The 144,179-nt window shown below is 44.6% G+C and overlaps 2 protein-coding genes across 3 annotated transcripts; both read right to left on the bottom strand.

Annotated features, from left to right (window-relative positions):
- Positions 1-1,036: 1,036 nt before the first annotated feature.
- BTBD2 (BTB domain containing 2) lies at positions 1,037-56,331 on the bottom strand. The gene is given in 10 exon segments (XM_044001399.1): positions 1,037-3,930; positions 7,014-7,160; positions 8,260-8,347; positions 9,701-9,893; positions 12,675-12,872; positions 14,056-14,161; positions 27,728-27,884; positions 39,839-39,958; positions 55,610-55,860; positions 55,862-56,331. Coding segments are annotated over 10 exon segments (1,839 nt in total). The 5' UTR covers positions 56,279-56,331; the 3' UTR covers positions 1,037-3,768.
- A 39,716-nt stretch (positions 56,332-96,047) lies between these two features.
- MKNK2 (MAPK interacting serine/threonine kinase 2) lies at positions 96,048-130,308 on the bottom strand. 2 transcript variants are annotated; one of them, XM_043970165.1, is made up of 14 exons: positions 130,194-130,308; positions 129,146-129,210; positions 121,171-121,258; positions 120,415-120,516; positions 120,078-120,175; positions 113,608-113,687; positions 113,162-113,235; positions 110,933-111,037; positions 110,556-110,611; positions 109,164-109,259; positions 105,323-105,517; positions 104,825-104,989; positions 100,505-100,548; positions 96,048-99,948 (listed from the first exon to the last, which is right to left on the bottom strand). In XM_043970165.1, the coding sequence occupies exons 2-14, from the start codon at positions 129,194-129,196 to the stop codon at positions 99,708-99,710; spliced, it is 1,395 nt and encodes a 464-aa protein (XP_043826100.1). In that variant the 5' UTR covers positions 129,197-129,210; positions 130,194-130,308; the 3' UTR covers positions 96,048-99,707. The 2 variants fall into 2 exon arrangements, with proteins under 2 accessions (XP_043826100.1, XP_043826199.1); XM_043970264.1 differs by lacking the exon at positions 121,171-121,258 and having other exon boundaries at positions 130,194-130,273.
- Between the last annotated feature and the right edge of the window lie 13,871 nt (positions 130,309-144,179).

Here is a 144,179-nt window from a genome sequence, read left to right on the forward strand (position 1 = left end):
TGAAATTTCACTGGGTTAAATGTGAAGGCCTAACTTGTAAATTTTTTGGGGGGGGCAGGGTGAGGCAATTGGGGTTAAGTGACTTGTCCAGGGTCACACAGCTAGTGTCAAGTATCTGAGGCAGGACCTGAACTCAGATCCTCCTGATGTGCTCTATCCACTGTACCACCTAGCTGCCCCTAACTTGGATTTTTAAAAAGCACAAGCACAAAATAGGGGAGGTGTGCTGAGGATTTGGGTGCATTGCAAGCTCTATGAGTACAGTCAGAAAGCTAAATGATCTTACAGCTTCACTGGGGAGTGTTGTGATCACAAGGAGGAAGATGACAGTTTTATATTCTGCCCAGGTGCCATCCCAAGTACAGTGAATATTCAGGGAAGGAAAGGCAGGGGGAGAAGGGAGCCATTTCCCATTCCCATTGGTATAACAAAAACGGGAGAAACCTGACTTCTGAACCACAACAGGTAATAGATTATGCTTCTCAGAAAGAACTAACCATAGCTCAAGATGAAAAGGGGTTGGCCATTCAACTCTGCTGAGATCACCAGTGTCATCGCTGTTGATTGGGAGGACATTCTTGGGCAATCCTCAGGCAACCCTCTGGGCTGTGATGGCATCTGCTTCTCAAACCAAGGAGACTGCTTAGACCGCGGGTTCTCAGCCCACAAACACCTCAACTGTCTAGCGAGAAAACAAATCAAATTAACAAGCTGTTTAATCACACCTGCTACAAAGTCCTACATGGGATTACAAAGAAAGGAGTGGCTATGTTCCCACCCAGAGGCAAGGGTCATTTTATCCCTATTTCAAACAAGTTGAGACATACTCGAGACTTCCCTCTGGATCCATAAAATACTGGGGGTGGGAGATAACTAAAGGCTGAGTGAAACTGAGGGGCTCTAGCCCAGTTCTTGAGACTTGGCCACATCAGGCCAGTTGTTCACTGGAAATACTCGCTGGGGAGGCCCCTCCTTCCTCACAGACCCACAATGCACTCTGGCACCTTAGCAGAATGAACACTGGGTCTCCAAAACATTAAAGACAACCAACCCCATTTCTTTATTGATTACCTATTTACAAGTCACAAAGCTGGCCAAAAGCAGAGTGTTTGAACACTGAATATGAGAAATCATTAGATACATTCATCAATATAGCAATGCTTATGAATCTAGACATTCCCAACTCCAATTCAAGAATGGACATGATACAAGGGAATTCTCCAACTTTAGGAGACAGGCATGTTCAGCGGTGAGTTCCATTCATCCTAGCTACCATGCCCCAACTGCAGAAAGTCATTAAGAATGTACATTGCTCAGAAGACGTACACACATTTATTTTATTTTATTTTTTAAAAATCATTCCAATAGGATGAGGTGTGAGGGATCACACCTTTGCCATGGCTTCTGGGAGGGGGGATTCTGTAGGACAGAAGGAATCACTGAAACTGAAAAACTGTTGGAATGAACACACACACACGCGTGCACACACACCCCATACACACCCACACACAGAGGCAAATCATCTTCCCCCGTTACAGGTGCTTGGTACAGTACCCAAGGAATATCCTGCTTTCTTGGGCAGGGGGATGGGACAAGATGAAAAAGGAAGAGGGCACCAGAGGAAATGGAAGAGGGAAGTAGGGAGACCTAACGGTGTCCCTCCAGCACCTTTATGCAGAGAACGCCTACATTCAGAAATAATATCAAGGTAAAAACAAAGACAAGAACAGTATGTCTATCCTAGCAGACATTTTCCTTTGGAGGAAGGGGCTAGTGAGTCTGGTCATTCTCTGAGGAATTCCGCTAATACACTGCCTGATACTGGGTTCCTGACACAAGGATTAGGCCTATAGCATGAATGTTGGCCATTACCAACACCCCACTACTACCACCAGGTCTGGGCCTTTAGATCTCGACCAGCTCTGTTCAATCAGGTTATAGAGTTTTAACTTGCTACTAGCTTAGCCTGGGGCAGCAAGGCCTTGCTACAGTTAGTGTAGAAGGAACAGGGACCACTATTCACCCCCATAAGAAGACTGTCCTTGCACACAAGTCCTCAGACCTCAAACAGCAAGGCAGAAGGCAATTTCCTGGCTCGTTGCTGTGAGGGAGGAGGCGCAAAGGCAGGAGGCAGGTTTGTGGTACATTTCAGTGCCTATAGAGAGAAGTCAAGTGAGCCAAGCCCCATGTTCCAACATGGGGGGGGGGGCAGGAGGACAGCCCCGTCTCTGCATTCTGGCTGAGCTTCCTTCCTTTCTGACAGCCTTGAAGAGAAAAACAAATGAACCACAAACTCAAGTCTTGTTGCCTTTTGCATCACTTAACCAAGATGGGAAGAAAAGAAACAAGGGAAGTGGCCCCACGCAATTCTCAAATAAGGAAAACATGACATTTCTGTGAGTGATCCAATTGTAAATAAGGTCTTGGAGTCAATCCCCTGATGTGCACAGAGTAAAAGGGGAAAGGGACATCCTCACCCTCTCCGGTAAGAACAAGGCAAAAAGCAAATGGGCACCAGCTGCCCTCTTCTCTAGTACGGCTCTTTTCCAAGGATTTGGCTTTAGAAAAGGCTGCAGAGAAAGTGACAGCCCTAAAGCACTCAAGCAGGGAGGAGGCTGGCCCAGACAAGCACAGATGCCATTTCTGACCAGGGGAAGACCAGGAGGATTGGGAAGGAACAAGTGCAAGTCTGCAACGTGCCCCTGAAATGTTCCCTCAGCCCTGGGTCACTTGTTAAGGAGCCCTCCGGGCTGGGGCATTTCCTGACCTAGGTTCTGGGCACTCAGGAATCTAGAAACACACAGACACACACACACAGACATACACACAGACACACACACACACACAGAGAATGATGATTTCTCTCCCTTCCCCCAACCCCATCCATACCCCTTCCTTACAGAAGGGTAAATCCAAGAATGCATTGCAGCGTGCAGTCTACAAAAATAAATGACACAGACAACGGCAGTTTTAAGGGGGGAATCTGAGATCAGGTTAGTTCACCTGACAACTCCTGCCGCTGAAAGGACTTCCTTTTTCTCTCTCAACTGGCTCCCCCCAGACAGTCTGGGGTCACCACCAAGCTGAGTGGACACTGTGGGACCCCGCCTCTCTCTTCACATGCTGACATGCCGTCCCTCACCTACAGACAGGCGGTCGGTCGGATCGGTGCCGCTTGTCGGACACACAACAGATTGTCTCTAGTTACCAAGAGGACCCCACTGACCGATGGGCACCACAGCTCTCTTCGGACATTCATTTAAAAACCTTTGCCGTGAAGCAAACCCCGCCCTGCTGGCCCCAAAGGACAACTGCTCCTTCCCCTGTGTATGTGGAAGGAGTACATGGGAGGGATGGGGCAGGAGGAGACGGCAGGGGTCAATATGACCCTCCTTTCTTTGTTTTTCTTCTCCAATCTCTTAAGGGATTGTCTCATTACAGGAAGTTTCCCACCTCAACCAAAGTATTTTTTCATGCTTCTAATCAACGTAAAAGCATCTACATTCATTACAATTTAAAAAAAAATGCTTTTCATGAACTCAGAGGATAAGATGACCACTAAAACAGAGGCAGTCACTAGTGCCATGAGACTCTAGTGGATTCCTGTCATTCAGTCTGTGGGGAGAGCGGCAGCAGCGTCACTAACACAAGGCAGAAACATGGAAGTGTGTGTTGGGCCAGCCGAGCCCATTGGCACGGTCGGACTCAGCCGGGGGGAGGGGGAGGGCCCTGGGTGGCCACTCCAGGATGGTCCTGCCAGGCAGGCCATTATGTGTAGAAGATGATCTCTGGAATCTGTCCATCCTCCACCGAGGTGCCATTGTTGTTTCCAGCCGCATAACAGAATGTAAAGCAGGTCTTGGCGCCCGTTGTGGGTGACTCACGGATCACTTTGCGCAGGCCTTTAGTGCCATAGTGGGAATCCGGACCCTGGGTAGGAAGCCAGAGAGAGAAGTCCACGTGAATGAAGCTGCTGTTCTCTCAACAGGAACAAGCCCTGAACAAGGCCCCTTTGGGGTCACAAAGTCCTCTGCCCACAGCTCATCTCAGGCAGGCCCCACAAGCACCATCAGCCTTCTGTCAATGGGCAATCTGGGAGCCCCAGACCCAGGAGCCAGAAATGTGGGCCTCAGGACACAAAACCCACCTCCAGGGTGTTCTTAGGTTTCACCTCCACTCTACATCACACACTGCTGGCTGAAGGTCTGACATCCATGGCCCTGACAATACCTGCCACTGGTTTAGTGCCTAAAATGTTCTCAAGTCTCTTTACATCAATGATCTCATTGGACCCTCCCCAAAACACTGTGAGTTAGGCAGAGGAGGTCATACATACAGCAAGTCTATGGCAGAGTCCCGTTCATGGACTCCTAGTCTGTAACACTTTGCAGATTTCATTCAATTCAACAAGGACTCACTATACACTTTACCAGGGGCCAGGCAGCACCTCATTGTAAGAAGCAGAGACTCAGAGAGAGGCTGTCCAGCAAATGGGTATCAATAACCCATCAGGAAAACTGCAGCAACAGTGTAAAAGGATGTTCCAGTGGCACAAAAAATGCTATGTGGATGGGAGCCTGACTCCCCTAAGACAGTCCTAATAAGCTCCAATCTAGACTGTCTATTTCCACAGTTAGAGAACTTGTAGTAACCATACAAGTTAGGTGATATTTATAGCTGAAGAGGGCCTGAGTTCAGGAGAAAGCAGTGACTTGGTACCCAGCAGGGAAGTCTCAGGGATGGACAACAGAGCCACACTTGGACTCCACACCCAACGCAAGCATTGATTTGGTGATGAGGCTGCAAGTAGACATCAACGTCTCTGCCCCAGGCTTCAGCCTCTATGAAACGATTCTGTCTCTGCCCTTTCCAAACCCTTACCCACAAGGAACATCTACGATTACCAAAGGGCACTGGAGTTCTCACACAAGCTTCTTCCTCTAAGCCACGGTGCTTTGTGGGTTTAAGTTGGGCTTCCCAGGGCCCAGCAGCAACTGAGAAATGTTCTTTTTCCCTCAAGTGATACTTTCTCAACTGTGAAATGGAAATAAAAGGAGCACCTACCTCATATAGCCACTGTGAAGATCAGAATGTGTCTATGTATATGTGTATGTATATATTTACACAGATCTATGTCATGACATCACTTCTACACTGATTATGTGTATATATATAGCACACACAGAAAATATATACATATATATCACTTCAACACTTTTAACACTCTATATAGCATACTCAATATAGGGTACAAAAAGTAATATCGTGATAAACACAGACACACCTACATACACTGTGTATGTATGTGTAAAAGGGTCCAAAGAGCAAAAAGTTTGGGAACCACTAATAGAAAGAGAGACACACACACATACATACATATATACCTATATACAATTATAGTTATGCATAAAGATGTGATATAGGTATGTGTGTGTATATTTGTACAAATATATGTGCATGTATTTGTTTATATATGTCAGTGGTTCTCAAAACTTTTGTTCTCAAGACCTTTTTTACACTCTTAAAATTACTGAGGGTTCTTTAATCTATTGATTATTACTATATCAGAAATTAAAACATCTTAATATTATGATGAAAATAATTCTGACCTGGTGGGCCCCTTGGGAACAGGACACTTTCAGAAGCCCTGATACCTTATTTTTTTTTCCTGATACCTTATTAATACTGGGACAGACAGAAAACATTTTACTTCTCCACTGACAGAATGGGCCCTGCAACACGCTAACAAAGTCCAAGGATCCCAGGGAATAACAAAGTCCCACCTTCCTGATGTTTCTTGAGCAGAAGACTAATGATCATGGACTATACAGACTATAAGACGCTTTCCTCACAACAGCCTCATGACACAGGTGGGTCTCTCACTGTGTGAGCTTTTGGGGGGAATCTACATGCTCTATACAGCCTTCCTTTATATGCTCTTCTTCCTTGGCTTCTCACCTCTCTGATCATTCCCTTCTCAGTCTCTTCTGCTAGTTTATTATCCATCTCCAACCTCCTAAGCTCGGGAATCCCACAAAGCTCTGTCCTGGGCCTCATTCTCTTTCTCCCTTTGCATTATTTCCCTCAATGATGTCATATCCTTCTCAATCATCATCTCTATAGAGAAATGACTCACAGATCTCAATATCTGGCCTTCTTCTCTCCTGAAATCTAACATGATATCCCCTCTGGCCTCCTGGACATCTCCAACTTGATGCCCTGTTAGCAGCTAAAATTCAACATGTGCAAAATTGACCTCATTATCTTCCCCACTAAACACATATCCTCCTCTAAACTTCCTATTTATGTTAAGGTCACCAACCTTCTAGTCAACCAGGTTTGCACCCTTGAAAGAGTACCCCTGGCTCATCTCTACCTTATACCCCACATTCAGCTACCAAATCTTGGTAGTTCTATATTCACAGCATCTCTCACATCTCTCCCCTTCTCCAGAGTCCCTTGGCAACTACCTTCGTCCAACCTACCACCACTGTGAATTCTCTAGGCCCAAGAGGTGCTTCCTCCCCAAGCAAGCTTCTCAGACTTCTCCAGAGATTAGGTGATATACCATCTCCTCCATAAAACATACCGAGTCTCCCCCATCTCATCCAATGTTTAGGGGATACTTTTACCCGTGTCCATGCTATAGCCTACCATTAGACAAGAAACTCCCAGAGGGCAGAACAGCTTCATTTTTGTCTGTATCCCCAACACCCGATTCAATACACTGTACATGGAAGGTGCTAAACCAATGTTTGCTGAATGAATTCATTTTACGGACCCAGAAAAAGGGTTTCATACATAACTATACAACTGGTAGGTGGAAAAGCTGGTACGGGTGTGTACAAGCTCTTTTTTTTCACTCCACAGCCAAGTAAACCATCTTTCCACACCCAAAGACTGTGCCATTACATAGCATGGGATTCACTCTTTGCCAGCATGATGCTGTTCAAATGCTAACCCCACCCAAAGCAGGAGTTGGGCTTGGGGCCCCTTCCCCAGAAGCACCGTACCTTCAGTGTTGCACATGCCGTGTAGTTAACGTTGGGCAGAATCTCCACAGGCTCTTTAAACATGACCCGGAATGTATTAGAGGACCCATCACAGCTGAAGCCAGTGTCATTCTGACCCAGAACTGTGTTGCTGTCAGTGTGAATGATCTAATAAGCAGAGGAGGAGAAAGAATGGATTTTCTGCATGGAGAAGCTCCAAAGGTAGAGCTTGTGAGACAAAGAGAATTGGCATTTTGACCATCTGTCCCCTGGGCTCTACAGGACAAATGCTGATTATCAACAATTTTACCAACTGATGTTTCAAAACTCACTAAAGAATTTAAAATCCACTTTTCTTTAGAAAGAACACATGTGTATATATCTATATGTATATGTATAGAGATATATAGATATAACCTATATCAGATTACCTGCTGTCTAGGGGAGGGGGGAGGGAGGGGAGGGAGAAAAATCTGAAATTGTAAAGCATGTATAAACAAAAGTTGAGAACTATCTTTACATGTAACGGAAAAAATAAAATACCTTATACATAGAAAGAACATATGTGCCTGCATGTCTCTTTTTGTTTGTTTGTTTGTTTTTGCAGGGCAATGGGGTTTAAGTGACTTGCCCAGGGTCACACAGCTAGTAAGTGTCTGAGGCTGGGTTTGAACTCAGGTCCTCCTGAATCCAAGGCTAGTGCCTTATCCATTGAGCCACCTAGCTGCCCCCCTGCATGTCTCTTAATAAGGGAGCTGGTGAATCTCTAAGGTCCTTTCCCTAGCATTCAGACTATTTAAACAAATGCCAGAACCCCAATATAAAAACTCACTACATTTGCTAATTTTTTTTACATTGGCTAATTTTGACAACCCAAGAGATAACAGCATCAGCTCACATTCCTAGAGCAGTTCAAAGTGCTTTGGAGGTAACAACTCTAAGAAGCATAGAGCAAAAGAATAATTATTCATCTTCTGAAAGTGAGGAAACACATTCGGAGAGCTGACAGGACAGGGAGTACAAAGAGCCAGCTCTAGGGACTTCCTGCTTGCCTTTGGGGGTACTAGCTAGCAAGTCAAGCTCTGATTTGATTGCAGTGGAGGTAGGTTGATACCAAGTAGTCCAGAACATCAGTCCTCCTGACAGCAGAGAGGGTGCTCTACCAACTCTAGCACGACCTCACTGCCCCAAAGCACCAATTTGAAAGGGAAGGCTGTTTTCTGGATCTGTACAACCACACAAAGTACACATGCAGTGAGGCTGATACCTGTATGTTGACTTGATAGTCTGTCGGTCCATGTATTGATCCATACAATCCAAACCCTACCACAAATATCCTTTTGTTAACCGAGAACCTGCAGAGAGAAGAGAGCATTCCGGTATCATGGAAGGAAAAAAGTGAAGAATATCCCTGACACACCCAGGAAAAAGCCCCTCCTTCAGCTGCTTGCTCATTCATCAGGTCCAAACTAACTGAAACCAACCAGGATTTCAGTTCTAGTAAGATTTCCTTCCTGTGTTACTTACATATCTGACTGTCCAATAAGTGGCATTTATTTGGGAAAGAAACTTTGCTCCTGACCCTCTCCAGGACTTAAGGAGAATAAAACTCACCCCAGTGAGATGGAACAATTGTTCTTGATTAGAAAAGCTTTAGAATGTTTTGTTGCCTTATGCTGAGCTATGAGGCATGGAGGGATGCTTGCTTCTGTCACAAAGAATGTCCCAAGAATTCTGGGCTTCTATAGCTGTTTTTCTTTTTTTTTTTCCTTTCTTTTATTTTTTTGTGAGACAATTGGGATTAAGTGACTTGCCCAGGGCCACACAGCTAGTAAGTGTTAAATGTCTGAGGCAAGATTTGAACTCAGGTCCTCCTGACTCCAGAGCTGGTGCTCTATCCACTGTGCTACCTAGCTGCCCCTCTAAGCTCTTTTTAAAAATGTTTTCTGTTGAGGGGCAGCTAGATGGCACAGTGGTTAAAGCACTGGCACTGGATTCAGGAGTACCTGAGTTCAAATCTGACCTCAGACACTTGACACTAGCTGTGTGACACTGGGCAAGTCACTTAACCCTCATTACCCCGCAAAAAAAAAAAAAAACACAAAAAAAACCCCGAACTGAAAAATGTTTTCTGTCTATTGCCTTCTCACTTATTCTTTCAGTAAGGGCCCTTGGAGAAGAAGGAAGGCGTGGAAAAAAAAGATTTTAGCTCCTTTCCAAATTTCAGTGGGACTAGCCCCAAGTAAGAGTTTCTCCCCCAAACAAAGGGTCACATTTGTAACACCTCTATTCTATCAGCACTGTGTCCCATGTCCTGCAGTCATATGGTGACTGCCATGCCTGTCACACACAGAGCCACGGAGACGCACTCAGTGGGATAAGCAGGCTGCAACACATTACAAATGAGGACCTTCCAAGGACACAGGTATTCGAAGGACTAAAAGAGTTCATCGGGTAAATGCGTGACAGGAGAAAAAGAAGAGCTCGTCACACGTCAGCTGTCCTGGAAGGGGAGAAGAAACTGAAAGAGGCCTCAAGCATGTGGCTGCTGGCCATGGCACATTTGTGGGAGCATGGGCCCATCTGAGGACTTAGTAGTGAGCAGGCAAGGACAAGCCTTTCCAGGCACATGCCCCTAGGAGAGGGGAGGGGCAACAATGGTCAGAGTGAGCATCTACACCATCAGTGTAGAAAGAAGCGAAGCCAACCTGATCCGGTCACTGGTTCCGCTGTAGCCCCAGCGGCTCTCCACCTGCTGGAAGCGGCTGATGCTACACTCCTTCCCTCGAAGGCAGCAGCGTGGTCTGTCGATGAACTCCACTCGGGGCTTTGGGTTCACGGTAAAGTGGAGAAACAGGCTGACCACCTCGCGGTCACTGAGGATGCCCGACTGAGCAGGTCCTGGAGCAGAGAACAAACACAGGGAAGGACCTGCTGAACACCTCAAGAGACCCTCCTCAAGTCCTGTGGCATGGCTGCAGCTGCTGGCCAGGACCAGCCTGAGCCCCCCAAGCAACACAAGAGACTCAACACCCTGGGTCTGGTCTAGTCTCAGAAATGAAATATCTAGAGAGGAACCACTTTCACATTAGCAAGGTGTTTGGGGAACAATCATTTCTCTACTGTATTTAAAACATCAAGATACAGGGAGGGGAATAAGTGAGAAATATCTCTTTAATTTCCTTTCAAAAAGGGAACTAGGGGGCAGCTAGGTGGCGCAGTGGTTAAAGCACCGGCCCTGGATTCAGGAGTACCTGAGTTCAAATCCGGCCTCAGACACTTAACACTTACTAGCTGTGTGACCTTGGGCAAGTCACTTAACCCCCATTGCCCCGCAAAAAAAAAAAAAAGGGAACTAAAAGAGAAATCTAATTTTCTTTTTTTTTTTTTTTTTGGTGAGGCAACTAGGGTTTAGTGACTTGCCGAGGGTCACACAACTAGTGTGTGAGTATGTGTTAAGTGTCTAAGGCTGGATTTGAACTCAGGTCCTCCTGACTCCAGAGCCAGTGCTCTATCCACTGCACCACCTAGTTTCCCCAAAGTCTAATTTTCTAGAACAATTTTCTACAGGATGTAAGTGAAAGGATTAAAAATAAAATTCGTTACCACACAATCATCTAAGGAACAACAAATGGATAGCATTTCAGTTTAACTTTATGAACAAGTTGGCTTGTAGTAGTTACTTGTTCTGGTAATTATACACTATATGTGCATGTGAATGAACACAAACACACACAGACATATACATATATACATGTCTACAGGAACGGGAAAGCCTCATTTACCTGGTATCATCAGAAGATGTTTCATGGTTGTGACTTTCCTAAATAAGTGCAAGACCATTTTAAAATCTTTTTAAGTGTCTTTCCTTAAAGACCATTTCTGATGGAAATTTTTCTGAAACACATTCTCTTTTTGCTGCCTTCTTAGACAGGATTCAGAGCAACAGGTACTTCTTTCCCAATGACTCATTAGGAAGAGTAATTTATGAGTCTATGATAAAGTAAGGTCTTCAGAGTCTCCTGAGGGGTATTACTACTGACTGGACTGAAGAGCCCAAGACGATGGCACTGACCATGCAGATGTGAGCTACTCTTTACTTTTCCCAGTTTTTCTGCCTCCTGCCATCTTGTCCTCATTTTTTTTTTTTGGTGAGGTAATTGGGGTTAAGTGACTTGCCCAGGGTCACACAGCTAATAAGTGTCAAGTGTCTGAGGCTGGATTTGAACTCAGGTCCTCCTGACTCCAGGGCCATTGCTTTATCCACTGCGCCACCTAGCTGCCCCTATCTTGTCCTCATTCAATGTGCACCTCACTGGATGACATGGACCGCTCATTCAGTTTACCTCTGGGAATCTCAGCTGCCCCTTTTAGTTAAGTGGAGACATCTTGCACATGTGCTTCCTGGAAGGAAAGAACTCTGTAAATCTTCTACTACTAGAAACAGGAGCAGTTATTCACAGAGTGTCTGAATATGCCCCAAGACATAGGCTAGGCATCATGGGGTGTGTCTCTGAAATACAGAGTCTCTATCACAGAAACAGAATTTTTCGTGGAAAATAATCATTTCACACAGCAGTTAAAACCCAATATTCTACAGAGCGAGGATGCCAGTCTTACACAAGATGAACCCAGAACTCGGATCAGAAGCTTGGAAAACTCTGAGCAAGCCAGTACTAGCTGAGTGTCATGAGCTCCCAGGAGTGAATGAGGCTGCTTCGAGCCTTCACTAACTGACATCTAAACCCAAGCCTGTTCTCTGCGCGTGCGCGCATGTGTGTGTGTGTGTGTGTGTGTGTGTGTGTGTGTGTGTGTGTGAACCAGAACAGCTCTCTCCATGGGAGATGATGGTTATGACATATAAACCTGGTGACAGAAATGACTCTGAGCAAAAGGAAGAGGTCACCTTATCAACATGATTCAGACAGCAGCTTCAAAGAGCTGAGTATCAAAAGGTAGCCTGGGGGCAGCCAGCCCCTCACCAACTCAAACCCAGCTTTTGTTTAAGAAATAAACCACAGGCTGAGCCTGGCATGTGCAACATTTCAATCAATCCCCAAACACTCGGTACATGCCTGAGACGTGCATTATTCACAGCACAATGTTGTGACTGGCAACAGACATGAGGTGGCTGTGAATCATGGAACATCAGGACTTCAGAAGAATCCTAACTGCAGATGATTCAGAAGGAAAACAGCAAGTGGCCACAGATTCCCAAAGATGACTTGAACAGCCTAAGTGGCATGAAAGCCCACAGAGGACTAGAGAAGGAGAGGGTCAGACATGAAGTGAAAGGGAGGGGTACCTCAACCCAACACTGACATGTATACCCATGAGGTCACAGCAGACAGTCACTGGAAGCACATGGATGAGCTCTCCATGGAGGATCTAGGGAGTGAGGTGGCCAAGAACCACAAAGGATGAAAAGGTGTAGTACCCACACCAGTGGCAAACGTGCCCTGGAATGGACCCGAGGCTCCAGGAAGTTTAGAAGGCAGCCTGCATTTGGCCCCAGGGATGCTGCTGAGGTGATGAGGCACAGTCTGCGACCTCTGAGGAGCTCATTTTTACCTCTTTTAGAAATTAACAACTCACAAAATTGTTGGTTTTGTGCCAACATCCTCTTAGGTCTTCCTCATCTTAAAAATTTTTAAGTATGTTACAGATCAAGACTGGAGTTACCTGCAGCAAATTCTTCAATTGTCATCAATGGGAAACGAATAAGAGAAAGGGCTTTGCCCAAAACTTTCCGCTTGTTTTCTGGAGTCACTGGGAGCTGCTGCCGCTGACACTCTGCCTCTGACCAGCGAACCACTGCATTAAATAAACGAACCTCTCGAATGCCCAGGGTGTCCCGCTCCAACACGGCAACAAGCGTGTCTAAAATAAAAAAACAAGAACCATGTCACTGAGCCAAGTCACACCATTTTCACATACATTTTACGTTTTTACTTATTTTTAATTAGAGGAGTTGGTCCTTTGAGAGGATGAGGCTGCTCTGTGTTCTGGAAACACCCAAGAGTGCCCTGGTCAAAGGTGCTCTGAAATAACATCCCTCACATACCCAAAGCTTTGTGCTGAGATCATCTGGATGGTGGCCAGGAGGTGACCATCTGAGAGGGCAGTAGAGCTCCCGCGAGTCTCAGTTTGCCATCACCACATGACCTTCTGAGGAGGCAACGATGCTATCCCCTGCTTACCTTTCGTCTTGCTGTTGTTATACTGATGACCAACTACTTACTGATTTGAGGCAAGGAATGCATCCCAAGTCAGCACAAATCAACCCCCAATCCAAAGCTGAACCAAATGAAGCTCAATTTAGGACTAAACCCTGAAAACTACTAGTTCCCAGAGACTAGGAGAAGAAATCTCTCTTCTCACATTTCATAATTTTTTGACTACAAATGACTGACAACTTACATTATTTTTGTCGTTATTGGTTTTTCTTTGCCAGCTGGTAAAACCCCAGCTATACCTGCTTGGAACCACAGGCAGCTTAAAAAACAAATTCATGGAAAACACACCCACACACAAAATCCCCATAAAGTCCAGCTATCTCAGGGGTTAAAACAATTGCTGGATTTTATTTGGGTTTTTTTTGGTGAGGGAATAGGGGTTAAGTGACTTGCCCAGGGTCACACAGCTAGTAAGTGTTAAGTGTCTGAGGCCGGATTTGAACTCAGGTACTCCTGAATCCAGGGCTGGTGCTTTATCCACTGCGCCACCTAGCCGCCCCTAATTGCTGGATTTTAAAGCCAAGTCTGCTTAAGGCAGACTATAACCTGGACAGTGAAAATGGCTCATCATACCCTTACTAAAGGTGGTGAGCATGTTTGGACCACAGAAATATATTTCACGCTGGATTACCAGTGGAATATAAAGATGTTTCAAGGGGCAGCTAGATGGCGCAGTGGATAAAGCACTGGCCCTGGATTCAAGAGTACCTGAGTTCAAATCCGGCCTCAGACACTTAACACTTACTAGCTGTGTGACCCTGGGCAAGTCACTTAACCCCAATTGCCCTGCCCCCCCCCCAAAAAGATGTTTCAAGAGCCAACATTACCTAAATCAATGTCTGTGAAACCCTCTGCATTGATAGCATCCGATGTGTTCTTATCTATATTCTCCAAGCACAGGCTGGCCAGTTGGGGTTCATCAAAGAGTCTTGCCTAAAAAAAACAACACAGTAATAAATGAAGAACAGATGTATTAATGTCTTATTGATGCCTTTTGTCCTTAAAATCTCAGTGAGTTCAAATCCTGCTTTCCCCCACCTAATAAAACTTCTCATGACAAAGAAAAACAATTACTCAAAAACATCTGACACAGTGAGCAGAGCAGAGCAGCTAACATACATGGTGTTCTGTCCTAGGAAGCCTCTGCCTATGTGCCTTGAGCATAGATGGATTTTTCACTAATAAAGGATTGTAAAAAAACAACAATCATTTATAATTACATAATCGTCCTCAAAGTTCTGGAGTATATGCTTTTCACAAATGATTGACCAGTGTATGCAAGCCAAGGGTTAGAAGCAGAAAGCAGCTTTCAACTTCAGTAGTAAATCATTCAGGAAAAGCAAAATAAGCAAACAGAAATACTCTTATGGCCTGACTATCATTTTTAGAAAAATAATACATGACATTGGGATGTGGAAAATGACAGTAATGCCACACTGGAGGGATGATGCTAGAGGAAATAGGGACCTACATTCCTCTCTGGAAATTTAGTTTTGGTTAAATCCTAACAATCATTCTTCTAAGTCTGTCGTGTAATAATGTGTAGCTTTCATATTTGGACACGTTACAGGTACACTTTCCTCACAAGGACCCCTTTACAGCAAGTGGTACAACTATGGTTTCCTCCTTTTTACAGATAATAGTACATGAGGTGGTCCAAGGTCACTAAGTACCAGTATCCGAACTGGAAGAGGTCTTTATGACTCCATATCCAGGGCTCACTCCACAACATCACATGGTTGCTTCTAGCTTGATCAATGGGCCAGGCTGCCTCCTTACTAGAGCATAAAAAGGGAACAACTAAAATAAACTGAAAAGCGCCTGAGAGAAGAGTAAACTTGAATGGGCAGAGAGAATAAGCAGCCTGTTTCTAACAGCACTTCAGAAATGGAGCAGAAGAGCCAGGCTCATACCTTGAGTCCCTTGCTCTTCAGAAAGGTGGGATCAGGTGAAATGGTCTGTGACTTGCTTGTGCTCTTGGTAGGAGGGTAAGGGGAGAGTTAGTGGTGGACACTGATGTGATGGACGTTTGTTGCTAGATAGGTATTCTCTTGCTGTCTGATCTATAAAGTGGAATTATTAGAGTTTGCCTCCAAGAAGCCCCATTTTCTCTCCCCTCCTAGCAAAAAGTATAACAAAGTAAATGACTTTAACAAGTGAAAAGCAAGGGCTTTTTGTTTTGTTTTTGATGACAGCAGAGAGGACAGAGTCTAATTGAGCATCACTTAAAAGAACAGCAACGGGGCAGCTAGGTGGCGCAGTGGATAGAGCACCGGCCCTGGAATCAGGAGTACCTGAGTTCAAATCCGGCCTCAGACACTTAACACTTACTAGCTGTGTGACCCTGGGCAAGTCACTTAACCCCTATTCCCTCACCAAAAAAAAAAAAAAAAAAAAAAAAAAGAATGGCAAGGTAACACAAATCCAAATAGGGAAAGCAGAGGAAAAACCCCAATCACAAATACTTTAAAGGACTAAGCAGCACAGATCCAAAACTTCCCTTCCCAGTCAACACTCACTGACAATACAAACTGAGTATCTGACTTCCAAGAAACCAACAATACCACTTCTCTGCAACTGAATCAGAAAGCTACCTCACTTCAAAGTAAGAGAAAGGACTGAAAAAGAAACCTTAGAAGGTTTTCTGATAATCCCATAAGCTTCACCAAAGATACTTTCCTATAACAGAGGACTCAATTCCATGGCCTCGATAAAGCATTTTTACAGGCTAAAAATTCAATTGTTTTGTTTCAAAATAGGCGAATTTCACAGCACTGAGTTCTATAGCTTTTCAGTCTGGACTCAGAGATCTGACATTCCACAGTCTATGTCCTGAGCTGCCTTTCAAACTCTAACTCTCTGTTTTAAGGTCCTTTTGAGATCTGACAGTCTAGCATTATCAATCAAGGGCTAAACATTAAGTGCTTACAATGTGCCAAACCTGTGCCAGCTACTGGATATACAGAGACAAAAGTGAACAGTCCTAGACTTCAAGGACTGCACAAACATTAACATAGCTAGGGAGACACAAATGGAAACAACACACAAAGACGTTTTCTGAGAGGTAATGTCCTAGGAGCTGCGGGAATCAGCAAAAGCTCCATGGAGCAGGTAGCACCTGAGCTGAGTTGTTTAAAGGTCAGAAGGGAGGAGGGAAGACATTCCAGGTGGGAGGTACAGCCAGTGCAAAGGCTTGGACACAGAGAATGGAGCACTGTATGTGAGGGACAGTCCTATTAAATTCAACATATGGCATACAGCTGGCCAAGAGATATTTGGCAGCTTGATCCAAGTTCAATGTGCCATTATAACCTTTGATGTAGCATCAAAAGTTACTTACAAATATCTGCCAAACTGATCTCACACAAGTATGTAAAACTATCCCTACAGAGCTGTGTAGCAAGACAGTAGGGATTAAAGACAAACAATTCAAGGCGAAACCCACAGGAAGAAGAATCTCAAGGACCAAGGTGACTATAACTCTGAAAGGCCCGTCCTCTGGTTTGCTAGAAAATTCCTGGGAGACCCTAAGTGAGAGTTTGTTGCAATAGCTGCTCTTGCCCCTCCACCAGCTGTCATGGAGCCAGAACAGTAAGAGCAGGACAACTGGGCTCCCTGAAGAAGACGGGAACCTGCTAAGGAAGGAAGCTCATCAGAGCAGGAAGCAGTGTCACAAGTGATTTTGTAAGCAACCCTCTTGAGACATCAGTGCCATAGCATATTTGCAATATGTGCTTAATCACTGAGATATACTGAAAGAGATGAATGGCTTTGGAGAAAATGTAACAATTTTAAAAATACAATTCATACTTTGGACCCAATTTTGGACATATTTTGTGCATTTAGCTCTTTTGGATTTCAGTTATGTTCTCCCTGAGATCAAATCTAAGGCTGATGCAGTCCCATCACAATATCTCAATGATGAAATGATGTTGGTTACTATCATTCCTATTCCTTTTTTGGGTAGAGCATAATAATCCAGGCAAAAGGTGATAAGAGTCTAGACACTTGGATGGTAACCATAGGAAGGGAGAAGGAGGGAGAGTCACCATGTCAAGCTCTTCTTGCAAGGCTCTCCTTGCTCCACCCCCTCATCTCAGCCTATCCCCTATCTCCTGCCTTCCCTCAAGCCCATCTTCCATAAGATGCCTTGGCAGATCCCCTACAACGCTAGTACCTTCCCTCTGCTGATTATCACCAAATTACGTGCTCTGTATCTTGTTCGTACATAATCATTCATGTGTTCTCTCCCCCACTATGTTATTGGCTCCTTGAGATCAAGGATCATCCTTTGCCTTTCTTTGGTTCCCCAGGACTTAGCACAGTGACCAAGCACATGGTAAACATTTAATAAATGTTACCTCGCCTTAACTTGAAAAGTTGAAATTATAAGAATGGGTAACTGGTGAACTGATTAGATATAGAAGTTCAAGAAAGTGAGGGGTCAAGGGCGAGTCTAAGATTTTGGCAAGTTGGGAAGAGGAGTTAGTTTGAGAGCAGAGATCATGATTTCTGTTTTGGATTTCTTGAGTTTGAGGTGCCTAGGGAAAGAAGCTCAGGAGAGAGATTAGGGGCGCTATCTATAGATCCAGGAGTCATCTATAGAGAGATGAGGACTTAATCCACAGGACCTGATGAGGCTGTCAAGTGAGAACACGTAGAAAGAGAAGAGGGTCCAGGACAGAGCCACCATGTATCCCACAGTAGGCATGACAAGAAGGAAGATCCAGAAAACGAGACTGAGAAGGAGCAGTCAGGTAAGCAGGAGAAACAGGGAAGGGCAGTATCATGAAAACTCAAAGAGTAACTACAGGCAGAGTTATTCAACAGTGTTAAATGCAATTAGAAGATCAATAGTAACTTCAGAGAGAGCATTAGGTTGGATGATGAGATTGGAAACCAGACTGTCGAGTTATAGAGGAAAGGGAAGTAGAAGAACCTACTATTGTAGATGGCCCTCTCTGGATTAGCCACAAAGGGAGAATGATAACAAGACGATAACAAGGATGGCACTAACAATGACAACGATAATATCCAGCCTTGTTCTTAATCTCCAAGAACTATTCTCCCCACTAGAGAGAGTCATTCCATTAACTCTGAGACTCCTCAGGTCTGCTGATTGGTAGTGAGTGAAAACTCATCTCAAACCATTATATTTAGGTGGCCTCAACCCATTCTTCACATCTCATTCAATAATCCATTAGAACACCAGGACCATGCACCCTGCTGCCTCACATCTTTCCTCCTCTTGCTCTCACTCAGGGAAAAATTATTAAATTGTTATCACAGACTGGTATTGAAAAGGGTGTTTACACTAATAGGCATACTGCACAAAAAAATCAAAAGTTGAAAGATACTATATCCTGTAGTATCTGGTGAGGGGAATAGCTATACAAATTGTCATACATGAGTGCTTATGTATTCATGTATGAATTGCAATTATAGAAATAAAGACCATATAGAGAACAGAAAGACAGAAATCGAATGCTGTGTAATTGTTCTTGCTATACAGTAATCATGAATGGCCCCAAAACAGTGAGTAGAAAATTTACTTCTCTCCTTTCTTTGCAAAGCTATGGGGGTGTACCTGCATATATCGTCAGATACAGCTGATGGATTGTTAATTTTGTTGATTTGTTTTATTTAGTGTTTTAAAAATTTTTTCCATTCCAAATTCATATCCTTTGACTACTTATCTATTGGGGAATGGTTATAAGTCACATATCTTTCCTTGTTTATCTACCTTGGATACCAAACTAGAGAAATTTGATACAAATCTTTTTTATTTTCCCTCATTTGACTGCTTCCCTTCTTATCCCAAGCACAATTATTTTGCCTGTGGAGAAGCTTTTCAGTTTCATGTAACCAAAGTTATGTGATCTGCTTCTCTTTTAATTTTTTTTAAGTTTTATTTTTAATATTATGGTCACTTATCCATTTGGAATGTATTGTGGCATATAGCATGAGGTTTTAGTCTTAGCCTAATTTCTGCCAGACTGCTTTCCAGTTTTCCAGTAGTTTTTAATCAAATAAGGAAGTTTTTTCCCCCAGGTAATTTATGTTTTCCACTTTATCAAACTGGATTTTCCACTGGGTTACTGAGTTCCATTATTTCTGATTTTTCCCCTTGTCTGGCCTGTTCCACTGATCTATTTTTTTTTTTTTAACCAATGCCTGGCAAACCCTTAACCGCTGTTTCACCTGTAGACAAGGTATCACCAGGTTCTATCCATAAAGCTCCAGGCCTGCCTCTTCACTGTTACCTCTACCTGACCCTTGTCTTCTTGTCTCTTACTAGTCTCTCCGCTGTCATTCTGTTGCTGTCCCTATCCCATGCCACTGCATTCATTCACCACTCCTGCATTTCTGATGTCTGGGATACTCAAAGAAGCAAATCATCTTTTCAGGTCTCATTTTCTTTCAAAGACTGTTTCAAACGCCTCTTTACTGTTAAATGTCCATCTTTTTTCATTTATGGTTAAGCTGATTTGAGCTCAGGAAGTTCCATTGCTTTTGGGAACATATTATTTAATTCCTTCTTGCATTTTCTGCCAAGTGCAGAATAGGCTTATATTATTTGAATTTCCTTTGCAGCACAGAACGTTGCTGTTGCACCAGCTACTGAAGCCCCAGGAAACTTCCACAGCCTGGGGCCCTGCTCTCCATGGCACAGAGCATTTGAAAGTCTTTCTCTTGGATTACTTTCAGAACTTATTGCTTCTCAACTGAATTATTCAATTTAACCACCTGTCTTGTAGTTTGAAGCCCTAATTTTTTTTTTCTGGAGGCAACTTATGAATTCTTTCAATTGGTATTACATTTTCTGTGTTCAGTTTTCTTTCGTCATTTCTTGCATTATGATATTCAGGTATTTGATGTGGTATTCTTCTGGGAGACCTAGAATCCCTTAGGTTGTCTCCACATGTCCTATCTTCAAGATCAGTATATTTGCCTTAGAGAGCATATTTTCTTGTCATGTTACTGTTTTTTGCTTTTCTTCTAGAGTGGTCTTCATATTTGCACACTTTCCCAATTTATTCTTTTGTTTCCTTAGTGAGACTTGCCATTGCTGCAGATTCAAATTTTCTATTCTATTGATTATTTTGGTTGTTCAAGCCAAAATTTTGCTCTCATAATTTTCATTTTTATTTTAAACCACTCAAACTGCATATTGTGCTTACATGTTTTCAGATTCCAAAGGATCCTCTTCATGAAGTTTTGGATTATTTTCCTTTGTTTTGCAGTATATAATCACAGATGCCTGAACTTGTTAATTAGATCTGAAGGCTATATTTCCTTCTACTGTTTTCCCTGTTGACTTATCTACTTATATTCAAGATCTTTGATTTCTTCTTCCTTATATCTCTGATAATTCCGGTCTTTCTTTCCCCACTACTCACTTTTTGACTCCCTCCCCATTGATGGTGTTTTCCCTTGGAGTTGGATCTTTAAAGAGCCTCAGCTTCCTTCCACGCTGTGCAATTCACCATTGGCCAGCACAGTCTTTGCCCCAAATGATTTTAGGGAGTACAGAAATGGCCCCAGCTGGATGCTAGGATCTTTTCCTCAGGCTTAGTGGTATGTCAAAAATATTCCATTTCCTTCTTCCCTCCACACAGTGTCTTGATCCCATTCCCCCTGTTCCTCAGTTCTCTCTGGCCTAGGAAAGTGCTGCCACACTGGTGACACTACAGCTGGGAGTGATTTTTTTCATTTGGAATGTGGGTCTCTGAGGCCTAGGAAGAAAGGACATTTGGGATATAAGGTTGAGCTCTATTTCAAGCTTAGAAAAGTCCCACCCCTTGGAGTCAACTAGGTGGTGCAGTGGATAAAGGACCAGCCCTGGATTCAGAAGGACCTGAGTTCAAATCCGGCCTCAGACACTTGACACTTACTAGCTGTGTGACTCTGGGCAAGTTACTTAACCCTGATGGCCTCACCCCTCCAAAAAAATTTTTTGATTGGGCAGCTGGGTGGCACAGTGAATAAGACACCGGCCTTGGATTCAGGAGGACCTGAGTTCAAATCCAGCCTCAGACACTTGACACTAGCTGTGTGACCCTGGAAGAAAAAAAGTCCTACCCCTTTCCCTCTGTTCTACTGTCCTGCAAAAATCTTTGCAGCACAGAATGTTGATGTTGCACCAGCTACTGAAGCCCCAGGAAACTTTCACATCCTGGGGACCTACTCTCCATGACACAGGAAAGAGGGAGAAGAAACCAGGGTGTGGGGCTGGGTTTTGTTGGAAGTGTGGTGGGTGGTAGGGTAGAGGGTACTGCATAAGCTCAGGGTAGGCACCAGTTTATAGGTTTTTGTTTTTTGTTTTTAAACCTTCTTTGGGTTCAAGGTGTCCTAGACTACAAAGATAGTTGTTGCTTTATCTGTGGTACATAATTTTTGTTTTGGAAAGGTTTAAGGGGTCATGAAAATCAATGGTGGTCATATGACCAGAAAGGAGACACTTAGCTTTTGTTTCTCTGAATGGGTCTTCCACAGAGTGAGCTAGTTTGACTTTCCTGTATATTACAGTAAGCACAACTATAGATACTTCCTGAAAGCTTAAGCTGCCCCCAAATATAATCCATGGCAATGTAGGAAAAAGCAACATACTGATGCTCTTCATTGGTCTCCTGTAGATTTTGTGTGTTCTTTTTTTTTAGTGAGGCAATTGGGATTAAGTGACTTGCCCAGGGTCACACAGCTAGTAAGTGTTAAGTGTCTGAGGCTGGATTTGAACTCAGAGACTCCTGACTCCAGGGCCGGTGCTCTATCCACTGCGCCATCTAGCTGCCCCCTTGTGTTCTTTTAATCTCTAGAGGCCTAAATGGTTTAAAGATAAAACAGGAGTTTTTTAATTGATTTTTTTTTCAATTAACAAAAACTTTTTTTCTTTCTCCCACCTACCCATCTGCACTAGAAAAACAAAAACAAAAACAAAACCCTTGAAACAAACATGCACAGTGAAGCAAAACAAATTTCTGCACTAGCTCTATTAAAAAAATATATATCTTGGGGGCAGCTAGGTGGTGCAGTGGATAAAGCACTGGCCCTGAATTCAGGAGTCTCTGAGTTCAAATCCAGCCTCAGACACTTGCTGTGTGACCCTGGGCAAGTCACTTAACCCCCATTGCCCGGGGTGGGGGGGAAATATATATATATATATATACATATATCTCATTCTGCATCCTAAGCCTATCACCTGTCAGGGAGGTAGTGGGTAAAATGATGATACATCTTCTGTTCTCTGGAATCAAAGTGGGTCCATTGCACTAACTCTCAAGTCTTTCAAAGGTGTTTTTGTGATAGTGTTATTCTTATTGTATAAGTTTTTCTCCTGTTTCTGCTCATCCAGATTTCAATGAAACCATCCCCTTCATCATTTCTTAGGATACAATGGTATTCTATTAAATCCATATACAATAATTTATTCAGCCATACTCCAATCAAGGGACACCCCTTTAGCTTCCATTTCTTTGCCACTACAAAAAGAGCTGCTATCAATATTTTTGTACATATGGGACATTTTCTTCTTTCATTGCTCTTTTTGAGGGACAGCACTAGTGGTGTTAGCTTAGTGCCTTTCAGGCATAAATTCAAATTGCTCTGTAGAAAGGTTAACCCAATTCACAGCTCCATTGACAGTGTATTAATATGAATGGTTCTTGCAGCCAGGATAAAACAGTATTTCAGTAGCTCACATCTAATTTTCACCATCATGAAATTTCCTTAGAAAGACCCCTTTCATTTCCCAAAAGATAAGTGGTCAAAGGATATGAACAAACAGTTCTCAAAAGAACTGAAAATTATCAACAACCATGTGAAAGAGTGCTCCAAATAACTAAGAGAAATGCAAACTGAACAACCCAGAAGTTTCACTTCACACTTAGCAAATTGGCAAAGATGACAAAACTTGGGAAGAGTCAGGGTTAGAGAAGTTGTGGAATACTAGGGTATTGTTGTTGGAGGTGTGAATCAGTACAACCACATGGGAAAGTATAATTTGGAATGATGCATATAACATGACAAAAATGTCCATACCCTTGGATCCTGAGATTCTACTACTAGACTTATACCCCAAGGAGACCACTGATAAAAAGAAAATTTCCATATACAATATACAAAAGTAAATGACCATAGTGATCTAGTTTTTTTATAAACTCAAAGTTCCAAGCTTTTGGGGAAAAAATTCACCATCTGACTAAGACTATTGGGAAAACTGGAAAGCACTCTGGCAGAAATTAGGCACAGACCAGTATCTCACACCATATACCAGGATAAGGTCAAAATGGGTATATGAGTTGAACATAAGCAAATTAGGGGAACACAGAAAAAAATTACCTGTCAGATCTATGGATAAGGGAAGAGTTTATGACGAAACAAGCAGATAATGGGAGATAAAATAGATAATTTTGATTATATGAAATTTAAAAGTTTTGGAACAAACCAAAGCAATGCAAGGCAGCTACAATCATAAGGAAAGCAGGAAACTAGGGGGGAAAATTTGCAGCAAGTTTCTCTGATAAAGGTCTAATTTCTCAAATATATAGGGAACAGAGCCAAATTAATAAAAAATAAGAGCCATTCCCCAATTGATAAATGGTCAAAGGATATGAAAAGGTAACTTTCAGAAGAAAAAATAAAAGCTCTCAATCATTTAAAATTCTCCAAATCACTGATAATTAGAGCAATGCAAATGAAAACAACTTTATGCCTATCATATTGGTTAATATGACAGTAATATTCTGTTGGTAGAGTTGTAAACTGGTCCAACCATTCTGGAGAGCAATTTGGAACTATGCCCAAAGGGCAAACTCTGCCTTTCCTATGACTCAGCATAACAACTACTAGGTCTGTATCTCAAAGAAATCAAAGAGAAAGGAAAAAGACCTAGATGTACAAAAATATTTCTAGCAGTTCTTTTTTATGGTGGCAAAGAACTGGTAATTGAGGGGATCTCCATCAAATGGGGAGGAGCTGAAGTTGTGGTATATGACTGTGATGGAATACTACTATGCTATAAAAAATGAGGAGAGCATGGTTTCAGAAAAACTGGGAAGACTTATATGAACTGATACAAAGTGAAGTGAGTAGAACCAGGAGAATACTGTATATGGTAACAGCAATATTGTAATGATCAACTGTGAAAAACTTAGTTATTCTAATCAATATGTTGATCCAAGAAAATTCCAAAGGACTCATGATGAAAAATGATATTCATCTACAGAAGAGAAAAGTGATGAATTCTGATAGATTGAAACTTTTTTTTCCCACTTTTCTTTCAACATGGCTAATATGGAAATGTTTTGCATGATTCCACATGTGTAATACATATCATTTTGCTTGCCTTCTCAATGGGTGAGAGAGGAAAAGAATTTGGAACTCAGTATTTTCAAAATGAATGTTAAAAAATAAACCAAAAAGAGAAGAAAGTTTTCCATACTAAGATATTTATATCAGCACTTTTTGTGGTAGGAAAGGATTAGAAACAATGGAGATGTCCATTTATTGGGGAAGGGCTAAACAAATTGTGGTACATAAATGTAATGGAATATTACTATTCTGTGAGGCAGTGGTATCAAACTCAAATAGAAAAACATTTCCCTGGGCCATATTTTGACTTAGAAAACAATAAATTAACATCATTTATGTTGAATTTGTTTTATTTTATTAAACATATCCCAGTTTCATTTTAATCTAGTTCAGGCTGCAAGTATGATAGCTCTGTCCTAAGAAACTACAATTTTGAGGGATATATGAAAGCACAGAAAGAGATTTTACATGATTTGATGCAGAGGGAAGTAAGTAGAGCTAAGCAAACAATATACACAAGGCTATGACAATGCAAATGGAAAGACCACAAAATAATCCCAAGTAAATGTTCAAAAAAGAACAAGCATGGCTCCAAAGAAAAAATAGGAAAAGACACTCCTACCCCACTCCTTTGGAGAGGTGAGAGGTCCATGTGTGTGGTATAATGCATATATCTTCAGTCTTTTTTGGTGTCCTGATCTGTTTTGTGGCTTTTTTTTCTTCTCTTTTTTCCTTTGCTTTTTCCTTTTCCTTTTTTTCCCCTTTGCTTTTTAAAAATATGATTTAATATATGGTAGGAGGGAGGAGGGAGAGGGACAATGGGAGAAACTCTGGTGATATAAAAAATTAAAGATATCAATAAAATGTATTTTCTTAAATATTTATTTCAAACACTAATATACTGATGGTGGAGTTATAAACTGATCTCACCATTCTGGAGAGCAATTTGGAACTATGCCAAAGGGCTATGGGACTGTGCATACCCTTTGACCCAGCAATACCACTACTAGATCTATATCCCAAAGAGTTCATAGAAAAGGGAAAAGGACTCACATGTACAAAAATATTAACAGCAGCTCTCTTTGTGGTGGTAAAGAATCGAGGGAATGCCCATCAATTAGGGAATGGCTGGTATATGAATGTAATGGGATACTACTGTGCTGTTAGAAATGATGAGCAGGCAGACTTCAGAAAAACCTGGAAAGACTTAAATGGACTGATGCTGAGTAAAGTGAGCAGAACCAGGAGAACACTGTACATAGTAACAGCAACAATGTGTGATGATCAACTGTGATAGACTTGGCTCTTCTCAACAATACAATGACCCAAGACAATTCCAAAGAACCTATGATAAAAAATGTTCTTCACATCCAGAAAAAAGAACTGTGGATTCTAAATGCAGATTGAACCATACTGTTTCTACTTTTGTTTTTGTTTTTTCTTTTTTGAGGTTTTTCCTTTTTTGTTCTGATTCTTCTTTCACAACATGACTAATGTAGAAATATGTTTAATGAGATGGTATATATATAACCTATATCAGATTGCTTTCTGTCTTGGGGAAAAGGGAGAGAAGGAGAAAAATTTGGAACTAAAAATCTTATGAAAATAAACATTGAAAACTATCTTTACACATAACAGGAAAATAATAAAATACTTTTATGATTTAATAAAAAAACCACATTTCTTTCATCATGATGCTACCCTGGCTCAAAATACCTATGATTTATTGCCTACCACTTCAATTACAAATGTATTTGCCTTTGTTTCAAGGTTCTAAAACCAAAAAGAAATCAGAGGCAAAATGATCTGAATGTCTGCTCCTTGGAAATCAGTATGGGGCAGCTACTTATGTTTCTGATTTGTCAAGTGCTACAGGGTATTAAAAGAAATGAGGTTTTAATGCAATACTTCAGATTTAATTCCATGAAATATAACACTCTGAAAGGAATGTAAAGAACTTTCCCTGAACACATAATCCTGAAACCAAGTAATCATGAACATCCGAGGCCTTGTCCTCTAATACAAAGAACCGGTAAGATAAAATGGGAAGAATAATGAACTATAAAAGCTGTGAGACTTGGATTCTATTCCAACCCTGTTACAAACTCTGTGAGACCTTGAGCAAGGCCCAGAATCTTGCCTACATAATGAGGAATAAGACAATGGTGAAAGAATGAAAAGTGGAGGAAGGGGACATGAGGGAAGGGTGATGAGAAAGGAGAAGGAAGACAAAAAGTGAAGAAGAAAGAGGAGAACCAGAGCAGGAAGAAGATAATAATTCAAAGAGGGCCCTGCCAGCTCTAAGATTCAGTGGGATGAGCTAAATATTTTCATTTACCTTTTATTTTTAGTGTTTTCCATATTAGATTAAGCAAAAACAATAACAAGTCAAGTCCGAGGATAATGGGTACAGAGCACACAAATTCAGAAATTCTAAAGCACATTATAGATATATGCATCTCATTTATTCTCTGTTGTACCACCCTACTCACACTCCCCCTGGTATGTTTTGTGCTAAAGATTTCCAGTACACCCTCTGGTCTTACAGAGCTGGTATTTTTTTCCTGTAAAAAAAGTTAAAAGAATTATCCAATCCTCTAAGAAACAGCTGCTTTTCCTGGAATGTAAAGTTGTTTGAAATTGAAATGTCTATTGGTTCTATGTTATAACCTCCCTTATGACACTTAAGTTTGCTCCTAATATTCTAGTGAAGGCTTCCCATATTGTACTGCTCTGTCTTCAAGCAATTATTTCTATATAAACCCCTAATAAAAGTGCATTTGCAGAAATATGCTGAAATAGGAAAAGTTTTTATGAATAGCCCAGATGTTACATACCATGGAAGTACCATGGAAGTAGCAAGCTAAAACTGAGCCCTTTGATGCCTGAGAATGCATTAGACAATGGGCATCTGGATTCAAAATGTAATCAATGTTTCTAGCTAGTGAGCTAGATTTCAATTCCTCCTACTATGTAACTAGGACCTCTCCTAGGGAGCTCCTTATGAAGAAGAATACCATTTTAATTTTTATATCATTTCAGTCATGTAGTGATTTTTCCAGTGACAACACAGGAAACTACTTACACCCTCCTCCTCTCCTGCTAAACAAATGCAAACTTCCTATTTTGACAAGTAAGAATGCTTACAACTATTTACAGTTAACAAAGAAAGTACAAATCCAAACATACCTGTGTTAGAAGCATGAAAGCGTTATCAGCTCGGAGATTTTTCTTTAGAAATTCCACACAGTGTGCCTCAAGAGCAGGAACAGCATACTTTTTAGCTGTATAAAGTGTGGTCATAACAGTCTCTGGTCCAATCTGAACTTCATCAGAATAAAGAAATCTGAAAGAAAAAACATGATTTAACTGACAAATACTACAGAACAAGACCTATTCCTTGAGGAATTCAGTGCCTGCCCTCAAAGAGCTTACATTTTTGCTGGAGGGAGATGGGTAACACATTTACAAAGATAAAAGGTAAGTCATCTAGTAAAGACATATCACTGCCAAAAGGCAGGGGAAGGAAGGTGGCAAGAAAGAAACCAGGGATTCCAAGAGGTAGGAGAAAGAAGGGAAAGTATTCAGATATTGAGGAAAGACTGCAAAACTGAGAAGCAAAATGTTATGTAGAGGGAAAAACAAAGAGGCTAGATCAGGGCTTCTTAAACTTTTTCCACTGGCGACCCTGGGTATATGCATATATAAAATAAGTATACATAACCTTTTACTGTTGCCAAATTTTTTATGACCCCCACATTCAGTTATGCCAGCCCACATGGGGTTTCAACCCACAGTTTAAGAAGCTAGGGGCTAGATCATAATTCCATGCATTAAGCCTGGAAATGTCCCATTAGGCCAAACTGTAAAGGACTTCAAATGCCAAACAAAGGAGTTTGGATTCTATTCTAGAGGTAACAGATGACCAGTAAAGTCTCCTGAGCAGGAGGTGGTCTTGCACTGACCTTAGGAAGGTTACTCAGGCAGCTGTGACTTCCTCTATTAGAATGTAAGCTCCTTGAAGGCAGAGCCTCTCTCTTTTGTATTTGATTCACCAGAGCATACCAAATTCCTACAACATAGTAAGCACTTAATAAATTCATTTGTCTGTTGTCCTCAGAAATAGTTAAGTGAGGAGGAGGGGCAAGCTTAATTAATGAACAAGCCTTTATAAGGTGCTTACTATGTGCCAGGCACTCTGATAAGGAAGCAAAAACAGTCCTAGCCCTCCTTAAGTTTATACTCAAAATAGGAGACAGCCATAAATAAGACACACAGAGAGTTAACTTAAAGGGAAAGGCATTATCAGTGGGGAAGATGGGAAAGGTTTAAGTTGAAAGTTGCATTCCACTTTAGCTATGTCAAGTCTGAGATACAGAAATGTTCTACAGTGAGGTGATGATTTCAATCTGGAACTTAGGAGAGGAATGAGGGCTGGGTATATAGATTTTAAAATCACATGCATAGAGAAGATAATGGGGAGCTGATGATTTATACCAAAAAGTAAATAAAGAAAAAAGATCCAGGAACAGATATCTGGGGTGACACTCACATTTAGGGAACAGGACATATCTATATCCTAGAGAGAAGGCAAAGAACTGGTCAGACCAACAGGAGGAAGATCAGGAGACAACAGCGTAACAAAATCTGGGGACACTATCAAGTATCAAGGGGGGAAAGGTGGTTAATGGGTGTCAACATCTATAGAAAAATTAATAATGAGAAAAAAATCTCAGCTTTACCAATTAAGAAACTGCTGATAACCTTTAAAAGAGCAGGTTCAGGGAGGGAAGAAGGCAGGAAAAGAAAAGAGAGGAAGGAAAGAAGGGAGGGAGGAAGGATTTATTAAGTGCTTATTTACTATGTATCATGCACTGTGCTAGACACTGGGGAAACAAATAGAAGTAAAAAGAAAGGAAATCCCTGCCCTCAAGGAACTCAGATTCTAATGGTAAAAGACACACAAAATGAAAGAGAGAGAGGAGAGAGAGAGGAAAGAGAGAGAGAGAGAAAGAGAGAGAGAGAGAGAAAGAGAGAAAGAGAGAAAGAGAGAGAGAGAGAGAGAGAGAGAGAGAGAGAGAGAGAGCGAGAGAGCGAGAGAGCACGAACACACACAGAGCTCACTAATGGGGGAGAAGGGGGAGAGGATCCTTCCACAAAACAGAGGCTCCAGAAGGAACTCACCAACGGGAGGAGGGCCACAGGACTTGTGAAAAGATATTTCAGGGTAAGAAATTCACAAGCACTGTTAAGTGATTTGTCCAGGGTCACACATCTAGTAAGTGTCAAGTGTCTGAAGCCAGATTTGAACTCAGGTCCTCCTGAATCCAGGGTTGGTGCTTTACCCACTGCGGCACCTAGCTACCCCTCTAGGATTTTCTAAGTATAACATCGTATCATTTGCAAAGAGTGATAGTTTTGTTTTCTCATTACCTATCCTAATTAATTTCTTTTTCTTCTCTTATTGCTATAGCTAACATTCCTAGTACAATATTAAACAATAGAGGTGATAATGGGCATCCTTGTTTCACTTCTGATTGTACTGGGAAAGCTTCTAGCTTATCTCCATTACAGATAATTCTTGCTGATGGTTTTAGATAAACAGTACTTATCATTTTAAGGTAAGTTCCTTTTATTCTTATGCTCTCTAGTGTTTTTAATAGGAATGGGTGCTATATTTTGTCAAAGGCCTTTTCTGCATCTGTTGAGATAATCATATGATTTCTGTTGGTTTTGTTAGTGATATGGCCAATTATGCTGATAGTTTTCCTAATATTGAACCAGCCCTACATTCCCGGTATAAATCCCACATGGTCATAGTGCATGATCTTTGTGATCTTTTTATTAGCATTTTATTTAAAATTTTTGCATCAATACTCATTAGCAAGATTAATCTATACTTTTCTTTCTGTTTTGGCTCTTCCTGGTTTGGATATTAACACCACATTTGTCTCATAAAAAGAATTTGTTAGGACTCCTTCACTTATTTTTTTCAAATAATTTGTATAGTATTGGAATTAGTTGTTCTTTAAATGTTTAGTAGAATTCACTTGTGAATCCATCTTGTCCTGGGGGTTTTTCTTAGGAAGTTCAGTGATGGCTTGTTCAATTTCTTTTCTAAGATTGGGTTATTGAAATATTTTATTTCTTCTTTTGTTAATCTGAGTAATTTATATTTTTGTAGATATTCATCCATTTAATTTATCATTATTATTATTATTATTATTTGGGGGGGGGTGAGGCAATTGGGGTTAAGTGACTTGCCCAGGGTCACATAGCTAGTAAGTGTTAAGTATCTGAGGCTGGATTTGAACTCAGGTCCTTCTGAATCCAGGGCCAGTGTTCTATCCACTGCACCACCTAGCTGCCCCCTTCCATTTAATTTAGATTGTCAAATTTATTGGCATATAATTGGGCAAAATAGTTCCTAAAAATTGTCTCAATTTCCTCTTCATTGGTGGTGAGTTCACCCCTTTCATTTTTGATACTAATAATTTGTTTTTTTCTTTCCTTTTTTTTGATCAAATTAAGCAATGGTTTGTCTATTTTTATTGGGTTTTTTTCATAAAACCAGCTTCTAGTTTTATTTATTAATTCAATAGTTTTCTTACTTTCAATTTTATTAATCTCTTTGATTTTCAGGATTTCCAATTTGGTGTTTAGTTGGGGATTTTTAATTTATTCATTTTCTAGTTTTTTTAGTTGCATGCCCAATTCATTGATCTGCTTTTTCTATATTTTATTGATGTAAGCAGTTAGGGATATAAATTTTCCCCTAAGTAACGCTTTGGCTGCATTCCATAAATTTTGATATGTTGTCTCATCACTGTCATTTCTTTAATGAAATCATTGATTATTTCTATGATTTGTTCTTTGACCCACTTGCTTTTTAGGATCAGATTATTTAATTTCCAATTGATGTTTAATTTCTCTTTCAATTGTCCATTACTTACTTTAATTTTTATTGCATTATGATCTGAAAAGGATATGTTTACTATTTCTGCTTTTCTGCATCTGCCATAAGGTTTTTATGCCCTAATACGTGGTCAATTTTTGTGTAGGTCCCATGTGCTAACGAGAAGAAAGTATATATTCTTTTCTATTCCCATTCCGCAGTTCTTTTTTTTTTTTTTCCTGGATTTGGAGATCCTCTTCCATCACGAGTTCCCTGGAACTCTTCTGTGCCATTGCATTGGTGAGAAGAATATAGTCCATCACAGTAGATCAACACTCAATGTTGATGATACTGTGTACAATGTTCTTCTGGTTCTGCTCATCTCACTCATCATCAGCACATGCAAGACCCTCCAGGTTTCTCTGAACTCCTCCTGCTCATCGTTTCTTACAGCACAATAGTATTCCATTGTATTCATATACCACAACTTGTCCAGCCATTCCCCAATTGATGGGCACCCCCCCAACTTCCAATTCTTTGCCACCACGTAAAGAGCAGCTATAAATATTTTTGTACATGTGGGTCCCTTTCCCCCTTCCATGATCTCTTTGGGAACTAATTATTCTTTTTAAAAAATTATTCTTATAATAAAGTTAAGACTTACAAATATTATCTTATCATATAGAAATATAAACGGTTTAACTTTATTGAATTTCTTACAGTTTTTCTTGTTTATTTTTTACGTTTCTCTTGAGTCTTATATTTGGAGGTCAAATTTTTTATTCAACTCTGGTCTTTTAATCAGAAATGCTTGAAAGTTCTCTATTTCATTAAATATCCATTTTTTTCCCCTGAAAGAACATATTCAATTTTGCTGGGTAGGTGATTCTTGGTTGTAAACCTAACTCCTTTGCCTTCTGGCATATTATATTCCAAGCCCTGCAATTTTTTAATGTAGAAGCTACCAAATCCTGTGTAATTCTGACTGTAGTTCCATGGTATTTGAATTGCTTCTTTTTGGCTGCTTGCAATAGTTTTTTCTTGATCTGTGAACTTTGAAATTTAGCTATGATGTTCGAGGAATTTTTATTTTGGAATCTCAGGCGGTGATCAGTGGATTCTTTCAATTTCTATTTTGTCCTCTGCTTCTAATATTTCAAGGCAGTTTTCTTTGATAATTTCTTGAAAGATATTGTCCAGGCTTTTTTTGTTTGTTTGTTTGATCATGGCTTTCAGGTAGTCCAATAATTCTTATATTATTTCTCCTGAATATATATTTTTAGGTCAGTTGTTTTTCCAATGAGAAATTTCACATTTTCTTCTATTTTTTTACTTTTTAATTTTGTTTTATTGTATCTTGGTGTCTCATAGTCATTAGTTTCCATTTCTTCAATTATAATTTTTAAAGAATTATTTTCTTCCATGACCTTTTGTACTTCCTTTTCCATTTGGCTAAATCTGGGTTTTAGGGGGTGATTTTTCTCAGTAAATTTTTGTATTTCTTTCTCATGGTTCTCTTGCATTACTTTTATTTATTTCTCCAATCTTTCTTCTACTTCTCTAATTTGGTTTTTTGTTTTTTGGGGGGTTTTTTTGGTGAGGCAATTGGGGTTAAGTGACTTGCCTAGGGTCACACAGCTAATAAGTGTTAAGTGTCTGAGGCTGGATTTGAACTCAGGTCTTCCTGACTCCAGGGCCAGTGCTCTATCCACTGTGCCACTTAGCTGCCCCCTAATTTGCTTTTTATAGTCCTTTTTAAGCTCTTTCAGGAATTCTTTTTGGGCCTGAGACCAATTTACATTTTTCTTGGAAGCTTCACCTGTAGCCATTTTGTTACTATTATCCTCTATGTTTATGTCTTGATTTTTTCCTACCACCATAGTAACTATCAATAGTCAAGAGGGAAGGGGCAGGGGGTTGCTCATTTTTATGCCTTGATGTTTCTATGAAAGAGTTAGGCTCTATTTCTGTACTGTCCCAAGTTTTTGTGCTGAGACTCTGCATCTTACTGGTGGCTTTCACTGGGCTTCAGCACTTAGCTGCTTGCTTCCTCTGTAGAGTAAGCTTCCCTTCTGATTGATGTTGGGGGGGGGGGGGTTAGTCCTCCCTTTTGGCCTCCCCTGGGTGTGGGCTGGCCTTCTCCAAGAGTGGTGTCCTGGTGTTGGGTTGCAAAAGTTAACAAAGTATTTCTGGTGGCTGGCCCTTTAGGAGTGATCTTGCTGGCTTGCCCCAGGGATGGTGCCTTGCTGCTGGGTTGCTCTGTTAGCAGGCCCTAGAGGAGTAATTTTGTTTCCAATCTGCCCAAGTGTAGGGGGTCCTGCTGCTAAGTTGCTATGGTAACTGAGTCAGCAGGCCCTGGAAGGGTAATTTTGTTGTAATCAGCTGCGGGTTGGAGCCCCCTGGTGCTGGTTTGGTATTATTTATTTATTTAGAATTTTCCCCACCTTACATGTAAAAACATGTATTCCCAGCTTCACATCATCTGAAAATGTGATAATCATTGTCACAAGATCAGAGAACCTAGATCTAGAACTAGAGGAGAGCTTACAGGTCATCTAATTAGACCTCTTCATTGTGTACAACTGAGAAAACAGAGGGAGCTTGACTTGACCGTGGTCACATACATACTATGTGTCACAGAAGCCCTTGATTCCATAGCCAGTGTTTTTTCCTATACCAGCTTGCGTCACATACATCTCTGCTTTTACCCAATTCACTGAAGAAAAATGGTGAACAACACAGGGCCAAGATCAGATCCCCGAGACACTAAAGATCTCTACCGCTGTCCAAGCTGATGTCATTCCATTAATTATTCTTCTTTGGGTCCAGTCATTTAACCAGTCTTAAATACAGTTAAGTAGCCCACATCTTGACCACAAAGATAACATGAGGAATTTCGTCAAATGGCTTGCTGATATATAGGTATACACAATGACATTCTCCTAAAAAAAACAAAAACAAAAACAAAAACAAAAACAAAAACAAAAAAAACAAAAAAAACAATGACATTCTCCTATTCTACCAGTCCAAAACAAAATAAAAGATTTGTCTGACATGACCTGTTCTTGAAGGCAGTAAGTATAATAAGCAGCTATGTTGGACCTGGAATCAGGATTCAAATCTTTCTTACTAGCTGTAATTACTGGTTGTATGACCTATGCAAGTAACTTCACATCTGTCAGCTTTGGTTTTCTCTTCTGTAAAACTGAAATAATAATGGCACCCACCTTACAGGTTTGTTGTGAGGAAAAAGGAAATAATATATGTAAAGTACTTTGTGAATCTTATACAAATGTTAGCTGCTGTTATCATTATTGTTATTACTGACAATACTACACTGGCTCTTACTACTTCCTTTTTCAAATGTTCACAATAATTTGATTGATTTGTTATCTTATCATTATGAGCATTCCCTCTAATTATGCAGATCAGACTCAACCATGCCTGCCACTCCTACTCCGTTCTTGCCATGGCGGGAGAGGGAGAGGTATCTACCCAACATGCTGGGAGCCTTCACGGCAATTTCTTGACATCATCAGGATATCAGTGGAGCACATGGACTCTCAGTTACCCTTTGCTCTCACTAAATGAAACTTCATCTTTTCTGGTCATTTCTTTGATGACACCTTTTATAAAACACTGACAATGATTCCTTCTTTGCTATATGACCACTCAAGCCTGAAAATACCCATTGCGTGATCCTCAACTTTGATTCTTCAAAGACTCTAATATTCTGATTTATAGCCACCCATCAATGGAAAGCTGATTTTAAAAAAGATGAGCTTTTGTTTTAATCTAAAAACAAAGACAAATGCTCATAAACCATTACAAATAATGTATTCTGTCAGAAGTTGATATCAAGCTTACTACCTTAGAGTTTGAAGGTCTACCCCCTTTCCTGCTGTTAAAACTAGAATACTTGCCCTTCTCTGATCTTCTAATATTTTTCCTGCTCTCCATAATTTTTCAAAGATCACTGGCTCAGCAACCACATTTAGTAATTCTTTCAGGATCCCAGGATATAGTTTTTCTGAGACCAGTAACAAACTCACTAAGGTAAAAACAAACAAACAAAAAAAAACACAGTTACTGATACACAAACCCCATTTCTTATGCTTGACTTGCTGCTCCCTCACACCCACCTACCTCAAGCCTATCACTCTTTCCTCCCCATGTGCCCTTTGGAATTACTGCTCCATAATTAAACTTCTTTTCATATTAAAATTTTCCTTTCTCAAACTTTCCATATTCTGGCCCTTATGGAAACATGGCTCTCTCCCAAAGACACAGAGCCCCTCAATAATCTACTACTACTAGAATAGTAGTGGCTACACTTTTGCTAATACCTCCCAACTCACTGTAAGAGAGTCATAATACTTCTTGCTCTCAACTGTGACTTCCAGATCCTTCCTCTATCACTTTAACCAAAGAACTCTTTCTCCTTTGAGGCTCACACTACCCAAATTTATCAGCCAATTCAGATCCTGGTGCCTGTTTTCCATAGACTTCCCTCCCCTCCACACCCAAAACATTCTTCTTTCCACAAGGAATTCAGTGCCTGGCTTAGTCTTCCTTTCCACCCCAATCTTCACATTCATACTAGAGTACTTCAACATACATACTAATACCTCAAATATATGAACATGCCAGTTCCTCAAACCATTCCAATCCCATGACCTACTCTACTTTGGCTTGGAGATGGTCATATCCTTGACCTTGCCATCACCACAAGTGTTTTCACTTCCATGGTGATGAATTCCAAAATTTCTTTATCTTATCATAATCTTTTTATCATTCCATCTTTCCCTCTGCTTTGACCTCCAGTCCTATTCTTTGTTCTCATCAAGACTTCCATTCTCTCTATTCCTCAATTCTATCACCCCAACACTAGCTACACCCTCCTCTCCCTTCCCTTCTGGTATCCCTTGGTGAACCAGCTGAAATCCAAGAACAATATACACAATGACTACCCAAAAAACAAAGAAAAGACATACCTCTAAAATCAAGCTTTAATGCTGAGTAACTATAGTAACTAATCTTGGTCCCAGAGAAGAAATGAGAAAGTGCCATCCTCCCTTCCATAATCTGTAGTTCTACAAGTTTTCTATTAAAATTTATCAAGTGCACATATGACCAACTATACATAACTAGTATTTCTTAAATATTTTTTAGTTTATTGACACTATAATCTCTGTTAGACTCCATAATACCTTCAGATTACTAACAAATGTGTTGAAATGGTCATTGTTTTTCCATTAATAACTAATAATTTCACATTCTTCTAGTGCTTTAAGATTTGCAAAATATCTCCTCATGACAATCACATGACATAGGTCAAACAAGTATTATCTCCGTTTTACAAATAAGAACACAGACTCTTGGGGGCAGCTAGGTGGTGCAGTGGATAGAGCACCGGCCCTGGATTCAGGAGTACCTGAGTTCAAATCCAGCCTCAGACACTTAACACTTACTAGCTGTGTGACCCTGGGCAAGTCACTTAACCCCAATTGCCTCACTAAAAAAAAAAAAAAGTTAAAAGTCAAGAAATAGGCTACAAGGGGCAGCTAGGTGGCGCAGTGGATAGAGCACCAGCCCTAGAGTCAGGAGTACCTGAGTTCAAATCCGGCCTCAGACACTTGACACTTACTAGCTGTGTCACCCTGGGAAAGTCACTTAACCCCAATTGCCTCACGCACACAAAAAAAGGAAAAAAAAAGAAAAAGAAAATGAAAAATCTCAGGACTATTAGAGCCAAATTCCAGAGTTCCCAGGTCAAGGAGAAAATATTGCAAGCAACAAGAAACAATTCAAATATGGAGCCATGGTCAGAATAACACAAGATTTGGCAGCTTCTACATTATATGATCAGAGGGTTTAGAATATGATATTCTGGAGGGCAAAGGAGCTAGGATTACAACCAAGAATTACCTCCCCAGTAAAAGTGAGATAATCCTTCAGGGTGAAAAAATGGATATTTAATGAAATAGAGGATTTTCAAGCATTCCTGATGAAAAGACCAAATATGAATAGAAAATCAGACTTTCAAATACAAGACTCAAAAGAAGCAGAAAAAGTTAAATAGGAAAGAGAAATCACAAGAGATTCAATAAGATTAAAATATTTACATTCCTACATGGAAGAAAATACTTCTAACTCCTAAAACCTTTCTCATTATTAGGGCAGTAAGAAGGAACATACATTGACAGAGGGAATTGAATATGATGGGATGATAATCTAAAAAAATGAAATTAAAGGGTGAGAACGAGGAATACACTGGGATAAGGAGAAAGGGAAAAGTAGAATGAGATAAATTATCTCACATAAAAGAGGTACAAATGAGCTTTTACAGTGGAGGGGAAGATGGGCTAAGGCGTAAAGGATGTGAAACTTACTCTCATCAGAACTGGCTCAAAGAGGGAATAACATACACACTCAGTTGGGTATAGAAATATATCTTACCCTACAGGAAAATAGGAGAGGAATGGGAATAAAAAAGAAGGGAGGGGGCTGGATAGAAGGGAGGGCACATCAGGAGAAGTGGTAGTCAGAAGCAAAACACTTTTGAGAATGGAGAGGGTGAAAGGAAAGAAAGGGTAAGATAAACGGGAGAAAATAAAATAAAATAGAGGGAAATACAGTTAGTAATCATAACTTCATAAGTTTCCTGAAAAAGGCCTCAATTCTCAAATATATAGAGAACCGAGTCAAATTTATAAAAAGAGCCATTCCATAGTTGATAAACAGTCGAAGAACATGAACAGTCATTCTTCAGAAAAGTAATCAAAGCTATCTACAATCATATGAAAAAATGCTATAAATCTCTATTGATTAGGGATATGCAAATTAAAAACAACTCTAAGATATTACCCCACACCTATCAGATTCGCTAATATGACAGAAAAGGAAAATAACAAGTGTTGGAGAGGACTTCAGAAAGTTGAGATGTAAATGCACTGTTGGTGAAGTGGTATACTGATCCAACCATTCTGTAAAGCAATTTGGAACTCAACCCAAAGGGATATAAAGGACTATAAAATCATGCATATCCTTTAAACCAACAATACCACTACTAGGTCTGTATCCCCCCTCCCCCCAAAAAAGGAAAGAACATGTATGTACAAAAATATTTATAGCAGTTCTTTTTGTGGTGGCAAAGAATTGAAAATTAAAGTGATACCATCAATTGGGTAATGGCTGAACAAATTGTGGTATATAATTGTGATGGAATACTATTGTGTTATAAGAAATGACAAGTGGGATGCTCTCTGAAAACCTGGAAAGACTTACATGAACTGATGCAAAATGAAATAAGCAGAAATAGGAGAACATTATACACAGTAACAGCAATACTGTATGATGATCTACTGTGAATGATTTGGCTTTTCTTAACAATACTATGATTCAAGACAATGCCAAAGGACTTATGATGAAAATGCTATCCATCTTCCAGAGAAAGAACTGAAAGGAGTCTGAATGCAGATCAAAGCATACTTTTTTTAAACTTTATTTTTTTCTTCGTCTGTGTTTTCTTTCACAACATGACTAATATGGAAATATGTTTTACATGACTGCACATGTATAACATATCAAATTGTTTGCCTTCTCAATGAAAAGGGGAGGGTTAGAAAGGTGTGGAAGAGAATTTGGAACTCAAAATTTTAAAAAACCAATATGAAAAATTGTTTTTACCTGTAATTGGAAAAAAATAAAATATTAAATAAGTAACAAGGGAAAAAAGAGCTTTCTGGATGGCAAAATTAAAGTGCAAAACTACATAGTCTGCATACTTTTTACTTATCTAGGAGCATTCCCTGAAAAGGAGCTTTACTCCCATAGTATTCACAGTGTTTAAAAACAGATGAAAAAATTAAAAAAAATAAAAATAAAGACAGATGAGTTTTCCATTGCTCATACACTACAAAATAGACAACTTATTTCTCAGTAACAACAGAATCTATTTCAGCATCAGGAAAAGTTCTTATAGTTAAATGCCACTGTCAGGAGACCAGAATTTAATCCCAGCCCAAAATCAAACACAAGTATTTCATTAGAAATTAAAACATCTGAAACATAAATTCTTCAAATAACAGGGCTGGAAGAAACCTTCAAGATTATTAAGTCCCCTCCTTCATTTTACAGATATGAGGTAGTCTAGGCTGAGGGCAGTGAAGTGACTTGCCCAGGCAACACAGTTATTTAATGACAGTATCAGGGCTGGAATTCAAATGAGCAGAGTCCCAGTTCAGCATCCTTTCTTATTCCACCCTTTGCAAGGCAGTGTTTGGACTGCTCAAGTTTTTTCCCTACACTGTTTTCAGTTAAAGATTTTTGGCAAATTACATCTCTGTCAACAATTCTCTAACTCTACTATAAGCAGAGGGCACAACAGGATCATACAGGCTTACTTGAGTAATGCTAAAAAAGCAGCAGGTTCCACATCTGGCAGTTCAATTTCTGTAGAAGTTGTGGCCATTCCACCATTAAACATTGCATCGAAGACAGCGCTGCCCACAGCCAACACAAACCTAACATGCAAAAAGAGAGAAAAAGAGGTCCATTAAATTGCTGGTCTTTTATCTTATCTGTACTGAAATATCTATGCTCATTAACCTTTTTTGCTCCCTCCCAATAGAAATTTGCAGGAAAAGAAAGTTAACATTTTACACCCCTAGCTTTAGAGAATTCTAGGATGCCTTATATGTGAACATTTCCAAAGACATGAAGAGTTTGCACTTGACTGGGTCAAAAGCTTCTCCAGAACAGGGGCTGCCCTTTTGACTTTGTCTTCTACCCCACTCACATGCTCCAATGTTGTGTGTGCATGGGAACACAGGCACAGGCGTGCGCATGTGTGCGCACGCGCACACACACACACACACACACACACACACACAGCATTTAGTGACAAGCCATACTCAAGATGATTGCTGAACAAATTAAAACAATTCTGAGGTACCACTTCACATCTACCAGATTGGCTAACATGACCAAAAAGGATAATGACAAATGCTGGAGGGGATGTGGAAAAACAGGTACACCAATGCACTGTTGGTGAAACTGTAAACTGGTGCCAGCATTACAGAACAATTTGGAACTATACCCAAAGTATGTATCCCAAAGACATCAAAGAAAATGGAAAAGGACCTATATGTACAAAAATAACTGTTACAGGTCTTTTTATGGTGGCAAAGAATTGGAAATTGATGCCCATTAACTGGGAAATAGCTGAACAAGTTGTGGTATATGGTTATGATGAAATATTATTGTGCTATAACAAATGACAAGCAAGAAAGTTTTGGAAAAACCTGGGAAAACATATGAATAATTGAAGCAAAATGAAGTCAGTAGAACCAGAAGAATACTGTACACACAATAATAGCAATACTAAAATGATGATCAACCGGTAAAGACTTAGCTACTCTGACCAATACAATGATCAATACAAGACAATTCCAAAGGCCTCATAAAAAAAAAAATTCTCTCTACCTCCAGAGAGAAAACTGATTTTCTTGATATTTTTTTCCTTTTTGCAAAATGGCCAATATGGAAATATTGTGTTTGACCTCACATGTGTAATTTGTTATCACATTGCTTTCACTCTTCTCAATGGGTGAGGGAGGGGCTAGAGAAAGGGAGAAAATTGGGAATTCAAAAAAATTTTAAATGAACAATAAAGTATGATTATTTTTTATTGGTTTTTTTTTGGGTTTTTTGTTTTTTGCAGGGCAATGGGGGTTAAGTGACTTGCCTAGGGTCACACAGCTAGTAAGTGTCAAGTGTCTGAGGCCGGATTTGAACTCAGGTACTCCTGAATCCAGGGCCGGTGCTTTATCCACTGTGCCACCTAGCTGTCCCATGATTATTTTTTAAAAAGAAAAAAAGAAGATTGTTGAACTAAATAAATAGAACACAACTACTTTGTGTGGGGCTTAGCACAGGGACCCTGACCATTTTACAAGGAAACTGAAGCCCTAAGATAATTTTTAAGGGTGCATAACCTTCCACAGACAGTGATAAGACCCATTTTTCCTAATACTTACAACTACCTTCCCTCATCTGGAAATGAAGTTCTGAAAATTCTCCAGGTCCTTAATGGAATTATACATCTTACAGTGGCTATTTCTATGATCCCAAAACAAAGATTTTTTTTTTACTGATGATTAACCTTTATCTGAAACAAATACTCTTCTCCAAACCACTTGTTTTAAGAGCACCTTACACTTGTAATTAGTCCTACTGACGAATAGTTGAAAGGCAGCTCAGCATGGAGGAGAGAAGGCTGGCAATGGAGGTGGGAACATCTAGGTTCAAATCTTGTCTCTGATAACATAGTAACAATAGGACGATGGACAAGTTACAAAACTTCTCAGTGTCCCAGGAAACTCCAGGACTATTAGTTAGAGATGACTTGTCAACTTCTCCTAAAAGAAGTTTCTAGTATTTCTGCTTTTCTTTCTTTCTTTCTTTTTGTGAGGCAACTGGGGTTAAGTGACCTGCCCAGGGTCACACAGCTAGTGTCAAGTGTCTAAGACCAGATTTGAACTCAGGTCCTCCTGAATCCAGGGCCAGTGTTCTATCCACTGCTCCACCTAGCTGGCCCCTAGCAGAAGTTTCAAAGTTCCCCACACAAATTAAATCAGGAGTCCAAACTAAAATAACACACACACACACACACACACACACACACACACACACACGCACGCACGCACGCACACACATACACACCAGATACAAATGGAATAATGGTTCTTGGTTGTATACATGTCAAACCCATTATCTAATTTTATCTTCGCATCCAGGTCTTATAGGAAATTTGATGTTCCTCACACACACATAAAACTTAAAATGCTTTTCCAAACCAAAGAGGAATTCTAAACAACCACATCCCTCCCACTTAATCCAAGTGCTTCCCTATTACTTCCAGGAATCAAATAGAAAATATTGTTTAGCTTTTAAAGCCCTTTATGACCTGACTCTTTCCCACCTATCCTACCTCCTTACACTTCCCACCCCCCTCCATGCACTTTATGATCCAGCAAAACAGGGCCCACTTCTTGTTCTCCCCAGATGACACTCCATCTCCCAACTTCATGGGTTGTTGTTTTTTTATGGCTGTCCTCCATACCTAGAATGTCCTCTCTTCTCACCTCTATCTCTAGGCTTCCTTTAAGACTAATTTGGGGGGGGGGGCGGGGAGGGGGGGGAGCCTAGGTGGTGCAGTGGATAAAGCACCAGCCCTGGATTCAGGAGGACCTGAGGTCAAATTCAGTCTCAGACACTTGACACTTACTAGCTGTGTGACCCTGGGCAAGTCACTTAACCCCCACTGCCCCCCCCACACAAAAAAAGACTAATTTAGGGGGCAGCTAGGTAGTACAGTAGATAGAGCACCAACCCTGGAATCAGGAGGACCCGGGTTCAAATTTGGCTTCAGACACAAGTCACTTAACTCTGACTGTCTCACCAAAAAAAAAAAAAAAAAAAAGGAAAGAAAGAAAGAAAAAGACTAGCTTAAATCCCACCTTCTACAAGGAATCTTTCCCACTTCCTCCTGCCCACTCCCTCCACCAATGCCTTTTAAGATTACTTCCTACTTAGCCTGTATATATCTTGCATACACATAACTGTGCAAGTTTTCTATCCCACTAGAATATGATTGGCCTTTGTGATCCCACAATGCCTACACACAGACACATACTTGAATTCATAGTGCACATGTTTGACCCAACGATACAGATAGACTACACATGCCTGCACATGACATGAGTCTTCCCACAATATGCTTTGATGATCTCCCTCACTTTAACTATAAATCACAAGGGATATATCACAATGGAGCACACAATCAGTCCCATCAGTTGTCTCTTCCTCTTCCCCAGATCTGAACAGTCAAATGCAATGTGAGTCACCATGTATTAAAATGATTCCTGGGGGCAGCTAGGTGGCACAGTGGATAAAGCACCGGCCCTGGATTCAGGAGGACCTGAGTTCAAATCCGACCTCAGACACTTGACACTTTACTAGCTTGTATGACCCTAGGCAAGCCACTTAATCCTCATTGCCCTGCAAAAATAAAAAAATTAAAATTAAAAAAAAATTAAATAAAACGATTCCTAATGTTTTACACAAAGGTTCCTGTGTCCCTATTATTCTCATGCAACATTTTACGTTTAGAACAAAAAACGCATAACTATATACTAAAAGATACAAAGGCATTTTCACAGCTTAGCATAGTACCTGGCCCATAACAGCCACTTAATAAACATTTACAGAGTGGCTGACTGAACAGAATACCCTTCCATCTAAGGTAAGTGCATATGCTCAATGAAGAAGTTTACTTTGCCTGACTATGCCTATTGGGGATTTTTTTCCTTTTGTTGCTGTTCAATGTGGGGGGAATGGGGTGAGAGGGAGATAAAATAGATGGGGGGGGGAGTAAGACTCTTTGACTGCCCAAAGAGGAATGCAGGTTCTCTGCCTTGAACAAAGTAGGTACTTAACAAATGCTCATGGAATAGAAATGAATGTAAAAATCAATTTCACAGATCAATGATAGGGAGGTAAGATTAGATAGTAGTCCCTATGCAAAAAACATGAAGGCTCAAACAAAGGGCAATCTCCACCTGATTCAATGATGTGGAATGGAAGCCAAAAGAAGCAGATACTAGCACAGGCTTAAAAGACAACTGTCCTGAATGAGAGGCAATTGTGGTATTAGACTCCTGCCTGGGCAGACATTAGCTATTATTATTGTTTGCTATTATTAGGAAGAGGTGCAATGTCTGAAAGGCAAAGATGGTTCTTCTAGACAATGCAACAGCTAAATACTATTACACTTTGATCTGGCTGTATGGCAAATTCTACAATCTGTATTGTGGAAAAAAATCCTGTTTCTTCTTTTCAAATTGTATTTAGTGAGCCAATGCTTAGAAACATTCAGAAATGGACAAATGCTGGGAGCAAATGAATACCAGGTAATGCTAACTGGTCTGTTACACTAGATGAATTAGAAAAGTTTACTGGTCTTGTCACTTGTAACATTGATTGAAGAAACCTATTCATAAAAAGTATGTGGCATATAGCTCCTGGGAGTTCTTCACTGAAATTGTGATCCCTAGATATAATGAGGTACCTTCAATTTTTACCAGAAAACTGAAAGGAAACAAAATTTATCTCAGGAAAAAAAGTCTTATCTAGCATCTTCACTACAGAATCCTTTTATAGAAAGTTGTCTGTCAGAAGGAATTTTTACCCGATGTGCATCTACCAACTGATGAGCAGTTGCTGTTTTTCAAAGCATGCTCTAAATTTATTCAATATGTCAAACAAGTCAGACAAATTGGGTCAGAAATTTTAGTTGACAGTAGACAACAAATATGTGGCAACAGGAAACATTTTCAATGGAGTCTCTTACCTGGGAAAAGAGGATACTAGAAGCAATAATGGTCATATTGAAGCCCATGAAACCACAGGTCAACAATGGCTACAATGTAACCTGAGCCAATTAATTTACATTCCTTGATCTTTCCTTGAGACTTGTAAAGTAAAAAGGGCGGCACTGTTGAAAGTATTAATCAAAGTGTAGAGAATGAGGACAAGTGAACAAAGACATACATAGGCCACTGCCTGAGACTGGTTCTGAAATCTACATAAAAGCCTCCAGTGACTTGGACTTCAGACTAGTGTAAGAAATCCAAGTCTGTAACTATTAGAATGCTCCATCCAAATGTTCAGATTTCAGCAGAGAACAACCCAAAGCCAAAGCCAGACACTGCCCTATTTTACAATAAGAGTGAGTTAGGAGTAGCTGTTCTTGACCAAAAGGTGAGGTGTTCCTCGGGAAAAGCAGCAAGTGACCTCCAGTCTCTCATTTCCAAGTGCCTTTCAGACACCTCAAACTTTTGCAGTCCAAGACCTTCATCACCTAGCGCCCCCTCCCAACCTTTAGGGTCTTCTTCCACCTCACTTCCCTGTCACGTACTCTTTGATCCAGGGACACTGGCTTCCTGATTGTTGCACAAACAAGACACTCCATCCTTCAGCTCTAGGCACTTTCTCATGGCTGTCCCTCAAGACTGGAATGCTCTACCTCTTCATCTCTGCCTCTTGGCTTCCCTGGCTTTCTTCAAATGCCAACTAAAATCTCAGGAGTGAAACAAGGATCACCACTATTATTCAATATTGTACTAGAAATGCAAAAAGAGAAGAAAAGGAAATTGAAGGAATTAGAATAGGCAAGGAAGAAACAAAACTATCACTCTTTGCAGATGATATAATGGTATACTTAGAGAACTAAAAAACTATTTGAAAGAATGAACAACTTTAGCAAAGTTGCAGGATATAAAATAAACTCACATAAATCAACAGCATTTCTATATATGACCAACAAAGTCCAGCAACAAGAGATAGAAAGAGAAATTCCATTGAAAATAATTAGACAATATAAAATACTTGGGAGTCTACCTGCCAAGGCAAACCCAGGAACTACATGAACACAATTACAAAACACTTCACACAAATAAAATCAGATATAAACAAATGGAAAAATATAAATTGCTCATAGGGAGGCTGTGCTAATAAAAATGACAATCCTACCCAAATTAATTTACCTATTCAGTGTCATACTGTAACGATTGGAATGATGTCACCTGCTGGAAACTTACTATAGAAGAGTTCTGCCCATGAAGCGAAGGTCTTTGAGGGCAAGACCAGGAGTCTTTTCTTTGGCGTCAGGAAGTGACGCGGGCTAGTGGGAGGAGGAAGGAAGAGACTGGTGCTCGGTCTGGGGCTCTTTCCTCTGGACTCTGGTGGAGAGCGGAGCTAGAAATGTGCTCTCCCTTTAATAGATAAGAATCTAGGCCTTTCTCTCTTTACCAAATTCTTATTCTCCTTAATAAATGCTTAAAAGTCTAACTCTTGCTAAAGCTTATAATTTATTGGCGACCACTCATTAGATATTTTAGACAGACTAGCTAGAATTTTAGCCCTTAACAATACCAAACTACCAAAAAATTATTTTGTAGAGCTAGAAAAAACAGTGATAAAATTCATATGGAAGAACAAAAAGTCAAGAATATCAAAGGAACTAATGAAAAAAAATGCCCAGGAAGGTGGGCTAGCTGTACCAAATCTGAAGCTCTACTATAAAGCGGCAGTCATCAAAACTATTTGGTACTGGCTAAGAAATAGAGTGGAAAATCAATAGAATAGGTTAGGCACAGGAGACTTTAGTAATGTACTGTTTGATAAACCCAGCTTCTGGGATAGGAACTCAGTATTTGACAAAAACTGCTGGGAAAACTAGAAGATAATATGGTAGAAACTAGGCATAGACCAACATCTTACACCTTATATTAAAATAAGGTCAAAATGGATACATGATTTAGACATAAAAGGCAATACCACAGGTAAATAAGGAGAGGAAGAAATAATTTACCTCTCAGATCTTTGGAAAGAACAGTTTATGACCAAACAAGGGATAGAGAATGTTATAAAATGCAAAATGGATGATTTTGAGTACATTAAATTAAAAAGTTTTTATACAAACAGAAGCAATGCATCCAAAATTGGAAGGGAGGCAGAAAGCTGGGAAACCATTTTTATAGCCAGTACTTCTGATAAAAGCCTCATTTCTAAATTATATTGGGAACTAGATCAAATTTATAAGACTCCAAGTCATTCTCCAATTGAGAAATGGTCAAAGAATGTGAACAGGCAGTTTTCTGATGAAGAAATCAAAGTTATCTATTGCCATATGAAAAAATGCTCTAAATGACTATTGATTAGAGAAATGCAAATTAAAACAACTCTGAGGTGCCACCTCACACCTATCAGATTGGCTAATATGACAAAAAAGGAAAATAATAAGTGTTGGAGAAGCTGTGGAAAAATTGGAACACTAATGCAATGTTGGTGGAGCTGTGAAATGATCCAACCATTCTGGAGAGCAATTTGTAACCATGCTCAAAAGGCTTTAAAACTATGCATACCCTTTGACCCAGCAATACCACTACTAGGTCTATATCCCAAAGAGATCATAAAAAAGGGAAAAGGTCCCACATGTACAAAAATATTCATAGCTGCTCTTTTTGTGGTAGCAAAGAAATGGAAATTATGGGGATGCCCAACAATTGGGGAATGGCTAAACAAGTTGTGGTAATGAATGTAATAGAATAATACTATTGTGCCATAAGAAATGATAAGCAGATGGATTTCAGAAAAACCTGGAAAGACTTACATGAATTGATGCTGAGTGAAATGAACAGAACCAAGAGAACATGATACACAGTATCAACAACATTTTGTGATGATCAGCTGTGATAGACTTAACTCTTCTCAGCAATACAATGATCCAAGACAATGCCAAAAGACTTATGGTGGACATGCTCTCCACATTCAGAAAAAAAAAACTATGGAGTCTGAATGCAGACTGAAGCAGACTATTTTCACTTTTGTTGTCACTTTTTTTGTTCTTGTTTATTCTTTCTTCCTTTTTCTTTTCCTTTTGTTCTGATTAAGGTGGAAATGTTTAACATGATAGTAATGTATAACCTATATCAAACTGCTTGCTGGCCTTGGGAGGGGGGAAGGAAGGGATGGTGGTAGAAAAATTTGGAACTCAAAAAATATCTTTAGGGGCAGCTAGGTGGCACAGTGGATAGAGCACCGGCCCTGGAGTCAGGAGTTCAAATCCGGCCTCAGACACTTAACACTTACTAGCTGTGTGACCCTGGGCAAGTCACTTAACCCCAATTGCCTTACTAAAAAAAAATTTTTATATATATATATATCTTTACATGTAATTGAGAAAAATTAAAAATTAAAATTAAAATAGACAAATATATGAATGAATGAATAAATAGACAAATAAGTGGAATCTCATCTTCCACAGAAAGCCTTTCCTTACCCTTCTTAATTCTAGGACTGTCTCCCTAGTATTTCCTTTTTATCTTGCATAGATTGTTTGTACATGCTTATTTGTGGAATCCCCCATTAGACTAGGATCTCCTTGAGGACAGGAACTGTCATTTGCTTCTCTCTGTATCCCCAGATTCTAGCATTTTCCATTTTTGTAATCTGCCAATCTGATGAGTAATCAATCAACAAATAAGCACTTATACATACAAGATAAATTGGAGATAATCAACAGAGGAAAGCAATAGCTTTAAGGGGGATCAGGAAAAGCTTTTCACAGAATATGGAATATTATCTGGGGTGTGAAGGAAGTAAGGGAAACCAAGAGGGTAGAGATGAGGAAGGAGGGCATTCTAGGTATGGGGGATAGCCAATGAAAATGAGCTGGGAAGCAGAAGAGTCTTGTGTTGGAGAAACAGCAAAGAGGTCAATGTTACCAAATGGCAAAACTGGGAGATAAGTAAGGTATAATAAGCAGGCTGGAAAGGTACAAGGTGGCCAGGTTGTAAAGGTCTTTGACTGACAAACAGGATTTTACATCTTATCTTGGAAGAGACAGAGGGCCACTAGAGTTTACTGAATAGAACCTCAGAGTCGTTTTTAATTTTCATTTCTCTTATTACATGGGACTTAGAGCATCTTTATGTGGTTAACGGTTATGGGTGTTGATAGCTTTTTTGGAAAACTGCCTATCTGTATCTTTCAAAAGCTGTCAATACTAGATGCTACAATTTCCTTGCCTCACTTTCCCCTGGACTTTTTATATTCAGGATTCTATTTCCAAGACTTCAATGAAACTGCTCCAAGATTACCAATTAATCACATCCAATAGCCTTATTTCAGTCTTTATCCTTTTGGATCTCTCTGCAGCATCTGGCCATGCTGACACTGCTCATCTGCTAAATTTCAAGAAGTGCCATCGGAGGAGCAGCTAGATGGAGCAGTGGATAGAGCATCAGCCCTGAAGTCAGGAGAACCCAAATTCAAATCCAGCCTCAGACACTTAACATTTACTGGCTGTGTGACCCTGGGCAAGTCACTTAACCCCAATTGCCTTACCAAAAAAAAAAAGTGCCATCTGAAAATCATGTAACTTAGTTAACACGTAATTCAAATCATTGTTATGCCCCTTATCCTTTGCTAAAGGATTTTTGAAAATTGTTAAGTTTAGGGCTGCGCAATTGCACCATTTAATAATAACCACTTGTAAATTATTTTGCAGTTGATATGGAAATACATTGTCCAAATCCAATTACTGACAAATATTTGTTAATTATAATTTTTCTTTTCTTTCTTTTTTTTAAATTATAAAAGTATTTTATTATTTTCCAGTTACATGTAGAGAGTTTTCAACATTTGTTTTTATAAGATTTCTAGTTTCAAATTTTTCTCCCTCCCTCCTCCCTCCCCAAGACAGCAAGTAATCTGATATAAGTTATATATGTACAATAACATGAAACATATTTCTGCATTAGTCATATTATAAGAGAAGAATCAGAACAAAAAGGAAAAACCTCAAAAAAGAAAAACAGCAGCACCAAAAACAAAAGAAATCGTATGGTTCAATCTGCATCCATATTCTAGATTTGGAGAGTCTTTTCCATCATGAGTCCTTTGGAACTGTTAAGTATTTTTTTTTAATAATTTTTTTGCCATCCAGAATAAACTAAGTAAAATATGCAACATGTGTAGGAGAAGAGCAGAGGTCAATTAACTCTCCAGTGAAACTCTCCAACTTGTAAAAGCACAGCAAATCACAGCACTGGAATTGTCAGGGCCATTAGAGGCCCACTAGTTCAAATTTCTAATTTTGTAAATGATGAAACTGAGACCCAAAGGAGAAAAGCCACTACTCCAAAGTCCCATAGCAAATTAATGGCAGTCAGGATCAAAATTCTCACAAAATTCAGGTTCCCTGACTCACAGTACTAATGTTCTTTCTACTATGCCAAGAAGCCTCTAAATGCAGCAGAAAATATATTCATCATTCCTTTGGTGAATGTAACAATAAAGAATGAACAGAGGGGGGCAGCTAGGTGGCACAGTGGATAAAGCACCAGCCCTGGATTCAGGAGAACCTGAGTTCAAATCCTGCCTCAGACACTTCACACTTACTAGCTGAGTGACCCTGGGCGAGTCATTTAACCCTCATTGTCCTGAAAAAAAAAAAAAATGAACAGAGCCAGAAGGAAGTACTTGAATCACTGCTTAAACAGTAGTTCTCACCCCTGTGCATCCACAACCTATAGTTATATTTTGCTCTTTAGTGGTTAAGGCAGATCTCATCTACTTTGAATATTTATAGTACATCACTGGCAACTTCACATTCAATTCTGAACACCTCCTCTCTCCCCCCTCTGACAGGAAAAAAATCAATAATCAAAGGCTTGAGTGTTTTGTTCGGCACTGTCTTGTTAATTTTATCAACTATAACCATTAGGATAAGAAGTAACTGTGTGATTTATAATAAAAACATAGTCCCAGGTAGAAGAACCTGTAGGTAACCAAATTATGATATAGTGGAGGGAAATTCCTGTGTTAGTCAACCTAAGAAGTAACTGTATTAATTAAAAGGAGTATAACTATAATCACTATAAGAAGTAACCATAATCATTATGATAGTGTGTGACTGTATTAATCACCTTTATAGTAAAACATAGTTGTTTACGCTGTTACCATAAGGGACTCCCCATTTCACAATGACCTACTGGAAGACCAAATTTACATAATAGCAGTTTGTTTCTTCTACTAGACAGCGACCAAGAAAACTATAAATATCTGAGAATTCTGCATCTTGGGGTTTCAGACCGTACTGGGCAAACTGCAGACACCAACTTATTTCTCTTAATAAAGGCTGGTTTCTTTGCCCAGAGAGGCTTCCCAGTTTCTTTTTTTATACCTTCCCTCAAACTCAGAAAGCAATCAATGTAAAGCTTCTCTAAGCCTCCATCCTGTAAGATTTCCCTTTGAGGAAGCTTTCATTTCAAACACAGGAAGACCTAACTGGCCTCCATTATCATTAACATTTACAATTTGCCTTCTCATCTTCATTTGGTGCCATCAACCCCTTCTAAAAAACAACCAGGTTAGTGGACAAAAATTCCATTTTCAGAGGCTCATCTAACTCTCCATACTGGATCTATGGATGACGTTGCAGAAACATCAATTCAACAGGAACAACAACAGACAGTCCTATGGGAAAGAGGCAGGACCATGGAGCAAAAAAGTACCAGTTTGTGGACTGGGGGACACCGCTGCCTCATAAAGATCAAGGAGCTGATTGGTTCTCCTGCCTCCAAACCCAGAGCTCTTCCCATTATGCTCTGTGTATAGCCTTACCCCCTAAAGTCCCTTGTCTATTAACATACAAATAGAAAGGTATTTGGGGCCCAAAAGAAGGTGCATAGCTTCAAGAAACAGTAAAATATATTTTATCAGGAATGACAATAAAGAATCTGGCTTAAAGAACAAGGTACAAAAATACCTGTACAAAGATAAAACAATCTGACAGAAGGCAAGAAGGCTACAGAAAGGTATGACACAAGTAAAGAGAAAATTCTAGCTGTGCATGTGGGTCAAGGGAAGGCCCATCGATCTTCTCAAATTGCAAATATACCAATCAGCCAACATTTACTGATCACCTCTATAAAAGATCATAGGATTTGAGCTGAAAGGGACCTGTAAACACAAGGTTCCTTTTCTACTTTTTATTGCCCTCTTATACTCTACTAAGCTATGATATTTTCACTTTCTCTTTCATGCCTCATTGCTTACGTGTAAACCCCGAGGGGAAGTGCCATGTATGCCACAAATTTCTTTATATTCTCTTAGGTGCCAAACATTTACGGATTTGGGGTCTGAAATCTATTAAACTCTAAAAATGCCTCACCTCTAAAAAGGCTTCCCTATCCATCCCAGGCTTAGCAAATGGAAGGGGTGTGTTTCATGGCATCACCCTTCTCTCCTCCTCATTCCACTAATTAAATGATTTGCCCAAATTTATTAAGTAGTAAGTACCAATTCAAACTTGAGTCTTCTGACTCCAAATTCAGATCAAATAAGATAATATCTGTCAAGTCCTTAGTATAGTGCCTGGAACATAGTAAGTAATTTTAAAATGCCTGTTTCCTTCCTCCTAAGTACACAAGAGACTGTACTAGTTTCCATTTTCATGAGTCACTGACCTTACACAACTTGATTGGGGAAAGCAACTGTCATATTAAAATAATTATAGAAAGGAATAACTGCTAAGTCTCAAATGAATGGCATAAATCATAACTGTTGCATTTCAGGGAGCAGAACCATTACTATGGGGTGGGATGGTCAAGAAAGGCCTCCCAGAGAAGATTTAAGTGAACTGATGCTGAGTGAAGTGAGCAGAACCAGGAGAACACTGTACACAGTAACAGCAACATTGTGTGATGATCAACTATGATAGACTTGGCTCTTCACAGCAGTGCAATGATCCAAGACAATTCCAAGGAACTCATGATGGTAAATGCTCTCCACATCTAGAGAAAGAACCATTGGAGTCTGAATGCAGATCCAAGTATAGTATTTTCACTTTTTATTTTTGTTTTTTCTTTCTTGTGGTTTTTCCCTTTTGTTCTGATTCTTTTTTCACAACATGACTGATGTAAAAATATGTTTAACATGATTGTACATTTATAACCTATATCAGATTGTGTGCTATCTTGGGGAGCGAAGGAGACCATTTTTTAACTCAAAATTTTACAAAAATGAATATTGAAAACTAAAAAAATACTATTACTTATTTTTAAAAGGGGGAGGAGGGTAGTCTCCCAGAGAAGGTAAAGCATTTGCAGTTCTACAGAGTATTAATTTCACACCTACCACATGTCTGGTCCCATGGAGAATACAAAAGGAGTATGGTCATGGTCTCTGCCTTCAAAAAATTTAAATGCAGGTATATACAGTAAGGACTGTAATACAAGAAGGTAGGAATGAAAGGGTACCTATCTCTAATGTTATTTTATATACACACACACACACACACACACACACACACATATAACCTATATCAGATTACCTACCATCTAGGGAAGGGAAAAAAATTTGAAATTGGAAATCTTATATAAACAAATGTTGAAAACGAAAATTAAAAAAGAAAAAGAAAAAAAAGAAAGGGTAGCTATCTCAAATATCTACTATCCTATAGAAATAACCAAATGACCAAGAGATATCTACTACCTACCTAAATTAAAGGACAGGAGATGAGGTTGGAGGAGGAAGGAAACTGATGGTTTAGAGAAGAGGGGGGAGTTAAAGGAGGGGAGCTAGAATTTACCCATTGCTTTCTTTGTTCTTTTTGGGAGATTAAGAATTAAGGGTTCAAGGTGAAATCAAATCAGAGGGCCCTTAGAAAGCATCTGGTCCCACCCAATTAGTTTACAAACTGAGAAACTGAAGTCCAGAGAGGGGAAGTAACTGGAGAGTGAAAGGGGAGAAAGGGAAGAACAGAACTAATGGAAAGAACCCCAATTCTGAAAGGGGGCAGTGTGAAAAGAGAAGATACGAACCCTGTGGGTGAACTGGGAGCCTCAGAGACACAAAGGCAACTCTCCCCCTATGAAAGTATGAGAGACCTCCTTTGAAATAAACTGGGGGAAGGGACCCACACCTACAGAAGAGGGCAAGGGAGGACATTGGGAAAGGAATATTATATTCTTAGAAGGGGTTGGGTTGTTTTTGTTTGGGTTCTTTTTTTAGAAATAAGGGAAAAGGTATTAGAGGTAGGGGGTTCAGAAGCAACCAAGAATAACAACAGAGCCTGTAAAAGGGGACCAGGGATACCTGGGGAGGGGGAGTGGTAGAGGGTGTGCTCTAAAAAGGAGAGTAGAGATCAATGACCACGGAGAGGTTTATCTGCAGAAAGTGCAATCAGTGGGGAGGGGTTGGTTTGGGGAGCCTGAAGAGAGGGAAAGTCTGGAAGTAGTGCCAGGGAAGGGGTCGCTATGATCTTGATAACTGGACTGCCTCTTTTTTCTCTGCAGGGCTGGGGTGAGAGGGTAACCACAGAGGGGGTGGCTCAGACAAGGGGCCATCATCATCACCCTCAAAACCAGAGGCTCCGTCTATGGCTGCCCAGGACTGCTCGACCCAGTTTTTTCCCTGCAGGGGGACTTGGGGTGAGGAGGGGAGGGGGAAGAGTACAAGAGTCGGGAGTTTCTAAGAAGCAGACCTTATCATCACCCTCAAAACTGGAGGCTCCCCCAGTAGCTCCTGGAGGACTGCCCAGTCTTTTCCCTGCAGGGTGGCTAGGGTGGGGTAGTACTGCGGGTGGGGTGCGGGAGGGGGACGGTGCGGACAGTGTTCAGATGAGGGGACATCAATATTATCCTAACTGGACACTCCCTCTGGGGCTCTGAGGACTCGGCTCTATCCTTTCAAAGGGGCTGGGGTACAATAATGGGGAGGGGTTTCGAAGATTAGCCATCACCATCCTCTTCCTATCTTGGGGAGGTTCTCTTCTTTCTGGGGTGCTGGGATTGAGGTGAAAGTATAGAACAGAGGGAGGGGTTTCAGATGGGGACCATCCCAATCCGCCCCCACTCCCTCCTGTCAAAGAGTGCCCTCCTCGGCTCTGCAGGGCTGCCCAGCTCTTTCTTCTTAAAGGGACTGGGGGCACAACTAGGGGGATGGGAGCCATCCCCACCCTACCCCTGTCTGGAGGCACCCTCCTTGGCTCTCCAGAGCTGTTGGGCTTTTTCTTTTCAGAGGAGCTGGGGGAACAATGGGGGGGATGGAGGGGGGGGATGGGGGATATTCCCATCCTCCCCCTGTGTGGGGGTGGGGGATTTGGATGGGGGCCATCCCTATCCTCCCACTGTCTAGGAGCACCCTCCTTGGTTCCCTGGGGGCTGCCCGGCTCTTTCTCTTCAGAAGGGTTGGGGGGGACAATGGAGGGGTTTGCATGGAGGCTATCCCCATCCTCCCCAAATCTGGGGGCGCCCTCCCTGGCTCTCCAGGAGCTACCCGGCTCTTTCTTTTCACAAGGGCTGGGAGTACAATAGGAAAGGGGGCTCTGATGGGGGACATCCCCATCGTCCCCTGGGGGGGGGTGTCAGCCATTCCCATCCTACCTGAGGGGAAGGGGGTGCTCGGCCATCCCCGTCTTCATGGGGCGGGGGCTCTGATGGGGGCCATCCCCGTCCTCATGGGGCGGGGGCTCGGCCCTCCCCGTGCTCCCCCGGCCTGGGGCGCCTCCCCGGCTCGCTCCTCCCGGGGGTCTCGGGGCTCACCTGTGCGCGGGGATACGCTGCGAGCTCATGCCTTTGCCCACCAGGAAGTGCACGTCGCTGAGCACCTCGTTGTTGAAGAGGAAGGCGAAGCGCTCCTTCACCGTGGGCTTCGTCGCCTGCCAGTTGTAGACGGGCTCGCGGTGCAGCACCAGCCCCGCCGCCGCCGCCGCCGCCCCCACGGCCCCGGGCGGGGCCGGAGCGGGGGCCGGGCCCGGGCCGGGGGCCGCCGCCGCCACGGCCGAGCCTGCCCCCGCCGCCGCCGCCGCCGCTGCCTGCGGCCTGGGCGGAGGCGGCCCCGGGCCCGACCGCGGCGGCGGAGGCGGAGGAGGCCGCGGCGGCGGCGGCGGAGGCCGAGGAGGCGGCGGAGGCGGCCGCCGGGTTTCCGGGGGCCGAGGCCGCGGCCGCCGCCACGGCGCAGTTATTGTAGCTCAGGCCCGTCCCGGGCCCGCCGCCGCCGCCGCCGCCGCCGTTGCCGTTGCTGCAGCCGTTCCCCACCCCCGGCGGGCAGGACGACAGGCCGCCGCCGCTCCCACCGGCCGCCATCTTGATTGGAAGCTGTTGCGGCAACGGCAGAGGCAACGGGCGGGCGGCGGCGGAGACGACGGCGGCGGCGGCGGAGGCGGCGGCGGTCGGAGTGTTTACAAATAGAGCCGGGCAGCAGCGGCGCATGGGAGCGCGGGGCGCGCGCGCCCTCCGCGGGAGGGGAAGGGGGGGGGCCAAGGGCGCGCGCGAATGAGGGGGGGCGGTGAGGGGAAGGGGGGCCCCCCCGCACGCCGCCGCGGAGGGGGGGGCGGGGGTGCCCCACGATAACCCTCGAAGGCGGGGCTTGGGGCGCGAGGCCGGGCTGGGGGCGGGGGGAGCGACTGAGGGGGCGCGCAGCTCGGGGGAGGGCACGAGGCCCGAGGCTTGCGCACACTGCAGTGGCGGGGGGGGGGGGGGGGGGTGTTGGGAGGAGAGGTGGCTGGGAGAGGCGCAGGGGCCGGGGCGGAGCCCCTTGTGGGACCGTTAGACGAGTGGCCGAGAGGGGCTGGGCGACCCTAGGGAAGCAGCAGTCCCATCCCCTACCCCCCAGCCCCCAGCCGGGGTGGTGAAGCCAGAGCCCTTTCTCCTACTCCCCGTGAGTCCTGGAACAATTCTCTTTCCCCATCACCCCGTGCCTCAGTTTCCCTATCCGCACAATAATGGGAATTGAACTAGAAGCTAGTTTTCAAGGTCCCATCAACCCCTTAAAAAAAAAAAAACCTACAAACTCATTTCAGTCACATTTACCTCCAGTCGTTCTCAACAAAAATCTTTTTTGACGAATTGTTGTTGGGGGCGGCTAGGTGCCGCAGTGGATAAAGCAGGGGCCCTGGATTCAGGAGTACCTGAGTTCAAATCCGCCTCAGACACTTGACACTTACTGTGTGACTCTGGGCAAGTCACTTAACCCCCATTGCCCCGCAAAAAAAAAAGAAGAAGAATTGTTGTTGTTGTTGTTGTTTTTAGTCCAGACCTGTGATCACAGGAAATCACAAGGGGGGAAAAATGTAAAGATATTTTGAGGCAGGTTGGAATCATTCTGAGGGATTTACCGAAAGAGATAGAGGCCGATTTACTTAGAAGAAAATAGGGGGAGGGGATTGCTTTACTAGGCATATTTGTTAAAAGGCTGCGTTTTTTCTAAGGGAGGTGGGAGGGAGAGAAAATAGATTTAAATGAACTAAATTAATAACAAAGAAAAAGGTGGAGAAACGTTTGGGATTCTTATCAAGGGAATATGCACCCCCTACAACATCTCTACAAAGCTCTTCCATGTGGGTGAATTCACTTGGATCTTTAAAATAATGTGTTATTGGGGAGGCAGCTCAGACAACAAAAGCTGTTCATGAAAACGATCCCAAAGTCTGCCTGGACCTCTACTTGTGCAAGAATTTCTTCAGCATCAGTAGATCCAAAAATAAGCATTTAATTAAGCACCTACTGTGTACCAATCATTGTGCTAAGTTCTGGAGACACAAAGAAAATGCAAAAGACAGTCCCTACCCTCAAGGAGCTCACTTTCTTTGTTTTGTTGTTTTTTTTTAGTGAGGCAATTGGGGTTAAGTGACTTGCCCAGGGTCACACAGCTAGTAAGTATTAAGTGTCTGAGGCCGGATTTGAACTCAGGTCCTCCTGAATCCAGGGCCAGTGCTTTATCCACTGCGCCACCTAGCTGCCCCAAGGAGCTCACTTTCTAATCGGAAGAGACAACATGCAAAAGAGCTACATGCCAAAGACAAAGTTTCATATTGAGCTAAGTCTTAAACCAGAGATTCCAAGAAGCCCAAGTCATGAGGGAAAGCATACTGATCATGGAGAAGAAGACACGGAGATGGGAGTGGAAAGTTGGTGGGAAATGGGACTTCTTTTTCTTTTTGTGCAGGTTAGACTTCCATCAACAGCTATGCCCGTGTCCTGCCTAATCTCCAGCCTTTGAAGGGAAGAGGAGTAGTGGAGCAGGGGTTCTTGGCTAACCAGCTGACTATGTGCCTCCCATCTCATACTGCACTTGTCTCTAATCCCCAACTTTCATTGGGAAAAGGAGTGTCACCCTTCACTTACACCTCCACTTACACCTGGTCATACCCTTCACTATCCAGTGATTCTAAATCCCCGTGGCACATCATCCAAACCCTATTTCCCCCACTCCACCCCAATTCCCCATTCCCATCCCCTTCAACCCTCCTACCTCAACGTTTCAACCAAACACCACCCAGCTCTTCCACAGTACCCTCTGAAATGTGTGGTCCATAAACAAACTTCTCTTCAGCATAAATCTTTTCTGTTCCCACTCTTCCCATCTACCAGCTTTTACTGAAATCTGACTCCCCTCAAATGCCAGACTCCCTGACTACCCTCTTTAGTCCTAGCTGTACCATCACTCATTCTCTTCAACTCACTGATTGAGGTGGGGGAGTTGGAATATTCCTTGTTCCCCATTGCTACTCGCCCTACCTCCATCACTCAGTAACTTCTCTTCCTTTGAGGTTTGTTCTGTTCATCTCTACCACTCAAGCAGAATCCTGTTGTCTACGTGATGTAGGAGGCAAAAAGGGATTAATAGAAAAACGCAAGACCCAAACTTTAATTCAGATATTAGCTCTAAAAGGGAGTCAGACCACAGTTAATGGATAACTTATGTTAGGTTCTCGTACCCATAGTGATCAACATCCATAACGGACCAGAACAGGTCAGGTCAAAATAACAATAAAGGAAAAAGACAACCTATAGAAATTCTAATGAAAAATGATTATATTTTGAAACTAGCCATGGGAATCAGAAAGAGACATGCGCAGAAAAGGCCAAATTTGTCCTCAGATTCACCTTATGACGTGTAAACCCCCAAAACACACCTCCACTGAAAAAGGTACCCGCCTCAGGGGTTGGTTGAGGACCCCCCAGGAACTCCAAATTAGGATAAGCCCTCCCTTGTAACACCCCTAGGTGGAGAATAGTATAATGAGTAGAACAGGCCCTCCCCTGTACCTCCCCAAGGTGGAGATTATTATAATGAGACTGATAATCAATTTATCTATACTATAAATATAACTGTCTTTTCTTTCACTATAGAAGAGATACCTTTCCACTTTTCTGGTATTCTCCCTGTGATCACTCACAGCATTGCAATAAAACTTGGTAAACTGGGTCACTGAGTTTTGTAATTCTTTTGGGATGACTCATGATCAATTGGACCCCAAATTTCCTGACCACATCATACAGACCCCCAGATCACTCCCCTTCTAAGTGGAAAAGTAGGAGGATTGGTTGTGTGAATGGAGTTAAGGGGATATAGACTGTTGATGTTATAAAGGGAAGAGAAGGGAATAAGCATTTAATAAACATCTTCTGTGTCAGGCACTGTGCTAAATTCAAAACTGGTCTCAGACACTAGCTGGGTGACCCTGGACAGGTCACTTAGCAGGTCTACCCCAGTTTTGAGTGCAGATCTTTCTGACTCCAGGTCCGACATTCTCTCTGCCGTGTTACCTTTATACAGAGAGATAGAGCTGACTTTACAGTAATCGAAATGACAAGATTTGGCAATTGCCTGTATACATAGAATGAATGAGTGAGGAGCTGAAGGTGACACCAAGATTTTGAGCCTGAGTGACTGGAGGATTGTTGTGCCATAACAATCAGAGAGAAGTTTGGAAGAGTTTGGTGGGAAAGAGGAGTTCTATTTTGGATAGATTGAATTGGAGATACCTTCTTGTTGAAAATGTCTCAGGCAGTTGATGATGCAGGACTGCAGCTCAGGGAAGTGGAAGGGTCTGGATTTATAGATCTGGGAATGCTCAGTGTAGGGGTGATAAGATCACCAAAGGAAAAAGTGTAGAGAGAGAACAGGGCCCCACAATGGGGCCTCAATAATGGAGACTGTGAAAGATTGGATCTAGGGGGCGGCTAGGTGGCGCAGTGGATAAAGCACCGGCCCTGGATTCAGGAGTACCTGAGTTCAAATCCGGCCTCAGACACTTGACACTTACTAGCTGTGTGACCCTGGGCAAGTCACTTAACCCCCATTACCCTGTAAAAATTTTAAAAAAAAGATTGGATCCAGCCTTCACCAGCCCCCCCCCAATTATGGGGGGCCCCCCACCTCCTGAAACAGCTACTTCTGGCAGGGAGTTCACATCAGAGCTAAGTCTACTTCTTTGCCACTCCTAGCCATAAATTCCAGTTCTGTCTTTTCAGGCCAGAACTTCCTTCTTCCATGTCAGATTCTTTCAAACCCTTGAAGATAACTATCATGCTCCACCTAAGTCTTCTCTCCTCCAGGCTAAGCATCTTTGGTGCCTTCAACAAACATTTAAATGCCTGCTTTGTGCAAGGCACTGTGTTAAAATGGAGGGGGAATGAGGGGTCACTAAAGCCCCTTCCAGCTCTGAAACTTTGCTCAGGTGGGAGCAAACAATAAAGCTGAAAGGGTAGAGTGTGACACTCAGAATATATTGAAACTAATAAGTCTGTGGCAATGCAGCTTTGCTCACAGAACCCTTGAGCTAGAAGTGCCTTTATAGAACACAAAAACTGAGTTCTTCAGTAATGTTTACAGAGAACACTGAGGATCAGAGAGTGAGACCAACTTGCCCAAGGTCACACAGCAAGTCAATGGTAGAACCAGGACTAGAACCCAGGTCCCCTTACTCCCAGGGCCAGATCTTTCCATTTCACTGAGCAGAGTCACCTCATTCTCATGCTATCTCCTACAGGGTAAAGGGATGTTTCAGGAATTAAGTGCTAAAGGAAAAAATACTAGTACTGAAGTAACATTTTGGGCAATTTAAAATTATTCTAAATCTAAGCTAGCTCTAGCTCAGGAGAGAAACATCCAAACTAGCGGTCTCCTCATTCTCTCTACCCCAAGATATTTCAAGGTAGTGTTTATAGAACTCTTTAACAAGGAATATAAAAAAACCAAGGAAGATATTATAATAACATGTTAAAACACAGTTTGAAGTTGATATTCCAGAACAATAGTCAGTGCTCTGTTTCTTCTTTGACCACTGTCCTCAAGTGTTCTGAAAAAAATCAAAGGAGCCTCCTCCTCTTTCTGAGAAATATTTTAATCATAGGGAAGAAAAAACTGCCCTTAGGTGGACTGTAATACAATTTCTTCAGGGGATGGGGAGACAAATTTAGGTTTGAATTTAATCGACTTCCTTATGATTTGTGGCTCAGCAAAATCCAACACCTATTTCTGTTGAAGATTGTTAAAAATCCAAAGCCCATTTCTATTGGGTTTGGTTTTTTTTTGGTGAGGCAATCGGGGCTAAGTGACTTGCCCAGGGTCACACAGCTAGTAAGTGTCAAGTATCTGAGGCTGGATTTGAACTTGGGTCCTCCTGACTCCAGGGCCAGTGCTCTATCCACTGTGCCACCTAGCTGCCCCCCATTTCTATTTTTTTAAAGCATAGGGATAAATGGACCTTTCCTTAATAGAGTAAATAGAATCTATTTAAATCCAAGAATAAGCATCATATGTAATAGAGAAAAGTTAAAAGCCTTTCCAATAAGATCAGAGTTAAAGCAAGGATGCCCATTATTACTGCTACTATTTAACAGTGTAAGAAATGCCAACTATAGCAATAAAACAAGAAAAATTAAGGGAATATACATAAAGAGGAAGCAAAGTTATCCATTGCGGGGGATACCCCAAGGGTATCCATTTTTATAGATGACATGATTTGCTTAGAAAACCCTTTGACTCAGCTCTACTATTACTAAATCTACTCGGCTTAGTACTCAGCTCTACTAAGTCAAAGAGCTCAAATAAAGGAAAAGAATGGGGGCAGCTAGGTGGCATAGTGGATAAAGCACAGGCCCTGGATTCAGGAGGACCTGAGTTCAAATCCAACCTCAGACACTTGACACTAGCTGGATGACGCTGGGTAAGTCACTTAACCTTCATTGCCCCACCAACAAAAAAAAAAAAAAAAAAGGAAAAGGACACATATGCATAAAAATATTTATAGCAGCTCTTTTCATAATAAACCAAAATTGGAAAATAAAGTATCTTCTTGGGGAATGGCTAAACAAATGATAGCACATAGAATAGAATAGTATTGTGCCATAAGAAATGACAAAAATGGACAGCTACAGAAGAAACTGGGAAGACCCCTATGAACCAATGCAGAGTAAAATGAGAAGAACATTATAGAGAAAAAGAAGTTTGAAAGATGTTAGAACACTGACTAATGCAATGACAAACCATGAGTTCCAAAGACTGAAGACATCACCTCCCTTGTAGGAATTTGTTTCACTGAACTAAACATGTTTACAATGAAAGTTGTCCAATGGAGGAGGAAGGGAATTGAGAGAGACAAATTATAAATGCATCTAAAATCAGTAAATATACTTTTTTTTTAAAAAGAAGAAAGACCTTGGGGGCAGCTAGGTGGCACAGTACATTCAGGAGGACCTGAGTTCAAATCCAACCTCAGATACTTGACACTAGCTGGGTGACCCTGGGCAAGTCACTTAACTCTCATTGCCCCACAAAAGAAGAAGAAGAAGAACCTTTAGTTCAGAACCTGAACTACTTAAAGACACACATCTGGAAAAGGGTTCTTAGACTAGAGAATATTTCTTGATATTTCTAGAGAAACTGAAAAGGAAATTTTTCATATGCTTCCACATAAGCAAGTCAAATGCTGGAGGAAATACTGCTGTATGGTAGTAGGTGATGATAATAACCCCTTGTAACTGTAAATGGCTTTTACTGTCCCATATTATGTTAGTCTTCCGTCCTCACCTAGTCCATGAGCTTCCCAACGTAAGTCAAAATGTAGCAACAAGGATATTTATGTACAATTAGTAGCCCCATTTCTATTTGGGTTTGGTATCACTTCTCTATATTTTCTGTTTCTTCTTCCTTACTGTCTTTTCAGCCCTTTGCAACCTTTATTTCCAACCCCACCATTCTATAGAAAATGTTCTCTCAAAGGTTAATAATTTCCTCTCAAAAGATAAATCCAATGACCCTTTCTTAGTCCTTATTCTACTCTACCTCTCTGCAGTTTTTAATAGCTAACACTCGTTTAGACTTTAGTTCCTCGTTTCTAGTCTAGACTCAGATAATAGCCTATGAACTTGTATCCCTTGCTCCAGAATCCTCCCTATCCATTTTCCACATAGGTGACAGAAATGCTCCTAACATAGAGATCTGACTGTGTCACTCCCTTGCCCCCAAATCACTAGTAGTTCCCTATTCTTTCTATGATGCAATACAGGTATTCAAGGTTATCTACAACTGGGTTGTGCTCCACCTCTCCATAGTCACTTCACATTACTCTGATATAGGTCTGGCCTAACCCAGAGGTTTTCTCTTGAGAAGCTAAACTAAAGGATGGACACCCCTAAGAAGTAGGGAAATAAGCCCATTGGGTGGGGCTGTTGCCTTATAGGTGCCAGGGGACAGAGATAACTCCAGAAGTCAGGACTACCTCCTCTCATTCAAGCCTTTCCCCACCCCCAAAGGGAACTTTCCTTAATCATCTGTGCCCCTCACCCACATCTGTCCTGTATAAAGACTTTGGCAGGGCAGCTAGGTGGCACAGTGGATAGAGCACCGGCCCTGGAGTCAGGAGTACCTGAGTTCAAGTCCGGCCTCAGACACTTAACACTTACTAGCTGTGTGACCCTGGGCAAGTCACTTAACCCCAATTGCCTCACCAGAAAAAAAAAAAGAAAGAAAAAGAAAGAATACCTAAGGATCCCCACCACTTATTTCCACCATTACAATTCCCTTTCATAATAATGATGAGCTCAAGTCTTCCTATCACTCCAGCCCCCTATTCCCTGCATGAGAATGATCAAATTCCAGTAGAAAAAGATACAGGTACATAGAGACTTTGAAAACCACCCAAAAATTCTATTGTGTTATATTTTTTATTTACTTTGTTAAACATTTCCAAATTACATTTTAATCTGGTGTGGCTCCACTCAGGAATTTTGCAGGCTGCTTGTAGCCTGGCCCACATTGCAACCACACTGGAATTGGGCTGGTTGTTTCTTCATCTCAATATCACTCATCCTTGGGGCAGCTCGGTGGTGCAGTGGATAGAGCACTGACCCTGAAGTCAGGAGGACCCGAATTAAAATTTGACTTCAGACACTTACTAGCTGTGTGACCCTGGGCAAGTCACTTAACCCCAATTGCCTTAAACATCCAGGGCCATCTCCAGTCATACTGATGTATATCTTGCCACTGGACCCAGATGGCCCTGGAGGAGAGAGTGAGGTTGGTGACCCTGCACAGCCCTTCCTCACTTAAATCCAATTCACTGCAAGTCATGACCTGATGTTATGGTGCTCTTTGAGAGCAAAGAACAAACAACAACAATCTCTCTCTCTCTGTCTCTCTGTGTCTCTCTGTGTCTCTCTCTGTGTCTCTGTCTCTGTCTCTCTCTCTCTGTGTCTCTGTCTCTGTGTCTCTGTCTCTCTCTCTGTGTGTGTCTCTCTCCTGCAAAAAAAAAGTGTGGGAAGGCAAGGAATTTTTTACATTTGTTTTTAGATTCACTGGACCCAGCAGGGTGCTTGGTACTTAATAGGTACTTAGTATTTCTCAATAATACTTAATAAGTTAATATTAGATTACCTGCTGTTTAGGGGAGGGGGGAAGGAGGGGAGGGAGGGAGAAAAATCTGAAATTGTAAAGCTTGTATAAACAAAAGTTGAGAACTAACTTTACATGTAACGGAAAAAATAAAATACCTTATATGTAAAAAAAATTTTTTTTTAAGTTAATATTGTTTAATAAGTATTTCTATGAGGCAGCTAGGTAGCTCAGTGGGTAGAGTGCTGGTCTAGGAGTTAGAAAAACCTGAGTTCAAATCCAGATGACTTAAATTTAGCCCCAGATATTTACAACCTGTGTGACCCAGAGCAAGTCATTTAACCTGTTTGCCTCAGTTTCTTCAATTGTAAAATGGGGCCAATACAAGCAGCTACCTCAAGATTGTCGTGAGATCAAATGAAATCTTTGTAAAGTGCTTAGTATACAGAGTACCTGGCACATAGCAGATACCACATACATGCTTATTCCTTCATCATCTGTTTTGACTCTACTATCTTTTTTTTTTCCCTTTAGTGAGGCAATTGGGGTTAAGTGACTTGCCCAGGGTCACACAGCTAGTAAGTGTTAAGTGTCTGAGGCCGGATTTGAACTCAAGTACTCCTGAATCCAGGGCTAGTGCTCTATCCACTGCGCCACCTAGCTGCCCCTTGACCATACTATCTTAGTAAACGCCTTTGCTAAAAAGCTAATTAGTGATGGAACACAGACAGAAGCATGCTATTTTTCACTTTATTTCATTTCTTTTTCTTTTATTCAAGTTTTCATGTACAAAATGACTAATATGGCAGTGTTTTACATAATTGCACATATATAACCCACATCTGATTGCTTACCACCTCAGGGAGGGAGGAGGAGGGGAGGGAGAGGAGGGATAGAATTTGGAATTCAAAACTATAAATAATGGAGTATTTACTGGAAAAAAAAGTCAAATCAAAAAAAAATTTTTTTAATAAAAAGGGGAGCAGCTAGGTGGCACAGTGGATAAAGCACTGGTCCTGGATTCAGGAGGACCTGAGTTCAAATCCAGCTTCAGACACTTGACACTTACTAGCTGTGTGACCCTGGACAACTCACTTAAACCTCATTGCCCCACCAAAGAAGAAAGAAAGGAAGGAAGGAAGGAAGGAAGGAAGGAAGGAAGGAAGGAAGGAAGGAAGGAAGGAAGGAAGGAAGGAAGGAAGGAAGGAAGGAAGGAAGGAAGGAAGGAAGGAAGAAAGGAAGGAAGGAAGAAAGAAAGGAAGGAAGGAAGGAAGAAAGAAAGAAAGAAAGAAAGAAAGAAAGAAAGAAAGAAAGAAAGAAAGAAAGAAAGAAAGAAAGAAAGAAAGAAAGAAAGAAAGAAAGAAAGAAATGGTTGTTTTGTGTTACAGATGCATAAACATTACTTCTGGGAAACAGACATTGTGGCAGGTAAAAGCATCATTCTCAGAGGTTCCTCTCACTATAATTCAATCCAGACTCCTCAGTTGATTTTTCCAGATGATGAAATTGAGGACCAGAGAAGAAAATTGCCTAAGATAAGGATAATAACTCACAATTCTCTAGTTCTTTAAGGTTTAGAACCCTGTGAGGGAAATAGTGAGACTATTATCTTTCCATTTTACAGATAAGATAACTTACTCTGATTTAATTCAACAAGGAAGGGAAGAGAATAAACATTTATAAGGACATACTATGTGCTCTTGTAAATATTATTTCATTTGATCCTCACAGCATCCCTGGGAGGCGGCTGCTCTTATTATCCCAATTTTACAGTTAATAAAATTGAGGCAAACCAAGGTTAAGTGATTTCCCCAAGGTCACACAGTAAATGTCAGAGACCAGATTTTAATTCAAGTCTTCCTGACTTCAGGCCTAGTGCTCCATGTACTGTGTCACCTAGCTGGTAAAAAAAAAAAAAAAAAAAAAAAAAGGGGCAGCTAGGTGGTGCAGTGGATAAGGCACCGGCCCTGGAGTCGGGAGTACCTGAGTTCAAATCTGGCCTCAGACACTTGACACTTACTAGCTGTGTGACCCTGGGCAAGTCACTTAACCCCAATTGCCTCACTAAAAAAACAACAACAACAACAACAAAAAACCAAAACAATATTCCCCCAAAAGACTGGGGCACAATCTTCCACAAGTACACTCAGGTCTATGGGAAGATGGGGATCAAATTGAGAGTACAATGGTAGTAAGAATAAATGTGTGGCAAAGGAGGCACTCATGGCTTCTGGTGCTTGGAAGTCTTTTCTGGAGTCACTAGTGAGCATCATGCTTCTGGATGCTGCCTCGCTCCTTGGGTCATTGTCTTTCCATGTGTGTTTGCCCTTGTTGTGGCCCTCTGCTACCAGCTATGCATGCTGTCTCCTCTCTTCACCGGACACACTAGTACAGGTCCATTTTTTTGTTTGTTTTTAATACAGGACAGTGAGGGTTAAGTGACTTGCCCAGGGTCACACAGCTAGTAAGTGTCAAGTGTCTGAGGTCAGATTTGAACTCAGGTCTTCCTGAATCCAGGGCTGGTGCTCATATCCACTGCGCCATCTAGCTGCCCCTTTTTGTTTGTTTTTAATACAGGACAATGAGGGTTAAGTGACTTGCCCAGGGTCACACAGCTAGTAAGTGTCAAGTGTCTGAGGCCAGATTTGAACTCAGGTCCTCCTGAATCCAGGGCCGGCACTTTATCCACTGTACCACCTAGCTGCCCCACAGGTCCATTTTCTCTGATGCCATGATCAGAGAATCTCCTTCCCCTCCAGGAGTAATTTCCTCTTAAGAGTTTGGCTCGGGGCAGCTAGATGGCACAGTGGATAGAGCACCGGCCCTGGAGTCAGGAGTACCTGAGTTCAAATCCGGCCTCAGACACTTAACACTTACTAGCTGTGTGACCCTGGGCAAGTCACTTAACCCCAATTGCCTCACTAAAAAAAAGAAAAAAAAAGAAAAAAAAAAAGAGTTTGGCTCCAATTTTCCACTTGAAACTCTTCCAGAAGACTGGTTCACCGCCTCAGCTTACTGTTTTTATTCATAGGACTTAGTCTTTGTTGTCTTTCATCCAATGGTCCAAACCCTCTATTCCCCTCAAATGGAGTAAGGACTTACACTTAGTTTATACTTTGGGTTGATTTCGATGACTAAAATTGCCTAAGCCTTCTATGATTTCATGGAGGTGAGGGTGGAACTCTATCCTTACATATGAGTATGTAAATGAACAAGAATTTATTAAACACCTACTATGTGCCAGGTATTATGCTAGGCCCTGGAGATACAAAACCAAAAGCAGAAAGGACTCAAGGAACTTATGCGCACATACATATTTGTGACAAAACACAGAACAGACACAAAGTACCTTGGAGGGAAGGTATTAGCAGGCCCTAGGCCATAGGAACCATAACTAAGATATCTCTCTATCTTCCTTTCTATATTTCTTTATTCCTTCCTAAAGGATTTTTAATTTTCTCCCTCCTTCCCTCCCTCCCTCCCTCCCTTCCTTCCTTCCTTCGTTTCTCTCTCCTTTCCTCCCTCCTTCTCTCCCTCCTTTTCTTTCTTTCTTCCTTTCTTTTTTCTTTCTTTTTTCCTCCTCTTTATATCATTTTATCTACCTTTTTTTTTTTTGCAGGGCAATGAGGATTAAGTGACTTGACCAGGGTCACACAGCTAGTAAGTGTCAAGTGTCTGAGATTGGATTTGAACTCAGGTCCTCTGGAATCTAGGGCTGGTGCTTTATCCACTGTGCCACCTACCTGCCCCCCCCACCTACATACCTTTCTATCATTTTATCCATCTACCTTTCTTTCTCCCTTACTTCCTCCCACCCTCTTTCTTTTTATCTATCATTCTATTTATCTATCCTCCTATCTTAGACATACTATGTCTTAGACAATTTGTGAAAAAGGAGCGAATCAGGCTTTGTTGCATTTAGGTAATTGTGTATCCCTTTCAACTATCCCAAACCACTTCCTGACATAAAACCCAAATTTGGAATACCAATATTTTTCCAGTAGTATTAGATAGTGGTGAAGAATGAAACACAATGATCTTTGAAGATTGAAGATGGTAGGCAACCCAAAGGGTCATAGAGAAACCCATGAAGGCAGTGGCCTAAGTAGATTCTAGCTTATGTCTAGCCACAACACAAGAGGTTATATAAAAGACATCATCAAAGAAGTACTTGATTGGGGAAAGGGGGAAGGGAACAAACATTTATCAAATGTCTACTGTGTGGGCAGCTAGGTGGTGCAGTAGATAGAGCATCGGCCCTGGAGTCAGGAGGACCTGAGTTCAAATCCAGCCCAGACACTTAACACTTACTAGCTGTGTGACCCTGGGCAAGTCACTTAACCCCAATTGCCTCACCCAAAAGAAAAAAAATGTCTACTGTGTGCCAGAGGCCCAGTACTCTAACCACTGCTCCAGTAGTTGCCAGTGTTGTAAAGTACAGTATGGAATCTATTATAGACTTAAAAAAAAATGATATGAACTGGAGGTTCACAGTTTCCTTTGCAATCCTCTTTTTTTCTGTTTAGATGGAAATGCCCCTTTTTTGGTGTTTAAGTTCAACATTGTTTTAAAAAGATAAAAGAGTTGGTATAGTCACATGGTAAAAAGGAATCATCATTTTTCTCATCACCCAGGTTCTCACAACTTTGGGATTATCTTTGACTCCCCACTTTCCCCCATCCCCCATAGCCAATCAGCTGCTAAATCTCCCTGGTTCTACAGCCACAGTTCTCCTATCTGTCCCCTCATTTTTATTCACACAATTATAATACCAGAGGGGCAGCTAGGTGGCGCAGTGGATAGAGCACAAGCCCTGAAGTTGGGAGGTCTCACCTCAGACACTTACCAGCTATGTGATCCTGGCTAAGTCACTTAACCCCGATTTCCTTAAAAATCCAGGGCATCGCACTGACCCTGAATTCATAAGGACCCGAGTTCAAATCTGACCTCAGACACTTGACACTTACTAGCTGTGTGACCCTGGGCAAGTCACTTTAACCCTCATTGCCCTAAAAAAAACCCCAAAACCAAAAACCAAAACAAAACAAAATTTGTTTTTATATATATATCAGATTACCTGCTGTCTAGGGGAGGGGGGAGGGAAGGGAGGGAGGGGAGGGAGGGAGAAAAATCTGAAATTGGAAAGCTTGTATGAACAAAAGTTGAGAATTATCTTTACATGTAACGGGAAAAAAATAAATAAAAAATATTTTCTTTAAAAAAATCCAGGGCACCTCAGATTGTCCTGATGTTTATCTTGCCACTGGACCCAGATGGCTCTGGAGAAGAGAGTGAGGTTGGTGACCTTGCACAGACCTCCCTCACTTAAATCCAAGTCAGTGCAAGTCATGACATCACCCTGATGTCATGGTACTCTTTTAGAATGAAAAACAAACAGCAACAACAATCCAAGTTCAGGCCCTCTTTACTTCTCACCTAGATTTCTGCAGAAGCCTCCTGATTGGTTTTCTTGCTTTAAGTCTCTTCCTTCTCCAGTTCATCCTCTGTAGAGCTACCAAAATGATTTCCTAACTCGTAGATATGATCTACTTCTCTGCTCAATAAACTTCAATGGCTCCCTATTGCCTCCAGGATCAAACATTATTCGATCTCTTATCCTCTTTGATTTATATTTTTCACGAAAGCTTGATAAGATATACAACTACTGGGCAGCTAGGTGGCGCAGTGGATAGAGCACCAGCCCTGGAATCATGAGTACCTGAGTTCAAATCCGGCCTCAGACACTTAACACTTACTAGCTGTGTGACCCTGGGCAAGTCACTTAACCCCAATTGCCTCACCAAAAAAAAAAAAAAAAAAGATATACAACTACTGGGGCAGCTAGGTGGTGCAGTGGATAGAGCACCAGCCCTGGAGTCAGGAGGACCTGAGTTCAAATCCATCCTCAGACACTTAACACTTACTAGCTGTGTGACCCTAGGCAAGTCACTTAACCCCAATTGCCTCACCAAAAAAAAAAAAGATATACAACTATTCATATGGCAGTACATTTATATAATTTGTAAATAAATAAATATGTACGTATAGGAGGTACATGCTCAAAAGGAAAAGGGAAAGGAAGGGAATAAACATTTATATAGTACCTGTTATGTACCAGGCACTTTTAAAAACATTATTGCATTTAATCAAAAACATTTTACTAATAGGAGTAAGCAATGAAAAAATTTTGGAGACCACTGGTCCAGCCTACCATGATCTTTTTTGAATGCTGACCCTGTCATCCAGTGTCAGCTATCTCTACCTGCATGTGTTTTATAAGCAGATTTGGTAAACATGACATCTATATCTTTATCCAAGTCATTGATAAAAATGTTAAACGTAGGGCTACACATAGACCCTAAGGCACTCCACTAGAGACTTTCTGAGCAGTCCTTTTTTTTTTTTTTGGTGAGGCAATTGGGGTTAAGTGACTTGCCCAGGGTCACACAGCTAGTAAGTGTTAAGTGTCTGAAGCCAGATTTGAACGCAGGTCCTCCTGAATCCAGGGCTGGTGCTCTATCCACTGTGCCACCTAGCTGCCCCTAGACTTTCTTCCATATCAACATTGAATCCTTAACAGCTACTCTTTGTACTTAACACTAATAACTACAGCCATCCTACCAGTTCTGAATCCTTCTCTCTCTCTCTCTCTTCTCCAGAAGAAGAGAATATAAGGACTTTTTCAAATATTTACTAAGATCTAGGTAAACTTATCTACAGTTTTCCCTTGATCTACCAGTCTAGTGATTCTGTTGGGGAAAAAAAAAGAACCAAGATTAATTTAGCATAACCTTTTAAAAATTTTTATTCTTTGTGGGGCAATGAGAGTTAAGTGACTTGCCCAAGGTCACACAGCTAATAAGTGTCAAGTGTCTAAGGACATATTTGAACTCAGGTCCTCCTGAATCCAGGGTGGGTGCATTATCCACTGCGCCACCTAGCTGCCCCCCATAGCATAACCTCTTGATGAAGCCATGTGAACTTCTTATGATCATCATTTCTTTTTCTACATTTTCAATAATCATTCTTTTAATAACAAGTTCTTTAATTTCTTCAGATATCAAAGCCAAGCACACTGACCCCAGGTTTTTATACTTTTGTACATGGTCAAGTTTTGTAAAGTTTTCATGCATAGCTGAGAAAAGGTATATTCCTTTCTACTCCATTAAATAATAGAGATCTATCACATCTAACTTTTCCAAAATTCTATTCAGGTCCTTAACTTCTTTCTTGTTTCTTTTTTTAGACCTATATATTCTTGAAAGAAATACATTTAGGTCCCCCACTGTTATAATTTTACAGTCTATTTCTCCCTATAACTTGTTTAGCTTTTCCTATGAGTATTTAGATGCTGTGCTATTTGGTTCATATATGTTAAGCACAGATAGCAATTCATTGTCTATGGTACTTTTCAGCATGATGTAGTTTCCCTTTTTATCTGTTTTAATGGAGTCATTTTTACTGTTGTTTTAGGTAACGTCATGTTTGCTACTTTTGCCTTTTTTAATTCAGCTGAAAATCATAATAGATTTTGCTTCAGCCCCTTATTTTAACTATGTGAATCTTTTACGTTTCAAGTGTGTTACTTGAAACATAGTGTTGGATTTTATTTTCTGATCTGTTCTGCTAGCCTCTTCTGTTTTGTGGTGTTTATCACATTCACAGTTATGCTTATAACTATGTGACATGGGGCTTAGGGCAGGACAGACATATCAAGGAGTCAAGGGACTCTTAAAGTTTAAACTGGCCAACTAGATATCAGGACTGACACACTCAAGAAGTAAGGGGAGATAAAATTCTATAGCAGGAAAGTCACTTAGGTGTGGCTACTACCTGAGCTAGGAGACAGAGATAACTCCAGAAGTCAAGACTATCATGCCAAAAGAGGAAAATCCCCCTTATTCTCAGGAATCTTTCCCTACCCCACCCCCAAAAAGAACTTACCATTTTCAGGTGGTCACCCCACCTATCCTCTACAAATTCTTTGCAAAGGACATTATGTATTTGCTTTCATCCTATTCTCTTGTTCCTTTTCCTCTCTTTGCTTCTCACCCTCTCTCTTTTTTTTTTGTCAAGGCAATGAGGGTTAAGTGACTTGCCCAGGGTCACACAGCCAGTAAGTGTCAAGTGTCAAGGCCAGATTTGAACCAGGGCCTGTGCTTTATCCACTGCGCCACCTAGCTGCCCCCTCTTACCCTCTTTTTTTAAAGGAATGTACTCAGGACCAAAGCCCTATACTTGATAGAGTCTGCTTCTGTGCCCATACCCTTCTCTTTCTCTTGAGTCCAGAGCCCAATCACAGGTTTTTCCCTTTTCAACCTCTTCGTGACCCACACTCTGGTCAGAGTTTGTTTTGCTTATGACTGATCCCTCTCTGAGTTTACCTTTCCACTTATTTCCCTCATTCCCTCTTGTTTACTTATGTAGTGACATATGTCTCTGCACCCAGTATTTGTGTGTGTGTGTGTGTGTGTGTGTGTGTATGTGTGTGTGTGTGTGTGTGTGTGTGTGTGTGTGTGTGTGTGTGTGTATTCTACCCTCTACTGAATGGTTCAGATGAAAGTGAGGTCTCAGTGACACCTATTCCCCTCATACTTTCCTTAGTATGGAGTCTTCTACATGTGTAACCCAATTATGTGAGATAATTTTCCCTGTGCTACCCTTCCTTATTCCCTACTGTATTGCTTTTCCCCTCCCTTTCCTTTCATCCTTTAAGATCTTCAAAACAAAACAAAGCCATTCCCAGGCCTAGCCCTTCTATGACCCCTGATGGCATTAGGTTTCCAAGAGACATTTGTATCACTTGTCCCTATTAGAATGTAAACACTTCATCTTTGTTTAGTTTCTTCTGATTGCTCACTCGTCTATACCTTTTAATGTTTCTTGAATCCTATGTTTGAATTTCAAAGTTTCTACTCAGCTGTGATCTTATTTGAAACAAGTTCTCATTGCTATTTTCTGCTTTTTATGCCACCATAGTTATCTCAAATATCCCTCCCCCTCCCAGAGAGCCATCCCATGGGACAAATAATATTTCTTTAGAGGAAAAAAAAATTAGCACGACTGATCCATACAATGAAAAATTTGGAAAACATGAGCAATAGGCAACATCTGTGGCCCTCCTACTTTGTTGAAGGGGTAGGTTGGAGGAATATCTCTGCTATCTCTTCATTCAAATCCTACTTGATCTTCATCATTTTGTTACACTTTAAGTTTTTTGGTGTGTAGTTGTTCTCTCCATTTACATTACTGTAATTATTTTATTCTGCATTAGTTCATGTAGATCTTTCTACACTTCTCTATATTTATGACACATTGCTTCTTATAGCACAGCAATATTCCATTATATTGCATTTATATATGACACTTTGTTTAGCCATTCCCCAATTGAGGAGCAACTACTTTACTTCTAGTTCTTAGCTATTATGAAAAGTTTTGCTCCAGGGTGAACCAAAAGTCACAAAGAGGTCTAAAGGTTTAATAACTTTTTGAAAATTTTTTTTTCTTTATTTTTTTGCCATTTATGAGATTTGATTCTTCACACATAATGGAAATTCATTTCCTATATTTACTGTATCTGATGCTATGGTATTGTAAATTAAAAACAAAAAATAAAGGAGTTATTAAATATTCGTGACTTTTGGCCCACCTTGTATAAACATTTTGAAGTATATGGAAACTTTCTTCTTATTGGTGGCTTCCTTGAGGCATAAGGCCAATAATGGAATCTCAGGTTCAAAGGTTATGGACATTTTAGTCACTTTATTTGCATAATTCCAAATTGCTTTCCAGAATGTTTATATAATTTTACAATTTCACCAACAAACTACTAGTGTGATTATCCTTTCACAATCCCTCCAATATTAACTTCTGTCATTTTTTTCTCGTTTTTAGTTCTGGTCTTTTTGATCGGGACTTTCAGATATACTAATGATTCTTAAATTCTTTCCTTGATCTGTTTTCCAGGCCATTTGTTTTTGCTATAAGTTACCTTATATTTCTGTAGGGGTTTTTTCAGTCTTTTGACTTTGTTTTAACAAATTATTAACTTGTTTGGTCCATTATCATTTTAAATGAATTTATTGCTTGGACTTGGAACCATGCCCAAAGAGCTATAAATCTGTGTATACCCTTTGACCCACCAATATGAGTTCTGGATCCCATAGAGAGTTTTTATTAAAGAAGGAAAAAAGACCTATTCGTATGAAAATATTTATAGCTGCTCTTTTTGTGGTAGCAAAAATTGGAAATTGAGGGGATGCCCATCAACTGGGGAATGACTGAACAAGTTGTGGTATATGATTGTGATGGAATACTATTGTGCTATAAGAAATGACGAGCAGGATGATTTTAGAAAAATGTGGGAAAACTTTCATGAACTGATGCAGGATGAAGTTAGCAGAACCAGGAGAACATTGTACACAATAATAGCAAATTGTATAATGATCAATTGTGAATGTCTTAGCTATTCTCAGCAATACAATGATCCAAGACAATTCCAAAGAACTCATGATGAAAAATGCTATCCACCTCAAGAGAAAGAACTGAATGTAAAGTCTGAATGCAGATTGAATCAGACTATTTTTCACTTTGTTTTTTTCAGAGATTTTTTTTTTTGGTCTGTGCGTTTTGTTGTTTGTATTTTGTTTTTTTTTACAATATGACTAATATGGAAATGTGTTTTGCGTGATTGCACATGTATAACGTATCAAATTGCTTACCATCACAGGGCAGGGAAAGGGGAATAAGAGAGGGAGAGAATTTAAAATCAGAATTTAAAAAATGAATGTTAATAATTGTTTTTACATACATGCAATTGGGAAAAATATTATTTAAAAATTAATTTATTTCTCGGGTAAGGTTTTTTACCTTTTGAACTAAGTTATTGATTCTCCCTCCAAGTCTTTCCTTCAAAACTCTTATTTCCTTTCCAGTTATTTTCTCTAGCACTATCATTTCATTTATAAAATCATTTTTAACTTTTAAAAATTATTTTCATTTCTTTCAGGAATTCTAATTGAGCTTGTATACAAGTTATGTTTTTTTTTCTTTGAATCTTTGCTTGCAGATGTTTTAGAATCATTCTCTCCTTCATGGTTTGTGTCCAAGTCACTATAATAGCTCTTTATGGCAGGAGGAGTTTTATTGTTTTCTTTTTTTCTAGCCACACTTCTAGAATTAGGGAAATATTAGAGTCAGGCCTTGGCTGGCTCTAACATTTCTGGAGAGAATGTCTGGGACTTTCTGAGTCCTGTTTTTATTCTCTGAGGTCCTGCTGCTGATTTTCTCAAGTATTAAGTGCTATATTCTTCAAGGATCTCAGGAGTGGTTCAGGCTAGCTTTCAGTGTTCCCAAAGTAATCTGCTCTAGAGTGAAATCTGATTACTCCCGTTCTAGTATGAGTTTTACAAGTTCTTGATACCTATTTGGGTTTGGCAAACACCACTGTAGGCTTCCCCTTGGTTGGAGATTCAGTAGACTGCTATTGGTCCCAGCCCCTGTCAGCTATATGAAAGGCTTTAAAGGCTCAGAGCAATAGAACTTCAAGCTCCTCCTAGAGGCTGAATCTAATACTACAAAGTGGCTTGCTTCTGTTCCAACTCCTTTCTCTGTACACAAATGTGCTCTTCACCTGGATCCTCCATTCTGAGGTGCACCTCATCCTCATCCTCATCCTCACTAGATCTGTGACACAGCTCAGGGGGCTGAGTGACAGAGTGGCCAATGGGCCCCAATTCCTGCTCCATGCTCAGCATCCCTGCTGGACCCAGGAATGCTTCTTGCCTTAGTACACAGCTGCAAGCTGCAGTTTGGTCCCCAGGGTTGGAAGGTTTTGTACCTGGCACCTTCCTGGCTAGAACAAGTCCCCAATGTCTTCAGACTCACTGTATGTCTTCCTTTTCTGAACTGGAAAAATGACTCTCTGTGCTTTTTCCTTAGATTTCCTGCCCACTACTCACTCTATTATCTTTCTAGCTCTTTGTTGAAGTCATTGTTGGAGAGAGCAGGGGTGTCCTGCTTCTCCCTTCTCCTCCATCTTTGCTAGTCTCCCCCAAATAATTTTCCTTGGAAGAAAAAACAGAAGTGAAATAAGAACTGAGCAGCTCTCTTCTTCTTACAGTCCCATCCAGCATGAGCAATACACTGAACAGATAGAGAGCTAGCCATGGAGAAGAAGACCCAGGTTCAAATTCTGCTTTTGACACAATTAACCAAGGGTCTTCAGGCGAGTCCCTTAACCCTCGAGCTTTCCATTTCCTCAAAGGTAAAATGAGGAGAATAATAATTTATATCACAAGGCTGTTGTGAAGCTCAAATAAGATAACCTATGTGCAATGCTTTACAAACTTTAAAGTATTATTTCAATGTTTTCTATTATTGATCAAAAAGCATTTATTAAGGGAGCAGCTAGGTGGCGAAGTGGATAAAGCACCAGCCCTGGATTCAGGAGGACCTGAGTTCAAATCCAGCCTCAGATACTTGACACTAGCTGTGTGACCTTGGGTAAGTCACTTAACACTCATTGCCCTGCAAAACTCTCCGCCAGAGTCCACGGAAAAGAGAGTGAGCCAGCGCAACAGCCTCCCCTTTCCTCCTCCCACAAGCCAAAGAAAGCCGCATGGTCCTGCCCTCAGAGGCCCTCTCCTCATGGTGGAGCTTTTCTACAGTAAGTCTCCAGCACGTGGAGTCATTCCAATCGTTACAAGACAGATGCTACAATAAGTCCTGTTGATGATACAAGGAAAAAACTAAAACAATGCTTCTTAACTTACATTCCATCAGGGAAAACAATGTATACGCAGATCAAGCGATATAAACTACATTGATATAACTACATATAAATACAAAGTGATGAGGTAGGTGGAGGAACACTAGTACCTAAGGGGACCCTCCCCCAAAGCCTTCATGTAGGAACTAGAGTTTGGGCTGGACTTCAAAGGATGCTGAGGATTCTAAGAGGCGAGAGAGAGGGGATCCCACAAATGGAGCATAAACTGTACAAATTCATGGCTACAGGAGATAGGATGGAACGTAAAGTTTGTAAAGGGAAATAATGTGTAATAAGCCTGGGAACGTAGATTGGAATCAGGTTGAAAAGGACTTTAGATCCCAAACAAAGGAAATTATGATTCTGCTACCTAGTACAACTAAAATAAAAAACAAAAAAATCATGTATGTTATCCTTGAGAGGCAGCATGGTATAGTGGATAAATGGATCTGCATTGGAGCTGGGAAGACCTGGGTTCAAATCCTGCCTCTGACACATATTGGCTGTGTGACCCTAGACAAGTCACTTAACTTCTTAGTGTTGAACTGAAGTTAATTTCTCAGAGGGCCAGCTCTCTAAAATATAAGTTATTGAGAAGGTGCCAACCTATATTAGTAGAGTTTCCTTATTCAGGAGATCCTTCTACCAAGGAAATCACAGGTCTAGTTCCTGCCCAATGTTATCCTTAGCTTTCTTGCTCATCTTACTCTGCATTTTTCCTCTCCTATCACTATTTTTATGAGGCCAAAGCACCATTTTTTATATTTTCATTCTTTATTCATCGCCCATCACCAGCCCTTGCCATTCATATCTGTATAAGATTGCCATTGGTCAGTAAGTTCCCTGAGACAACTCTTCATCCCCAGCACAATTTTTTTTTTCTTTTGTGTCTTTTGAATTTCATTCTTTTTCTTCTTTTTTTTTTTGTGAGGCAATTGGGGTTAAGTGACTTGCCCAGGGTCACACAGCTAGTAAGTGTCAAGCATCTGAGGTCAGATTTGAACTCAGGTCTTTCTGAATTCAGGGCTGGTGCTCTATCCACTGCACCACCTAGCTGCCCCTTGAATTTAATTCTTGAGAATTTCTCATCCTTCCTTGACTAACTCCAATCAGTAAATCAACAAGCATTTATTAAGGTCCTGCTGTGTGTCAGAGAGTGTACTATACCCCAAGGAAGCAAAGAAAGGCCAAAAAGAATAGTCCTTGGGTTGGCAATTTGCAAACAACTATGTACAAACAAGATGTACACAGGGTAAATTGAAGGTAATCTTAGAGGTACCAGCAGTGGAAGGGATGGAGGAAATGCCTCTGCGGATCTCTTATATGATAAGATCCCACCTATCCTTTCTCTGAAGCCTCTGTAATTTGCTTTCCCCTAATCCAGGCTGCATGTCAGACTATGCCCAACTTTTGTGTCGTTTTTTAAAAATTTTTATCTTTGCAGGGCAATGAGGGTTAAGTGACTTGCCCAGGGTCACACAACTAGTGTCAAGTGTCTGAGGCCAGATTTGAATTCCTCAGGTCCTCCTGAATCCAGGGCTGGTGCTTTATCCACTGCAGAGCCGCCCCTTATGCCCAACTTTTGACTGAAGGTTTGTGACCCTCTAACCAAATCTCTTTCCACCACTCCAGGCTCCTTCTCTTATTATTATGTATAGGTGAAGGAATCCTGAGCTCAGAACCAGAAGACTTTAGGTCTGGGGTGGGGGGAGGTCTGGGGGATGCTCCCCCATCGTTAAATTTCCAATGTGAACATTTCTACTTCGGAAATTGGCCAACACTACAAATCAAGGCTCAAGTTATTATTTTATTGTTTGTCTGGACTTAAGAAAGAGTTAATAGAGATTAAACTTAAAGGTGTATCCTAAGGGGGCAGCTAGGTGGTGCAGTGAATAGAACACTGACCCCGGGGCAGCTAGGTGGCGCAGTGGATAGAGCACTGGCCCTGGAGTCAAGAGGACCTGAGTTCAAATCCGACCTCAGACACTTAACACTTACTAGCTGTGTGACCCTGGGCAAGTCACTTAACCCCAATTGCCTTACTAAAAAACAAAAAAGAAAAAAAAAAAAGAACACTGACCCTGGAGTCAGGAGTACCTGAGTTCAAATCCAGCCTCAGAACATTGACACTTACTCTAGTTGTGTGACCCTGGGCAAGTCACTTAACCCCAATTGCCTCGCCAAAAAACCCAAACAAACCAAAAAAAAAAGTGTATCCTGTGGAATTTTTTCTTGAAGAATCAGTTGTTAACCATTTACCAGAATACCCCTGCTTGGATTTCTGTCCTGATGCTGACACTAAACATTTTGCAACTACAACAAGCACATGATTTTCCCTCTCTGAGACTCAGTCTCTTCCTTTGTAACATAGATGTTGGGAGGAAAGAGATTTGCAAGTCTTAAAGTGCTTCAGAAGTGGCAGATACTATTATTCTGTGATTCTGCTTTTTGGATCTCCATGACAGGATCCAATGATGCCCCTGGGAAGTTCTGAAAAGTGAAATTTAAAGAATGACCAGTAGAGGGTGGTCGTGAGCTACTCAGAGCCTCATCCACCAATGACTTATGTAGACTCAGAAAGCCAAAGCAGCTCTTTTTCTTTTTTTATCATTATTCTTTTCAAAATATTCTTTCTCACATGGAATATCCTCCTCTCTGGGAGGGAAATAGAGAGAGATACAGGGGGAAATGTGGGTGACGAGTAAAGAAAATATAGCAATAAAATTATTTAAACAAAACAAAACTAATCAGAGTGAGAAAGAGCTTTACAAAAGCTCTCAAAGTTCTTCCTTGGCTTTTTACAGTGGGGGATTCTCTGGCCCAGAGAAGGGACAGGACTTGCTGAGACTTGCTCAGGGATCCATCACAGAGCTGAGTCTGGGAAGTCTTGAATCCTGGACCAGGGAGCCTTCAACTACCCTGCATGAATGATGGATGAGAGCTAGACAGGTAGGTAGACAGACCGTAGACCAAAAAAAAAAAAAAAAAGAAAGAAATACTGATCATGGGGCAACTAGGTGGCGCTGTGGATAAATCACTGGCCCTGGATTCAGGAGGACCTGAGTTCAAATGCAGCCTCAGACACTTGACACTAGTTATGTGACCTTGGGCAATTCACTTAACCCTCTTTGCCCCAGGGAAAAAAATACTGATTATGAGCAATAACATATACAATTATTAAAACAAGGTAAATTAAAGGAGCACTAGAAGGAATCAGAATCCTGAGGAACTAAAAAAACAAAACAAAACAATGAAGGTTTCATTGAACAGATAGGCAACTAGGTGGTACAGTGGATAATGCACTGAGGCCAGAGTCAGGAATACCTGAGTTTAAATTCAGCCTCAGACACTGAAGAGCTATATGAAACTGAGTAAATCACTGAATCTCAGTTTCCTCATCCATAAAATGGAAATATATCAGCCCTTGCCTTCCAGTCTTGTTAGGAGGATAAAATGAGATAGTACAGCTTGGAGGCCAGTGTCACTAGATGGAAGGGTAGGTGTTGGGGAGTAAGGTATAACAAGACTGGAAAGGTAGGAGGTGGTTAGGTTATGAAGACCTTTGAACACCAAACAGAGGATTTTGTATTTAATCCTGGAGGTGATAGGGAGCCACTAGTTTACTGAATGGGGCAGAGTTCGGGCAGGGTGACATAATCAGCTTTAGGAAAACCACTTTGGTTTTTTTTGTTTGTTGGTTTTTTGGTGGGGCAGGGCAATGAGGGTTAAGCGACTTGCCCAGGGTCACACAGCTAGTTAAGTGTCAAGTGTCTGAGGCTGGATTTGAACTCAGGTTCTCCTGAATCCAAGGCCAGTGCTTTATCCACTGTGCCACTGTAACGATTGGAATAACGCCACCTGCTGGATACTTACTGTAGAAGAGTTCTGCCCATGAAGGGAAGGTCTTTGAGGGCAAGACCAGGAGTCAGGAAGTGACGCGGGCTAGTGGGAGGAGGAAGGAAGAGACTGGCGCTCAGGCTCGCTCTCTTTCCTCTGGACTCTGGTGGAGAGCGGAGCTAGAAATGTGCTCTCCCTTTAATAGATAGGAATCTAGGCCTTTTTCTCTCTCTTTACCAAATTCTTATTCTCCTTAATAAATGCTTAAAAGTCTAACTCTTGCTAAAGTTTATAATTTATTGGCGACCACTCATTAGATATTTTAGACAGTTTAGCTAGAATTTTAACCCTTAACACCACCTAGCTGCCCCAGGAAAACCACTTATGGAGGATGGATTGGAGTGGGGAAAGACTGGAGGAGGGCAGATCAACCAGCAGGCTATGATCAGTGAGTGCCAAGGGCTGAAGAGAGGTCAAGAAGAATGAGGATTGAGAAAAGGCCATTGGATTTGGCAATGAAGGGACTTGTGGTAACTTTAGAGAGTGGAGCTGGCTAAAATGATGAGGTCAGGAGCCAGATTGTAAGGAGTTAAGAAGAGGATGAGAGGAGAGAAAGTGGAGGTACCTGTGCTAGGGCCTTTTCAAGGAGGTTAGCCACAAGGGGCAGAAGACATACAGGACAATAGTTAGCAAGGATGGTAGGGTCAGGGGAGGGGTTTGGAGGCTTTTCTGTGGGGGAGGGGAGAGGGGAAAGGGGAGAGACAAGAGCATATTTGTAAACAACAGGGAAGGAAGCAGGAGACAGGGAAAAATTGAAGAGAAGTGAGAGTGAGGGTGACAGAGGGGAATTTATAGGAGAAGACTGGCTGGAATGGGATTGCTTGGGCGGGTTGAGGGGTCAGCCTTAGTAAGGCGTACACTTCATCATGAGAGACAGGAGTGAAGGAAGAAAGAGGGGCAGAAGGCACCTGAGTGACCAAAGATGAGGAAGAGGGGAGAAGAGGGAGTTCACAGCTGACGACCTTGCTTTTTTTTTTTTTTGTTCTGTAAAATAGATGAGGTTCTCAGCTGCCAGGGTGGGGGTAAGGAGAGCCATGAGAGGTTTGAGGAGTGATGACAAAGTTTAGGAGCTGTGGAGAGTGGAATAGTAAGTTGATAAGGAAGTGTGGTAGGATGGCCAAGCAGCAGTGAGGGCTCAGCTGAGGTTGTGTAACATAAATCTGTAGTGGACCCAGTCAGAACAGTTGCACGATAGTTGGCCAATGGTGGGAGTGATCCAAGGCTAAAGCTTAGCAGGGAAATTAGCAATGTAATAAGGGGGTCAGGGAGTAGGGAGAGGTAGAAAGCCAATAAATTATGGTCAGATTAAGGGATTTCAGACTCCTTAAACATGAAGGTGGTGCATTGGTGGGTGATGGCAAGATCAAGGGGATGACCATCTTTTTGTGTGGATGAAGTAGAGTGGAGGAACAGGCCATGAGAAATAAAAAGACTGAGGAACTGGGAGGTTAGGGTGTTTAAAAAAAACAACAGGGGCAGCTAGGTGGCACAGTGGATAGAGCACCGGCTCTGGATTCAGGAGTTCCTGAGTTCAAATCTGGCCTCAGACACTTAACACTTACTAGGCTGTGTGACCCTGGGCGAGTCACTTAACCCCAATTGCCTCAAAAAAAAAAAAAAACAACAACAACAGATTCATGTACCCCAGATTAAAAATCCCTAATCGGGGCAGCTAGGTGGTACAGTGGATAGAGCACCGGCTCTGGATTCAGGAGGACCTGAGTTCAAATCCGGCCTCAGACGCTTGACACTTACTAGCTGTGTGACCCTGGGCAAGTCACTTAACCCCAATTGCTTACCACCACCCCCAAAAAAGAAAAAAAATTATTATATCACCTAGAAAAGTAAGGCTGACATTTATGTATCACCTTACATACATTATCTCAAATGTGACCCACGGCATTCCTATACAGGAGAAAGATCACCCTCCTTTGAAGAAGGCAGAAGGTTAAATGACTTGCCCGCTCAATAAGGGGCAAAGCAGAGAATCGGCCCCAGGTCCGGCGATGCCGGATCCAGCATTCTTTCGGCTAGATTAGGGCTCCCTGTTGAGGAGGGGGCAGGGCATGGAAGAGCTGGGTTCTGATTCTATCCTTTTCAGCTCCCTGCCTCAATTTCATGGAGCATCTGTCTTCAGTCTCGGCTCTAACCAGCTTAAGGCTCATCTCACCCTTCACCTACCATGTCCCAGAGAAGAGGGCAGGCAGGCCCTGAACTCCCCTCTCTTCAATTCACTAATGGGGAAACCGAGGGCTAGATAAAACAATCAGCTGTAGCATAGAACTCATGTGTTTCAGAAGGTCCCCATCCCTTGTCTGCCTTTGGTCTCCCTCCCCGTAGCTCAACTCCAGGTGAGGAGCTAGCCTCAAATCTGGCGCTTCTGCTCCCGAGGCTTGTGTAGCCTCTCTGACCCTCAGTTTCCCCATTTGTAAAACTAGAAAGTTGGTCTAGATAATCTCTAAGTTCTTCTCTGGAATTACATCCTAAAACCATAAGCAGCCCCTTAAATTTCCGGAAAGGCTTGGGTCTATCTAGAAATTCAGAGAGGAGAAGCACAAAGTCAGGGCAGACAGTACTGCCCTTGGCTTAGCTACTTCTGAAACTCATCCCTTTAACTGCTTCTGTGCCTATGCTGAGTTCCCACCTATGAACTCAGGGGATAATTACCCTGCCCTGAGTCCCTGGGCTAGGGCCTGGGCTTAATTAATGTTTGTAAGGTGCTTTAAGTTCCTCAGATGAAAGGAATAAAATGTCATTATGTGAATGGTGAGATAATTACTATTATTATCCACTGAGGATTCCTTCACTCCCATGAAGTTTCCTGTTCTAGTTGAGCCCACAGGCCTACAGACACACCTGGTGGCTCTTTTGGCCTTAAGGAGCTTTAGCAAACAAGATGACCCCTGGGAGGCAAACCATAGTCTCTATATCTAGAACAAAATGCCTCGGTGAACTAGTGTATTATCTCCATTGTTCGGATAGGGAAACTGTGGCAGGGAGTGATGAGGTGGGTTGCCCTCAGTCACATGGCTGTAGCAAATGTCAGCTGGAATTTGAACTCAAAACCTATTGACAAGAGGTTGGTTTAAGGAAGGAGCATGTAATCAAGCCTGTGGTCTCTGATAAGTTAGCTAGGTGGTAGAATTCTGGACCTGGTACTGATTGGACTGGTGTTCAAATCCTACCCCAGCTGGGTGATGAGGGGAAAAACACTTTTTCTCTCTGTCTCAGTTTCTTTATCTGCAAAATGGGGATAATCATAGCCCCAACCTCAAACGGTTGTTGTAAGGACCAAGTAAGATGATATGTATAAAGTGCTTCATAAAAGTGAGCTATTCTTATTGCATATGTGCACAAAATACAGGAAATAAGCAATGTCAGCTAGAGATCCTAATGGTAGCAAGTGAATTTGACAAACTGGGTATCGTGGACATGGCACCCGGGGCGGGAAGATGGCTCTGGAATGGATTACTCCTGGGGTAGGCTAGGGCCAGCTCTAACCTCTGGTGAGAGCCCATCATTAAATTTTCACTGTGAGACTGTCAATTGCTTTATAACTCAGAAATCAGTAGCCCCTACAAATCAGGACTTGATTTACTGTTTTGCTGGCTGTCTTGGCTTAAGAAAGTATTAATAATGCAGATTAAACTTAAAAGTATGTACACACATTTTTCCTCCCAAAACCCAGTTGTTAAACATTTACTATATTTTTATTTATTTCGTTAAATATTTCCTACTTACATTTAAAAAAAAAATTTTCGGGGCAATGAGGGTTAAGTAACTTGCCCAGGGTCACTCAGCTAGTAAGTTTCAAGTGTCTGAGGCCGGATTTGAACTCAGCTCCTTGTGAATCCAGGGCCAGTGCTTTATCCACTGTGCCACCTAGCTGCCGCCCCCCCACCCCCCCCCAAAAGAAATTTTTAAAAGTATGTTTTAACCTACACTCAGAGCTCATCACTTCTCTCTGGAGGTCAACAGCATTTTTCATCATAAGTCCTTTGGAATAGTCTTAGATCATTGTCTTGATCAGAATAGCCAAGTTTTTCATAGTTGGTTAGCCTTACAATACTGCTATTACTATGTACAGTGTTTTCCTGCTTCTGTTCACTCCACTTTGTATCAGTTCATTTAAGTCTTTCCAGACTTTTCTGAAACCATCCTGTTTATCATTTCTTATAGCACAGTAGTACTCCATCACAAACATATACCACAACTTGTTTAGCCATTCTCCAACTGATGGACATCCCCCTAATTTCTAATTCTTTACCACTACAAAAAGAGCTACTAGAAATATTTTTGTAAACATAGATCCTTTTGCCTTTCCTTTGATGTCATTGGGATACAGACCTAGTAGTGTTATTGCTGGGTCAAATGATATGCACAGTTTTATAGCCCTTTGGGTATAGTTCCAAATTGTTCTCCAGAATGATTGGATCCATTCACAGCTCTACCAACATTGAATTCATTTCCCTATTTTTCCAGATCTCATCTAGCATTTATAATTGTCATTTTCTGTCATGTTAGCTAATCTGATGGGTGAGAGGTAGTATCTCAGAGTTGTTTTAGTTTGCATTTTCTCTAATCAAAAGTGATTTAGAGGGGGTGGCTAGGTGACGCAGTGGATAAAGCACCAGCCCTGGAGTCAGGAGGACCTGAGTTCAAATCCCACCTCAGACACTTGACACTTACTAGCTGTGTGATCCTGGGCAAGTCACTTAACCCTCATTGCCCTGCAAAAAAACAAAACAAAACAAAAGTGAGTTAGAGCATTTTTATGTGACTAATGGTAGCTTTCTTTTAGATAGAGTTCTTCTGAAAACTGCTTGTTTGTATCCTTTGACCAATTATCAATTGGGAAATGGCTCTTCTTTTTATAAATTTGGCTCAGTTTCCTATATGTTTGAGAAATTAGGCCTTTATGAGAGAAACTTGCTGTAAATTTCCCCCCAGTTTCCTGCTTTCCTTCTAATTTTGGCTACATTAATTTTGTTTGTGCAAAAGCTCTTTGATTTCATGTAAGTAATATTATCCATTTTATTTCCTGTGATCCTCTCTATCTCTGGTGGTAAATAATTCCCTTATTCATACATTCCATGTTCCCCTAATTTAGTCATGATATCACCTTTTATGTCTAAATCATTTATTCATTTTGACCTTAGTTTGATATAGTTTGGGTAGCTAGGTGATGCAATCAATGCAAGACAGTACCAAGCCTGGTGTCAGGAATACCTGAGTTCACATCTGTGTGATCCTGGGCACGTCACTTAACCCTGTTTGCTTCAGTTTCCTCATATGTCAAATGAGATGGAAAAGTAAATGACAAACCACTCCAGAATCTTTACCAAGAAAACCCCAAAAGGGGTCACAAAGAATCAGACAGGACTGAATAACAAAATTAGTATATCGTTGAGATGTTGGTCCATGCTTAGTTTCTGCCAAACCTCATTCCAGTTTTCCTAGCAATTTTTGTCTGTTAAACATTTACTAGCACCCTGCTTTATAAGCATTGCTTGAGGCCAGCAGGTAGGCAGTAGAGGGCTCAGGGAATAACAACAGGCATTTATATGGTACTTTAAGGTCTGCAAAGTGCTTGGCTTCCATTTTCTCATTTGAGTCCCACAACACCCCTGGTCTATGCAAATACTCCAATGGTTTTATGACCACATGGATGTGGATGTTCTGGCTAGTGATGCGACCCAACTGGGCCAGTCCTTTATAAGAGACTTCGTAAGAGTCCATTTTCTCCTCACAGGAAGTCCACCCAGAATGTAGAGGGTTTTTGGGGGGGTTTTTTGTTTTTTAGTAAGGCAATTGGGGTTAAGTGACTTGCCCAGGGTCACACAGCTAGTAAGTGTTAAGTGTCTGAGGCTGGATTTGAACTCAGGTACTCCTGACTCCAGGGCTGGTGCTCTATCCACTGTGCCACCTAGCTGCCCCATAGAGGTTTTAATATACTGAGAATACCAAGAGATCACATAAGCGAGTTATTCCTTGCTCTTGCCACATGACAAGCCCATCTTTTTTTTTTGCTCATGCATTTCTTTGATATCATTCTTTACTCTTCCCTCAATAAGTAATCGCATCCTTCCAATGGCCCCCACGCACCTCTCTCCATTGTCCTTCTGCGTTTTTAATTTCACTTCTTCAGTGTTCTATGGCTTATACAATGACAGAAGGGTATTGGTATTAGTATGTGTGTGTGTGTGTGTGTGTGTGTGTGTGTGTGTGTGTGTGTGTGTGTACACACACACACATTTATATGTACATATATGCCTTTGTTTTGGGAAGAAGTAATTGGTTTTTGGTTGTTGTTTTTTTTTTTGCTGGGCAATGAGGTTTAAGTGACTTGCCCAGGGTCACATAGCTAGTGTCAAGTGTCTGAGGCCGGATTTGAACTCAGGTACTCCTGAATCCAGGGCCAGTGCTTTATCCACTGTGCTACCTAGCTGCCCCGGGAAGAAGTAATTAGAACAACTCTGCAATTTCCCCAAAGCTATCCAGCCTGCTATCTTCCTGTTCAGTTCAGGGTTCACTGTACATTGAGAGTATTTGTCCATATAGAGTGTTTGGTACATAGTGAGTACTTAATAAATGCTTGTTGATTGATTGATGGTCATCCTGATGAACCAGTTCTATTACCCATCCATTCAGCTGTGCATCCCAGTCTATGCAATAGGCATTCCTTATTCACTTGGTTTTTCCTAAGGGGATAGTTAGACCAAACTCCTCTGGGTCATTATGGATCTCCTCTAGGATGTTCTGCCTTCCTTTCTAAGGGTACCCCTTATTTTTTTTTATTTTTGTTTTTAGTGAGGCAATTGGGGTTAAGTGACTTGCCCAGGGTCACACAGCTAGTAAGTGTTCAGTGTCTGAGGTTGGATTTGAACTCAGGTACTCCTGACTCCAGGGCCCGTGCTTTACCGCTGCGCCACCTAGCTGCCCCGGGTACCCCTTATTTAAAAGGTACAGGATAGGTAAAGGAAAGTGTAGTGTAGGCCCAGGGTTGCCCTGTATACTAAGAAGACATAATCATGTGAAGAAATTCAAGATGCAGCAGTGGAAAACTTGATGAATTTTTGTTTTGCTTTGTTTTTATTTTTGCAGGGCAATGAGGGTTAAGTGACTTGCCCAGGGTCACACAGCTAGTAAGTGTGTCAAGTGTCCGTGGCCAGGATTTGAACCCAGGTTCTCCTGAATCCAGGGCTGGTGTTTTATCCACTGCGCCACCTAGCTGCCCCAATGAAGATTTTTTGAATGAAGATAAGCAAAAGCATAAATAGAAAAGATATTATCACAGATAAATAACAGACTGTTTGCAAAGAAAGAGGAAATAGATGAGGAGTTGGGGGTGGGGAGGAAATCACAAGTCTGGCACAGAAACATGATGTAGTAATGATGGGTGACTTCAATTATCCAAAGAATTGACTGGAGATCTCCCTCTGTCAAAAGAAAAGCATCGGGGCAGCTAGATGGCGCAGCAGTAAAGCACCGGCCCTGGATTCAGGAGTACCTGAGTTCAAATCTGGTCTCAGACACTTGACACTTACTAGCTGTGTGACCCTGGGCAAGTCACTTAACCCTCATTGCCCTGCAAAAAACAAAAAAACAGAAAAGCATCTTAGGGGCAGCTAGATGGCGCAGTAGATAGAGCACCGGCCCTGGAGTCAGGAGTACCTGAGTTCAAATCCAACCTCAGACACTGAACACTTACTAGCTGTGTGACCCTGGGCAAGTCACTTAACCCCAATTGCCTCACTAAAAAAAAAAAAAAAGCATCTAATAAGTTTTTTATTTGACATTGTGATAATGTCATCTTTCCACAGTGGAACCCCTAATGAAGGGAATGTCAATGCTGGAGCTGATTTCCACAAACTAGGAGGAACTGACTGATGGAGTGGAAATGTTGGAAATCTTGAGACATAGACAGTTCCATGTTAGAATTCACAATAGAGAGTGAGAGGGAAGTGTTGTCTAACATTCACCTTTGACTTGGGGAGAGCAGATCTTGGAGGATTCCAGAAAAGAAAAGGTGGGATCCCATGAGCTAAAATTCTCTAGAGGAAGTCAGCCCAAGAAGGATAAGAAGTTATCTAGGGGGGTAGCTAGATGGCGCAGTGGATAGAGCACCGACCCTGGAGTCAGGAGTACCTGAGTTCAAATTCAGCCTCAGACACTTAATACTTACTAGCTGTGTGACCATGGGCAAGTCACTTAACCCCAATTGCCTCACTAAAAAAAAAAAAGAAGAAGAAGTTGTCTAGGGGGCAGCTAGGTGGCGCAGTGGATAGAGCACCGGCCCTGGATTCAGGAGTACCTGAGTTCAAGTCTGGCCTCAGACACTTAACACTTACTAGCTGTGTGACCCTGGGCAAGTCACTTAAGCCTCATTGCCTCTCAAGAAAAAAAAACAAAACCCAGGGGCAGCTAGGTGGCACAGTGGATAGAGCACCGGCCCTGGATTCAGAAGGACCTGAGTTCAAATACGGTCTCAGACACTTAACACTTACTAGCTGTGTGACCCTGGGCAAGTCACTTAACCCCAATTGCCTCACTTAAAAAAAAAAAAATAAGAGAGCACCTTCCTGCCCTGGTGGAGGTCAACTCACCAGGCCAGCTTACCCCCAACCCAGGCTGAAAACTCATTGGCAAATGCATGGTCAGTGAGTTCTAAAAGATGTGCAGGATTCAAGTGCTCAAATAATTTTATTTATTTATTTAATTTTTTTTAGGGAAGAAATGAGTCTTTAAATTATAAGCTAGGGAGCTTGACTTCAACTCCTGGGAAAATTCCAGACTGTCTTATTAAAAGATGGTTAGTGAACCTGTAGAAAAAGCTATAATAATCCCAGAGTCAACATCAGTCAAAGAAGGACAAGTCATACCAGATGAACCTCATTTCCTTTTATTTGATGGAGTTACTGGACTGGTAGGTCAGGAGAATGTTATGGGCGTCATTTACCTAGGTTTTAGGAAAGCAGCTTAGAAAGGTTCTCATGCTTTGCTTGCATAAAAGAATGAGAAACGTGAGCTATATGACCGCATGATGAGGAAACCTCAAAATCATCTGAGTTGACAGTTGGGTGAAAGAAGTGATCAATGGTTCAATGTCGACTTGGAATGGAGTCTCTAGTGCAGTGCCCCTAGGATCATAGGATCATAATGGTTAGTGCAGGAAGGCACTCTAGAGAGATTCTCTCTCCAACCTTCTCATTGTACAGACAAATCAGAAAACTGAGAACCAAGAAAAGGGAAGTGACTTGCCTAAGGTCATACATGTGCCAAGTATCAGAGAGGGGATTTGAGCACAGGTACCTTGACTTCAAACCCAGCTGCTCTATATACACATATGCATCTATGTTTACATGTACACACACATAGATACACACATGGATATATACAAAGAGATGTTGTTTTGGCCTTCTTTTTTGAAGAGGGCCAATGACATGACTCAAGTTCAGTGGCCCAGGATGCACTGGGTGACCTTGGCGTCTTTAATGTCTGACCAAGCTCTAAGCACTCCCTGATGCCTGCTTCAATTGTCTTCATGGTCATTGGAACAAACTTGTCATCAGCTCATTCCTCTGGGGAAAGTCTTCACATGCTTGGGGCAGACACCCATCCCCACTCCAACTCGCTGATGAGTTGAGTGATCACTCAATTCTCCCCTGTGGCTGCAAGAAGTTGTAGCATACACGGGGGCCACACCCGGCAGATGGACTAAACCAGGTTGCAGGTTGCCAAGAGACCTCAAACTCATCAGCGAGTCCAAACTCTGCCTCGATTAAATCTAATTCACAAACAAGTCAAGACATCAGCCCATGATGTCATCAGTCCTCTTAAAAAACGAACAACATGGGGGCAGCTAGATGGTGCAGTGGTTAAAGTGCTGGCCCTGGATTCAGGAGTACCTGAGTTCAAATCCAGCTTCAGACACTTGACACTTACTAGCTGTGCAACCCTGGGCAAGTCACTTAACCCCCATTGCCCTGCCAAAAAACAAAAACAAAAACAAAAAAACGAACAACATACACACACTTATGTGTATGTGTATAGACAGACAGATGGATAGACAGATCAGAAGCTCTGTCTGACCATGGGCTGTTTAACATTTCTCTCTTTTTTTTTTGGTGGGGCAATGAGGATTAAGTGACTTGCCCAGGGTCACACAGCTAGTAAATGTCAATTGTCTGAGGCTGGATTTGAACTCAGGTCTTCCTGAATCCAGGGCCAGTGCTCTATCCACTGTACCACCTAGCTGACCCCATGTTTAACATTTCTACCACTGACTGAGAAAGACATAGTCATATTTACCAAATTTCCAGATGAGAAGATCTGGAGAGATAGCTCATATGCTGGGTGAAAGTTTGGATCCACAAAGATCTTGGTGAGTTAGAATGCTGGGCAGATTCTAGAAGGACACATTTTTAAAGGGACAAATGTAATCTTGTACTTGAGTTAAAAAAAAAAAAGGTTTCCCAAGTGTAATATGTAGACAGTCTGGCTGGGCAGTAGCTTTTGAAAATGATCTTGAGGATTTAATGGACATAAAAGACTAATGTGAACCAACAATGTCATATGGCAGCCAAAAAAAATACCTAATGCAATATTAGGTTATATTCAAAGGGGCATGAGAGGCAGTGTTGCCTAATGAAGAGAGACCCAGAATCAGAGTCTGGATAACTTGGGTTTAAATCCCAATACAGGGGCAGCTAGGTGGCGCAGTGGATAAGGCACCAGCCCTGGATTCAGGAGGACCTGAGTTCAAATCTGACCTCAAACACTTGGCACTTACTAGCTGTGTGACCCTGGGCAAGTCACACAGCTAGTAAGTATCAAGTGTTTGAGAAAGAAAGGAAGAAAGAAAGAGTGAAGGAAAGAAAGAAAAAGAAATTAAGAAATCCCAATACATTGGGCTATATGGCCCTGGAGCAGTCACTTAACATCTTAATTTCCCAGGCAACTCTAAAACTCTCCTCACAGGAGAGTGGTAGAGTGGTAGAGTGGCTGTTGGCCTGCACTGGTAGAGCAGGGGATCTCACCCAGCCCCTCCACCAGTGAAATCACGTGTCCAAAGCAGAAGAAGCAGGATATCCAAGCCTAGGAAGCTTCCATGCCCATTCTCCGCGAGCTGTCAGCCGACATCTCTCCTCCCTTTTGTGGATAAGCTCTTTGAGGAGGCTGTCTACAGTAGGTGCCTCCTTTCCTCTCACTCTCTTCTTGATGCCTTGCAGTCTGGCTTCTGGCCTCATCATTCATCTGAAGCAGCTCTCTCCAAAGTACAGACCAGGAAAGAACCAAGGGCTAGCCTATAGGAATTCAGGGAAGAGACAAAGACCATCTGCAGGCGGGGAGAGACTTGAAGGGGAAGAATAATATGAAGAGAAGGGTCCCTTAAAACATCCACCTAGGCCACCCAACCCATGAGTAAAAGAGGAGGGGCAAGATGGGGAATCAGAGTGGGAGAAGGGGAAAAGAGAGGAATAAGGGATGAAAAAACAGGGAGATGGACTAAGGGAAGAGAGTTCCAGGGAATAGTCAGAAAGGGAGTCATGGTGGAAGGGAGGAGGAATGTTAAAAGAGAGGCAGAGGGGACAGCTAGATGGCACAGTGGATAAAGCACGGGCCCTGGATTTAGGCATGTCATTTAACCCTTATTGCCCCACCAAAAACAAAACAAAACAAAACAAAAAGAGAGGCAGAGAGAAGTAGGGAAGAGAAAGGAGTGAAGAGAGACCAGGAAGGAGTGAAGAATGAATGGGAGGAGAGGAAAAGAGAAAAAAGAAGGGGAAACCGACAGCAACTGACAGCTCGATTTTTGTCTTTGCATTCCCAGGACTTAGAACAGACTGGCAGACAGCAGGCATTTGTTAAATGTGTGTGGATTGATGAGCCCCAAAGCTACAAGGAAGATTATTCTCTTCTTCCTTAGTCTTTTTCTAAACTATCTGAATCACCCTTCCTTGTATAGACATATCTTCCCACACCACACCAGTAAAAGGGACTCCCGTAGGAGTAAGAAGAGTTATATTTTATTTTTATTTCTTAGTGCCTTGCACTTAGTAGGTAGTTTGTTAATAGAAGGGTGGGATGATCTTGGAACCTCTAACCCAAGAATATTTTCCAAATGGGGAAAGAGATCCTGGAGATGCCCTCCCTTAACTTTTCTCACCTCCACCTCCAACACACACATCGGTTTTGGTTGTTGTTCTTCATTCTCGAAGAGGACCACAATGACATCACTATGTTGGGGTCAAGGTACAGTGTGTCCGACTGTGGCTGATCAGACCAACGTGAGCTTGGGAGGTTCTACCACAGGTCTGGCACAAATAATCCGTGTGAACATTGGGAGGATTCTCTCAATTTGTGCATCTCGCATTTCTTTTGAGTTGCTGCAGTCCTGCTTCGCTCACAGAGCACAGCGTCTTCTTTGAAGCAAACACGCCATGCTGGGAGGTCCCGGGCTGGCGTCTCCCATGTCTTACAATTGAGTCCTAAGTTCTTCAGAGAGACCTTGAGAACAGACCCATACACACAAGCTGAACTGGTCTTGATCTCTCCTGAACCCTCAGAGCTTCCTGATAAGTGGCTACACAACCTTCACTGGACTCTCTCCAGCAAGGTGGAACCTGCCTAAGTAATCCACTTCTAGAGCAAAACCACAAGGCAGAACCACTCAGAGTCAGATGGCATTGCCCACACGCCCCCTCCTTTGGGCTGGAGGGGGAATACACACAGATGAAAGGACACTGTATCAGGTCAGATAGCATCTGGTCAGAGGGTTGTTTTTTCTTCAGTCTTCTCCAGCTCTCCATGACCCCATTTGGCATTTTCTTGGTAGAGACACAGAAGTGGTTTGACTTTCCCTTTTCCAGCTCATTTTACAGATAGGAAACAGAGGCAAATGTCATGGGGAAAATAGGGTAAGGGAATTGGGCATGGGGTAGGGTTTTGCGGTCCTTAAGAATTCCTCTTTAAAGAATTACACCCTCTTGCACACAAAACCGATAGAATAAGATAGTAGTTTATTTAGGGGCTGGGGAAGGGACTTCGTCTCATGGGGAGAAGGCATGGCACAGAGCGTGGCTCTGAGATACCAATCTCCTCGAGCAGGACATAGGCAGATACTTTTATAGAGGTCCATGAAGTGATCATCTGACTGTGGAAAGTTCCCCTATTGAGGGAGGACCATCCCTACTGGTGGGGGCTGGGGAAGTTGGGTGAGGGGTGGCTGCGGATCTCTGAAGCCATCTCTGTCCTCCTCCCTGCACAAAGGCAGCAGCCACACCCAAACTTCTCCCCAGGGGTGAGGGAGACTAGAATGAAGAGTGGGGGTCCCGGAGCTAGCTCAGTCCGATCTGGTTCCACTTATCTCTTTAGGTGTATCTGTCCTTTGGTTTAGTTTCTCAAGGAGAAGGTTCTTTGATGTGCCCCAGAGAACTTCTGGGGTGCTATGGGCCCATAACACAAACAAGGCTAGTTGACTTGCCCGTGGTCAAACTATTAGCGTCCAAGGTCAGATTTGAACTCAGTTCTTCCTGACTCCAGGTCTGGCATTCTATACACTGTGCCGCCTAACTGCCCCCAAGAGAGTTGTTTACTCTAAAGGAAAGCTCTCCCCTGACACTCCAACTCCATAAATGTAGCTATGAGTAGTCTATAAGTCCGTATTAAAATATTTTTCTTTCCACATTAAAGTAAACATCTTATTTTTAAAGTTGCCTACAGGGGGCAGCTAGATAGCACAGTGGATAAAGCACCGGCCCTGAATTCAGGACCCGAGTTCAAATCCGACCCTTAGACACTTAACACTTACTAGCTGTGTGACCTTGGGCAAGTCACTTAACCCTCATTGCCCCACAAAAAAACCAAACCAAAACAAAAAGTTGCCTACAACTGCCTTTGTAGGCAGGACAAAGCAAAGATTTCTCTAACGTCTCAAGTACCTAATGTCTTCTACTGTTATGTAGGAACTTATTTTTATGCATAGCTTTACAGAGCAAATTGCGATGGGGGTAAATTCTTATACTTGCATTTGTTCAGTTTACCCCAAAATAGAGACTCTCTCCAAAATGGGGTCACTTGTGTTGGGAGAAACATTAAGACCTTTTTTTCCTCCTTCCCTTGTTGGCCTCCTTAAAGTTTGTGGATGCCTTTAGTTTGATCTATTAGATTTGGTTCATTGTTCTGCCCCTTCTAGCCAAAACTTTTTAAACTGTGGGTCTTAACCCCACACAGGGTAGTATAACTGAATGTGAGGGTCCCAAAAAATTTGGCAACATTAAAAGGTTGTGTGTTGAATTTTATATTCCTACCTACCCCAGAGCTGCATAAAGTTCTCCAGCAAAAAGGGATCGTGAGTGGAAAAAGCTTAAGAAGTCATGTTCTAGATCATTTTCAGTCCCGTGCTCTCTAATCTCCCCTACCCATATTCGCTGTGACCCTAAGCTCATTCTTGCCTGTGCCACCTGCCTCCAAGAGCAAACCTTGAAGTCCTGTAAGGCTGGGGAGCTATTGTCCCCTCTCTAGGCACTCTGCCATATATCACTAAAGTCATCCGTCATGTACCTGCTCCTCCCCAGCCCACCCCCAACTCCATGAGGGCAAAAGCCAATGTGACACAATCACCCGTCTCCCAAGCCAACAAGCCTGGCCCGGCACCAAATGGGGAAGACCACACAGTCTTCTACAATCGATAGGTTGCAATGCTTTTATTAAATTCTTACAAAACAGAATACAAAATTCTGGCATTTGATAGTTGTTATAAAGGAAAACTCTTGAGTTGTATCAGTTTGCCTGGTACCCCATAGTTAAAGTGCTTTTTTTCCCCTCCTTTTCGTTCTATTGGGTTGGTGTGTTTTCCGTTGTTGTTGGTTTTTTTTTTTTTTTAAAAGCAGTTTCTAAGCTGACGGACCCCTTCTCACGGGGGCCAGTCTTGGATACCAGCAGTGCAGTGCGTGACATCGGTTCGGCCACTTTCAAGAATAGCCAACCCCATTGTTGGGGTGGGGACAGGGGGTGCATCTCTTTATGAGCCTTGAAAAAGTCAGGTTCACAGTAACATTTCTAACCAGTTCCAAGTTGAATTAATTGACTGAAGGGGGTGCGGTGGGGGAAAGGAGTTGGGCAGGAAGGGGAAAATGAACCTAAATTTAAAAAACAAAAATAAAAGTCAGTCATCAGTATCTGCTAAGTTCTGATTAGTAGGGGGAAAACAGCAATTTGAGTCTCCAAGGCTTTTTTTTTTGGGGGGGGGGAGTTAAAAGAAAAAAAAAATCCCAGAAAACTCCCAGCTGGAAAGAACCACCATAGATTTTTCTTTTGACACCCCCATCCTACTCAAGAAACTTCAGATACTGCAGACAGAGTCTTTGGAAATGAGTCAGCAGTCTGACCCATAAAGGGGGCCGGAGCGAGGGGCAGGATATAAGAAGGCAGACGGTCTTTCCATCTTCCTCCTCTGTCATGCCCCACCCCACAACACTCAGTAGAGGTCAGTAGGGGAGGAAACTTCAATCCTCCAGGCCCTGCCCTGGCCTGCCAGGTTATGTCCAAAGAAGATTTGGGGAGGATTGGAGGTCAAGGCATATTGGAGGGGGGGAAAACATAGGAAGAGGGAGTTGTTTCTTTTCTTTCTTTTTTTTTTTTTAAAAAAAAACCTCTGCCCCCTCCTCCAGGTGTGACCAGGATTCCAGGTGTAGTGTGGGGATAGCCTGACCCCTACTTACACCATTCAAGTATTCTTAATATAAGACAAATACCCGTTGGGTGGGGGCGGTGGGGGGAAGGGCAGGATGAAATCTACAAGTGAGAATAAAAACAAATTGCTCCAAAAATCCCTATAAAAACACAATGTACAATCAAAGACCTTGGACTCTGAAGAAGCAAGACTATTGCTTCCCCATAATCCCCTGCTTCCATCTGTGGCCGTCTGAGCGGCTGCCCAACTTCCCTGGTGGGCATGGGACGAAACTCACACAGCGTGACCCAGACTATTCAAGGGAGTTCTGGCCGAGGGCTGGAAGGGGGGCTTCCATAGCAGAGAAATGAGGACTGAGGGTACGAGAAAAATGCTATTTGAGGCTTAGGGGAACTGACTATCAAGAAAACCTGAGGACTTCTCTCCAAACACGTTCCACCATCTTCACCTCCCTGACTGGGAAAGAAAAAATTTTATGTGTGCATGCGTGTGTGTATATACATACACACACACACGCACACATATATATGTATATATACACACATATGCATACATAAGACGGAACTGGTATTGCATAGTTTATCACTGCCCAGAATGCAAAGGTGGGATGGGAAGAAAACACCCATCCAATAGGTGCCCTCTCCTGGCTTCTGGGAGGGTGTCTCTTGATACTGGATGGTGTTGGAGAGGAGAGAGGGACCCAGGAAAACACCAGGCCTCTCTTTCTCTCTTGAGTAATTCCTGGCTGGAGTGTTACTTCAGATATCTAACCAGAGAGCCCTGATCCGCTTGGATCTACTGAGCCCCAGCATCCGAGACACCTAAAGTCCAAGCAGGAAACTAGAAGCTTTTTTCCTGAATGTTGGCAAAGTAAATATTCCCCTTGGGGGCTGGAGTTTGTTCAAACTTCAGGCTTCTGTTTGGGGTAGGGGAAGATGAGGGACTTCCTTCCATTTGATCCCCACTGACTGAAATTGCCCATTCTGGGCTCAACTCCAAACCTAGGGGAAGGCAGTGGGCATGTCATTGCCCCACTTATCCTGAGGCCTGAAAAGAGGCACCATAGGCCCTGGGGCCCAGGTGCCCAAGATCTAGGCACCTGAGTAGCCTGTTCCAGCAGATGAAGATGAATAAAGCTTTCCCCTAGTTCTTGCCCCACCTTGATTCTCTACTGTCCTACCAAAGGTTGGCACAAGTTTGACCAGGGTGGGCATGGGGAGGTGGCGGTGCCCCACCCAGGTGCCCTAACAGAACACCCCTCCCACCACAGGAGCTGACAGCAACAACCCCAGGGAACATAGGGAACCCAGCTCTCCTCCTTCCTCCCTGCCTGGGATATGGGAGTCACCCGTATTTTGGGTCCCAGCACCTGCCAGCAGCATCTTATCCCTATCACCAGCAGTCAGGTACACTTGCTTCCCCCAGGGAGGCCAATACCTAACAGGGCCCCAGGAAAAAAAAGAGAGGGAGAATCTGCAGAAGACCCAGATTGTCTGCCCCAGGAGATGGGGGTGGGGGAAGAGGAGGGAAAGGAGTTTAGCCTGTGGGGGCTGAGTAAGGAAGAAAGGCAGCCACCAACCTGCTCTTAGACTACATTCTGGCCAGTCAGTGATGGGGAGAGGCAAAGGGGGGGAGGGAAGAGGGAGAAAGAGGGAGAGGAGGAGAGAGCCCCCGGGGGTGGCCCAGCTTGGCTCTCTCAGCCTGCAGGGCCTCCTCTTGGATCCTACTGCCCCAAGGCCAACACATCCTGCTGTGTGAAGCTTGTCCTCCCAACAAGACCCCAAAAGGAGAGCTTGGGAAAAAGAGTAAAGGATTGGAAGGCCATCCTATCTGGAGTGTGTTAACATTTCACCTGGAGCTTAGGGACGGGGCCACATCCCTCACTGTGGGTGCCACAGGCCAGGTGGGGAGAGCTTCCCTTAGAATACAGAGAATTTCCCCCATGGGGCTGGATGAATGCAAGATCAACTTTGCATCTATGTATATATACACGCACAATAATAAAATGCACATGTATACACACACGTATAGAAAATCTGCATCTATATGCAGCGGCAGGGGTGTGGTGGGGAGGGGAGAACATTCCTCCCCTGTCCCCCCACCATCCACTGGCACTTTCCTACCCCAGGGACCCATCACCTGCTCTGGAAGACTTAAAAGCTTCTTGAGTTAGGACAACAGGCCTTCCTCCTGAGCTGATTCTTTCCACTCAATCTGGAAAGGGAGTAAGGGAAAGTGGAGGGGTCAGGGTAGGGCAGGGGGTGGAGAACCCCGCTTACTTTTCACACAACTGACTGACCGTCTTTCACAGTATGGGGTGAGCTGAGTTTACAGCGCATCCTTTGGCGTAGGAAGGGAGGGAACGCTCATCAACAAAAAAGGACCCACAAATGTCAGTGTGCCACACGCCCTTCAAGCGTGCCTGGGGTGTGTGCCGCATTCTTGCTTTGTTGGTAAATACCATTAGACCATTTAAAAAATGTTTATAAAAAAAAAAAAGAAAAAACGACTCCCAAGGTCAGCTGAACTCCCTGGAAACCAGCCAGAGGAGGGAGTGACGGCCGGCTGGCAACAGCTCTAAAAAACAAACCCGACCCCACCAAACCTCGACGGGATGAATGCGCAGGAGGGGGTGGGGGGGACCTGGCTGGGGCCGTTACATGTGCTCGCTGACCAGGACCAGGGGGCTGACCAGGGCCTTGGACAAGCTGGCCTTCTGCCGCCGCTGGGCCAGCTTCGACTTGGACGGTGGCGACAGCTGCATGGAACATGAGGTAGCTTTGATGACGATTGGTCGGTTTTCTTCCTCCTCCTCGTCTTCTTCGCGCTGGGCCAGCTGGCGGTTCACGGCGATTGCCTCGGCTGCGAAGGAGGTGAGTTCTTTGGCACTGCTGTTTCTAGGGGACGAAGGGAAGGCAGAACAGTTAGGACCAACTCGATAATCCCTATCACCTCCCATTACTACCTCCCCAGCTGCTAGAACTGTCGGGCTTTACAGGGGGTAAGGATGCAACTTGGAGAGAAGTGATGGCTTCTGGGTATGGCAGGAGCTGGGACCAGGGGTCGAGGTGAGGCCAGAAAACAAGGTGAAAGCCACAATCCAAAGCAAGTACCCTCAAGACCCTTACTTTAGGGCTCTGACCACTGGGCTAAGCTGGCCAACAAGGATGGATACTCAATTGCTGTCTCCCCTGGACAAGTGAGAAGGCTCAAAGCCTCCAAAAGCCTCCAATTTTGGAATGAGCTCCTCAATTCTAAGCCGGACAAAGTCCTTTTAAGAGCAGCACTGGACGAGCCACCATCTTTGGTGCCCAAACCTTTGGGGAGGATAGGTCTTCCAGGGAAGTCCAGCTAAGATCGGCCTCCTTCCCATACCAGGCCCAGAAGCATAAGCCCCTCTCCAGAGCAAGACTGAAAGATTGAGGAGGGGGGGAGGGCTGGGGGCTGTCTCACCTCTGCAGGATGATTGGAGTGGGAAAGGTGTTATCCGGAGCACACTGCAATGAGAACATAAGACCTTCATCAGTCACGGGCCAGACTGCTGGCAAGCTGAGGGCCTCAGCAGCTCCCGAGGCCAGAGGCCCTGCTTCAACCATGGGACGGCTCTGCATCCTCACCCAAGAGCAGTACCAGGCAAGAAGGCAGCTGTGAGCCCATGCCTTCCTTGGATTTGCTGGACCCAGAGGTCCAGCAATGCCAAGCTGGGCTGGGGTGGGAGGGATTCTTTAGGAGGTAACAGAGAGGGGCGGCTAGGTGGTGCAGTGGATAAAGCACTGGCCCTGGATTCAGGAGTACCTGAGTTCAAATCCAGCCTCAGACACTTGACACTTACCAGCTGTGTGACCCTGGGCAAGTCACTTAGCCCCCACTGCCCCACAAAACAAAACAAAACAAAACAAAAAAAGGTTGAGGAGGAGGTAACAGAGAGCCCCCAAGGGCTTCAGTGGGAAGAATGGCATAACCACATCTATGCCTGAGAACAAACAAGGTCTGATCCTGACCATGCTGTGACACCTTGGACAAGTCCCTTCCCTATCTCATTTTTCCCATTTACCAAGTGGGGATAATAGAAGCCATTAAAGGGGTAGCACTCTATAAAATCACGAGGGAGTATGTGCATAAAGGTCACAATGAAGACCTTGACCTTGGGCCAAGTCCCTGGATGTCCAAGGGCATCAGTTCCTTCTCACTTGGGAAGTGGAGACTTGGCTACCTCAAGGGGGGCGGCACTCCAACAAGAAAACGGACTGGAAAGCAACTTAAGGAAAAGCCAAGTTATTGTGCCAACTTAAAGGATTAATGTCATCAGGCTGGTGGGAAACAAAAACACTTTCCCCAATGGCAGGACTTCCTAACATTTCTGGAGCCAAAAAAAAAAAAAATTCTGGAGTCAGGTCTATTTTAGATTCATTGAATTCTAGAAGTAGGAGGGATCAATGGCCTCATTAAAGAGCAAACAGATGGGGAAACTGAGGTACAGAGACCAAACGACTTGTCTAAGGTCACGAGGAATAAACTACATCTGTTCTTAGACTTAATAAGTTAAAATCACAGAATTACAGGCTCAGGATCTGTGCCAGATGAAGACGCTGAGGCAACTGGTCCCAGTTCAAACAGGGAAGTCAGACTTCGACAGCTTAGAAAGGACCAGGAGATGACAGAGCAAGGACTGGATGCAAGTTTCCCAAGGTATATAATGAGGTCCAAAAACCCAACTGAAATCGTAAGAAGGATGTGTAATGGGGTGAAGAATAGCTCTAAGGAAGTACCCATGTACACACCATAATATCGGTCTCAATGTTGGCTGGACCTTCCCCCAAATTTGGGTGGGGATGACGTCTAATCTATTTTTCAACATACACATCCTCTCTTTTTCTTTTTTTTGATGAGGCAATTAGGGTTAAGTGACTTGCCCAGGGTCACACAGCTAGTAAGTGTCAAGTGTCTGAGGCTGGATTTGAACTCAGGTCCTCCTGAATCCAGGGCCAGTGCTCTATCCACTGTGCCACCCAGCTGCCCCTCTTTTTCTTTTTAACGCTCTCCATTTAGGAAGGCAGCCTCCAATTTGACCAGTAACAATAAAGCCCAGCTTTAACACTTATTCTAGGCCTCTGTGACTTTTAGGTCAATCATTTGAACCTCTTTCCTCCTTTGTAAAGTTACTCCTATGTCCTTGGAGTCAGGCCCTGTGACTCAGTTTCCTTATCCGTAAAACAAGGGAGCTGGATCTGATGACCACTAAAGAAACTTGCAGCTCTTAATTTTCAGCTCCATGGGTCATTCTTATTCATTCACTAAAGCAGACCTTGGGACAGCGTCAGGCCGTCTCATCTCTTCTGACCTCACGTTATCTCATCTCTCTCTCAAAGGTCGAAAGCCTCACACATAACCATTTGGGACCAGCCCGGCACTTCACCGTCATGGGAAACTCACAACTGTAGTGAGATAGATCCCCAGCCTGGCCATCCCTTTTCTCTTCCACACTTTGCTCAGACCCCAAGGTCTAGCCTAAGCCCAAGGGCCACCGAGACACCTTTCTTGACCACCTCAGCAGACCTTCGATACTCCCCAGTCTCCCCACCCCATGAACTCCAGACTTATCTATGCACCCCACTCATTCTGCCCTGAGCAAACACAACCTAAGATTGTTCGTTTTTTTTTTCCTGTGTGTATATATACCTTATCTCTCTCAAACAGGTTTATCGGCGGGTCCCACAGCCCCTGGCACAGGGTTGGACATAGATAGCAGGTGCTTAACACATTTAGCAGAGTGGAGAAGCATGACTACTTCAGGGAGGCAGCCTTAGGACAGTCTCTCCTGGAGACCTTCCTTATGCGTCCCTGTCTCCCTACTTCAGAGACATTCTTGTTAACCATTTCTCTCCTCTAATGACTCAGCATGATGAAGTAAACAGAACACTGGCCTTGGGAGTCAGGCCGTGGCCCGGACTCATATCCTAACTCTGGCGTTTAATTAGCCGTGCGATCCTGGGCCAGTCATTTGACCTGAGTCTCTGTTTCTTTACTTGTAGAACGGGGGGACTGCACTAGACCTAAGATCTAAACTGGCCAGGGCAGCTAGGTGGCGCAGTGGATAGAGCACTGGCCCTGGATTCAGGAGGACCTGAGTTCAAATTTGGCCTCAGACACTTAACACTTACTAGCTGTGTGACCCTGGGCAAGTCACTTAACCCCAACTGCCTCACTTAAAAAAAAAAAAAAAAGATCTAAACTGGCCCTGGGATCCAGGGACCCAAAGATTGCAAGGCGTCACACAAACTTGAATGGGAAAACAAATGATCATTTTTATGTCAACATAACTGGTTTACTCTGTGATTTTATATGTGTTGTGTATTATTAATTACATATAATTATGTATTATTAGGAATACTATTCTGAGCAGGGGTCTGAGGCTTTCCCAGGACACCAAAAACGTTATGAAGCCCTGGACTAGATGGGTACCCAGTATTCAGTACGTGATCTGGCCAGGCAGAGTACAAGGGGACTGTCACAGCCCTGTGTAGTGGAGGGATGCAATAGCTTTTGGGGCTGCCTTTCTTCCAGAGTCCAGAGGAGGGCCACTGAGGGAGCTAAGGGCAATGTGGGGGAGGGGAGAAAATGCCAAGAAGTGGCAGATCTAAGCTTTACAACTTCCTGATAACTCAGCACCCCAAAGTGGGAGGGAGTCCTTGGGAAGCTTCTGCTCATGAGAGGTCATCGGGCAAGGTCTGCAGGCCTCCTCGTTACAGAGGGAACTGCTGATCAGGTACGGGCCGGACTAGGTAACCCTGAGGTCCCTTCCTGCTCAGATGCCTACTTACCAGCTGGTGGTGACCCTCCCACTGGGGCACTCTGTGCCTCTCGCTACAACACCCGATAATCTGCTTCAGGGCACCATTGCTTCTCTGCCACCTGTGCCCCAAAAGAGGCCAAATTTATAGGTGCTTCCTCTGTGCCCAGCACCATGTTAAGCTCAGGGCAAACAGAGAAAGGCAGAATAACAGTCTCTGCTCTCAAAGAACTCATAGTCTAAGGGGAGAGACAAAGCACAAATGACTACATACAAATTCCATGACAGCGGAGACTGTAGAACATCCCCTCCCCATTGAGCCAATCTCTTGTCTACTAGGTTAAACAGAGCAAGCGCTATCTGTCTATCCCTTGAAGGGCTCCGGCAAAGTCGCTTGAATGGGCCTCAGTTTTCTAATCTGTCAAGTAAGAAGGATATTTCTAAAGTTTAAGAGGTGGCACAGAATTGTGGGAAAAGCGCTGGGTTTGGCAGCAGGTGGCATGTGTACAAGTCTCATTCTGACTTCTTATAGCTTTATGACCGCAGAATATGAGTCTCAAGTTTCTTCATCTGTCAAATGGGTCCATCACTTATATTATCTACCTCCCAGGGACACAGTAAACCCTAGAACACTACTGAAACCTGTTATCTATTATTACTAAGGCAGACCAGCTTATGGTTCCCAATTATTCTGATTTTCCCAAAGTTTTCTCATCAGTCACAATTTCTCAGGGAGCTCAGCTTCTTCATTTGAAAAGGTATCTTCTTCTATCATTCTGTGACACTTCTTGGAATCTAAGGACACTTCAGGAGCTTGGGTAAAACCCAGGGTTGGGAATCCCCAGCAGCCACGCCCCCCTCCCTCATCCCCTTTAGCATTCAGAGGGTGGCCAACTCTTCCCTCTCCTTCCCCACGTTCAATCACCACTCCCTGGAACCTAAACAGCAGATGAGGCCACTTCCCCAGCCCAAGAGACACTCACCCCCTGCACCCAGGGGTGCTGCAGGACCTGGGCCGCACTCAGCCGCTTCTTGGCATCCCGGACGAGCAGCTTGGAGATGAGGTCTTTGGCTCCAAAGGAGATATGGGCCCAGTCCTTGTCAGGGAACTCGTACTTGCCTGCCTGGATGCTCTCAAAAAGCATGTTCTAGGGGAGGGCCAGAGGGAAGACACACAAAGTCACTGAGGAATCATCCAGTAACTTTCAGAACCCTAGTTCCCTGACTCGAACCCCTGCTGTGGATCCCATGAAAGGCCTGGACACCAGTATGATTCACTGGGGAGAGAAGAGAAAACTTTGGGGGACGAGCAGAGGGCCCCATCCCTCTCCTTCTTGCCCTTGAGTGCCTATGTCTGTAAGTGTGGGTCTGTCTCTCGCCTCCCCATCATGATGAGATGTGTCCTATAGTTGAATGAGTGTTTCAGAACCGGAGAATGCCAGAGGTGGGGGTGGGGGGGACCAGTGTTCCAGGGCCCTCACCTGGCAGGTATGACAAGCTTCACCCCGGTCCCAGCCGCAGTCACTGCCGCAGTGGCCCACAAAGGGGGGATAGCCGCTGAGCAGGATGTAGAGGATGACCCCAAGGCTCCACAGGTCACACCGTTTGTCATAAATGGTGGCCTCCTCACTGAAAGCTTCCACCACTTCCGGGGCCATGTACTCTGCGGAGCCACACTAGGAGGGAGAAGGGAGGGTTAGAGGCGGCCCCCGGGAAAGCCCACTAATATCCAATGAAGATCCGGGAAGTGTGGGGCACTGTGCCAGGCAGGGGAGGATGCAGAGAGGAGCTCAGAACCGGGAGCTAGAAGGGACTGCATGGATGGCAGGCAGCCAAAGCCAGGTCTGAGCCCCGCTGGATGCTCCGACAATGGGTTGCCTAGAGCACCGAGCAAGGACAAGCCCCACACAAGATGGAGGAAGAGGGGACGTCCCATCTCAGACCCAGAGGCACAGAAGGGCCCATGGCTGGGCAGTCTGTGCTTCAGGAAGGCACCCAAAGCTGTGGGGTAGTCAGGGAGGACTTCTGGGAGGAGATGGCAATTACAGATAATTAATTAAAATAAACAGAGAAGAAAAGGGAGGAGATAGGGAAAAGGCACCAAGGCAGGGCAGACAGCCTTCTTAGGAGACAATTAACAGGAAGATGGAGCTGGTCACACTGGGTGGTTGAGGCCAGACTGGCCATAGCCTTGAGTGCCAGGCCAGGGAGTCCGGGGGTGGACATGGTGGGAAGGCCAAGCGTTCCCATGGGTGTCAAGTTTTCTGGGAAACTTTTTCCTTTTTCCTCTTGGCAAAGTTTCTTCATCTGGGAGGATCTCAATAATAATCTCTAAGCCAACCTCCAGTTTTATGGTCACAATTATGGCAGCAGTGCCTGGCATGTAAACATTACTTTGTCCTCCCTAGGAGGGAGGTGCTGTTATTATCCCCACTTTACAGATGAGGAAACTGAGGCAGACAGAGGTGAAGTGGCTTGCCCAGGGTCACGAAGCTCCTAAGTGGCTGAGGGATGGTTTGAACCCAGATCTCTCAACTTAATAAATGTTTGTTGATTAACTCACGGATTGAGCCTCAGTTTCAAAGTACTACAGCAACACCTCAGTTTCCTTCCTCTGTCCAACAGGAGGGACTGGGCGCCAGGGTCCCTTCCACCCCTCAGTCCTGTGACCTTCTGTCTCACATTCACTCTCCTGTGTCTGAGCCCCACCCACACCACGCCCGGCCAGGTCTCCCCAGAGTCAGGACTCTTGCCCGGGGTTGTCGGTGGTTCCACAGCAGTGGGGCAGTAGCTCTGCATCTCTGCCCCTCCAAATGAAAGAGGAGAATGGGCAGATTTTCCAATGCCCCCCATCAAGGACCCAACTTCTACCCCAGCCAAGGTGTCCCATCCATCCTACATCTGACCCTGCGCTGCAATGCATGTCCTCCTGGGAGGCCAGAAGAGGGTGTGAGCTACAAGGAGCAGGATGGCCAGACCTGCCAGTCCCAGGACCTGGGTTTGAATCTCAGCCCTCGGGCTCGCCCCTTCCCAAGCGCCTCCTATGTGCCAGGCCCTGTGCACAGTCCGGCATCAGCACCAGCAGCAGGATCGGCGTGAGGCTGGTTGGCTTTGTCCTCTCACCCTCCTGGGGCTCAAGAGCCTTAATTCAAAGGACTCTAACTCTGGACCCTTTCTCCGGTCTCCTCCCTCCCACAGGAAGCCTCTCGGGACCCTCCCCTGGGGATCATCTCCCCCTATTACTTGCTGTACATGGACAGGGAGCCCTCTGAGGGCCGGGGCTGGCTTTTGCCTTTCTCTGCAGCCCCAGCCCTGGGCACACCCTAGGGGCCTGAGTGGGATTTGTTGCCTGACTAATGGAGGAACTGCTCCAGACAGCACAGCATCAGAGGCAGACAGAGCAGGAAGGGACCCCCTCATTTTACAGATGAAGAAACGAGCCCTGAAAGGTGAGCCGGGTAGGGTCTGATCTTTTAAGGTCCCTCCCAGTGTCAGCCAGTGGGTACAGGAAGAGTTAAGGCACAGACAGCGCCAGCCAGCCAGCCACGGGGACTTTCCAGCCTCCCCAGAGGCCTGTGGGGAGGGCAAGAGGGAGGCCCTATGTGCACCAGAGACAGGAAGCGAGCTGGGGCAAAGAGGGGGGCTGGGCAGCTCTCCCCGGCTTCTACACACACAGACAAAGTGTAAGTTTGTGCCTGAGAGGTGAAGGTTGTCTGAGCAGCATGGGGGGGTGGGCGGTCTGGCCCGCCCCAGCTCCAGCGGGGAGCCTCACCTTCCCCACCCAGCAGGACAGGCTTGCATCAGCTCCTTCCCCGCCCAGACTGGGCTCCCAGCCAAGGATTCCGCCTTGGGAGAGGTGGGAAGGGCCAAACAGGAGGGGCCAGCTTCGGGAAGGTTAGCTCCCTCCCTTGGCCCCAAGGGACCCTGCAGCAGGAAGGCTGACCCCCAAGGCCTATCTCTGACCACTTCTCAGTTTGTTCCCCTGAGAATTAGGAAGAGAAAATGCCCCAAACACATCTTCTGTGAAACCATAAACCCGCTTCGCCCCAAGTGGGAGACAGAAGGTGGGTGGGGAGGCAGCTCCTGGGGAGGGTTAGGTCAAGGGTGACTGGCTGGAGTTGGGGGGAGAGCAGGGACAAACTCCAAGCACCAGCCTTAACCCAAGGGTGGGGCAGGATGGGACAGAAAGGGGGGGGGGCACGAGTGGCCGATGGGCAGGAATTTCACTGGGCTGCAACTACAGGCCCCAGGAGTGAAGCTTCCATCCTCCCAGAGAAGCCCCGCCCCTTGCTCAGTCCTCAAATGCCACCCTGCCCCAAACACACTTAAGTGCACCCGGGGGTGCCCCAGCACCCCAGAGCCCCACCTCTTTTGCTTCTCCCAAGCCTCGCCTGACCCATTTTTGGGTGACGCCCCCCCCCAACCAATCAGAGCCACTGTTGCTAAGGCGAGCCCTAAGCTCTCTCCCTTGGGCTCCTCCCATGCTGCTGGGCTCTGCTCCAGGCCAACCAGGAATGGGGGTGTTATGTAACTCTGGGGCCCAGGGGGGGCAGAGCAAGTGCTGGTCCCGGAGAAAAGGGGACGCCAGGGCCATGCCCAGTCCTATCCCACCAGGCTCCCCTGGGGGCCCAGGGCAATGGATCCTTTTGCCAACACATCCCCAGTGAACACAGACCAGCTCCCTTAAAAGTCAGTGGTGGGGCAGCTAGGTGGCCCAGTGGATAGAGCAGCAGCCCTGGATTCTAAAGAACCTGAGTTCAAATCCGACCTCAGACACTTAACAATTACTAGCTGTGTGACCCTGGGCAAGTCACTTAACCCTCACTTACCCACAAAAAAACAAAAACAAAACAAACAACAACAACAACAAAAAAAGTCAGTGGTCATTCCTCCTAAGCACAGCCAAAGCCATGCAGGTCAGAACTACTTTGACCCAGGTAGGACGTGCCCACTCACATTAGATCCACGGCATCCCCGGCTCATCCCCTCCTTCCCTCCTTCTCCTGAATATCCAGAACCACACGGGTACGATGCCAGGGCAATGGGGAGGCCGGGGGGGGGGGGGCGCACCTGCTTCACTACTGCATGGGCTGGCCGACCTAAAGGTGAGCCCAAGGCATTACTCAAACATGGGCCGGGGGCCAAGAGGCCATGAACTCTCACCGTGTCACCTCAGAGAACCCGACTGCCATGAAGGGAGAGAGCAGATGCCCAGTGGTCTCATCAGACTGAACATCACATGTCAGTCAATCCCAGTGCCAAACACCCAAGGGCACTTGCCTCCCATGCCCCAAGCAGGGTCGGCTGGTGGGTGAGACTTACCGGTGTGAGCAGCTCCGGGGTGGAGATGGGAGAGCAGTCACCATTGAGCTTAATGCCACTGCCCAGGTCAAAGTCGCAAATCTTGACTGGGGAAACCTGCCAGGAGGAGCAGAGAGTGGAAGACAGGCTGATGGGTGCAGGGCAGGGACCCCAGCCCCCTCGTCAGACCTTCAAGGACTCTTCCCCACAACCACCTCGGGTATGATCATTCTTATGTCACAAGTAGGGAAACCAAGACCCAGAGATGACAAGGACTGATTTGCCCAGGGCTACCCAGCTAGAGCATGTCTGAGGGGAGATCTGACCACAGGGCTGTCATTTTTACTCCTGAACCACTGACCCATCCCATCATTCCACACCCTGCCCCGTCACAGCCTGCTGGCCTCTGAAACCATCCCTGTGAGAGGCCAGGCCTGGGGAGCTGAGGAGCAGAGGAGGGGGCATCTACCTGTAGCACTTGCCGAATGTCCCTCTGGCCTGGCCAGTTCCACTAAGGTTCAATTTCCCAAGGCAGGATGAGAGGAAACAAAAGGGTGTCGGACCCCTGAGGCCACAGGCAGCCTGGCTACACTGTCCTGAAACCATTACTGGGGACACCCTCCTCCTGTTAGTCCCTGGCTGCATGCACCTCGCTCTCCTTCCCAGGAGCACCCCAAGCCTGGCCCAGAATCCCCTGAAGGGGGAGAGCACTTTCATAGAGCGTCCTTAGACGAGAGGGCATCACGCCCATCTTACAGATGAAGAAACAAAAGACCTGACCAAAAGTAGCCACACTAGCACTCGCACCATGAGCCAGCTACAGAATGTTACAATGGAAAGAGCACGCAACGGGAGTCGTAAGACCTAGCTCAAGCCCCCTCACTGCTCTGAGCTCTAGTTTTCACCTCTGCAAAATAAGGAGGGGTGGGGGTTGGACTAGACCAGGGATACTATGTGATGGTCCAGACCCCCTAAGGGGATCAAGAGATTTCAGAAAGTCTGTGAATTTGTCTTTTTAAATATTTCTATTTTAAATATTTTAAAGTTAATTAAAATTTGTTGTAAAGATCTTTATAAGTACGTTTCAATCTCCCTTGTAATCCTTTGCTTTTTATTTTATGCATTTAAAAAGGGGGAGGGGGGATTCTGAGAAGGGATCCCGGCTTCTCCAGGACTAGGTCTGAAGGGTTCCAAGACCCTGGACTAGGGGATGGCTGAGGATCTTCCCAGCTGTGAGTCTGTGCTTCTGAGTCAGCAGCAGAGGGTGGGGGTGGGGGTGGGGGAGGGGGCTTGGTATCTGGACTTACCTGGAAAAGCCCCTGCTCTAAGGTCTGCTGCCCAAGGGGCCCATCACTCCCCTCCCCCCCAGGCCCCGAGCCTCTAGGCCGCTCCTGGCAGGAGCCTCTTCCTCACCTGGTCAGGATTTTCACAGAGGATGTTTTCAGGTTTAAGATCCCTGTGTGCAATCCCTGGGGGAAAGCCAGACAGAGGAGGCAAGTCAAGAGGGTGGGGGAGGGCACTATGGAAAGAGCTTAAGGAGGCAGGGAGGGAGGGCAGGACCAGGTAGACCACAGGAGTTTCCTTCAAACCCCGGACCAGGTTTTTTCTGAAGGCTTCAAGTGTTGGTCGTGGGGAGTGGCTCCTGTGCCAAGCTTCAGCAGGAGGCAGAGAGCCACCCGGCTGGGGCACGAAGCAGGTAGGGCAGGACAGAGGAGAGGAGAGAGGGGGAGGGAGCCAGCCCCTCTGCTTCTCTGCCAAGTCCCCTCCCCTCATACCCCGACATTGCCCACCTTTATTGTGCAAGAAGTCAAGGGCGCTGGCAATGTCTTGTACCACCATGCTGGCCTCAAGCTCGTTGAAATGACGTCGTTGATGGATATGAGAGAGGATGGAGCCTGCCAGGGGGCAGAGGGGAAGAGGGGGGTAAGGCACAGGTCACAGGGGAGGGCCAGCCTCACCCCCCACACACACACAGATCCCTGGAAAGGGGTGACCCCGGTAATGCCACTTCTGTTGGCATGGATCCAACACCTTTCTATGGGCTTTCCTCAAAACCACCCAAGGAGGCAGACAGTCCAAGTGTGATCACCCCTGTTTTCAGAGGAGAGAACCAAGGCTCAGAGCGCTGTCTTGCACGGGGGTTACCCAGCTAACAAGAGTCTCAGGATTCAAAAACAGGACCCCTCTGACACCGAGTTTAGTGCTCTTTCCACTAACACACACTGAGTCTAGGGATGTGCCAAGAATGTGACCACCTCGCCTGCCTCCTGCATCTTCTGGCTGTTGGGGCAGGGGGTGTTACCACCCTGGAGATGACCCCTCACGTCCACAGTGCTGTGTGACACTTCCACCCACCCACCTGGGCACGGAGGGCAGGGTCTTCCACAAGAAACTCAAGCTCATTTGAGGAGTGACCCGTCTAGAGTCCGTTGGCAGATTTGAAACCCAAATCCGGGGGTCTAATCCCAAATACAGGCACCCTTCTCCCACACTTGGGTTGCCTCTCCCCTAACATGCACCCGGCTTGAGCTCAGCAAGAACTTCCCAACCATGGGAATTCTGTGAGTGGAACCAACTGCTCCAACAGGTAGCAAGTCCCCTGCTCTCTGGAAGTCTCTAAGCAAAGGGTAGGTAACCACTGCTTGGGTACATGGAAGAGGGGATTTTCAGGGAATTCAGGCCCAGGGATAATCTGTCTATTAAGACGCATTTAAAGTCCCCTCCCCCCCATTCCCTCCAGCTGCTAAGGCTTACTCCTCTGGACTTAAAATCTACATGTCATTTTTCCCATTAGAATGTAAACACAGGGGCAGCTAGGTGGCACAGTGGATAAAGCATGGGCCCTGGATTCAGGAGGACCTGAGTTCAAATCCAGCCTCAGACATTTGACACTTACCAGCTGTGTGACCCTAGGCAAGTCACTTGATCCTCATTAAACACCCCCCCAAAAAAAGTAAAAAGAATGTAAGCCCCCTGAGGCCTGAGAACAATTATTTTGCTTTTTTTTTGGTTGTATCCCTTCACTTAGCCCTCTGCCTGGCAAACAGAAAGCCCATGGGTTTGACTTATCTAGGGGCCCACTAAGATTTCTTCCAAACCAAAGATCCTGGACCTCTGAATCAGGGACTCCCTCAAAAAAACAACCCTTAGTCACTCTTTTGTGAGTCTATCACCTGCTAATTTCTCTGAATTAGCTCCCATTTTCAGCCTGTCCCACCTCTTAGAAGGCCTGACTACCTGCTAGGGCAAAACCACTTTGCTCAATTTAACAATCCTCTAAAAGGCCAAAAAGGTGCATCATTATGGGGCATTCCCTCATTCAGGAGTTCTTTAGGCCTGGGGCATCAACCAACCTAAGTAAATAAGGATCCCTGTGGGCCACATGTTGACTCAGTTTTGAAATGTAGTATCATCTCTTGTTTTATTGTATTTCTATTTATTTTGTTAACTCTTTCCAAATGGTATTTTACTTGGGCCCGGGCCTCATTCAGGAATACTGGGGGCTGAGTGTGTGACACACGGGCCCTACAACAGCTGTTCTCAATATGTGAGATGCTTCTAGAGGCTCCACCAAAGTGAAAATGATTTTCCTAATAATACAAAGCTAGAATCCACAAAAACAAAAGCTCTTGGGGGAAAAGGGGGGGGGGGGCTCCTGATAATCTTCAAGAGGACAAAAGGCTCCTAATACCCAAAGGCTTGAGAATCATTGCCCCAACAATAAAAACCCCAGGTCCAGTCCCAACCTATTTCTTAAAATCACTTCTTCTGAGTAGCTAAGAGGGATGTGTTCCTAGTCCTATTCAGAAGGGAGGTCTCTCAAGTATCCTATGGTCCCCTTGAAGATTTCATGGATTTTAACTGGCTCTTTTTTTAACCCAAGTCTTTCATGTCAGGAGTTAGAGGTAAGGGGAGAGAAGAGGAAGGAAAGGGGTGCTGTGTTAATACCCTACCAGGGGGTCAAAGAGAGAACCCCAGACGTATACCCATAGCCTCAGATAAAATCCCCTAATACTTACCACCCCGCATCTTCTCAAACACCAAGTAGAATCTCTCTTCTTCTTCAAAGAACTCTATCAGTTCAAGGACATTTCTGGGAGGGAAAGAGGAAGGGGTGGGGGGCAGGAGAAGATGCTTCAGTTGTCAGTCCCTACCCCATTCCAACCTCTTTATGGGCAGCCCTTGGCCCAGCCCGAAGGGGGATCCGAATTTCCTCCCACTTTAAGGGATGCCCAGGAGAGGCTGGCCTCACTGCGCTGGGGTTGGGGAGGGAGGAGGGGGCCTTAGTGGAGCTGCTCCTGCTCATCGAAATGACCTTCACCAGAGAATGTAAAGTCTCTATCCATTGGCAAGCTCAGAAATACAGTGGGGGCACAGACAGGTCTGTAGGAAGAAGGCAGGAACTGAAACTCCCAAGGCAGAGAGGTGGGGATGAGGGTGCAGGGGACAGGAAAGGAATCCTTACCGATGGCCCTGACATTGGTACAGCATCTCTACCTCCCGAAACACGCGGCTCCGTATGTGGCCCAGGCGCTTCTCGATGATCTGTAAAAGAGAAAGGCTGGTGGGGTCACTAAGAAGAGAGGAGCCACCCACTGGGCCCAAGAGGCTAAGCAAACAGCCTGTCGGGAAGAGGGGGTAGCTGGGAGGTTCAGCAGCAGAAGGGCCCCCAGACCTGACATTACCAGGCCTGAAATGCAAATATTCTTTATTACTTCTTAGCTAAATGTTTAAAGTTCTCTATTCAGATGTAAATCTCCAGGGGAAGGGGACTAGAGATCTATTAGGATAAGTTGGGCAAGTCTGGACAAGAAGAGACACCTGGATAAGGAGAAAGGGTTAACAAGGACAGACAAGCACCAGTGCCCATCCACTTTTGTCCAGAGTCAACCCTCCTCCATATACTGGCACCCTAAATTCCTTTCCAAACCTGGGCATAGAATGCCATATATAAATGCTAGCTACTGTTATTATATTTTTATTCCTGCTGGCCAAGAGCAAGATAAAGAAGCCCCAGGTGTCACTCATTTCACTACAGGATCTACATCAAGTTCTTGGATAGATGCTGGAGTATAATGCAAATAGTACTTATGACTTGGGAGGCAGAAGGCCCAAACAGCTGGGGAGGATATAAGCACTGGTCCTGTATTCTCAAAGACCTAAATTTAAATTCAGTGTCAGACACTGATGGAGGAGGCTAAAAAGGGTTAACAGATAACCTATCAATTGTAGCTAAAAGGGGTTAACAGATAATCCAAGACTTGAGTACCTAAAAGGGTTAACAGAGAAACTAAGGTTAGTGTTCTTACAGTAACTAAGAGGATTTGTCCCTATCAACCCTCACGATCAACAGAGACTGTAAACAGGGACCATTAACCATTAATAGACATTAATATTCCTAGATGACAGGACACCTAGAAACCAGATCTTAAGTAAAAAGATATCAAAAATACAGAGACGGGGCAGCTAGGTGGCGCAGTGGATAGAGCACCGGCCCTGGATTCAGGAGTACCTGAGTTCAAATCCAGCCTCAGACACTAGACACTTACTAGCTGTGTGACCCTGGGCAAGTCACTTAACCCCTATTGCCCCGCAAAAAAAAAAAAAATAATAATAATACAGAGACCCTCTGGGTCTGACAAGTTTAAGCATGTCTTTAGGAACATGTACAGAAAAGGCCAAATATGTCCTTAGGTTCACCTTATGATGTGTACACCCCAAAAAACACACCTCCAAGGAAAAAGGTACCCACCTAGGGGGTTGTTTTAGGACTGCAGGAAGTCCAAATTAGGATAAGACCTCCCATGTACCACCTTAAGGAGGAGATTAGGATGAGGAGAGAACCTACTTTTTCTCACTATAAATATAACCATTCCTATCTCCCAAATGGAGACACCTCCCTGTGGTCATCAGTCTTTCAATAAAACTTGGGAAACTGAGACACTGAATCTTGTAATTCTTTGGGATGCCTCATGATCAGTTTGATCAATCAAACCCCTCCCTACATCAATACTAGCTCTGTGACCCTGGGGAAGTTAATTTAACCTCTCTTGGCCTCAATTTCTTCATCTTTAAAATGGGGATGATAACAGCACTGACCTTCCAGGGTTGTTGTGAGGACCTGATGAGATAATATTTGTAAAGTGCTTAGCTCGGTGCCTGGCACATAGTAGGTACTTATATTGATGTCAGGTATTATTGGGTTTTTTAATCCTGGCTCTGACACCATGACACTCTGGGGGAAGTTATTTAAGTGAACTCTAAGCTCCTTGAGGGCAGGGGCTGTTTTATTTTGGTCTTTCTATTCCCAGAACCTAGAATGGTGTTGGATCCAACAATAAATACTTGTTGAACTGAATTTCACCTCTGAGGTTCAGATTTCTCATCAGTAAAATGAGCTGATACTAAGTGCTCCCTGCTTCACCAGGACGCTATGGAGAAAATGGTTCAGAGATGGGAGGGTTTTTTTTTTTAAACTATGACCAAATAGCTGTGAACAATCATCTCATGTTTACCCAACCCTTTTAAGGTTTACAAAGCACTTCCTTCAAGACAATCCCAAGAATTAGAGACCCCATGATTATGCCCTTGCCTGTCCTACCTGATTAAATCTAAATGCTATGATCCTATGATACTGATGGGGAAACCATGGCATCGACACACAAACAGGCATGAAGAGGGTGGGGGAGAGCTAACGAATTTTCCAGCAGGGTCTTAGAATTTAGCTTGGATTTCAAGCTCATTTTCAGGCAGAAAATGTCCATTCTTCACCAGTTTCTGCAGCTGTCTGGGTGACCTTGAACAACCTCCTCAGGACCTCTAACTTGCTGCCCCCAACACTTAGTGCCACGGGGATGGGGAAGCCTTGCTAAGTATAAAGTATCAGTCAGCCTTGTTCAGCAGAACAAAAACCCCCAACTTCAAGTGTCTCCCAAAGCCAGCATGGAAGAAACTAGCAAGAGGGATGCTTTTCTCCTCTAAGCTCTTCAGGGGTTAATCAGCCCCAGAACCTGTGCTCACCTCTCCTCCCCCATCTCCAGAAGCCTAGAAGCAGACACTTCTCACTCACACCCCCAATCCTTCCACCCTGCCCTGAAAAAAAGTCCCAACCAGCGCTTCAGGGAAAGAGCCATTAATCAGGGGCTGGTCTCCAATCCTCACCCTTACCATAGAGATTCCCGACAGAGAAATGTGAGAATGTGTGCACATATGGGGAGGGGGGGGCAGGGCCCGGGGGGAAAAGTATGTGCAGTGTTTCTCTTCAGCCTCTTGGGTTCCCCCAGCAGCCTCTGTAAGGGTGGGCCGCCCTAGGCCACTCATCAAGGGTCAGGAAAGCCTCTTATTCCCCATGCTCCTCTCTTCCCTGAAAGAACCCTCTGCACCACCCTCCCCCAACGCTGGGCCATCCATCTTGAAACAGATTGGGGGGTGGGTGGGGGAGGGTGTTGGGGAAAAAAGAGAGAGAGAAATCTAGCCATGATGGGGACTTGGCAAAAGGAAGCATTGTTCCTTTCATAGCAGTGCCTGCTGGGTAAAGAAAGCTCCCCAGAGAGCGCTAACCCCGCAGCTGCCATCCTCCAGCTGCCCCCCCCCTCCCCACCAGACAAGTCAATCTCTTCCACCAATAGGGGAGAAGAGGTGGGGGGGGTGAGCAGCCTGGGCTCTACCCCTTGGCCAGCTCCAATGACATGGAAAGCCACTTAAAGGGACAGAGCCTCCTCTGTAACTTCCTCATCCCCCGACTGATGCCATCTCTGTTCATCACCCACCCTCCAACCCACTGCTCCTGGAAAAGTAGCCAAGAACTATGTTGAGCACTAGAAGCAGCCCTGGGCTAGAGACTGGGGGTTATGGGGAAGGTGAGCAAGCAAAGGGGGTGGGGTTACTAGCATGTCCCCTCTCTCCTTTTCCGGACACCATGAGGAGACCAGAAGGGAAGACACTTTCCCATACCTGGCTTAGAGAGACAGTAGCTGTGGGTCTTTTATTTTTTTTAATCACTCTTCTCCCTGTGTGTGTGGTTAGGGGCATGGAGGAGGGACAGAGAAACCCCTGACTCATGAAGAGGGACAAGCAATGGTAGCTTCATGCCCAGGCTTGGTAAAAAGGGACAGGAGTTACAAGCTGTGTGACCCTGGGCAAGTCACTTAACCCCAATTGCCTCACCAAAAAAAAGACAAAGGGACAGGAGGAAAAGGGGAAGACTGGTTCAAGATGAAAGGAAGAGTCCAAATAACGCAAGACTCTTGAAGGGTTGGCTGCTGCTTTACCAACTAGTTCTCATTCTGCCCTGTTCAGTTCCATAGCCGGAGACTGAAGGCGTCTTGGGGTTGTTTTAAAACACAGCTTGTCTAGGTGGGTATGAGAAGAGGCCTCAGTGCTGGGTGAGGATAGAGGGAGGGTGAGAAAGGGTCTGGTCAGACTGTAGGGGAGGGAGTCCTCTAGCTTTTCCCCTTCCTCACACTGGGAATCCTGCCCTGCCTCCTCCCTGCATGGGCCCAGTTAATCAACAAGCATCCATGAGGTGCTAGCCATGTGTCAGGCACTGTCCCATACCACCTGGAGAACAGAGCAGCCAATCTTCCCAGCCCACACTCACAAGGGGACAGGAGAGACACAGGCTGGATCCTTCTAAAGGAAGGCCTGCTTCCAAGGCATCCAGAGCTCAGAGCTCTTGCTTGGAGCGATTCCTTGGCATTCACAACCCATCCAGTGTTAGTGTTTATCCAGCCAAGGGCTATGCATATAGACTTAAAGCAAATTCTGATTACCTCAGGGGTTGGGGAAAGTATGATGCAGATCTGAAAATTATTCAAACTGGCAAACCACACTTCATAACCTCCAAGCATTGTTTCTCTCTTCCTCAGTTTACCCACTCTGCCTGTGTCACTGGGCAAGCAAGACTCAAACTTGTCAATTCACAGCTACTTGGCAATTCTAGTAAGAGGTGTGCCTATTTCTAGCACTCAGAGAAGACCTATTCTTCAGACCCAGAAGGAACAGCGTATTATTCCACAGATCTGAATGGAGAACCCTGCCCTCAATGTCCCCGCTTTCTGTTGCTGCAGAGGGATAAAGAAAACTCAAGTCAGAAGCCCTGGGTTCAGGACATGGCTCTGCAGCTCACTACTTCTGTGACATCTGGGTAAGGCCTATCCCCTCTCTGAACCAGTTTCCCTATCTGTATGACAAGGAAGCTGGAACCCAACAAATCTATGTGTCCCAATGCCTTCTCATTTGGCTCTCCAGAAATGCAGGTTTTCCTGTTGTAGAATCTGCACGGATCTGAGATTCATTGAAAACTATTATCTAATAATAATGATATCTAATAATAATGATAGCCAACATGCTAGGCACTGTGGTAACTGCTTACGATTATAATCTCATTTGAGTCTCACCACAAGCTTGGGAGACGAGTGCTATTACCATCCCCATCTTACAGTTGAGGAAACTGAGGCTGAGAACAATTAAGTGACTTGATGAGGCAGTATTTGGAGTCAGCTCTTCCTGAGTCCAGGTCCAGTGCTCTAACCACTGTATCACCCAGCTCCCTGTTATGGTCAATGGATGAGAAGCCCACCAGGCTATTTGCTCACTGCAGACTGTGATTCCCTACTCCAGCCATAGACCTCACAATCAACTCTTCTTCGTGAGGTGGGGGGATGAGAAGAGAGGAACCGTAGAAAGGGGGGAAAAAGTGGGGGAGAGGAAGGAGGGGGGAGAAAGAGAGATGAGTGGGGGGAGGAGGGGAGACAGAGAGGAAGGAGGGGAGACACAGAGAGGGAGGACAGGAGACAGAGAAAGAGAGAGAGAGAGGAGGGGAAACAGAGAAGGAGGGGAGACAGAGAGAGGTAGAGGGGAAACAGAGAAGGAGGAAAGGGAGAGAGAGAGAGAGAGAGAGAGAGAGAGAGAGAGAGAGAGAGAGAGAGGAAACAGAGAAGGAGGGGAGACACAGAGAGAGAGAGACAGAGAAAAAGAAGAAAGGCAGAGAAAGAAGGGAGAGGATGAGTGAGGAGATAAAGAGAGAGAGAGAAGAGGGAGAGAACGAGAAGGAGAAAGAATATGGGGAGAACTAGAAGGAAGAGAGAAAAAGAAAGGCAAGCTGGCCGGTGAGGACCCATGCCCATGCCCGCTGCTGAGCCCAAGCTTGTGGAATCAGAAGCTGGTCAGTTATTATTAGTGCAGGGCCTGAGCAGTTCAGTAAATAGCCCTTAGGAATGAAGGTCTGTGTGATGACCTGATTCCCAAAAGAGGGTCTGAGCCAAGAAGGCCTCGTCACGGGACGAATGGGAGAGCACAGCGCAGAGCAGGCCCCTGCTGCCTTCTGACTAAGCACCATGCCAGGCAGTGGCTCTTTAGACACCAGGCTTCCCCCTCCTCTCACTCCAGGTTTTTTCACTTCTACTTTTTCTTTTTTCTTTTTTTTTTTTTCAGGGCAATGGGGGTTAAGTGACTTGCCCAGGGTCACACAGCTAGTAAAGTGTCAAGTGTCTGAGGCCGGATTTGAACTGAGGAACTCCTGAATCCAGGGCCAGTGCTTTATCCACTGCGCCACCTAGCTGCCCCCTCACTTCTACTTTTTCTATCTGGATCAGATCTGGGCCTTTCCTCAACCACTCCTTCCAAATCCTCTATCAGTCTAAGAAACAGCCTCTCAAGTGCAAACCCATAACTAAGAATGAGGCTCGGCTTGTTCCACCCGAGCTGGGGGCCCCAGAGCACGGAGATATCAGGCCTCCAGGAGAGCCTGTCATCCTACTGGGTGATGATGAGACAGAGATTACATATACCTACGGAATGCCAACTCTCATGGGCCTTGGATGAGGGCTCTCCTGGACTGATCTCTAGGATGGACCTTGGGCTTCCTACCCCTGGTCCCCCTTGCCTCCAGACTCTGCCCCCATCTCCCCCCACTAGACAGCACAGCTGGCTCACCTTCACGGCGTACTCTTTGTTCGTAATGAGGTTGATGCAGGTCTGGACACGGGCGTGGGCTCCTTCCCCCAGCACTTCATCCTGCAATTGGTAAACATCTGGGGGAGAGAGAGAAGGGACCTTGGTAACCCTGGCCCAGGCCTCGCTGCCCGGGAACAGACACTGTTGCCACAGACCAGCTCGTAGGACCTCCTTAAAATTCTCCTCTCCCTTTCTCAGGGAGCCCCTAACCGGAGTCCCTCCCCCTTCCCTCCCCTCCCCTCTCACCACCGGCTCAGAATTCTTGGCCCCAACAGACATCCATCTGCCCTGCTCTGCCCAGACTGACTTGACTCACCTTCAAACCTCCCAGAGAAGCTATCTGTGGCCCTGCACCGTTTCTTCTTCTTGCTTCTCTTCTTAGCATCAGGGATGTCGATAGGCTGGCTTGAGGGCATGTCTGGGGCACACAAGACCCCCAATCACAGGAGAGGGGGGCACAGAGGTAAGCAGCGGGCTCTTCTTGGTCAGGACTCACCCTCCCCACCCCAGACCTCCCCCTCTAGCCTTGGGGTAAGGGAATCAAGGGCTCCAGGCCCTATTTAAAGGGCTCCATCTCAGCCAGGATCTCCCTCTATCTGGAGATTTCCCCGGCTTGCCCCAGGGACTTGGCATCAGCAAGGGCCACAAGAGCTCGGGACCCTGGGACTCACCAGCTATTTTTAGGAGAGGGTGGGGCAGGGCGGGGACTGAGTCAAAGGAAGGCCCTTCCCAAGAGGTCAGGAAAGGTAGGAAGACAGGCTAACATCCACTAAGCTTCGGCGCTAAGAATCCTTTTCTCCAGGACTCTTCCCCAATCAGAACTAGCTAAAGCGATGAGGAACATGGGACAGGCCCTTCTGTGGCCACACTGACCTTCAGCTTCTCCCTCTCCATCCCTGCACTCAAACTCCCTGGCCCTGATACTTCTGACTGTCCCCATATATGTCCCCAGCTGTGCCCAATACCTCCCTGGGCCCCAACACTCCCCTCAGAGTCCCTGAACCTGCCTAGCTGTCTCTGTTCTCTGGGGTCACATGCCCTCGGGGCAGAAGACCAGTCTGTTAGGGCTTACCAGGGCGGGGCGGGCACTCGAAATTGAAGACCGATTCTAAGTGGTTGGACTGGTTGACGGCAAAGGCCAGCTCGAAAGAATTCTGTCCCTATGAGGTGAGGAAGGGGGAGGAGTCCACATCGTGAGAAGAGTCTCCTAGAACTCCCCTCTTTCCCCCCCAAACACTGACCCCATGCCACAGGCCCCTTACAACCTGGGGTTTTCTGATCTCCATCAATAATCAACAATGCTTGTAAAAGCATGACCTCTCACATAGTTCTAGGCCGCTCACTCGAGCTCAATGACTCTCACAGTGATAGGGCAGGCCCAGACCCACAGGACCTGATCCCAGAGGCATGACCTTTCAGTTCCATTTCTACCAACCCCCAAAGGTCAGAACTGAGGCCCAAAGAAATCCAGGAACTCGAATTAGGCTAGAATCTGGCCGTGCCGCTACTACAGAACCTCTCTCCCCAGACAAAGGGCCCGCAGGAGGGGGACAGGAGGGGCAGGGGATGGAGTGGGGTCACAGCCTGGGGTGCAGCTGTCTGAGCTGGGTACTGAGCACCTGGAAAAGGGGACAGGGCTGAGGACGGACACGTGAGAGCCTGAACCTCCCCCCCCCCTCCCAACAGCTGACCCCTCGGCGGATAGGCACAAAGATGTTAGCAATCACAGGAATGTTGTTATCTTTACATAAACAAAGGGGATGTCCCAGCCTGTCTCTAGACCACGTGCTATGAACAGGGGGTTGGGGGGAGGCTGCGCCCAGCCATCCCCACTCTTTTGCTAGGTCTCCTGGGTAACCAAGGTGGCCTAGATTGGGGGTGTTGTCTATAGGACCTGGGGAGAATCAACCTAACATGCCCGAGAGGCCTCCAGGCAGCAGAAGAGCACAGTGTTTGAATCCCAACTTCACTTCTCACAAGAGCTAGACCCTGAGTAAGATATCTCCCCTCCCCAGTCCATTTCCCGCTCTGTGACCTGTAGAGGTCAGACTCGATTTCCAGAGCTCCTTCCAGTTCTAGCTCCTAAGACCCATTCTGGGCCCGGGTCTAGAAGAAAGGCAGTCCAGAGCCCTGAGTTCTTGTTTCCAGCAATGCCAAAGGACTTACGTGTAACATGGAGATTCCTGCCCCCTCCCCCTGGGCCTTAATTTCCCCATCTGCAAAAGCTGGCCTAGATCTGTAAGGTCCCTAAACTCTATGATCCACCGGAGATACTATTTATTCCTTTCTTGGTAAATCTGTCCTTCATTCCCTCTAGAAGCGAGAGAGAGGGAAAAGCAGTATCCTCCAACCCGGCCTGGTCTCAGGGCAGTAGAGTCACTGTTTCTTACCACCACCTGTGTCAGAAGTAAGGGCTTCCCCTCTTCTCAGCGTACTCACCCATAATAACAATAGCTACTGTTTATATAGCACTTTTTTTTTTTTGGTTAAGTGACTTGCCTAGGGTCACACAACTAGTAAGTGTTAAGTGTCTGAGGCCGAATTTGAACTCAGGTCCTCCTGATCCAGGGCCAGTGCATTATCCACTGAGCCACCTAGCTGTCCCTTGTATAGAACTTTTAAGGTTTGCAAAGCACTGTATAAATATCTGATCATTTGATCACCCTGGGAAGTAGGTGCTATTATGATATCTATTGTACAAATGAAGAAATTGAGGCAGACAGGGGGTAACATGTCCAGGGTGACAGAGCTGGCCAAGTACCTGAAGTCAGATCTGAGCTCATGTCTTCCTGTCTCCAGGCCCAGTACACTATCCACTGTACCATCCATCTGCTATGCAGGTACTGGACTAGATGCCAGCTCTGAATCTTATGACAAGGTAATCTGATTTGTACTTCTCCAACCCCCAAATACCTCCAAAGGAAAATCCCTTGATTTTCCCCTCCATTAGATGTCACGAAGCTGAGGGCACTGGGGGAGGGGGTGGAGAGTATGTCCAGAAACCTCATTCTCTCAAGAACTCTTACCAAGAATTGAATCAAGTGCAAGCCTGGCCTGGAACCACTTCTGACCATCTCTCCCTCTAGCAGAAATTTTATATCATCTGTCAAGGTCAGAGATCTGGGAAAGATGATTGTTCCTATTTCTTCATCCCTCTACCATCTTGTAAAGCCCTTTCCTCACAACCACCCTCTGAGGACAATGATATTCAAGTGGTGTTCGTTCATTCCATCTTGCACATCTGCATTTGCATGAATGATTCTCAAGATTTCTTTTTCCAGGTCTAACCAATCTCCCAAGAGTTTCTAACTGCCCACAGGACATCTCCGGACATCTCCAATCTTAGGCTCAACACGTCCATAACTAAGCTTTCTTTCCCTCCTAAACCCTCCTCTCTTGTTGACTTCCCTGTTTCTGGTAAGAGCACCACCATGCTTCTCCCAATCATCCGGGCTCAAAGCCCCAGCATCATCTGTCATTCCTCCCTCCAATCGGAGGCTACAATCCTGTGGCTTCCACCTTCCAACCATCTCTAATGTCCATCCCCTGCTCTCCTCAGATTCTGCCTCCACTGGGACAGTCCCTCATCCATTCATGCCTGGTATCTTCCAATAGCCTGCTGGTTCTTCTCCCTGCCTCAGGTCTCTCCCCACTCCAATCCATGCTCCATTCAGGCAGTAAACTGATCTTCCTAAGTCATCGGTGGGACTGTGTCCCTCCTCCCCGCCCCAGCCGGGCCCACTTAATCAACTTCAGGGGCTCCCCAAACACACCATCCCTTGTGGGCCATAGCCCTCCACACCCTGGCCCCTTCCTACCTTCCCAGCCTTCTTACACTTTCAGATCCAGTGACAGGGACTTCTTTCTGTTCCCTGAACAAGACACTCTCTCCTCATTCTAAGCACTAGGCCTCTTGGCTTCCTTTTACAGGAACACTTTCCTTTTTTTTTGTTGGGGCAATGGGGGTTAAGTGACTTGCCCAGGGTCACACAGCTAGTAAGTGTCAAGTGTCTGAGGCCAGATTTGAACTCAGGTCCTCCTGAATCCAGGGCCAGCGCTTTAACCACTGCGCCACCTAGCTCCCACCCAGGAAGGCTTTTCTAACTCTCCCTCAAGGCCAAAGCCTTAGCTCCAATTTACCCCATAAGTATCTTGACTGTACATCCACGTGTGTGTTGTCTCCCCCATCAAACTGTAAGCTCCCAGAAGCCAGGCACTGGTAATGTTTTGTCTTTTTTTGTGTCCCCCATCACACGGTGCCTGGCACATATCACGCACTTAATGTTAGCTGACCACAGATCAAAGCCATCTCCTCTTTTTACAGATGAAGAAACTGAGGCCCAGAGAGATAAAGTGATTTACCCACACAAACATCAAACAAAGTCTGGGAGTCAAACCAAAGCACTCTCTGAATCCAGCGTCCTTTCCATTGTACTCAACAAAACAGAGGCTCAGTGTCCAGTGCCTGGCCTAGGGTCATGCAGCTAATGGCTAAGAGTCTGGCTTCAAATCCAGACCCTCCAGATTCCAAGGAACGATTAATAGTTCTGTGGTAACAGGCTGAAGTTTACTTTCTCCTCTTAGCAAACCTGAACACTGCAAGAGTTACCATAAGACACGACCCTCAGGAACTACATGGCAAGGGTACATGGGACAACTACTAAACTCAGCAGAGACTAGGGACAAGGCCCCACTCGGACCCTCTTCTAACTGCAGGAACGCAGGTTAAGTCTTCTCAGGTCTCAGAGAGCCAGTTTTTCAACAGCAAGATGGGTCATCGATATGCAACTGGAAAGAACCTTGGAGCTCATCCATTCCAACTTCCTCATCTTATAGATGGGGAAACTGAGGCTCAGGGAGAAGAAATTTGTCCATGATCTTTACAAGCCCAACTGCTCTTGTTCGGATACCAGAATCCATGTACTCGCCCCTCCCTGACACGGTCTGTGGTAAAAGAGTTACGAGAGCTATGGAAATCAGCATCATTCTTCTGATCATTCTCTAAGCCGGTCAGTCTGTACCTAAGTACAGAGGAGCTCAAGTCAAGGGAAGCTCTGGGGAGCCAGGCCTCGTCCAGTCTTTTTTGAACCTCCCCAGGCCTATTTCCCCTTCTATGAAATGGGAATGCTGTCTGTCACCCACCCTATTGTAAAGAAGAGAGTGGAGAGGTATTTTTGGAGAATAAATGTGGACGTTTTCAATTCTTAAAAAAAAATTAAGGTCCTTTTTCTTTCCCCTTTCTATTTATAATCTGACCAATAAGGAAGAAAAGTTCTGGGAGATGTGACACTCACACGATTATGCCCTTCCAAACCTAATTCAGCAACACACACACACACACACACAGAGCCAAGGAGGGGACCTAGCCAGATGTTGACAACTGCCCATCACAGGCTGCTCAGCCTGGGAATCAGGCAGAGGTCAAACCCTGGGGCTGGGAGGGACAGAAAACAAAAGTTGCTTAAGAGTCTTCTCCCCACCCCCACCCCCCCAAGGGGCAGAGATTGTTGCTAGGAGCCAGGCCTGGGAGCAGCGGGGGAGGAAGGGAAAGGGAGGAGGTTCCAGACTAAACCAGCTTGGGGTGGGTGGGGTCAAGACCTGGCTTGTCCTACCCCCAACCCAACAACAACATCCTCTGCTTGGCCTCTCTTGTCCCAAGGAGGGAGTAGGCAAGTCACTGAAAAGAGCAAAGGGATGTAAACGGATTGTCTGATCTTCCCCAGACACACAGGGACATCCAAGCTGCATCAGGCCTCCCCCCTCCAAGGGGGAGAAACAACAGACCCGGGAGTCTACAGACCTTTGCCACTTAGAAGTTTTATGACTTCTGGCAAGTCATTTAAACCTCTCTGGATCTCAGTTTCTTCAGCTATAAAATGGGATCACACAGTCCTCACAGGCTTATTGTGAGGAAAGCAAGCAAATTTTGATGATGTGCTTACCAAGCCAGGGCCCTATGCTGGGGATATGCTGGGGATAAAGAGACACGCTATGGTTACTAGCTTCCCAGGCTCAGCTCTCTCATTTATAAAATAAGGACCCAAATCACTTAAAGTTTTATTCTAAAGAGCAAATAAAACTCAGTGGCCCTAGAACCTCGTTCCTAACTAACCCATGGGCTACACCAGCACCACCAACCAGACTGGTCTCTTCTAGAAAAGGCCAAGCAGGCCCACAACAAGATCACTCCCCCAAGCCCCAAGTTATACAAGAGACCTACAATCCATTCCAACACTTATAACGCCTCCTTTGTCACAACCCGGAGCTTCTTAGAATTAAAAAACCCCCAGCATATTAAATGTCTAGGAAAAACAGGAGGGGGAGCCTCCAGCCAAGGGGAAGCCTCTCTCCTCACCCTCTCCCTTCCTTAATTGTAACACTTGAGAAGGGGGCAGAGCAGTGACCTTCCCTGTCTGGTCTGGCCCCAAAGGCCAACACCCCTCAGACTTCAGCTTGGCAGGGAAGCAGGGTCAGCAGGTCTTGGCTGGAACCATCGAGAAATGTGTGTTTACTATGGCTTAGGACTGAGGTGGGGCTTATTCTGCTGAGTTGGCCCAGGCAAGCCTCGGCCCCCGCCCCCCCCCAGCATACACACACACAGGGGGAACTGCAGAATCTGGGGATGGCAACACCCCCCAAAAAAAAAATCTACCAAGGAATCCTTTCTGTTGGAAGGCTGGAAATCTCGGGCAAGTCTCTAGTGTCCAAAGCAGGGAAATGGGCTCAGACTGAAGGAGGAAGGGAAAAGGTTAGACAAGAGAAAGAACGCTCACAGGAACAGATGGTGAAGGGGTGAGGAGGAATTACAAGTGACCCCCAGGAGACAGTGGAACAAGCACGTTCGAGTAAGAGAGGAGGCAACCAGCAGAGGGAGTAGAACGGGCTCCATGGGACCAAGCTAGGAGGCGGCTAAGGTGGGTGGTGATTCAAACGCCAGCATCTCCCCAAGGCTTTTTGCTAGATGCCACAGACAGCAGTCAAGAGCAAAGTCAGGTTTCTCAGAAGTATTCTGACTTTGCAAAGCACTCTTCCATTCATTTGATCCAACTGCCTCTTCTCAACACCATCAAGAGCTGAGCACCCAGGCCTGGGGCCTCCCAGTGCTAGGGAAAAGGGCCAGGGGAACCCCCAGAACTTGGTGTGAGCCCCACCGGAAGCCGGCAAGAAAGCAGGCACCCTGCTACCCAGAGAGACCAGCCAGGCACTCTGGGAGGAAGCAAGAGTGTGTGAGAGAGAGAGAGAGAGTGTGTGTGTGTGTGTGTGTGTGTGAGAGAGAGAGAGAGAGAGAGAGAGAGAGAGAGAGAGAGAGAGAGAGAGAAGGGGAAGCAGCCACCAAAGAAGAGGTACAAAAAGGCACAGGCTCCCTAAGAACTCTCTCTGAAACTCTCTCCACTTACACCTCCCACCCAAATTAACCAGACACCCAACCTACAGGTTTGCAGCAGCAATTCAATACCTAGAACAGGGTGCATGCATGCATGCATACACACACACACACACACACACACACACACACACACACAGCATCCCTGCCTATCTTACCCAGCAACAGGTTATTTCCAAATGAGGCCATTACATAAGCCCAAATGCTGACATCATCCTGTCCTGGGAAAAAGGCGATGATAGGGAAGGGGCTGGGAGCCTGCCTCCTCTTCCCACAACAGGCCTTTCTTACTCCCCAGCCTCTTTATTCCCCCCTCCCCAAAAAAAGATCCAACGTTCATGTGAGCTATTATGTCAGAGCCCCCAAAGCTTCCTGGCAAGACAGGAAATGGTTTTTCAGCTGAGGATCCAAAATGAAAACCAAGCAGACAATGATGTCTATGGCTGGCATTTGACTTAAGGTTGGCAAAGCATTTTAAGATAAGATTCGCTGAATCTGATCCTCCTGGAAGTTGGGGGCTTATACTCTGCCGTTTTACAACTGAAGAACCTGAAGCACAGAGAAGCTGAGCAACTCACCCAGGGTTGCACAGCTCTAAGTGTGTGAGCTCAGGTCTTGCCAACACCCAAACTCTCCTGAAAGCTAGAGGACTGTTGCCTCCAGTTAGCACTCCTCCAAAGGCATGTAAGAAGGGGGTCAGCAGAACCCTGATTCTACAGCTCTTGCGGTCAGGCGGGACTTTGGACAAGTCCTTTCCCCCTCCGGGCCTCAGTTTCCTTATCTATTAAAATGAGGGAGGGGGCCGGACTACTGTATCTCTAAGGTCTCCCTCCAAACGACACGATTTTATGATCTCCCGGGAAGGAAGAAACTGAGGCTGTGAGTTCTAAGATTCTTACACTCTATGAGTCAAGAGGGGAGGGGCAGACTGTCCAGAGCAGGTTCCAAATGCATCCCCCCCCCCATTCTACACTGGCTCTTCCTTATCCCTCCCCATCATCCATCTGCGGCTATAGATCAGTTCTTCCCATAGCAGTAGAGAGGGCTCTTTCAATCAGCCCCCAGAAAACACTGTGTCCCAGAGCAGGAAATCCCTGAAAGGGGGAGGGAAGGGAGAAAGACACTGGAGGAGAACAATCACCCCATACACCCCCTCTCTTGCTAGCAAAGGCAGGACCAGGAGGCTGTATGCAGGGGCTTACTCTTTCTAGGGAAGAGCTCTCTCTTCTCGAGGCAGCTGGGGAAGAAGCCTCCTTGGGACAGTGAAGAGAAAAACGGGGTGCTTAGTCAGCACAACTTAGGGGGGGCAGGCAGGCCCAGCCTGGCTCATTGTTAGTCCATCCCCTCTCCCGGTCAGGCCAAACTCCTCCAGTTGGGCTTGGCCAAGCTTCCAGGATTCTTTCTCCTGTCTTCGAGGCATTCCCCTCTCCCCAAAGAAAGATCGGCCCCGAGAAGAACCTCAAAGCCGAGTTGCTGAGGACTCTGGGCAAGCAAGCCCCTACCCCTCTTCTCCAACAGGAGCCTCCCGGCTCTTCCATTCCAGGAAAACTGTCACCTCCCAATGCAAGGGGACCCGTCACAACAACAAGGAGGCCCGAGAGCCAGATGGTCCCACTCTGCCCCTCCCCAGCAGCCCAGGAGCGATGCAAGCAGCCCCAGGTACCTTGAACGAACGGTGGAAACCCTCAAGTTCAGCTGCTTTCTTCTGCACCATTTTTTGTCCGGGATCTTGCCAGGAGCCAGAAAATCCGAGTAAAAAAAAAAAAGAGAGAGAGAGAGAGAGAGAGAGAGAGAGAGAGAGAGAGAGAGAGAGAGAGAGAGAGAACTTGTGAAAGGGGAAGGAGAAGAAGCAGAGGAAGGGGCAAAGGCAAGCCAACCCCAGGTCCTGCCCGGCTGGATGGAGACACTGGAGGGGAGGGGAGGGGAGGGGAGGGGAGGGGAGGGGAGGGACAAAAGAAAGGGATGCCTAGTGAGACCTGCAGCTCTCGGGTGTTTCTCTCCCCACCTCCAGTGTGTAGGTGTGGGTATCTCCTCCCTCCCTGCCTTCCCCCTTCCCCCCCTCCCTCCCCTGGGTCCTCTCGTTCCTCCTCCTCTCCGGGTGTACCGACCTCCACGCTCCGCCCCCTGTCTCTCTCCGCCAGTGTCACAAGGAACATCTGGGACCCCACCCCCTCTCACTCCACACACAGTCCCAGGGTTAAAGCAGAAGCAACTTCTTCCCTCCCCCTCTGCCAGCTGGGCCCCAAACAAAAGCCGCCGCGGCTGCTGCTGCCGCTACCGCCGCCGCCGCTGCCGCCGCCCCTGCCTAGGGACTGGGGCTCCCGGCTCCGGGTTCCGGACTCAAGGAAGCACGGCAGGGCACTCGGGACTCAACCCCGCTGCTTGGTCTCCCCACGGGCTGGGTCCCCCCCCCCCCCCGGCCCCTCCGGGCGGAGCTGGGGGAGCCGGGAGGAGGAGGAGGAGGTGTTCACTGGTTTGCGGACACACGCACACGCACACGCACACGCGCGCGCGCGCACACACACACACACATACACACACATCCCCCTCCTCCCCAGCTAGGCAGCGGCGGCCCCGGTGCAGACCAGCCGCAGGGGTGGTAGCGGCAGCGGGAGCAGCAGGAGCAGGTTCACTCCCTCGGCCCCGCTTTGGGCACAGGAGGGGAGGGGAAAGGATTGTTGGGGGGAACCGGCCAGCCCTCGGGCACTCACCAGGACCGAGGCCGGGGGCTCCCCAGTGCTGCTGCAGCTGCTGCCGATGGAATCACAGCCCGGACCTGAAGGCGCAGCGCCGCCGCCGCCGCCGAGAGGAGCCTGGCAGTGCCCGCGGCCGCAGCCTTTATAGGCTCCCCGGCCCCGCCCCGGGCCACCCCCTTCCCTAGCCCCGCCCCCGAGCCCCGCAACTGACCGCTGGAGGGGGGAGAGGAGGTGGTGCGCATTGGTGAGTGAGTGAGTGTGTGTGTGTGTGTGTGTGTAGGTGTGTGTGTGTAGGTGTTGGTGTGTTGGGGAGCGGTGCGCTCGCCTGTAAACGAACGGTGTTTGTGCCAGAGGGTGTAGCGAGTGTGTCTGCACTTTTTTGTAAAGAGAAAGAAATTGTGTGTCTGCCGTGTGTAAAAGAGAATGGTGTGTGTCTGCTGGGTGAGGAAGGGAAGGGGTATGTGCGTGCGTGCGTGGGAGCATGTTTTGTATAGGGGAAGTGTGGGTCTAGGCGCAGTGTCAGGGGTGGAAGGAAAGGGGGTGCGGGCAGCGTATGTGCCCAGGAGTGCTGGGAATGTGCGCGAGCGAGCGAGCAAGAGAGCGAGCGAGCGAGCTCCCGGCCGCAGTGTGCTGAAGGGAGGAGTGAGCCGTGCCTGCAGTGTGAGTGTGTGCATGTGTGCGTGAGCTGCTAGCTTGAGCAAGGATCCTGGTGAGTTGGTGTTTGGAGAAGGGAGAGCCGAGTGTGTGTGAGTGTGCGTGTGTATCTGGGAAAGTGTACGTGCTTGGGCAGGCGGGGATCCAGGGCCCCACCAGCTTGTACCACCCCCAGCCGCAGCAGCCGGAGGTCCCCTCCAGTCTGCCCTCCACTGCAGGGAAAGCCCCGCCCCGTCCCCCGGGAGGCTACTTCAACCCTAGAGCCAGATGCCTATGGTGGGCCCCACAGAGCCCCGCCCTCTTGGCCCGGGCAGACGGCTGGCCCTCTGTGGGGAGGGGCTATAGTCTAGACTGACCCCTCCTCAGCTTGAAAGGCCTGCAGGTCTGGGGGCAGATGACCTCCCGATGGCCCCTGTCCATCTATGCCTCCCACTCTCCACAAAAGGAGCTCATCCGTGATAGACTGCAAGTCCCCCACCAAACCCACCCCCTCCACACACAGACCTGAGGAGGAATAGTATGGCATCGTGGTAGGGTGGAGAGAGGAGCACTGCTCACATTCCATCTCCTCTCCGACCCTCAGACAAGCTTCTTTGCGACTCGGTTTGCTCATCGGTAAAATGGGTTGAGTCCGATGGCTTCTCAGAGCCTTTTCAGATTTATGACCTATACTAATAGCTCCTCATCTGCAGAAGGAGGAGGTTGGCCTGAGGGCTCTCTGGGGTCCCTTTTACATGCCTCACTTTACAGATAAGGAGACCTGATTTAGGGAGGCCATGTGACTCGTTCATGGCCCTAGGGCTAGTACACAGTAGGGCAATCAATACGAAACATGCATACACAGGCACACCCCACTGCATAGATGCACAATACCCACTAGCCACATAGACATATATACAACATTCTGCATACAAAAAATGGTCATAAGGGACCTCAGAGGTCATCTGCCCCTTCACTGGAAACACAGCCTGGGGAAATGAATTGTCTTTGTCTGAGTTCACCCTACTGGTAAATAGCTGAGATGGAATTTGAACTCCAGCACTCTCCTGAAGCCAGTGATCATTCTCCTCTCTCCTCTCTGCTACTTCCTCTTACAGACACATACAGTGCTCCGCATATACATACAGAAACCCGCAGTAGACATGCAAAAGACAGGCCATACACAGAGCCTCGTTCTAACAATAATAATAGCACTTACCTTGTGGGCTCGTGGTGAGGTTCAAATGAGATATTTGTAAAGAGCTTTGCAAACCTTAACATGGTTTAGAAATGCTACCTACTAGTAGCAGATGACAGTCTGTAAACGCAAATTCATGCATGGCTATAACCACAGAGTCTTTCTACACACACACACACACAGAGGTATCCCTGGATAATAATCATACCATCCTTTGGTTTGGCCTTCCCTGGAAAGACTCAGGAGCTATAACCCTCCCACAGACTCTGGCCTCCACCTCCCACAGCCTGAGCAAACAGAATAATATTTGTAAAGTGTTTAGCAAAGTTTCTGGTGCAGAGTAGGTCCTATAGAAATGCTGATTCCCTTCCCTTCCCCTCATTCCCCTCGGTGTCCACCCCCTGAGTTGTCCTCTATTGCAACAACTTTTCACGCCGAGCTCTTAGCTCCTACTTTTTTTAGTACTCAGTGTAGCGACCATGTGTTATTTTGTGGGATGTTTTTTTTTTTTAATTTTGTGAGGCAATTGGGGTTAAGTGACTTGCCCAGGGTCACACAGCCAGTAAGTGTTAAGTGTCTGAGGTCAGATTTGAACTCAGATACTCCTGACTCCAGGGCCAGTGCTCTATCTACTGCGCCATCTAGCTGCCTGGGATGGTTGTTTTTTTATGTGCCCTATTCCCTTGTTAGATACCAGTCTCTTAAGAGTCAAAGCAACATAAACATTTGTTAGGCACTTAGTGTATGCTGAGCACTGAGGATACAAAGAAAGTCAAAAACAGAGTTAAGGACAGGAATGAGAGTTTACCTAAACTTTTGTCTCACCCATGGTGGGGCTCGGGGTCCTCCATACACTGCAGATGCCCAATAGCTATTTGGGATGTTAGACTGACTCAAATACCATCCCCTCTCCCAAAGGTCTCTTTGAAAAGTTAGGAAGGGACAGGGACAGAAAATCCCAGTGTGAAATGCAATATAGGAGAAAGCCTTGAAATTCTCTCTGCAGCACACCCTATCTATATATAATCTCTCCCCAGGAATCACTCAGGAGTTAGCAGAAACTTAGAAGTCAGTCCTCAGAAAGACTCCGTGTGATGAGATTGTTTGTTGGCTCAAAGCTCAGAGCCGGGGAGGAGACAAGATTCAGATTAGGTAAACTGGGGGTGAATGGAGGTGAGGAGAAAGAAAACCAGGGTAGGTAGAGACAGTTCCCAGATTCCTAGCGTCAGCCTAGATTCCCTTGAGTCCTTGAGAGGCTATTAGTTCATATGAAGCCTTGTCAGGCTTCAGCTTGCCAGATGTAGGTAGACAGAGAGAAATAGGAGTAACAGATGACCTCCTCCCCAGTCCTCACCTGCCCCACCCAAAGCTAGATGAGCTTGGCCAGGGAGCTATGGGAGATCAGGGCACTTTACTAAAAATAGATGATATTTCCAGCTATCACCTCAAAGTCTGCAAGGTGCTTTACAATGTGTCTTATTTAAACCCCACAACAATCTTCTGAGGTAAATGCCTATTTGACACATGGAGAAACTGAAGCTTAGGGCAGTTAAGTGACTTGCCCACAGTCATACAAGTAGTAAGGGTCAGGATGCTGAATTTGAACCCAGGTCCCTCCTAACTACCAGTCCTGTGCTTTTTCACTTCAAGGTACTTCCCTATTCCAGAAACTGCACTTGCCCCCTGGGGGCCTACTTTATCATTTCCTGCAGGCATTCAAGGTCCAAGTAAGTTTAGGGGTGCAAAGCTTTCCTCACAACCACCTTCTGAGGTAAGGAGTGCAAAATCTTCTATACCAATTTTATAAAAGAGGAAGTTAAGAGTCAAAGAAGCCTGGGCAGCTAGGTGGTGCAGTGGATAAAGCACCGGCCCTGGATTCAGGAAGACCTGAGTTCAAATCCAGCTTCAGACACTTGACACTTACTAGCTGTGTGACCCTAGGCAAGTCACTTAACCCTCATTGCCTCACCAAAAAAAAAAAAAAAATCAAAGAAGCCCAGAGCCACAAAGCAGGCTTTTCTGAACTCTGTTGACAACTTATTTCCTGACTATCTCCAACATCCACCGATGGGATGCTCATTCCCATCCTGGGACTCTGGTTACCAGGGAAACTAATGCTGTGGACAAGAGGCCAACCATCCCCGACAAATGCTGGCCAACTATACCATGTGGGAGCCAGGGGAGCCAAGCCTAGCTGAGGCAGCAAGGCACCCTGAAGGAGGGACAGGAGGTAGCATGTCCCAGCTGAGTCACCTCTTGGACTCTCCCCTCCCCTCATCTGTCCCTGATGGAGACAGCCCGGGACCCTGAGCCCAAGAGCCTTGGGAACAGCAGTGCCCTCAAGACCCAGGGCTCTGCTTGGAGCTAGCTCATGGCTATCCTCCAGACAGAAGCAACCCCTGTGGAGATGTGACCTGGCAGCTGTTCCTGCAGCCACAGCTACTGCAGACCCAGAAAGGAAAGCTCTCGCCGCCAAAGTCCTTGGCATTGTCAGATGGTTCAACGTGCAGAGTGAACATGGGTTTATCAGAGGAAATGACATGAATTATTATCTGCTTTGCAGCTGCACCCTAACCTAGGAACCACGGGTCTGACTTGGAGCTGAAAGCTTCCCGGTGAGTTGTCTCTTGAATTAGAATAAGCTCTTTAAGAGCCCAGATTGTCTTCCTCCTCCTCCTCTTTTAGCTTTCCTAGAGCTCAGCACAGCATTTTGCAGACAATAAGAGCTTAATAAATGCATATTTATTCATTATTTTATCCTCTCCAAATCTTCTCTATCAGCTGAAACCTGGCTTCATCCCAGAAATTTCCGCAGCCCTCAACAAAGAGAGCAGTGTCTCCGTGCTCCGGTGCTCAGCCAGAGCTGGTGTCCTGATCTTTACCCCACCCCCAGTCTCTTCGCCACCTCAGATGGTCTGTTTTCATGGATCTTGCCCCAGGTGCACAAATTCCTGCTTCTAGCTTCGGTGGTCTCACCCTTCTCTGAATTTCTCCCTCACAATCACTGCCAAACAGTTTAGAACTTAATTGGTAGCTAACTAACTGTTTCAGGTGTGTGAATCTTATGTCTTCTAGCCTCTCCTCCCTCCCCCACCTTTGATCGCCTTCGGGCCAGATACCTAGAGCCTCCCTATCCCAAGATCCTGCTTAGCAATGAGCACTGGGATGTTATGGCCACTCCCCAAACAAGCTCATCTACCAGCTTCCCACCTTCTGCTCTCACCCGCATCTTTGGTCCCAAAGATCCATAGGACTTAGCTAATGGACCTCTCTGACAAATAAACTTTACCTTATCTTTCACAATAACTTGTCCCCTTGCAAATGACTTCAGAGCCAAACAACAAATGACTACTGTCCCAGTGGAAAATCTGAAGAAAGGGGTGGATGCAAGAGGGAACAAAAAAAGTCTTAGCTAAGGAGGTAGAAGCAATCTCTGAAGGTTTCCCAGAGGAGGGGATGCACCTGTGCCTTAGTCAATGGTCCCAGAGAAGATGGAATGAGAAAGGGGAGGAAATGGGAAAAGACAAGAAGGAAAGAGGATAGATTAGGAAAGGGTAATAGAAAGGGAGTAAAAAGGGAAGAGGGATAGAGGGGAAGGGATTGGAAGAGGTGGGGGAAAGGAGAAAGAGAGAAGAGAAGAGTTAAAGGAAGGGAAGAGAGGAAAGAGGAAAAATCAAAGGAGAGAAGAAGAAAGGGAAGGAGAGACAGAGAGGGAAAGAAAGGAGGGGAGGGAGAAATGCGGGGAAGAGGAATAGGGAAGTGGCAAGGGAGAAGGGAGAATGGGGAAAAAGGGAATAGGAACCTAGCATTCTAGGATTTAGATCTGGAAGGGAATTTAGAGATCATTTGGTTCAGGGATCTTAATCCTTTTTATTTAATGGATGCATTTGGCAATCTGGCAAAACCTGTACAATAATGATTAAAAAAAATTATTGGGGCAGCTAGGTGGCACAGTGGATAGAGCACTGGCCCTGGATTCAGAAGGACCTGAGTTCAAATCCAGCCTCGTACATTTGACACTTATTAGCTGTGTGACTCTGGGCAAGTTACTTAACCCCAATTGCCTCGCCAAAAAAAAAAAAATATTAACTGAAGGAAATGCTATATTTAGAGGTTATTGAAAATAAAGATGTTATTTTTTTCTCATCCAAGTTCATGGACCCCAGGTGAAGAACCTGATCTACCCCCTCATTTGACAGATGGGGAAACTGAGGAGGGTCAAATAGAGAAGATGAAAGGGGGGGAAAAGGAAAGGAGAGAAAAGAAGGAAGAGGAAAGAGTAGTGTAGTGGCAGCCTAGTAGGCCTGGGTCCAGTGAGGAAGATACTCAGACCATGAGAAATAATATGGTTGATCAGCTTGCTGGGGTCAGTTAGAGGGTACTCTTTCCTTAGAAAAGCAAAGCAGTTAATTAAACAGATAGCCGTTAGTCAAACAGATAACGAAGCAGATTTGTCATGGGTACCCAGAAAGTTGGGTGCCTTGAAATTTATAGCAGGCCCTAATTGGGAGTCAGATGTGCTTGCTACGGGACTAGGACCAGGTAGTGACAATAATCTCGAGTTAGGAATATGACATATTTACTATTTCATGCATCCTACTCCCCAAACAGCTGTAACTTTTCAGTTCTAAGTCTCTCCCCCACACACACACCCCCTTCTATCCCCTATAAAGTTATCACCTTTTCCTTTGTTGGGAGAGTTGAAGTTTAGACTTCTTCTCCCAGCAGTACCTCTGTGTGCCAAATAAAACCTTCTCCTTAAACTCTGATTGGATCGTGTGTGTGAGTAATTCTTTGATAGAGGGATACTCCAGATCCAGCTTCCCCAGTGACAGTAGGAAAGGTGAGAGAAAGAATGGGGTGGGAAAAGAGCAAGGTAAGGAAGTAGAAGGGCAGCTGCTGCACCCCCCCCAACAGTATTTTGGGGTAGAGGTGAAGAATGCTTTGAAAGAGGCTATGAGGGGAAGCTAGGTGGCACAGGGGATAAAGCACCAGCCCTGGACTCAGGAGGACCTGAATTCAAATCTGGCTTCAGACACTTGACACTTACTAGTTGTATGATCCTGGGCAAGTCACTTAACCCTCATTGCCCCGCAAAAAAAAGCAAAAAAAAAAAAGGCTATGAAAAGACTGGGTGGACTCAGGTACACACACAGTGGCACCTGGGAAAGATGGAGTGGAGAGTGAGGCACTTGGTAGAATATGGAAAGAGGCCTGTGCCAGAGAGAAGACCTGAGTCAAAGGGAGGGAGAGAGGGAGGGAAGAATTCTGAAGGGGGAGGAACATCAACAGCCTCAGCCACCCCCCTCCTGTCCCCAGGGGGCTGGATGACTTTCTCCCAGATGGAGGTTCCTAATGATGACAGTTTCAGAGACAACTCCCCAGATCCTGCAGACTGAGGACAGACAAATCCCAGCTACAAACAAACAACCCAAGAATATTTACAAAGCCAAAGATTCTTGATTATTCCCAACTGTAAAATGGGGTTAGGAAGGGAAGTTTTAAAGATCATCAAGTCTGAGTTTATTCTAGAGAAGGAAACCTAGGGCCCAGAGCGAGATCTGGGGGCTTGCTCCAGGTCAAACAACTAGCAAAGGTCAGAGTTAGAATCATCAAACCTCCATATCTGACTCAAGAATCTTGAAAGCTCTCCATAATAACAGGAGATACAACTGGAGAGGTAAGGCACCTTCCTGGACAATGCGGGCTTTGTGGTGGGGAAAGAGATGAGGTACAAGAAAGGGTTGAGAGGAATGAAAAACTCCAAGCTGAAGGCATGGGGCACCCATGGGACACCTAAGCAGATCAGCTTGACCCATGAGAAGCATATGTGTTGATAGGATCCTGGATCTGGGTGTGCTTATGAATAAAACATTGTATGCTAACTGGTAATAAAATGATAAAAATAAGCCGGGCCCTGCCCTCAAGGAGCATCAGATCTACTGGGTTGATGCTGTCCTTGTGTTGTGAGTGGGCTGTGCTAGAAGGACTTTCTGCATAGCTTGGATATTTGCCAGCCCTGTTTCCTTCTGGTCTCAGGTTTTCTTGAGAAAGTACATCCTTGGGGACAGCTAGGTAGTGAAGTGGATAAAGCACCAGCTCCGGATTCAGCAGGACCTGAGTTCAAATCCAGTCCCAGACACTTGACACTTACTAGCCGTGTGACCCTGGGCAAGTCACTTAACCCTTATTGCCCACCCCCCCACACACAGAAAGAATGGAGAAAGTACATCCTTCATCTCTCATCCCACCCCCAAACATTGAAGATTTCTCTGGAATTGACAAAGGTAAGGGAGGCAGGAAGGTAATCCAATCCTGTCCCCACTTGTTCAAGGAGGACTTAGCACCTCTGGTGTGAGGGCTCACCGAACCCTTTTCAGGGCTGCCCATCCACCTTTGGTGTCTACCTAGCAGCCAACTCTCACCTGTGGCTCCAAGAAGCTGTGGCATGGGCAACGGCCACATCCTGGTAAATCACCTCAGCAGATGGGGGGTGTTTACCTCAAACAATGTGAAGACTTCCCCCAGTGGGAATGGGTGGATGAGAACAATTTGTTCCTAAGGCCACGAAGGCAGGTCAAGCATGGGGATGGATTAGAGGTTGATCTGACATGAAAGACCCTAAGCACATCCACTGTGTCCTGGACCACGGCCAGTCAACCTGACTTTTGTCTTGCCTCTGGTCTCTGATGACCAAAAGAGAGAGTGAAACTGACTACTTTGTGCAACTCTGCTTCACTAGGATCCAATTCAGGCACGAGTGATGTCATTGGGTCTCTGAGAAAACGAAGAACAAAACAACTCCAAAATGATCCCACCAGACAAAGCCTTTCCTGTACCAAAGCAGAAAGCTGGAAAGCTAAGTGAACTGTTTCCCTCTCCCCCACTCCCCTACCCCCCTGAATTCCACTGGACACAGGCTTGGAGATTTGCCACACCCCTATCTCTCCTTCATCCTGAGGCGCCCATGGGCTGTAAAGAACATCCTTCCATCAACCAATCTCATTAGAATATCTAGGCTCTTTCTCCCTCCTTGTATGGATGATGACAACCCTTATTTGGAGTGGCATTTGCTGACAAATGTAGGAATTAAAACTGGTGGGAGAACTCAATCAGGCATCTAGATAAATACTTCTAATTTACCTCTCCCTCCCCACTTCCCACAGAGGACAGAACATTTATTTTAAACCATTTTTTCAATCGAACCATGAAGGGCCTGGACTGGGAGTCAGGAGACATGGGCTCTAGTCTTAGTTCTGCCATTAATTCACTTTACGACATTAGACAAATCACTTCTCCTTTCTGGATGTCAGTTTTCCCATCTGTACAATGAGAGGGGTCTACTAGGGGCTCATTGAGGTCCCTCCAAACTCAGGTGTTCTATGTTCTACTTCTTTTCTTTTTTTTAAAATATCTTTTTAATTAATTTGTTTGTTTATTTATTTATTTTTGGTGGGGCAATTGGGGTTAAGTGACTTGCCCAGGGTCACACAACTAGTAAGTGTCAACTGTCTGAGGCTGGATTTGAACTCAGGTCCTTTTGACTCCAGGGCCAGTGCTCTATCCACTGGGCCACTTAGCTGCCCCCTATGTTCTACTTCTAAGGTTCTCTATAGTGTAAGGTTCCTCCCAGCTCTGACACTTTCTATTCTGTGCTCTTTAATCTCTGATATTCCATCACTGACAAAGATCCTGACCCCTGAGGACCTCTTGATGGAGGAGTTAAAGAAGGGGTTAACAGACAAACCTAAGACCCGAGCTCTAATTTAGATCTGAGCTCCAAGAGGGGCTGTAACTTACAGGCCCCAGTTCTGAAAGGGGTTAATGGATAATTTAAGACTTGGGCCCTCATCAAAGTCAGGGCCTAGGTTCTTGTTAATTGGTACCTGGAGGTCTGGCTCCTATTCATTACCCCCATTAATCACCACCCACAACAAAAATATAAAGAGGCAGGTCACAGAGACCCTAACTGATAAATGTTAATACCCAGAAATTAGGCCTGAAAAAGAAAGAGATCAAAAACACAAAGACATTCTGACCTTGGCAAGTTGAGGTATGTTTTTGTTTTTATTTTTGTTTTTGTTTTTTGGTGAGGCAATTGGGGTTAAGTGACTTGCCCAGGGTCACACAGCTATTAAGTGTCAAATGTCTGAGGCTGGATTTGAACTCAGGTCCTCCTGAATCCAGGGCCAGTGCTCTATCCACTGTGCCACCTTGCTGCCCCGAGGTATGTTTTTTATGAACATGCGCAGAAAAGGCCAAATTTGTCCCCAGATTTGCCTTATGATGTGTAAATTCCCAAAACACACCTCCAGGGAAAAAGGTACCCGCCTCGAGGGTTGGCTTAAGCCCCCAGGAACTCCAAATTAGGATAGGCCCTTCCTTGTACCTCCCTAAAATGGAGATTATTATAATGAGACTGATAATCAATTTATCCATACTATAAATATAACTGTCTTCTCTTTCACTATTTGAGAGACACCTCCATGATGCTCTCCCTGTGGTCACTCACAGTATTGCAATAAAACTTGGGAAACTGAATAACTGAGTCTTGTAATTCTTTGGGATGTCTCACGATCAATCTGATCAATTAAAACCACCTCCCACATCACTCTGACCCCTGACCCAAAGGAATTCAGGGAGTTGTGTGAAGAGTCTAGGTCCGGGGAAAGGGGACTTAACAGAGTCCACTCTGTAGTCCTGGCAATGTTTTAGTAGCTCCCCTCATCCTAGCCTGGGGTTCTCCTGAACCTTAGGTATGGTTGTTTAGGAATCTAGGCTTCAGGCCCAACAAAGGACTTTTTGTTATGAGCCTTGAGCAGGGGAATCTTGTTATATCTTTTTTTCCTTCCTTTTTTTTTTTTTTGGCAGGGCAATGAGGGTTAAGTGACTTGCCCAGGGTCACACAGCTAATAAAAGTCAAGTGCCTGAGGTCGGATTTGAACTCAGGTCTTCCTGAATCCAGGGCTGGTGCTTTATCCACTGTGCTACCTAGCTGCCCCCAAATCTTGTTATTTCTGCTCTGCCACTTCCTCCTCACTCCCACTTATTTGATTTTGTATGTACACATATGTATGGACAGGCATGTACATACAGAGGCATATGAGAGGACAAGTTAATTTCTCAAGGGATCTCAATTTTCCCATATGTAAAATTCAGGTCATCTCAAAGATCCCTGATGAGGTATGCCATTCATATCCTAAGAGACCTCCCAGCCCTGACATCTTGTGTTCTAAGGGCCCTCCCAGCTCTGACATTCTGTGATCTATATCCTAAAGTCCTTCTCACTTCTGAAATGTTATGATTCTAGATCATTCTCCACATAGGAGAATGTTTGGCATGTGTTTGGAACATATCATATGCAGCTCTGTATTCAATCTCACATCTGTGCATGATTCAGTAGGCATGCACATGAATGAATGTCTATGGGAGTTGATATATGTAATAGTGAATATATATATTATATGTAAATGTGTGATTGGAACATATCATATGCAGCTCTGTATTCAATCTCACATCTGTGCATGATTCAGTAGGCATGCACATGAATGAATGTCTATGGGAGTTGATATATGTAATAGTGAATATATATATTATATGTAAATGTGTGAACATAAATACTAATAACAGCTAACATTTATATAGTGTTTACCATGTGCCACGCGCTGTGCTAAGCTCTTTACAATTATTTGATCCTGGGGCAGCTAGATGGCGCAGTAGATAGAGCACCGGCCCTGGAGTCAGGAGTACCTGAGTTCAAATCTGGCCTCAGACACTTACTAGCTATGTGACCCTGAGCAAGTCACTTAACCCCAATTGCCTATCTAAAAAACAACAACAACAATAACAACAACAAAAAATTATTTGATCCTCACAACAACCCTGGGAGGGAAGTGCTATTGTTAACCCCCATTTTACCAATGAGGAAACTGAGGCAAACAGAGGTTAAGTGACTTACCCAAGTAGACACAGCCAGTAAGTATCTGAGGCAGAATTTGAACTCATGTCTTCCTGACTTCCCGCCCAGCACTCTATCTACTGTTCCACATATCTACTTGGAGATGGATGAGAATGCATTTACGTACATGAGCCGTGGGTATGCAGATTGCATGCAAGACCTGGCTAATTCTCATTTCTAAGGCGGTGCCCAGAGCCTATAAAACCCAACACTTTGTCTTCCAACTTCCTCCACCCCCTAGGAGTTCTGGGGCTGGTTATTTTGAAACATTTAAATATAGCTCCTTCTGTTCTCGGCTTGCCCAGCCCCCTCCCTGCCCCCAACCTTCTGCACTCACACTCCCCACCTGCCACGAGCCCTATGAGTGCAAGCATGTGAGTATGTCCCCGTGTCTATCAATGCACATGCATTTGTACATTTTAAGTGTGCAAATGTAAGTGGACATGTATGGACAGCAATTTGTGTATATGTAAGAGGAGTTCCTGGGATTGTGAAAAGCCTAGGGTCACAGGATTTTTAGGGGAAATGATACGTTAGAGATTATTTAGCCCAATCTGCTCATTTTGCAAATGAAAAAATATGTAGATACATGAATATTTTCAAGTGCTTTGTGTGTACATGAATATTTTTTGTGTGTGCATATGTACATGGCTACCGCATGGGGGGTCTCTGTGTGTATGTGTTGCCAGCACATTTTTGTGAGTGTCTGCCCAGTGCGCAGGCAAATGCTGATATGGCCTCCTTGCACACATAGGAATGCATCTGTGTGTGGCTGATGGCTGCCACACACTGCATGGCTGAATGCTGTATACAGTGACATATCTGGGGATGTGGCCTGTTGGCACTGCTCTAAGTAGAGGCCAGCTGGCCAAACAATGGCCTATGCAGAACATACATCCGGGTCCCAGACATCCTGGAGCTTTCTGTTTTGAGTGTGCAGGTCTTGGGGACAGAGGAGAGGAAGCCTCAGATGCCAGCACCCCAGCAAGCATATGCACACTCCCCTCGGGCATATCATGTGCATATCCATGTAGATGTCAAGGTGGGGTGGGGCAGGGAATTGTGGTGTGTATATTTTGAGGGAAGGGAGGGGGACAGCCACCCCACAGCACTTGTGCGTCTCTCTCAGCTTTGCCCTGGTCCTCCCAGCTGGCCATCAGCCAGGCCCGTAGACGGATTCCTGTAATTTTCCTTTTGGATCTTGTTTATAAGCACGATCCTGGGAGCGTCTGAGAGCTGCTGCCAATGGGAGGACCCACAGATGGTTCCTGGGGTGGGGATCCCCTGCAGCCTGTGTTCAGGGACCCGAAAGAGAAGTAGCCCCAGGGAGACATGTAGGTGTTGTGTTGTGCTCTACTGCTCAACTCAGTCCTGGGCCTGGGCAGCAAGAAAAAGGGAGAGTGTACTAGTCTGGGCAGAATGACTCGATCCAAATTCCAGAATATTCCTAGCCAGCTGCCCAGGAGTTTGCTTTGGGTGAGCACAAGGGGGATGCTGTGTTTAGGACTGCTGCTGAGACCAACGCCCCCAGGGGAAGATTATGAACAGGTGTGTGTGTGGGGGGGGGGGTTCTGGCGCTAGAGGCCCCTCCCAAGGACAGTCAGGGAGGAGGAGAGAGCTTGGAATTTCAAGTCGGAGGAGTAAACAGCTTGGCTGTTTGCTATGTCTGTGACCTTGGGCAGGTTGGCTAACCTCCCGGGCCCTGCTTTTCATGGTCGGTGGGATGGAGGGCTTGGCTTGGGGATCTTTGAAGTCTAAACACTATGAGGAGTCAGGATTTAGAAACAATCCGATGCTTCTGGGGAAAATGCCTCTTTGGCTACTCTATTAATCTGCTCGAGACTAAGTGGAGAAGAAGGAGCAGACGTGAGAATTACCAAGAGGAGGGGAAACTCAGCTCTATTCCCTGTCCTACTCACTATTCCATTAGTTGTCACAACTGTAAGGGGCCCTAGCCTTTAGGATGAAGACCAGCAGAGATGGAAGGTACCTAAGAAGTTGTCAGTTCTCACATCTTCATCTTATGGAGGCCCAGAGATCTGAAGTGCCTTGTCAGGCGGGCAAGGAAGGGCCAGGGCAGGAAGTCTGGCGGATGCCCAGGAACGGGCAGGGCCAGCATGATGAGGCAGGCACCCCATAGGTCTAGGCCAGCCTGGAAGCCAGTCCAAGTCAACCAAGGCAGGAAAGGCCAATCGGGTGTGGGCTCAAACAG

This window comes from Dromiciops gliroides, chromosome 1 (genome assembly GCF_019393635.1).
Source record: "Dromiciops gliroides isolate mDroGli1 chromosome 1, mDroGli1.pri, whole genome shotgun sequence".
NCBI classification, from domain to species: domain Eukaryota; kingdom Metazoa; phylum Chordata; class Mammalia; order Microbiotheria; family Microbiotheriidae; genus Dromiciops; species Dromiciops gliroides.

What these genes read in the sequence shown, in the direction of transcription:
- MKNK2 (XM_043970165.1), bottom strand. Translation starts at nt 129,196, where the DNA reads ATGGTGCAGAAGAAAGCAGCTGAACTTGAGGGTTTCCACCGTTCGTTC. An exon ending in GTTTCCACCGTTCGTTCAAG is followed by an intron (nt 121,259 to 129,145) that starts GTACCTGGGGCT and finishes CTCACCTCATAG; the next exon opens with GGACAGAATTCTTTCGAGCT. An exon ending in CCCCGGAGCTGCTCACACCG is followed by an intron (nt 105,518 to 109,163) that starts GTAAGTCTCACC and finishes TCTCCCTCCTAG; the next exon opens with TGTGGCTCCGCAGAGTACAT.